General features: G+C 38.1%; 2 protein-coding genes across 3 annotated transcripts; both read left to right on the top strand.

Moving 5' to 3' along the window:
* The first annotated feature begins 11,653 nt into the window (after positions 1 to 11,653).
* On the top strand, positions 11,654 to 79,805 carry LOC124158661 (lipopolysaccharide-induced tumor necrosis factor-alpha factor homolog). Of its 2 annotated transcripts, none has more exons than XM_046533873.1 (4): positions 11,654 to 11,878; positions 68,497 to 68,628; positions 74,868 to 74,997; positions 79,226 to 79,805. In XM_046533873.1, the coding sequence occupies exons 1-4, from the start codon at positions 11,869 to 11,871 to the stop codon at positions 79,326 to 79,328; spliced, it is 375 nt and encodes a 124-aa protein (XP_046389829.1). In that variant the 5' UTR covers positions 11,654 to 11,868; the 3' UTR covers positions 79,329 to 79,805. The 2 variants fall into 2 exon arrangements, with proteins under 2 accessions (XP_046389829.1, XP_046389828.1); XM_046533872.1 differs by lacking the exon at positions 68,497 to 68,628 and adding an exon at positions 46,989 to 47,138 and having other exon boundaries at positions 11,659 to 11,878.
* A 30,486-nt stretch (positions 79,806 to 110,291) lies between these two features.
* Positions 110,292 to 117,010, top strand: LOC124159805. The gene is made up of 8 exons (XM_046535721.1): positions 110,292 to 111,183; positions 111,345 to 111,389; positions 111,829 to 112,031; positions 112,204 to 112,386; positions 112,504 to 112,599; positions 113,273 to 113,348; positions 116,430 to 116,512; positions 116,605 to 117,010. The coding sequence occupies exons 2-8, from the start codon at positions 111,356 to 111,358 to the stop codon at positions 116,704 to 116,706; spliced, it is 777 nt and encodes a 258-aa protein (XP_046391677.1). The 5' UTR covers positions 110,292 to 111,183; positions 111,345 to 111,355; the 3' UTR covers positions 116,707 to 117,010.
* The last annotated feature ends 4,886 nt before the right edge of the window (positions 117,011 to 121,896 follow it).

Here is a 121,896-nt window from a genome sequence, read left to right as displayed (position 1 = left end):
GTAAAACAGCGGGAAGGACCTTTATCGGTAGAATAATCAACAACGTGCCACGGAGAATCGACCATAAACGGATGATTGACAATGAACACCATCATAAGTACAAAACATCAATATATCATTGAAGTTATTGAGTGCTTGAGAAAGGAAACCGACTGGATGACTCAACGACATAGTTTATAGGGGGCACGACATTAGCTTTAAGCATAAACTTTTCTTTGTATACGATAGCTGGGAAAGTGGGCAAAAACTTAACTGATAAAAGTTAAGTTGGCTTCGGTAAAAAGTAACTGGTTTGATTTAAAAACTGACTTTTCTGAAAAAATAACTGATAAAAGTTTAAGTTTAAAAAAGTTGTTTTTGCCTTGAAGTTTATATTTCTGCTATATATAAAAATGACGATAAACTAAACGAAGAAATTGTGTAGCCAATCTTCCCAACTCCCTTTCTGTTAGCATGCATTTGTTTTGTCCTATTCATTGCATTATTTCACAACTACTCTTCTGTATTGCATTTTTATATAGCGTTATAGCGTGTCATTTCACCCATTCTCTGTTGGACAAGCTTCGTTCCCGAATTAGGAAATATCGATATTCACCACAATTTTACGGAAAAAATTAACTGATGTTAGTGCTGAATCAGTTCACGTAAAATTTAAACTAATAAAAGCTAACTCTTATAAAGATTAACGATTAAATTAAATTTTATGCCAAATTTTTGGGTTGATTAACCTGGATCCGCCCAATGTAACATAAATGTCACACCCTGTATCGCTCCACTGTAATGGCTCTTGCATCGTTCGGGCACGGTATATTGTTGTGTTTTATACCTTATAAGAAAGAGGAAGCTAAGTGCTTCAATTCAAGGTAAGAATTGTCAAGTGAGAGTGAAGACCTATCCTTTGAGTACCCCTGGTACTTATGCGCCTTCCATAGACACTAAAAATGGACGTTCGCTTTGTGTAAATATTTAATTTTTTCATTAACTATATGCGCTACAGAGACAATTTTTGGCATATATCAACATAATGATACAAAATTATTAATGATACATTAATGTGTTTGGTATTGCTTTCCATTTCTGTAATATAATCTGATAAATGTTACTGTGACATAAATGTCACATTGGGCGGATCCCTATGCAAATCTTCAGAGTTTCGAATTTTATGCTCTAGTTAGAATTTATTCCATTTTCAACGTTTTTTCCTTCGTATTCCCGCCAAAAGACTTATTATTTATCAATTAGTCGATAAATTTGCATTTATTAACTTTTATTTCGGTAATTACTTTTGAATTACATTTTTTAATATTAGGGATATCGATAGCTCAGAGATATTATACTGTGTGAAGCCAAATAGCTTCCGGAAAACGAAGACTTTGACGAAGTACAATATACCTTGAGCTACCAGAAGCAGCTATTGTCACTGATGAGGACATTGCAGATAACCAGGCTGGTGGACTTGTGGAAAATTTAACGGGAAGACAACTTCGGGAAAGAGTGGAGCTTGTTTTGCAGCTTGATAATGATAATACTAATGAATTTCAAGAGAAGTCCTGAAGTATTTCGGTACCAGTTAGATGTAAGAAAAAGGATTCGAAGTCAACGAAGCTTACATCACTTCTCCCATAGCAAAAAGAAAAAAAGAAGCTGCCAATTTGCGCCAAGAAGGTCATTTTGTAAGAAATAGGTTATTCCCCGAAACAGATCTTCCTGAATAGAGGGAAAAATTTGGTGTAGAAATTTTTTAAATAGTTTTTTCGGATGACATTCTTTTTTCTCATGGCAGAATTAGATAATTATACTACTTCTATAGTTTTTTCATCTTCTAGCATCAGTAAAGAGGAGATAAAAATTTTCATTGGGATTTTACTGTTATGAGGTTGTAACTGGTTTCCATCCAAGCGATGCTCCTGGGAAGATTCTGAGGGTGCTCACAACTCAATGGTTACAGTAGCCTAGCGAAGGAATAGGTTCTTTGTGATGAGTAGATACCTTCACTGTGCAGACAATACGATGCCCGACATAATAGACAAATTTTGGTAGCTTCGCTGTAGATCACTAAATTGAAAGAACGTTTCAGAGGGATTTTTCCACTGAAAAAACTCTCTTTTGGCAGGAGTATGATTGTGGAGTATTTTGGTATCCATCCTTGCATGTAATTCATTCGGCGGAGGACAATCAGTTTTGGTGGTAATGGTGGAATATTTTCCTTGACTTTTGGATTTAGCTGTTCACAATCTGAAGCTGTTCACAATCTGTTCACGAGCGAAATCTTGTCATTGCATGTCAGAATTAGAGATCAGGCGAATAATAATGCAAACATTACTGACCATACATCGATGCAAAGGCAAGTATAGTCGCCGTACTACTTCATTTTCAACAGAGGCAGACAGTGAAATATGTTACGATGCTAATGATCAATTAGTCTCAAAAGATTGCGTCGCCGTGCTGGAAAACATTGCGCTTCCGTCAAATGCACTGCATGCGATGCATGAAATATGGACAAATATTGCTTTACTACTTACCACTCAAAATGGTACGTATACACCGGCATTGAACTCTAAAGCAATCTTTAGTTTATATGAAACAAATTGATTCAAATTTAATTCAATTTTATAAGGTATTACACCCTTATATGTTGTGAGAATATTTTTTCAAACATGTATATTTATTCTATGTATTTTCCAAAATTGGGAAATGCATTTTCAACTATTTTACTTATTAGCCATGTAAAAATATTATTTAAATGTACCTTCAACAAATCCATTGATTGTGTCAATTCAAGGTTCTGTAATTTCATAACACTACTGCCGAAAACTTTAATTTATACATAAATTTAAAATAATTTTTCTTGATGTGTATTTGACAAGTTTATAATATAAACATTATAAATTTAAATATACCCTAAACTTGTGAAATAGCATTGAAAAAATCCAAAACACTTCTACATCTTAAAAAATCACAATTTACATCGAAAAATTTATGAATCGCGGGCAATGGAACTCTGAAAATTATTGCTAAATTTTTAAACAATTTACTTTAAATTTAAACAAAAGCTTGAAAATAGTGAACGTAATTAATAATATGTTTTTCTAGTGTTTTTTATCATTTAAATGAACAGTGCAGCTCAAATGCGAAAAATATTTGCTTTTTCTGGGGAAATATTACCTTGCACCAAAAGACAACAGATCCGCCCAATGTGACATTTATGTCACAGCCTGTATCTCGGAAACTACATTTCCGATCAACGAAATATTTTCAGAATGTAGTAAAAATGAGACCCTTACCATTCCTCTAGAATATGAATTATTAATCTCAAAAAAAATATTTTGGGCGGATCCAGGTTAATGGGTTGATTAATGAAAATGAATATTAGCTCCTCGTCATCGTATCGATAATTGCATTGGCATCCTCAGGAATGTAAAAAAAATCAACAATTTAGTATTTAACAAAAATATATTTACTCTCATAAATTAAATTAAAAGCACATATAAAAGTGATTCGTCTTATTTCTTTCAACCCTCAAGAGAATACAAACACACCAGGATTTGCCTCCATTCTACGTAATATACCTTAACGTGGTATTTCTCAGTGCAAAATAAGTACGAGTACAGGAGATTTAAAGGTACACGAGCGTGCTGCGCCCGCTCCCAGCGGGCTTCCCCCGCTCTTTTCAATGCAGGTCCACAGAGGGATAGGCGCGTTTCTAATTTTAAAATGTAGAAAAAAAGGCAGGGTCTTATGTACAAATTTAATTGGAATGTTCATGTACAAATTGAGGCCAGATGACCTCTTTAAACAGAACATTGGAAATAATTACACTATCCTCTGTTAAACGCACATGATGACTCATACTTACGTATCAACAGGGGACTTGAATGTGGAATCAGACGCATTTTGATAAAAGTTATTTAAAGAATGCGAGACATTGTTGCAAATGAACAAATATATCAGTTTGTGCGCCGTTAACGGCAGGAATATTTACCGGTTTTGTTTTTTTTTTGTTTTTTTAATTATTTAAAAACCAATTTTAGGAAACAATAGCAATATTTAGGAAGTAAAATATGCCGTCGCATGTTCTCTGATAAATTCTGTGCATTTTGGTACCTCATTTGTTGAGTTTGGTTGCGTATAAGTTGAGAAAAAGGTATCCATACAGTATAAATAATATAGAAGATTATCAAACTCTTCCCTGAAAAACGGAAGGGGTACAAGGCGTTTTATCCGGCTCCAAGCTGCTTATACCATCAGCAATTCCTACAGACGCGTCGTCTGTTATCGCTGGAACGATTTTTTTCGACCAATGAGCGAGGGGCGAGGGATGAAATTATGAGCTCGAGGGGCCCGCATTTTGCCAAATTAGATAAAACAAAAATTTTGTATGGATAATTCCGAGGATAAAGGAATTACATGAATGTTTCCTGGAAAGATAAGTGGATGATGGCGAATATACGGCAACTAGTAACGACCTTATTGACTTTAGAGGACATAAAGAGTACATTTTGATAATGCAATCAGGTTCTTTCGAAGAAAGAACATTATGCATGAACTGTTTCAAAAAGAATGAGCCGAAGAAAAAAAATCTTAGGTTTTTTTGTTCGTGTACAGTGAGAATAATAGGATCAATAATAGGATTTGACCATGATCAACGTTTCACAATTAACCTGCAGAAATCGAGGAATTAAGTTAATAATATACTTGAAATATATACATATACATTTAACTAACCTCCTAAAAGGTTCTCTTTCCTGGTGAAAACTTCCTAGACATCGTTTGGTTCACCGTTGCGACAGCAACCGATTCCTGAAGATGACAGTAATTTTCCTTTAGGTCCATTGTGTTTTTCATTATTTAAACACAATACTTTAAAACTCTGAAAAACCTTTTGATGGCGCTGAGGTTGAACTATAAATAAAGACGCTCATGAAAATTATCTCTCTACACTCCACTGCCAAATTTTTAGTCGATATCAAATATTTCCATTCCCATATTATAGAATAATTATCGACTTGCTCCAGAATACACGCTTCAAAGCAAAATTTCGGAGAAAAATTATCCATCATTAAATCATGGGCCAAAGATTCTTCCGAAAAATGTAATACTGTACGTTTACAATGAATTCGTAAGTGTACATGCAGTACATACATTGTGAAGTAAATAAATTTCAGAAATCGGTAACTTCTAGGATGCTACTCCAATCACTAATCGTCTCCAACCGACAGTGTATTTCTTGCCTAGGAAGTCCAGTTATTCCCATGCATACGTTATTGATAGAGTTAATATTTTGGCGACAGACGAAGTCAAATATCAGATAGCTACGGTAACTTCAATCCTATCGTAAGGAATCCATAATATATCCTTTTTCTAGAGCCCTTAAGGGGCAGCGACTTGTCAAGCGTGTTCTGGGAAGATCCATGGACGAAAAAGCGGAATAGAGGTACGACTCCGCACTTGTCAGGCGGCAAATACGTGTGATCCGGCACTAGTCAAGCCAAGCGGATATTTCTTCATATACCCAAGTCTAATCTCCCAGCCAATCTGCTGTCTTCTCAGCGAATCCGGAATGAGGTTGTTTTTATTGTATAGCATACTTATCTCTTGAAGCCAGTCATAGAAATTGCATAGTAAGGTGGTAGTGGGTATATGGGAAGGGATTAGGGCACATTTAGGATTCCCATGTTTGGATTTGACAGGTAATTCATAAGATGATAGATAAAGATTCATGATTGATTTGTTATTGGTTTTCGCAAAAGAATATTGAAATTTAGTCGGAGAGGCCTTGAGGTATACTAGAATCGGCTTTAGTTTAAGATCATTTTGTATCCGTCTGTCACTAATGAACCTACAATATTCCTAATTATTTTGTTTTCGCAAACTTGGATTCTTTTGAAATGCATTGCGGCAGCATGTAGCCATACGGGTGAAGCATGATCCGGCAAAGACAGATATATTATGAGACCTGAATAACATACAGAGGAAGAGATTCATGATTCTCGCGATACGAAAACTGCTACAAACGAACAGAAAGTGTGACATAGCTCTTACAGGCTTTGGATAAGAGTCGCTTGATACTCGAAAGCGAAGTGCTAGATACAGTTCAGAGGTTATCATCTTAGAGCTGCACTTATATTTCCGGGTCTGACGGAATTTATAAAATAAGAGAGATATTTTCCTGTTTTTGATGCATTAGAATTAGTTTTTCCCCCAAACGAAAAAGGAATTAAATAAATGTTACGTCGAACACAGACATTCAGTTCTCTAAAACGCTCAACTAAATTGTTATTATCCACGTGTAAGTAAACCGCCACATATCTATCGAGACGCCTTGATGGGTAGTATGTATATGAAACTCCGTTCGATGTCTAATCCGCTTAAATCCGGCTACGGAGGAGAGATATGACGTCACAATCATCAAATTGTGTCGTATCTGGCGTAGTTTTGTGGAATCTATAATTTACGGTGAACCAAAAACTTTTTAAACAATGCCAAGTCTAACCTAGTGTTTTCTATTACACAGCATGGGCGTACCCAGCGAGGGGCCGGAAGGGGCAGCTGCATCCCCCCCCCCTAGAAGCAAAAATCGCAAATGTCTTTTAAAAAATAATATTTTTTCTAGCAAATAATTTTAAAAACTAATAAAGAGCGGTTACAGTTTCCTTAAATTTTTGATTTCATTCACCTTTTCCGTACTTAAATCTTATCTACAACTCGAACAAACATGGCTTGGCCTCCAGTTTTATTTTTACATATCACTTTAAGTGTGATCCTGGGTACGCCCTTGTATCACAGGACTTGTTATAGTCATGGAAAGAATTTTAAGAAATTTTAACTTGTATGGAAATTCCTTTGACACGTTTAACCTTTCATTAACTGCTAATCAGGAATTTACAGATATCGTGCAACAGGCAATGTGATGTATGTCAATGAGGATTTATATTTTTTTAATAAATCAGATTGTGTTTTGTTTGATGGTATATCCTTTCTGTGCATAAATTTACAAAGTATACATTTTATAATGTTTTATTAAGTATCAAAATATTTTGTAAAATGGGTAAACATCCGCAATAAAGATTATAATTATTACTATTAAAATCCCACTGGGCAGCTTATTTAGCGATACCCAAATACAGTCTATGGAGGTTTACTGTTTTTTTTTTCATGTTAGTTCAAATTCACAGTTACCGTCTACCAGATTCAGCCGTTTTCGTAGGGTTCCCCTTTCATAAAACCTAATGCCTCATAATTTGCTCTATTTCCGGAAATTTTCGGTGCTAAGTTGGAAACTATGTTCCGGTATTCAGGATGTACCTATTACGATACTCTAAACAATGACATGATTAGCAAAAAAAAAATATCCCAAAAATCTTCAATATTGACTTTAAAATTAGTAGAAGAACATGTATAACCATAATATCCGCTTAAATGAAAGTTGTGGAGAAAATATGAGTCTTTCAGAGTGAGGTTTTATGATTCTCCCTACAAATACAGAATTTTGATGCACAAATATCATTTTTATAATCCTAATAGAAAAAGGAGATTTTTTACCGCGGCATCATAAAGAATTTCTAATACGCCTCATGCAGTTTAAGTGTAATAAAACTAATACATTTTATTTAAAAAATTCAAAGTTAAAATTTTCATGGGAAATTTCTAAGAAATGCAATGAAATGGTATATTCGATTGAGTCGAAGAAACTTGTGCAGATAAGTTAAATGGATGGGGAAGAGAACTATTACTGGCTGACGAATAATCACAGGTTTTCATTTAATTCACATACCAAGACCAGTTATCATGTAGTGAATCCCCCGACCGATTCCCCGACTCTTTCACTCACCTCGAACATTTTTATCATGGCTTGTCAAGCATAGACTGGAGAACACGACTTCCTCTGGTTATTTGCAGCAGAAATTGCGAGAGGGATAAAAGCGTGTGGCGGGTTGCTTACAGCACATAAAATAGGGGAACGTTGCTTAAATCGCACCAATTTTGGAAAAAAAACGAATTACCTCAAAAATAAGTGACGCAACGTTAGTTTTTAATGCTGCTTGATATGAAGAGGAATGTGTACTTTTCTCACAATTTTTGGGGACAGTCAATTCCAAGTTGAACACATGTATAAAAATTCTGTTTCAAACCTCTGCAAACAGTGCGATTCAGGCAACCGGTTTCCCAAATCGCACCACTGGAGGCAAAAATTAGGAAATGATATTTCAAAGACAATGAGAGGCAGATAGGCAAGCTATTCAAGGTTATTTTTCAGATCCCTTAACAGAGGAAACATGTCCATTAAAATACCCGTGACATAAGGAACGAAAAAAGTTAAATACGTCATATCTTTGACATTAATAAAAGACCTAGTTTTTTTGCTTGATAAAAAATCTGCAATAATTAAAACAAAACTTACGAGTGTTTTGTAGAAAGGTTTATGCTTTGGAATAGTCTCTTCACGGCAGCTTTTTTTTAAGACTTCTTACATCGCATAGGTATAGAGAGACGTGATGCAATTTGGGAGCGACCGTAATTTTATATGAAATCATTTCCACAGCCTAAACACGTAATCATTCCACGTTACGATTTGGGAGTGACCGTAATTTTATATGAAATCATTTCCACTGCCTAAACACGTAATCATAACACGTTGTTAATAGCATTAAATGAAAAACAACAGACTTCAAAAATATGATATGTAGCTAAAAATATGTAAATACTACTTATTTTTTTTTAACATTCTTGCAAAAAGACGAAATAAATAGCAGAAGAGACACTTCTTTTCTTAATACCTACGCTCCTGAATTGTCACAACACTGGTGGCCACAATTGAAGTGCGGCGTGCTTGATGATGCAGGAAGTGCCAAATCCAGCCATCATATTGCATGTATATCTAATACATTGGTATCTAGGATGGTGATGCGATTTGGGAAGCGGTGCGATATAGGCAACTCTCCCCTAATAGCTACGGCTCCTTAATGAGCCGTAACAATGATTACACTAATGAGCAGTCTAATCGATGAAAATAGTCTCATTGTCGCATTGAGATTAAAAAGTCATATACTCATCGTAACTGTACTCTCTTCACCTAAAAATAGAGCCAATCTGACTGAAAACATACTTAATGACAATTTTGTCGTACTTTTTTCAATATTTCGAAAGTTTCAGGTGAGATTTCGACTTATTTATTAAAATCAACCTTGCAACATAGATACGATTTAGCCCCTTTTTCGGTTATTAAAATGTCCCCCATCACCAATTTTTTTTTAAATTTCGATTGTGATAGGATGAAAATGAAAGAGATTCCTATTTAGCGATCTTCACTTCGTCACCCACTTTTCGATCTATGGACGACCAAAAATCGACGGCGTTGACACTATAAAGATAAGTTAGAACCGACTCCTGCCAAGCTGGTCACCTTGTCTCAGCTACTCAATGGCGTTTTGCATGGGGCTCGGATGGTTTCCACCAATGAGCGGTTCCCCCTGAACGAGTTGATTAGTCCAAACACGAATGACGCCACCCACTGAAACATGAGCGGCTACTTTGGCATGTTTTTTATTTTAAATTTATGTCGTTGATTTGTGACATGGAGTGCAGATCTTTAAGAATTAAATGCAAAATAGTTTAGCCATCGTTTTGTCATGTTTTTATACCTTCTTCAGGGTTTTTTTTGCAATGAATAAAATTTGTTGATTTGATGTGAATATAAATGATTTTTTTACTATGAATATGATGTGTTTTAATAAAAAAATCACACTCATTGCAAAAAAGGCCCTAAAGAAGGTATAAAAATAAACCAAAACGTTGACCAAAAAATTTGCCTTTAATTATTAAAGACCTACGCTCCTTAGAATTAATCAACGTTAAAAATTTAAGCCAAGAAAAAAATACAATTTAAAATTATGGGAGAATGGTTTAGTGAAGAAAATTTATATTCGTCGTATCTAATCTTTCCTTTCCATATACCACATATATGTTTCCATAAATCGGGACTTCGGGTATCAGCAAACGACCTCATTCACTCCAAGGAAAAACGAGCGAAATGGAAGTAAGTAAATAACAACTTCCCTCTTGTACACCACGGCGCCGACCAAGCACCATATTGATACATTTTTTATATCAATTTATGTCACAAAGATATCAGTATTGATACATTTTATGCGTCGAAAATTCTTAATGTTTTTACCACCAAAGCGATATTTCATAATTTGTAATGATCAAAATAATTAAAAAATAAATAATATAATAAAAATAATCAACATAATAAACCAGTTAAATCATTTTGATTTAAAATAAATACGGTGATATTTACTTTAGATCAAAATATAGGTAGTTTTTAAATTACAAAAAGAAAAAATCATTGCGTCACTAAGTTCTGAGAACTGCTTTGGTACGATGATAGGAAAAATAGTAAATGGCCATACTTTGGCCATTAACTACTACTTTACCACTTTTAGTATTTCACTGGCTTAACTTTTTAACCAATGGCAGTGATGTCAAATTTTGAAAATAAACAGTTATTTTTTTAAATATATTTTTTTTTCATTTTTAATGCTATCAAATTTTAATACCCTAAGTAATATTTAAATAATATTACTTTTAAATCGCCTTGAGTCCTGTTCACTTAGTGCATGATTCAGTGCGAGTTAATGTTTATAAGAATGAATGCATGAAAATATACTAATAAACATAAGTAAACAATAAAATTATTTTCTGAAATGTATAAAAATGCACTTTGACACCACACAAGTTGTGTGAATTCATGAACAGAAAATAGAACCTGCTGTAAAGGCCTGGTTACACGGTACATTAACACGTACAAGTTAATGTACGTTTGCGTGAATGATTTTGGTGGACCGGAACGGAGCACGTACGGATGCATGAACCAAATTAGAACAGGTTATATTTTCCGTTCATGCGCTCGCACAAGTTGGGTGGCTACACGGTGCATTTTCGTGTTCGTTCACGCGTTCATACATTTAGACACTAACCCGTACGTGTTAATGTATCGTGTAAACAGGCCTTAATTTGATTCGAACATGTTCTTTCCCAGTCCACCGAAATCAAGACATTAACTCGTAGGGATTAGTGCACCGTGTAAACACGCCTTAAAGGAAGGAGATGTAAAATGATATTGTAAAGATCATGTTACCATTAGGTTAAACCTAATTTTCGGAATGGTTGCTGGCGCGACCTATAGCGTTGTTAACAGTGAATGAGCATGCTGTCTTTTTTCCCCTTAAAATGTTATGTTTATTGACTTTTCCATTATTTGAACTGCGTATAAACAAAATACAATAACGCCAGTGATACAACAATGTCTCTTTACCCATTAGTTCTTTACTCATTTAGAAGAATTCAAGCATTAATGATTCGTTGTTGATATATAAATTTTATGTTTTAGAAATAAAAATTACACATGACGGGCATCCGCACTGTTCTTCGTAACACGATAGAGACGAAATGGAGGAAAGAAACAGGGAGAGTGACAGAGAGAGAAAAGGAGAGGAGGATATAGGAGGAGGTGGAGGGGGTAGAGGGGGGTGGGGGTGGAGTGGGGAGGTGGGATGGCAGAAAGTGTGTGAGAGAGGGGGGAGGGGAATGTTGGTTTTTTTTCAAGGGGGAAGGGGAGGAGGAATGAGAGAAGTTCAGGCGTACTCGACGCGTTGGAGAAGGCACGCCGAAAGCTTTTGAGTTTAGTCGGTCTTGGTGTTCCGGTGAGGTAGGAACAGGTCGTCCGCGCTCTTTAAATTGTAGTTCACAGTGTTCCCTTGTGGGAAAGGAACCCATTCAAAAGCCCTTTAAGGCATTTTGGAGAGGGGAGTGTTCTACCGAGAAGCAGCAATTCTTCACTCAATTGTCTCTCATTCATCAGTCAGGATGAGCACAGGTATGTTGATACTCTTGACGGTTGAAAGAATGACTTTACGTCTACGAGGAAAAGTGCCTTAAATCACAGGGTCCCAAAGTGTTTTTTTTTTCCTTGTCTGCATTTTCAATTGTATTTTTACTCAGGAATAGGTGTGTATTACAAATTCAAAGTGTATCTTTAACCGCTGATCCGTTTTACCGAACAAAAGACGGATATTACAACTTCCCAATTGTTTTTATTCTCTGAAATTTGATGGTTTCGTGTACTTTTGTTTGACAGAAATTATTTCAAAGATGACAAATATATATATTTCCCAAAAATTTCAACAGTCGGCCATGGGCGTTTTCGAGACACCGATAGTCGCCGAAACTTGGCGGTCTAAAAGCATTCTTCACGAAACCAAATGATTTCTAAATTTAAAATTTAGGTCGGCGCGGGGTATACTTCACTATAAAGCTTTCACACACTGCAGATGGAAAAATAAAAAACAAAGTTTTACACCAAGCCTGCGAAAGCATGTATAACAAATGGAGCAGGTCTCTTCTGCCATGATGTAACGAAACAATTTTCCCAATGTAGTTTCTTTACACTGCTCCCAATATGATAAGCGAAACAGAAATTTTAAGTCATTGACGATGGGCGGAGAAAAAAAATCAGTCGAAGCCGAAGTCAGTTCTTAGTAAAATGAGCATGATTACATGTATAAATAGAGTTGCATAGTGAGCGCTTAGTGTAGATATGTGTGGATAACATTACTTAATATCGGTACGAGAATGGGGGAAAGTAAGTAATGGAATTACACACGATAATATCATACATGGAAAGCCAGTGTTAGAGATTGTTGACCCTTCAAGAACGTAAGGCATTACAACCACCTTAATGCGTGGGTCTTTTGAGTATCGGAATTTTTCAAACTTAAACACAGCGTGTTTACATGATATTATACTAACATTGCAGAAATATTTGTTCAAGTCATTCAATTTTTGAAATTTTATAAAGTTTTTTTTTCAACTCCTCTGCGAATCTATCAATTCCTTGAACTCCGCTGAATGAACGAAAAATCCCACTGAGACATATTTCGGTAATTCGAATAACAGATATCAGCTAGCTTTCTCTAATTGACGTGATAAACATGAAGCTTTTTTTTAGAAGGCTCATCGAGATAGCATTTCTGGTGTATGTCATTACGTTATAGAAATTATCGCGACATAGGGGTCAACCGTTATCGTGGAGCAAAAACAATATTTTTGAATCTGCTGGCTTATTTCCTTTTCCTCATGCTGGTACGATTAGAACAGCCGTATTCTACATTTCAAACGATAATCTAAGCAAAAAAAAACGAGTCTTAGGCTAATAAATGTACGCAATCCACGATCAGGGTATTTCGCCGAGTTTTACACGAAACGAGATAGGCATTTTTGTAACTGTAGTAACGAAGAGAGTCGCATTATATGACATATGAAAGGCGGGGTACTGTACTTAAGTTAGCGCTTCAACCTAATCACCAATAACTTTATTTTAGTATTTCTTCGTATTTTGCAGCAGCTTTGCTTCTCCGCATATTTCCATTTTCTAGCGGCTACTCCCAAAAATTTGATTGTTACGTTGTGAAAGGAACGGGATTACGTTCGGTTGGTAAGCCGTGTGTAGATTTAGTATTGCACGATCTTAGCTGCGACTTACTTCAAACTCAGGGTCCTCGCCGTTATTCAGTGGAAAATAAAGAAAGGATTAAATCAAGAGAATTTTCCGAGGATTTTGTTGAATCACTCCATCCCTGTTGCGAACCTTGCAGCTGAGCTGACTCCGCTATAATTATAGGAAAAACGTTTCGTTGCTCGGGTGATAAACAAAGATATCTTACTGCCCACTAATTTCATTTAACAGCTCATTACACGTGTTTATTTGAAATATTTATTCTCAATTAGTACACTTGTGACCCAATGCCAATCTGTCCTTTCGTTACCAAACCAAATAAACGTTAAGTTTCAGGGAGGAGGCTTACATGAAATTTTTGAGAGCAGAACTCTTTGGCACACTTTATGCGACCTTAGACTGTTACTGTGGAATAGTGTATCTTCGGTTGATTAGTTTAAATTTCAAAGTTAAGTTTAAATGTGAAATACCCGGCCCGAAGTTGTGTGCAAGAAAAAAGGTATGGTACTGTCCGCTAATTTTATGTAACAGCTCACAGCACGTGTTTCGATTGCCATACACCTATCATTAGGTGACAAAATAGTTAGTTTAATTGTTGATCCGTTAAATAAAATTAGTAGGTCGTACAATATCTTTGTTTATCATTCGATGTGTTGTTCCTCTCTGGAAAAAGTTGGCTTTATTCTTTGTTCGGGTTGTTTATTTAACACATGGTATATTGATTACGTTGCCCATTGCCCTCTAATCAATGTGATACGAGGGTGGAGGCATGAGGTGTAGCGTCTATCCGTGAAGTGGAAAGATAAAGCGGCGACCTTCAGGTTAGCTGTGTTAGCCCCAGAGCGAACCGGATCAGCAAGTGGAAAACGACTTGAGAATACCCTCTCTCCTCCCTCCTATGGAAATCACAATGAAAAAAACTATCCCCCTTTTCGGCAGAGAGAGTTTTGATTGCTATCTGAGAGCAAAAATGTTGATTATGTTGGATAATACAAATTTAATGTGAGAGGAAATTGAATTTAAAATTCATTTTCCCACCTAAGGACAGAAATAGGAATAAAATTTTCAAGAGGGAACTTTTAATTTAAGAAAAAAGTTAATTCAATAAATGTAGAGATCAGTTTAGTATCCAATTGCACAATTATTGACTAATAATGGCCTTCGAATCTTTAAATTTTCATAGTTGTCTTTCGAATCAATTACCTACTACCAGGAAATTTGAAAATTATAATTCATTTGCAGCGGGATTTAATTTGTAAATATATGAATTAAAAACGGCAAAACTCCAGCGCGATTCATGAAAATATTTTATAAAAGACGCAGCAATTTCTATTATTACATCATGCGACAATTACCATGGATGGAAGTTGTGTGTAAGAACATAGGCATGTAAAATTTCATAAAAGGGAGTACAGACATTAACTGAATTTCAATCAGAATGGGGAGCAGCGATATGGGCACAATAAAATCAATGTGAACGAGATGAAAAGTGTCTATTCGCGACGCATTGTTCTTTCACACTACATTTTTATCGTGTTCGAGGAAGGACAGCAGAAATTAAACATAACATAAAATTATAAATAGCAAAATGATAAATATATACTATAAGTATAAGTAAAAAAAATAAAATCTATCATCTCAGAAGTATGAGGCCATTCGAGAATGATTTTGTTTTAAAAATATAACAAAATATGCAGGCGTAACACTGATGTTTAACCCAAACACAAATTTTAACCCTTTACTACCTTTTTTTTTAAACTCAATCATCTTCCTTCTTCCTTGAGGGGGCCAATTCTATCATGTCTGTCAATTAACAAACAGGAGACTTTTCTAAACTAATTTTACCACCCCAATGAGGCAGTTTCACATAGAATATTTATTGGCGAATTGGAAATTTCCGGAGTTAATAATCATCGGTTGGGGAGCTATCATTAGCCACTGGAAAAGCTCTCTATCCCTTAGTGACATCTGAAACACATCGGACGCTATTCCACCACCTGAGGAAACGGAAAGTGACGGAGAGCCTTGATGCTAATTGCCGCAAACGCGGGTTCCGATGAAACATGCGAAGGACATCCATTTCCCCGGGTTATATCACGCAAGTCGCCTCATGCCCGATGTAAGTAAAACGATTAGGGTACTGGTCTTTTTTTTATAAAGGGGCCGTTAATTGAGAGAGAACACGGAAACTCGGAAGACTCAAAAATATTTTTTTTTTCAGTAGCAGTCTTTCGACAACTGCCAACTAAACATACGTTTCTCTCACGTGATACAGGTATCTTAGGGGAGATTAGATGCATATAGGGCTGCCTCGAATTACCATCGAGATAAGGTTGTGCGACTCGCACTGTGCCTCATTCGATTGAATTTACGACCTATATTTCACCAACGACACACTTATTCTAATCTCGTTGAAATATAAAGAGAAAATATCTACATAACTTTACACACATCTACATATCCTCAAGCCACCACAACAGTCGTGGTGCGGGAAGTTTTTTTAGTACACCAGAGATTGCGAGAGATTTGAATGCCCGTTTTCGATATAGCATTTGATAAAATATAGTTTTTATATCAAGGGAAAAACGAATTACTAACCCTAACAATTCGGTTAAGAATCTCTGATTTGATCATTCTGTCAGAAATGGAAAAATAGTGCAACTCAAAGACGATGTCCTCGGTGTCACTTTGAAAGATACCTGTTCCTTATTGCGCAAACAATCTAAGCCTCACAATCCAAGCCTATACAAGGAATCTAAGCCTCACTTCTAGCCTATAGAGCCTCTATCAGCTCCCAACCAAACCCCAATAAAAGCTGTTTAACGCTCACTGTAATATCGGAGCAATTAGTTCAGAGTTGAAAATTTTCCGCGCCAGATGTCATGTCTTGTCGCGAATGCGATGTGCGGCCTATTGTTTGCGAAGTAACATCTTAATGTATCAGAGTGATTATATAAACGAAAAACTTCAATATCACGTGAAACTATTTTTTTAATTTATCCCTTACACACCAATATGGCTTCTTCCACAACAAACCCCTGATTTTCTCCCTGTAACCAAGGCGCCAACTCAAGACAAAGCACTAAAAAACCAAAAAGAAAATACAGCGAAAAATAAATGAACATCAGAAAATGAAATATATGAAAATAATGGAAACGTACATAAAAACAAGTATATAAGCGATGTCGGTCATTCAAAGTTCATGCTTCCCACGACGCGTTTGAAAAATCCTAGCTGCTACAAGAATCCCGCAAAATGGCTATTTATCTCATGGCATGAGCAGCGATGATCATTAATATTCCCTCAGTGAGGGGTGGAAAATCAGGAAACTATCCTCACCAATTTGTGACCCGATCGCCATGCTTATTACAGAATAAAATATTTAATTTTTAAGGACAATGAGATGACTTTATTCCACTCATACACATTTATAGTTTACCCTTTACAAATGAACCTTTTTGGGGCTACCATCATGCAATGTTCCAACAGAACTGGTGCTAGCGATACATGAAACAAATTTTCTTCAATTCGATCCATTGTTTTTTTAATTTTCTTATCGTTGTGAATTCAGTTTTTATAATTCCGCCATTATACCTACATATAAAATCGTGACAGCTAAGTTACTTCCAGAAATACACAGCAATTACATACACACAAAGTAAGTCGCATAAAATCATGAAAACACTTGACTTTAAGCCTGATCAAGGTACTAATGCATTGAGTTGAGTTTTCCTACGCAAATCCATGAAACTCTACCATGATTAACAGCTGATTCGGACAGCTCATTTGCATCTCCAACATTATCTTCAAAAGACCCATGAGGGAAACGGATAGTAGCTGAGAAAAGTACAATTCTAATGAGACAGAGGTTGGATGGTGAGCAAAGGCTTCGTTATGGAGTGAAATAAATTTATTTCATCAAGCTCATAGTCGTTTTTTCCTCGAAAAAAGGCTTTAAATAGAAATGATTCTTGGCACTACTTAGGTGGCACTTTAATTTTACTACTGGTATCTGCGCGAAGAGAGTTAATTCCAGGAAAATTCAAAAGGAAAACGGAGCGAATCGTGAAAAAAAACATCTACAAATCAGAGGAGATGATAGCGCACAGCTCTGAGATAGATTATGTTGGGAATGGCAAGCTATTCCGTAGGAAAATATTTCTTCAGGAGCTGAGAACATCCTTTTTTCACCGAGACAAGGGGCGTATCATTTTTTGATTTTTTAATATTCTTGGGGCCCACATAAAAGTGAAAATCGCAGAACGAGCGCAGAATTCAATAATTCGGAGATAGCACGTGTATTATAATCGAGCAAAAAAATGAGCGCGCGAATTATTACGGGGGAGATATGTGCGGTTTGTGTCATGGCTCAAAGAGCCCCTAGTTTTCTGATGCTAAAGGTGTTTTATCCCAGAAATTCAGAAATACCTCTCGGATTTCCACGAATTGATGGGACGAAACGAAATTACGACCGCCACTTCCCGCGCGTGAGTAAACATTGAGGCCAACGGCAGACCAGGAGGAGCAACTAATTGTTACGAGCGTCTCCTGTGCTTCCGGTTAAAATTAGATTTGTTTTCATGGTCAGAGACCGCAAACAACTAAATGGCGACGACTGGGGAAGCTCCTCTGGCTCGGACGATCGCCCAATTCTTCACTGAGCTCTTGACTTTCTTCAAAAACTCGAGCCACACCCGAAATAATGCCCTTTGCGAGATCTACAGGCTGAAAAATATACTGGTTCCCAAATTTTCTTTTATTCCCGATTTCTATAGAGTTTGAAAATATTAGAGAACCATGTTCTTTTGTTTTTCGATCGGTCGCCTACTACTCGGGCTGTTCGCGGCGAAAAATCGACGGTAAATCAATCTTTTGCTGATAAGTTGCAAACGTCACCAGCTCCTGATGAGAATGTTGGCGCCTCTCCGCTGTTCCCACGCCTTGCGCATGGGCCATGGTTGATTCTCGCTTGCTTATACTATTCCAATTGATTCCTTGCCTCAATAAATGTCTCTCCCTTTACGTAAGGAAGAAACGGAACTCTAATGACGTCACTAACTCCTCAAAAGTGGGCGACAAATTTGGCGTTTTCCTATTTAAAACATAAGACCGAGTGGAGTGAATGTAGATTTTTTTGTCATTGTTTATGTCATTGTACTCCTATCCACCGAATTATTTTAATGAAAAACGATTTGGGATAGGAGTGAATCCAGAATTAATTTTTCGGAGATATAAAATTGAAGTCTGGCAGCGCACCAGCGCCCACCCCGATGGTCTCTACAGCACAAATTGGGCACTAAGTTCCGAAAAAGTGGCCTCTAAGGGATAAGAAGAGCAAAACCAAGATTAATGACTAAGAGTACATCTCAGAATTGAGTAAATGTAGGGGGAAGGTTCGCGAGTTTATTTGAGCCAACTCGTGGTCGCAACACGTGGGGTGGACTGGTTTTCGTCGACGGCTCGGCGGCGCACAGGGCGTTATTCCCGAGCCTTACTGCCGAACGGTTCTGAACCAGCTAACATAAGCAATCTATGCAAGGGCGTACCAAGGATTATAACTAGGGGGGTAGGCATGGTCTAGGGGGGCAAGCCATTATAACAGCGCTTTATTAGTTTATGAGATTATTTCCTTGAAAAATAGTTCTATTTTAGATACATTTCTTACACTAATAAATATAATTTTTCGTCGGTTTAAAGAAAATTTGTTGAATACTTTCGTTTAAAGTCTGTACTGATTTTACTCAAAGACTTTTGCGATTTTTGCTTCTAGGGTGGGAGGGGGGCAGCTGCCCCTGGGTACGCCCATGAATCTATGTGAAGATTATAAAATAATCGCAGCAAGAGTTTATAATTTTTTTGCTAACTTGACTTGGCGACCTCAAATGCTAAACAGAATAACCAACCGCCTAGGTCTGACGATAAATGAACACCAATAAAATCTGAATATTCGAGTCAAATGGCGCGTAATTTTTCCATATTGAAATAAATACTTGCGACTTTCCACGATCATATACTTTATTACGACATAAACCTTGCCGCGACCTCCGTTTCAATGTTACATCATCATCAACTTGAAGATGCTGTAGTAGCATAGAAACCTAGGTGGCAATTAATTTTATAATCGTGGAAAATAGCAAGTATTCATGTCAATAAATAAACACAGTATTAAGTCTCTTTTATTCCCATCCAGTGGCGGATCTATGGGGGGGGGGGGGAGGGGACTATAGCCTCTCCCTTGTGTATTCACTTTACACTAGATAAAATGGTAATTTTTTCCGACCCCACTATTACTGGAATATTTAACCCCACTTAGCCCCCCCCCCTTTGTGCCTATCCTGGGTCCACCTCTGTTACCACTTATTGAATCCTACCACGTGGAGGAATATGTAAATAATTCATTAGGACGTCCTTAATCCATCCAAGCGAATTCAAGAATAATATTTCCTCTCCAGCAATTATCTTGTTGAACAAAATTACAGGTACAATATTTCAAACGCTCTGACACTCAGAAATCGAGACCACGACCTGCGGAATAGAAAGAGACAAATCATCCTAGCTTCTACTGACTCTACCAACTCCAAACTAAGCATCGTGTTGAATCACTATGAAATGAGTGACAGCTGGCAATAGTTTTCGCACAACGCGGGGCTTATAACCGACTTAGGAATTCTCATACCATATTGCTGAGTCTCTATTTCTACCGAAAAAGCAAGCCACGCAAATGCATCATCAAATAGTTATGAAGTGAAAATAATCCACTTCTCGTGTTGTTATCTTCTTACTGCTCCGCAGTATGTCTACATATATAAATTTTTATATTTTCCTGAGTTGAGGATTACAAAATCAACTTTAGCCCACTTTTGAGGGCATAATGAGTAGCACTATAAAATTATGCATTGTTAGCCGCTCACGTAAGTCAATACCGATGAAAATTTCTTATAAAGTAAGTATGAATGTATATTTAGGAAGCATAAATGAGGCAATGATGAGAGCAGAAACAGCTCAAAAATTAAATAAAATTAGTTTTGGAAATGAGAATCCCAATCATCATACTAAAGAGGGAAGACCAAAAATAATTGTCCGTGATGCGAGCCATGTAGAAGACCGGTTAGGTAAGTCTGATGCTGGCTTTATGATCAGCAATAAAGCTGATGAATAAACACTATACTTAAGTGAAGTAAGAGAGTTGACCTCCAAATTGAAGGCCACAGAATGGGCACGAGCATGTCGAAGCTTTTAATATTTGCAGAAGAAGAGTCGGAGAGTAATGACGCAACTATGTACTAGGTTTTCTTCTTTTGTCATAAATTTACATGGAGATAAACCACTATTTAAATCGACAATTCTGTCACGTATATGAGTGAGAGCAAGATTGTTTCTCAGAAACTTCCTCGACAAAACTATCCTCCTTTCCTGGAAACGAAACTTCACTTTCTTCATACTTCCATTGTTATTGTTTCCACATATTTTATCCATTCAAGGCGCCGACTAAATATGACATTATGAAGGCGTAAGAGATAAAATACTATTCTTTCATTTTTTGGTGCAGTACCTCGGCCAGCCTTTCTTACATTTATTCGGATAGCAAAGATATTTTAGCTCTCAGGTTGGACTAGAATAGTGCATATGAAATTGCAGGTGAACATTTAAGCAGAAGCGTTGTGCTGACAGAAAGCAGCAAGGATGAGCAAAATAGGACATGCCTATTTCATGAAGATGATTGCCGCTAATCCTATAATAGCTAGTTTTCATCTTTTTAATTTCGTTTTACGTTGTTAATCGCGCAGTAACTGATACTATATTTATAAGAGAAATGCTTGACTGATTTTATACATAAGTGAAACGTATCCGTGAAGTTTAGGTTCTTATCATTGACTTGAATAATGTATTTTTTTCATATAAAACCGTAGGAATTATCATGATAGCGTGAGTAAATTTTTGCAAATGCTTGTGACTCCGACGCGACAGGCGCAAGTCGATTTGTCACCGATCTTCGTGCATCCAATTTACAGCCCCTGTATTTTTACCCTCTCTTTCTTTTGCATTGCTAATTATGGTTAAAAATTCCTTAAATTCACTTCCAAGACAGAAAATAGCAACCAAATGACTGACTGACACTTCTTTGTGCATAGGTTTGCCCTGCTTTAAAGTTAGAATCAACAAAACATTCATCAACGAAATTGAAGGTTTTTCTAACAACAAGTATAACTTCTATCGGCAAGGACAGGAAATTATTTCCCGCCAAATATTTCATTCATAAATCGTCCAATCAAGAGATGATTTTCCGGGTTTTCGAGAATTTAAACGAAAAGCTGCCACTATACTTAGTAATTTTTTATGGAGAAGTCCGTCAAATTTCTTTACTCGCCACTCCTGGAGTCGTATGAAAAGCGACGATCATATCTACCGCCATTTCTGCTGAGAGCGCCAGCCCCAGGTTTACTCCGCCGTTCAGCCGGTCAGAAATCGTCTTCCTTCATTCGCAACCACTGCATTAGTGCACTACCACTAATGGCGTCAAGTGGGAATGCGTGATGAATCACATTCACGTGCGCGGAAACTGACCAACGTGCGTGGACTCGCACCCGAAGGCATTTACATTTTTTATTCGCGCTTACGAACAATTTCATTATTTCTTTCTTAGAGGTGAATCCATTAAGCGAGTAAACGGTATGTTTGCGACAATGTTCACTCTGTGATATTCTTTGCATTAAAAAAATGGTTAACATGTTGAGAGTGTATTATTATTTCAGTTTAGATATAAAAAAAACTGTTTGGGACAAAATACATATATATTTTTAAATATATTTAATCTTCCATATCGCTAGTGCAGCATCACAAGAGTTGTTCAAATTCAATGAAAAAGAATAGTTTTCGCACCTTTCCTACCACAATTTCCTTCTATGAATGAAGTAAGTAATTAAATTCAGTAAGTACATTAATTCAATGATCATTACGACTAATTGACAATAATTTAATCACTTAGTGTACTCCAATAAGGTTTACTAACAGTAAATCTTCTTATTATGCATAATTTCCGACGAGCAATGATGAAAACTATGTTGAACGAAAGGCATCACAGAAAAATTATAATATTTTTTTAGTTTTCTATCAAATATACGATAAAGATATATCCAAAAAACCGATAAATAAGCTTTCCAAGAAAAAAACTGCAAATATACCCGAAATTCTGATTAAGCACCTTCCATCATAACACTTCACACGCACGTTATGAGAATATTATGAATAAAATGAGTTATTAACTAGCGATGAGTTCAAGCGTATCGCACATTTGCACATGCCGCTAAATTAGCGAAGAACTCCACTTAGCCGGAGGGGATATTCTCACATCACGGTTTCCTCAGATGTTTTCACTGACGTAATCACGATTCCAGGGTTATGAATTTAAATCAAAACAGGTGTACACCAGTAGGAGTCAGGATCTGAACCTATAACGAAATAATTTTATCCACTTCAGGGGCTGAAAAGGTGTTTTCCCTATTATTTAGCCTACGATAATACATATGGTGATTAAAAATGAGTGAAAATACAATAGCAGAGAATGAGAAAGAGAGAAAACAGTCTTATGAACTTTAATTCAATTCATACTCGCAAACAATTTTGGATGTAAACGTTTTTTATAAAATACTTTTCTCCAAGTTACATCGTCTTTCAATTTGCGAATATAGCGAAACAAGCCGTATCAATTGAAAATATCTGGATTGGAGTAAGTTATCCATCATGACGGTGGCACTTGACTGCAATAAGAAAATTATTTCACTGGTTAACTAATTATACATTCAATTTTCCCGAAATAAACCCTGATTAATTTTTATTCCTTTACCCCAAACCTAATGCATCAAAATTCGCACTTAAACAGTTTTTGTTCGTTTCCGCATAACTGCCCTTTCTTGTTTCGTTCGAGTCATCGTTTAGTCTCCGAAAGAAATTATCAGCTCTACCAAAGTGTGTCACTATTAACCAGCTGTAAGTACCAATTATGTTTGATGCATGTTTTTACTCTCAAGCATGTTTTTCACACACACGTTTACTCTTTGCATGCACCAAACGGCTTTTAAAACATATAATACGTCGAAATTTCTATCATTCGAGAAATATGCCTACTGCTGCAGGCTTCGCTATATCTCTTTTATTTTCAATATTTAAGTAACTCGCGTTCACCATATACTGCATTAGTTTTGCCTATATTCTTTTTAACTACGATAAATGTCATTTATGCTGACATAAGTACTTTTTGTATACATAACCTCAGGTCTTTTTCCGGGAAAATATTTTTTGTCACTATTGAACCAATTCACTGAAATAGGGCACTGATGTTGTGCGAGGACCGTTTGTTTTCAACCTCCGATGGGTCATGAACAGAAGATGAAGTGATCGACTAAAAATTATTTCATTGCTAGATGTTGTACATACTTGTGGTATCCTATTGACATAATCGCCTCGGCGATTGAGGAATTGGTCGTGGCAGTGGACAAGCTTTACCATACCTTCTTCAAAGGATGCTGCCGCCAATGACTTCCTACGAATTTTTCCTTTGCCCTGGAACTCATCGCTCGTTTGAAAACGCTTCCTTCCTAGCCACTACTTCATTTCAGCGTAAAGATGGAAGTCACGCGGCACTGTGTCGACATATCACGGCGGGTGATCGAAAATGTCCCAGTGAAATTGCTCAAGAAGCAGTTGGGCTGCATCACCGCTGAGATTACGGGCGTTGCCATGGATCAGAACACTTGAAGAAGTTAGCATGTCTCTTCTTTTGTTTTCAATGGGAATTGACGTAATCATTCACACTATTTCACACTCTACATTAAAAAACTTCTCTTTTATCGGCATTAGGTCAAGATATGTCAATGGTGAAGCCATTCGGCGAGTTGTCTGACTCTCTCTCCTCAGTGCACACTTGGCGAGAGAATCAATTGAGGCAGTGTAGTGAATGATATTGCTGCTAACCTTAAACTAGCAACTGAAATGACTGGTCAGAAATGACTTGAGGGTGTGGTACGGAGAACGCGCAATTGCCTGCGCAGTGCCCGCCTGTCGCTCATATGGCCTGATTTTGATGAGCGATCGGAGGTTGAAAAAAGCCGCCCCCTTATATAACCAATAATAAATCCAAAACTCACTACAGTGACACTAACTAAAATGATTGCAACAGTTCTTGTATACCTGATCAGTTACTCCCTAAAACGATTATCTTCTTTGTAAAAATGAAACACGCTAGCCCTTCGAAATTTGGCATCCAGAGATTGATCTTATCCCATAAATTATTAGTAAGTAACATGAAATTCATACATACGCATAAATATGGTGGAAGTTACGAACAACAAACATTATTACCGCGGCACGATTACAGCGTGACATTTTTATCCGCACAACCTCGCGTGGTATCGTGCGGATGTTTCTCACTGCGTGATCACGCAATGAGCGTGTGCAAATGAGATGCAGGAAAAAATAAAGACCTCACGGACCGACAAAAGGAGCCTAGTGACGACTCTAGCCGACCAGAATCTTGAGTCGCTCAGCGCCATGTCGGGTGTCGTCGTCCGTTTCAATTCCGTATTGGGCGCGAGACCGTCGCGTCTTGCATGCGAAAGAAAGCGTGTTCCACTCCCGGGTGCCACTTCAAGAGTCGTCGAATGTCACTTCCCCTCGTCGAATGCCACTCCCCTCGACGACGAATGGTGCCAGAGTGAACCTCAGGAGTCGTGCTTGACAAGCGCCGCCGTACAAGTTGATTGCAATTTCGAAATCGCCGCTCGCGGCGCCACTAGTCATCGTATTATCCACTTTTCACCATGAAATATACGGCAGTTATACGTAACTGAGCCGACAAGTCATATAAACCACACATTTAACGCATGCGAGGTGATTGTTTACTAAAAAAAAGACCACTTTTCACTACGGTTGATGGCGAGAGTCACACTAAACGGGATACCGCTGTCTAGTGGCGCCGCGGAATAAAATGCGCGCGTGACGGCAACAGATATAACTCATAATCGCAATTTTCTAGGATCTCCTCTAAAGGTATCCCCTTACTGATTACATTCATCGGGAAAAACATGGCGCTCGCGTGGTGACCCAAATACTAAGTTCCTATCTTGGTAAAGCCGGCAATGTCAGAGATGCTTGGGCAAAATTGCTGTTAATACCATATACCATTCGTACCAATGCTGGTTTTACCATAAATTTTCTAAACAAGATGACGAGAAAATTCAAGGGATGAATTGAATTTGCTTTTATGATCAAAGTTCAACCGCAATACCGAAGTACTAAAAAAAAACGAAACAATCGGAGATGGGCAACATTTCACATTTTTACCAAGGCGACAAAATTTTAAAATATTATTCAGACGGAAATATTTCATTTCGTAGCCAAGCAAACAGAAAGAAACTAAAATGAAAGCAGCCACTGGTAGGAATTTCTGAGATATTTCTTATCAGTGAAAAAATTTATCATATTAAAATTTTTAAGAGGTTGAAGAGATGCTGGCAAGGTCCGGGTAATTTTTTTCTAATTTTCACATATTTTTATCTGAGAGGAGATAAATATTCAGCTCTAAATACTGACAAAAATACGGTTATGATCATACTCAGAAGTCTCTGACAATGTGAAAAGAATGAGAAAAAGGGATGCTATGGTAAAGCGTCACGTATTTTATTTCAGCAAATAATTTTACTGCTCACGTTTAAGTCCCTTAAAACCGTCGTGCTTTAGACCAAAAGTTACTCTCTTCTGCCTTTTTTAAATTCCTACAATCAAAATCAATGATTATTTTTATTCGTAGTCCATAATAAGTCACGCTAACACAGAGGATTACCAGTTTTTCTAAGATTTTACGTGCTGTTTTTCTCCATACGTGCTGTTTTTCTCCATGGAAATTTCACTACTACCACAGAGTACAAAATATGATGGCTTAATAAGGCTGATCTAACTATTTGATATTTCCTAAAATTATCGTTCGTTTTACCTCCAATTTTGATGCTTTTAATCAATTACCTTTCCTTACTATAGATATGGAGCCTTGAGGTTGTACTTATGAAAACGACAACATTGATGGGGGTAGGAACCAACCATTGTTCGTCTCACGCAGTCGAGAGCACATAACCATTAAAGAATGAAATGGGGTCCGCCACTGGGGCGTTCCTAAAATTAGCCGAGGCTTTTAGAAGAGAGAGGGTATTGAAGCGTATCCTTTCGTTTGGACTGGAATGAGTGTGGTGGATCCACGATGAAATACAAGAGACTTTATTCAAAGAGAAAAAAAAAACATTGAGGAAAGACGGTATACTCCCACAAACATTTGGAAAAAAGCATATTGAAGGTGTCATGAAGCTTAAAATTAGTGTATCAAATTTAATTGAGGAAAATTATTATTACACAAGTGTAACTCGAATACTAGGTGCCCAGACAGTTACTAAATTATCCATGTATTCGACTGGATACTAGAGGAGCAAGATATTTACATGGGTAAGTGGCTGAGTTCGCCACATGTATCTAAGATACGCATAGAACAATTTCTGGTAAATGCGAAAGCTAGCCAAGATAAGATCACGCCATCACTACCGATTTCCACGTTTTCAGAGATTAATTTACTCGTTTACATACACCAATCTCCCTGTTTTCCGCATTTGTACACAAAGATACGCTGAGTATTCGTGTGTTTTTGTTAGTTGATTTCGTTATAAAATTTGTCTCACATCGCATTATATCCAATATTCAATTTATGTAATTCGCACCTCTTATTAGTCCAGGAAATGAAGCTCAAAGAAGTGCATAACCTTGCAATTTTTTCAAACTGAATCGGTTTGCATAAAAATTTAGGATTAGACTAATCATACCCTCTACTTCAATATCTATACTATGCCGATGGGCGCTTTTTATTTTTTAGGGGTAAAAGTTACCCCTAATTTCCAAAAGTTAAAAAATTACATTTGGAAGTTTTATATGGGTAAAATTTAGTTTGGATTAGTTGAATAATGATTTTTATGCTTTTGAATATAATTTCAGAATATTTCAACCCTTAAAAATCAACCCTAATTGGGGGTTAACGTAATAAAATTATTTACCCTAAAAAAATTAATTATTCGTCACAGTGTTTTAAATTAGGATTGTCGTTGTTTAAGGTATGTACTAATTTTATTTTGCAACTTTTCAACCTTAAAAACCACCCCATCTAATATTGCAATGCTTATAAACTACCTACTTTAAAAGGCATAAATAGGAAAAACTAAAATTACACACAAAAGTTAATTTACAAAAAGTACACTAAATAATCATATGCATAACAAAAATAATACTTATACGGGCACAGATAAAATTTCATTTTTCATCATCTTCATTAATTTAATACTAAACAATCCTAACCAGAGCACCCAGAAGAAATAGAATTGCAACATTATCTCACTTTTCTTTCCCAACTTTCGGACACCTGAAACGGCGCAACGTTTTTGTGATTATAAAAAAATATTTTGAGAATTCCTTCTGGTGCAGGCAGTTTTTTCATTTTAATGGGGTCCAATGGTAAACAACTTAATCGATATTTAGGAATACATTACATATTACACAATATAACAGATACGGCATGGCGTCCAGTCTTTCCGCAACACACATGCACACACAATACACGTGTGCGAACTCACACAGAAAGTTTATTTAAAAAATATTTTATAGCTTGTTTTTAGGGCTAATAGGCTATGTAAAATGAATTCCTTTAGATACCTTAGTTTGGAAAAGGAGCGAGTTTAAAGAGCTTAAATAATGAAGTGCTTGCTTGTAAATATAGACTTTAATCGGCCATATATCACAATATAGTTATTGCACAGGAAATTTAAACAAACTAAAATGTATGAAATTACAGTGGCTACAATTTGTCAGTTTAAAAATTTTTCGTGTCACCAGTATCTTTGGAATTATTTTGAAAACAAATTTGACGAAATTGTGGAAAATGTTTTTTCACTATTAGACCCAATTTTATCAAAATTAATGATTTTTAATTAATGAAACATAAACCATTTATTGATAGCATCTTAATAGAAAGAAATGCACAAGGAATACGATTAATTTTAGCTATCGTTGCAATCCGGTTGCTGTTTTTACTGATGTTTTCGTCGACAGAAGTAGAGACTGACTTAATTTTTATCAAACTCACTCACATTTCATGCTAAAGAATTATTTTATGCTTCTAAAGAAAGGTTGTAAAACAAATTAGTACTAATGTTTTAAAATGTTCTCGAAAAATGCATAATTTAACCGCTATTTGACGTTGAATCTCTAAAATATAACGTACGACAAACAAAAGCTAGCCATTAACAAGCCGTATCTCGATTCGCACTGGTCGCCAAGGAAACATAAAAAAGAATTTTCTTTTATATGCAGCAATTTTATAACTCATCGTTTTTATGAAAAATGCCAATTTTTCAAGTTATTTGCGAAAAACCAATAAAAAACATTGATTTTTTGGACGGAAAACAGTAACTTTCAATTGCGGATAACTCGAAAAATATTAATGTTACAAAAATGCAAAATATTCTTATAATTACGTTTTTTGCATGGATTGCTATGGTCAAAATTTAACAAAAAAATTCCACCCCCGAGATGGGGTGGAAACCACCCCCAGGGTAAAAGCGCCCGTTGGCATGATACATTTAGATTTCGATCCTCGGTGTATTCCCTGACTACTGTAAAAATGTCAAGTATATCCATCCAGTTTGAAAAAAAATGCCAGCCAAAGAGCTTCATTTCCTAGATTACATCAGTTTGAGATCACCATGGAAAATAAATGAGGTGTTTCCCCCATGAATTTCCTTGAAATGTACGGAGACATCTAGATGATAATGTATTATCTCACATCCTGTAGACATATACGCGTGGGGATGTCGTTAAACACAGCACATTGGACTTCCTTAATAAAAGGAAGTGATTCCCCGGTGACTGTTGCGCATGCCTTAAACGCATAACTTCCTTATGAGTTACGAAGAGAGGTAACATAAGGATTGGTGGCATCCATGTTTGAAAATATTGATTAGTTGTCTTTCCTGTTGGCAAAAAAAAACCAAGCCATAACCAGACTGATTATACTCAGAGCAAGTATTTAAACGTAAGTTTTCGCCGACATTTATAGAGAATCGAATACTTGTAATGGCTATCGAGTAATTATGTGAATATTTCAGTTCAATAGCATAGCGTATCGCAAAAATTAAGAACCAAACCAAGCTTCAAATCGATCAGAAAATTTCTAAACGAATTTCTTATTAGAGCACTGACTTACAGCATTTAAGTTTGATGCTGTAACTAAATTGGAAGCGGTTAGTCTGACTACCGAAGCTATCGTCTTGACTTCAATGGAACCGATGAAGCTATACTATTATAACAACAATAAAACAAAACAAAACTTATCCATTTAAATTAGGGTGAGGGAAAAACGTAAATTAGATTTAGGTAGAGGTTTAAGTTCCCTGAAAATTTATTTCCACGGGTAATATGGGAAGATATTTTTTTACCGGTAGAAAAGGGAATTACCATCGTGAACTCAATGGCTTGTAGCTGCCCTAAGGCACCGAAAGTGACGTTTAGGTTTTCGAAATCTAGTATCCTCCGAATTTGGAATCCTAAAAAACCATAACAGAATGTAGACCTCACTCTAGTTTCATACCTAAAGTGGTCGGGTAATGTTCTCTCCATTCAATAACGATTTTTACATCGGAATTATTATTTCCAAGCCAATATCAGAGACCATATGGACGACTAAAAATGGTTTGCCAGCTTCATATTAACACACGAGCCATACGTTGATAGTCTCCATATTCTGATGTGAGTCAGAGGAAAGGAATGAGATTTTCAATCTACTCATTAAGAATAAAACCAAGTGTTTGTTGGCTAACGCAAATGGCAATCAGAATACCGACGAAGCGTCCAATACGACGGGAGGATATTCCCAATTTATTCTTCTGCTTGTGCGTCAGCACTCATAATATCCAGCCATAAATCTATAGCGGCAATTAAACGAATTTCGATCGCCAATTCTCGAATTCGCTTTCATTGGCAATTGGCGAGAAGTAGCTTTTTTCCGAATGGAGAGGAAGGAATTGAGTTTTAAAAGGCCAGCTGCCGGTCCGATAGATTTCTACTCGAGGTCCCAAAAAGCGATATCTTAAAGGGAGAGAATAGCAAGGGGAAAAAATGGCGGCACTGCAGTCGAAAGAGGGGTGGATTTAAAAATAAACCCAGGCCCAATAATATTTTCCTTGAGACGGAAAAAAGTGCACGATTGCGAAAATGTCCGGAGATTCCTGTTGCGAGAGGCTAACTGACACCGCTCGAAGTCTGCCACTGTAAATCAGGGACGCGGAAAGTAAGGCACGTCCATCTTGAACGTGCTAACGTCCTTTTTCTGGAATTTAAGGCGAGACGCGTGGCTTGGCGCCAAATATCGACGCTTTGGTGAAACGTCCGCATTGTACTCGGCCACGTGGAGTTCCCTCGAGTGAAGAACAATCGAATTCCTTGATAATTGAGCGTGGATGATACACTCGATCAATGACTCGATTGGAATCCACGCGTACTCGTAGTAAACACAACAAAGAACTGTTCCGCAAACCATTTATTGGTGTCGACTAATTAAGACGGCTATTGCGTAATTTCCAAGATAAACAGGATGAATACATTCCAAGTTGAGCCTTGCAGAGGATCGGGTTGGTGTGGTGGCTAGTGTTCGCTTGCCACCCCGTGGGCTCGGGTTCATATTCCGGCGGTGCCAGAGAATTTTCAAAGGCATCCCGATCCCTGCTTATGTGTTGTGTGGAGAAAATATCAGGCGCAACACCCGTCGAATGGGACATAAGGCCATAGTACCCTTGGCGCCTTTTGTTAAGAGCAGGCTAATGTCGACGCCGGGTTTCTCTCCACCTTTCCGTCCATACGCTTTCATCAGGGCTAAAATGACCTCGGCTGTCGGTCGCCTTCTTTAAATACCATACCGTACCATATATATAGATTCCTGTGAGCTTTTATGTCCAAATTCCTTGAGCCTTATATCTCCAACAACGAAAGGAGTGGTGAGGGAAGGGGATAAGGTGAGAGGGGTATAGGTGAGGTCAAGACAATTTCCGGGGTTAAGAGTAAACGGAAGGACAATGTGTAAGATCCATGTGGCAGGAGTGTCAAACGGAGGGGAAGATTGGAAGGAAAAGTAGATGTTAAAACAAAGGTCAAAAATGGGAACATGAGAGTTCAGCCAAAACATTTATTATATTACCGCGATTTCTTTAACACTCTTCCTTGCCGGTGGTGGATATATAAGGCTCGACATAGGATGTATCCGACCTGTTTGTCTTGAAAATGGTGCAGTATTAATTGAAAATAGTCGGCAGTATTAAATAGCGTTTACTTTTTTATGTTTACTATAAATATTCCCTTGTTCCAAAGTGTAACATCGAAATTAGTTTATTTCCCGCACACACTCGGCCAATGCAGTTCCAAGTTACCCCATACAGCACAGGGAGAAATTTACTCGTGTATATTGAGTCGAAATTTGGTGTAAGGAATAAGTCGAGAATTCGCCCATTTTTACACGTGTAATTGCTGTGTAAATTTGGTCCAACTCCCTTGACCCTTACATAGAAAAATATGAAGCAAAATGTGGTAATGCAGATGCTAATATGAGCAGTAATCTGAACATGATTAAAGTTTCAAGATAGAGGATTCAATAAAGTCGTCAACCTTAGTACCAGCAAAATTTTCCCAACGAAATTTATTTAAATCATTTTACGAATCATCTTGCGGCATATATTTTATAGGTGTATATTTTATTAGGATTACATATATCCTCCTATCAAGATACAAACGAGTTAACCATTAATATCAACTAGAATGATGCTGTTTATTGATTTAAAATTCTCAGTAATTTCGAATTACTCCCGTCAATGCCTCGCACCACGCGAATTGAACGCTGGGAAAACAATCACATAACGATATAACTTGTGTGCCTCGAATTGGAAGCATGAACGACATTAACAATTCGCTAATTCTCTTTATCCTGATGTGCTTGTGCTCAGTGAAACTACTTGCGGTTTTACCAAGGTTTTGTGGTTTTTTAAACTATTCGGCAGTACTTTTAAGATTCATCCATCATCTCGTATTCGCTATTATCCTATCCATTATGTCATTCACATTATTTTTTACATCATCACCACTTTTTTGTCACATCATCACTACTCGTGTTTTGTCCTGTACGTATTTCCTGATGAATAATTTTATACAGAGGAACCCTTTATTGACATAATAAATGAAAATTTTTGAACGAATACGTTGACTATGTCTTATTACATGTTTAGTATTAGTAAAGTGCTACTGTTTGCGTGGTCACTGGCATTTTCCGGTCATCAACTAGAAACCCTAACCCTGGTGGAGAAAGGAATAACTACAATGGCCCCGTTATTGGGTTCCTTGTGCATACACGTGTATTATCCGGTACCGTGTATTATCCGGACATAAGACCATATATACACCAGAATTATTCCGTTTTTACTCGGGTAATAACGGTTTTTACACGAGATAAAACACGTGAAATACACGACCTATATGCCAGCTTGCGACCGTTTGTGCTGTATGGGACGGCTCTAGCTAAAGCACATGCTCTCTAGATTCGCAGAGTAGGGGAAGAGAAATATGTGGGCGGGGTAACCTATGGGTGAAATGAGCACATGGCAGGCAGAATGACCAAAAATAGTGTCTTTGCGAAGAGAGCAAAGCAGGCATTATTCCTTACGAATTTGATTTTAAAAAAATATAGCAAGAAACGGCCATTTTTTAAATATTGTCAGTAGATGGAGCACAATAAAAAGAGCGAATTTTTACAACTTTTTTCTAACTTTGACTTTAAAACTTAAAAAATCGAATTTCCTTCGGTTCTTGGATGAACGTTACTAACAGGACGCAGCACTCATTTCTCACATTTCAAATATCCATATAAGAGACGCAGACAAATGGTTCCATACATATGTCTTCAGTGTTACGGGTGACGATAAGTTAGTTCTAAATTAGCTGGTATATTTTTAAGGATGCATACAGAATACCCTTGTCAACAATTGCTTGGATTTCAAGCTTGAAGTATTTACGTCAGTAACTTTTTCAACTATATTTTTTTATGTTTGAGATGCAAACCATTTTGACAAACGTGTACTCTATGCAATAAAATACGAACTTTAGTGATGCGTCCTCTTAATCATTTTTAACTCTGATTGGCAAAACCCGCATCTTATGCGTTGGGCAACGCCCATGCCTGACGGAGGGCTCAGCGCTGAGAAGACTCAGGGGCGCGGCTTCCGCCATAGCTCGCCGCTTTCATGCCAACCGAGCCATCTCCGTGGATCGTTATAGTGCAGAGGGACAAAGAGGGGCCTCAGTGTGCCAGTTGCCTCGCCACATGGCCATCCAGCCATTTCACACTCTCGCCTTCGCACGTAGCAACAGTTTGTATATATGTGCACAACGTGCCTTGCTCGATTTTTTTTTTATGTCGAGGTCGAGCACCAAATCTGTAGGGGCCCATTTTCTCAAACGCTGCCGGCAGACCAAAAAAACTAACTTAGTGCCTAATTAAATTTCTCAACCACAAGACAGTTAGAGGACATCCCAAGCGATTGCGTATCATTTTCGTACGTTTTATTATCGGAATATGAATTTGAGTTCAGATATGAACACTCCATATGTTACGGACAGAACCTCCCGGAGGTCTTTCTCCGCGTTTACACGCCTGAAAATATTGCGTTCCATTCATAAATATGAAAGGGAAATGCACGAAACTTTGAATTTTCTTCTCGAAGCACCATCCTCACAGCCTAAGTTTGCCGCATTTTCTCTAAATTAAAATAAATCAAATCGGCCAGTTTGGTACTGATCTTGATTCAGCAGATCATAATTATCGCGGTGCTGAGATCGACCTTCCATTGCATTGAATCCAAAAGAGTGAGTGAATTGATGAGCAATAATGATTATGGATATAATTTGTCCACATCTGATCGTACTTTCCTGAATATCGACCTCAATCAAGCAGAATTCAATCATAATCTTCATGCATCGATAAACATAAGACATCAAGAGCAGTTGTGAAACTATATTCCCTTAAGAGGCCGCATCACTCCTGTTCGATCGGTATCGTTTCGCGGCCTTTTACTTGCTTGACATTTGCGGTATCATCTGGAGAGTTTCAGGGTAAATAGAGTAGTAGCCTTGTCAACAGTTTCCTCAGTATTTTTCTCAGAAGGCAAAGTTTAATAAAGTGGCCATACGTCCCGGGTAAGACCGCTTTTCAGGGAATCACGACAGTTTCCAAAAATTCTCTAAAATATCCCGGTTTCGCGCAAAAATTATGGGAATTATGTTTTTATAGTAAAAGCTCATAACAGAAAACGCAGCGCTATATGGCATCAAAGGTTTTTGAATAAAAAAGGTATCATGACAACTTTAACGTACAAATATCCAATAGAGGCATCATCAACGAATACCGCGCTGGAGCTGACCGTCAGCTTAGCAAAATATTAATAATAAAAGTAATATTAGTTTTGATTTCAGAAACCCATTTCCTTGGCGTAAGGCTATAGGTTTTCGGACTTCACTGGGGACGCCCACCCCCATTACTGACAATAAGATGCCCCAGTCCAGGCCAAAACATTTATAGCCGCCTTAATCTTTGAGGTACAAGTGGATGGCAAACACGGAAAAGGAAGGCCTCAGATGGAATAGGTAATGAAGGATGTAAAGGAGAAGAAATTAGTAAGTGAGAAAAGATTAACTGATGGGAGGAAAAGAATGCTGAGATGCATCAAGGAAATTGATGATGATTTTCTTAGAATTAGCATTTTTGCATTTGAGGTACAGGCAAACGTTGTCAAAGACTCTGAACACCCTGAAAAGTTCACGATTGTAACCTAAATTATGAATGAGTAACCCGTCGCGAGAAAAGACGAAATACTTCCAGCCGAGGAGAGGGTTTATCTATACTCTTGAATAAACTCCGAATATCTATCAGGAAGCGAGTTGCACTAGCAAAGGAGGCGTTCATGAACAGGAAGTAGCTTCTGAGAGGATAGTTAGGTAAGAGTTTAAAGAAAAGGTTTGTGAAGAGTTTGATTTGGAGTGTAGCTCTCTACGGTGCGGAAACGTGGACATTGAGGAAATAAGACGAGAGAAGAGGCATTCGAGATGTGGGTATGGAGAAGAATGGAGAAGGTGAAATGGACGGAGAGGAAAAGGAACGACGAAGTGCAGGACATGGTGGGTGAGGAGAGGCAGCTTTTAGATGAGATACGGAGGAGACAGAAGGTATGGATGGAGTTAGTGCTTAGCGGGGAGGGAATGTTGAAAATGGTGTTAAAGGGTAGAATGTTAGGGAAACGAAGGAGGGGAAGGAAAAGAATATAATTTTTAGATAGATTGAAAGGGATTAGGCCCTATAGTGAATTAAAGAAGGCAGTGCTGGAAGGAAAGGGAGGCTTCCAGATCATTTCTTGAACACTCCATAGAAACCTACCTTAATCGGTAGAATACTATCATAACATAACATAACATCTGGTGGCCACCTAGAGGAAGGATAGTGCGCGCGACCTGAGAAAGCTACGGGTAAGCTTGGACCTCGGAAGCCGCCGCGGCGAGAGGTGTATCTGCCTCTGCGGCCTTGATCCGTGCACTAGACCTCACCCGCCCAAACACACAGGCCACCCGTTCCTTCCTCCTCGCTCCTCCCGCTTTGAGAGAGAGAGTGGAATTCTTCACCTTCGCAGACGTCCGATGGTGTGGCCATCTTCGCAAAGGAATGCGCGCTTGCTCCGCCAAGTCGGGTAAGTTCAACGCCGGGTTCGCGTGCACGCGCCACATGAACGCTCATTTTACGCCAGATCATGTGGGATCATGGGCGCACCCAGCGAGGGGCAGGGGCAAAAGCAAAAATCGCAAAAGATTTTGTCTTCATTGACTTTTAAACCAACTTTGTTCACCTCTTTTGATAAAGCTTCCCTCTATATTCCTCCCGTTCTGTCTTATGGCCATACTCTTGAGATTAATTTTTTTTAAATAAGAAGCATCATGGCATCTTTACTAAGAGCTTTGCCGCTTTTAAAACAGAAAATCTTTAATACAGATTTTATATCCTCTTTGTTGGTTCAGAGCGTGGGATACTATCATCCCATGGGTTGCCCCCCCCCCCCCACCCCTAGAAGCAAAAATCGCAAAAGTCTTTAAGCAAAATCAGTACTGAATTGAAACGAAAGCATTCCACAAATTTTCTTTAAACCCACGAAAAATGATATTTATTAGTATAAGATATGTAACTAAAATAAAACTATTTTTTCAAGGAAATAATCTCATAAACTAATGTCACAACTTGGTTTGCCCCCCCCCCCCCCCCCTAGACCATGGCTTGCCTCCCCCAGTTATGATCCTGGGTACGCCTTTGCGTGGGATAACAGAACAGCCTTTCATGTCCATTTAAAATTGGTCTCGGGTTCGCAACCGGGTCAGAATAATCATTGTTTCCGATGTCCCGATGGTCTAATCGTCCCCAGGGCTGGAGCTGGATCATCCAGCCTTGGGGAGGATGGATCCAGATTCAGATGATGGACGATGATCCAGCCTTGTGGACGACTCGACCGTCGAAACGTCGCCAACAATGGAGATCCTGACCAGGATGCAAACGCGACAGCAATATCCCGATATCATACACAGGGGAAACTTCGGATTTTTCTTCATCGTTTCAGGTGTTACATTAGGAACGGTTCTTTCGATAAATATGATTGGAGAGAGCAAGAACATCGAAATAAAATTCTTGGACCAATGGGATGAGGCACACATACTTTAACGAGTTCCCTACATGTTATCCGCAGTGACACACTACGATAAGCAATAAGAAAGTTCGAATTGCACGCACAGTACCGGAAATTGACAACCGATATAGCAAAGAGACTTCAGAAAAATACCGATGATGCACGGAAATTTAAAAAAGAGAGGAATTGTTAGTTAACTACACCAAGGGCATACCCAGGATCAAAACTAGGGGGGAGGGGCAAGCCATGGTCGTTCAAGTTGTAGGTAAGATTTAACCATGGAAAAGGTGAATGAAATCAACATTTTAAGGAGACTGTAACAGCTCTTTATTAGTTTTAAAATTATTTGCTAGAAAAAATATTATTTTCCTTAAGGCATTTGCGATTTTTGCTTCTAGGGGGGAGGGCTTCTAGCTGCCTCCTCCTGCCCCTCGCTGGGTACGACCATGAACTACACTAAATGAACCTCGGCTATATGATAGAGTAATATTCAAAGTCTTGACCCAACAGGAGGTGGTAGGAAAGATCTAATGAATAATCTTAGGTGAAAAGTGAAATTTAAAAAAATTTCAAGGAAGCTGATACTGAAACTGCGCTAATTAGGAAATATATGGATATTCATGTTTGTTAAAATATTTCTTGGAGTGTAGGTCAACGTAAGATATTGATATCGGATTAAGTAAGTGGTAAATATCTATTCCGTTTGAATGGATTAGCTGTGCAATATTATAAATTTTGGTAGGCTCTACCTTCGACTTCAATTTTCATTCTTTCCACGTCGGCCACGACTCACACAGTGAAGCATGTTGTCGAATTTTGAAACGAACTTTTTTTTGCGCCTTTGATTCTTAATAAGCTGGTTCTCCGCCAAATCTGCCCCGGTGTTGCCAAGACTATCATTTTCAAATTGTAGGTATGTACGACACGATCACGGATCTTCCGTGATCTTTTTTGGTGATTACTGACGTCAGTATTGTCGCTAACCGTTTCCCAATTTTCCCGTGACCGTTGGACGCCATGAGTGTCCTAGAGGCATTCTTCTACCATGTAAACATTATATGCATTTCTAGGGCAAAATGTTGATTCCGACATCAAAGCTTGGTTTCAAAGAGGGATTTGATCTGGACTGCTATCACCATGAAAAAAAAGAATTTCAAAATAATGCAATGAATGGGATCCTCAGGTGAAAATAAGGCCTGGTTACACGATACATTAACACGTACAAGTTAGTGTCTAAATGCATGAACGCGTGAACCAACACGAAAATGCACCGTGTGGCCACCCATCTTGTGCGAACGTATGAACGGAAAATAGAACCTGTTCTAATTTGGTTCATGCATTCGTACATGCTCCGTCCCGGTCCACCAAAATCATTCACGCAAACGTACATTAACTTGTACGTGTTAATGTACCGTGTAACCAGGCCTATACGAACGGTGTGACTTCAGTGTCCCGATTTGATGTTTGGACCAACTACCTCAAATACAGGGGATGATCTTTTAACGCGTGTGATCTAAGGTCGAATTTCACGTCAAAATAAAGGCTTAGTATTTGATCATATGTTATTATAAATTAAATTGATCATTAAATAAAATAAAGGCGCATAAATGTGCATGATTTTACACTTTCCGGGTGGACAGAATATTTCAACTTTTCTCGGATTTCCGCGCGTGTAAGATATTTTAAGATCCTTGAGAATTGGTGACGAGTCAGAACCCGAAACGTCGCCGTATTGATGTGGTATTAATTGATAATATACGTCAAAAAATATGCATATTTCTACAATTCATCACTTTTGTCGTGGGTCCGCATACCAATGACATCACACTGTCTGAATTTTCACCAGAGTAACGCTTTAACGACCAAGTTCTGAGTTGTTGCTTCGCGTTGCGGATCACGATCCATGAGAATTGTGAATCTAAAGGTTCGGGGCAGGCTCTTCATGAAAAAGTTTTGATGTTGAAACCAGAGATTTTCCCTATCCATGCATGCACTATTTACACGATGGAAACCTTATTTTCAAAACAAATGCGCAAGTACAAAGCAAAGCATGATTTATTTTGACCTGATTTCTTGCCACTATCTTGGGAATTTCAGCGATAATTTTCCAGTGCGAAAGGTCGGTCTGCACGCGATCTCGACCTCCTCGCGTTATCGCTAGTCACAATGAATGAAATATGCCATTCAATGCGCTAGTTTTTTTTAACCTGATTCTTAGACTTAACTGCAATTGCATTAAAGCCACCGAGCGGCATGAGTTAGATCCAGTGTCGGATCCAGGATAGGGGCAAGGGGGGCTAGGTGGTGGGTCTGGGGGTTGACCTCTCAGCAGTAGTGAGGGTCCAGGAAGTATGAAAATTTTGAGAATTTCGAGGCTTGTAACAACACTTTAAGATTGCCTCATTGCTAATTTTTTCCAAAGAATTACGTTTTTAAAAGAAACATTTATGTACATTTTTAGTAATTTTACCTCATGGTAAGTTTATATAATACATTACTTTGTTATTCCTTATTATAAAAAGTCCAAAGAGGCTCTCCTGTATATATTCGAAAACTTAACACAATTACCATTTAATCTACTGTAAACTGGATACCCCAGGGCGGGGGGAAGCAATGCAAAAATGCAATGCAAAAAAGCAAAGGAAAAAGATAGTATTAATCGTATCAAGAAAGTTCATTCGTTATTGTGTTTCATTCAAAGTATTTTTACTTCCATTTTCAAAACCTTCACAGAATGACGAGATTATTCGGAAAACGAATCCCCAATTATGGCAAACAAATATTTCCCATTTAAATGTTTGGCGATTAATCGTCCAATATACCTAAAAAATTATCAAAATTGCCATCGGAGACGCTACGCCTATGTTTTTAGGAGGGACTTTGTATCATCTTATAAAGGAAACCATTGTATTACCACGTGCTGCCTATGCACGCTAGTTCGACTGTATAGCTCCTACGCAGAAGCTTTGACGAAAATAATTGAAAAGCAAACAGAGAAGAATTAGCGAATTAATCATTTGAAATGACCCGTAATGCAAGTGAAAATCCATTTCCAACGGCCGTTGTCTGCAGTGCATATTAATAACAAAATAAAAGCAATCATAGAAGGTGGCAAATGCACGCGAAGTTGCTTCCCTCTACAATTAATACAAGTAGCAACTAAAAATTGACGAAAACTTACCACATTTTCAAGATATCAATGAAAAGTATTGAATGCTGATGTGATTGCTTGTTGTAAACAAAAAACCACCATGACTGTTTCGCTAAGTCTCTCCGCTATCTTACCCCACTTCATCCAACTGCTATCTGACTTAATAACCGATCGACTGACTTTTTAACGGCCAAATGATTTATATTTATGGTATGGACCTTTGTTTCATAACCATATGAGTCACTGAGTGCATGGGAAAGGACAAATACTTTTTTTTCACATCTCACTCCTTTCAAAGAAATTTGCCTTGACCTTTCCTCGAGACTTTATTTTCATTGAAACTGAAAATGAGTTTCTCGTACGCATATGACTCAAATAAAGTGGAACGAACTACTTTATCTTTCGATGTCCACATTTACGAGCTAAATTGTAAGGAAACGCATGAGTGAATGACAAGAAATGCTAGGACACTTAATACAAATAGAAAAAAGGAGGAGATATTTTTGGTTTTTTTATCGGATTTATGCCTGAGAGGTAGGCAATGTTTTGTTGGAATACTCCAAGGGGAATGGTAATCAGGAATGATGATCATCATCAGACCGTTAGATATTGAAAAAGTATTCCAAAGAAACGTCACCTATCACATAGGAATTAACCAGTTGATTAAACACGAAAATAAATGACAAAAATTGTTTTAAGCAAAACCCTATTAAGAACTGTATCCAATTAATCGAGATAGGCAAAAGGTTTCAATCAGGGGGAGTTATAACCCTTATCAGAAAGAATAGCTGAACAAAAATCTTATTGAAGACCATATTTATGATCTTCTATGCAAATCAAAAAATAATTTTAAAGTAAAGGAAGGCAATGTAAAAATTAAGGTTTTGGTGAAAACATGGTTCCACAGTTCTTTTTCATTGTGACTAGAAATAAAGGGTAGTCAACCCTAGACTTTTTTTTTATAAAAATCATCACTCGTGACCGTTAATGGAAATCTTTGAATCTTCTTGGAACATTTACCCCACATTTCTAGCTAAAGAATTATCCTTCACCCATGACCTTAAATGAGATAAAATAATCAAAGGTTTTTCACCATGTCAAGAGGAAATGATATTTTTTCCGCAGTTAAATTTATCCTGGGGTTTCCCCAATGATCGCGAGTGTAACAGCCGAAAGCTGTGAATTAAGGCGATGATGCTGACGTGGGTATTTTCCTAAGCATCCATTTTTAAAATAATTTTTTTTGTGTTCAGTCCAGATTTATCCAGTATAACGTGATCAATTTCTGGGAGAACGATTTTCAGACCCGCACGCGCTAGGCGCTGCCAACAGAGCCAAATTCCTCCGACCCCCCCCCCCCCTCCATTCAGTCATTTAACGTCAAATAGAAAGGGTCCCTAAGTCGCGGGCAAAATTATGACGAAAGACTATTTTCACCAAGGCTACGAAGACGGCGGAACACGTCCATGTTGTCACTTTAATAAAGAACAGTCCCCTAAATTATGAGCTACGGCCGACGGAAAAGAAGATTGCGGTTGACAAGTGTAGCCTCGTCCAGTGTTGAAAGGGAACTCGATCCAATAAGTACGAATTTTACATCGGCGTGAATACAGTGAGTACCAACTATATGCGTTGAAGATAAAATAGGGGCTACATTATGTCAAAGACGAAAAATTAATTCAGAGAACGACACAAATACAGCAAACCCAATCTATGGCAAAAAATAGCTACGTCTGCTGAGATGTTTTTGATGGAACTTAAGGTCCAAGTCTTGTGGACGTTTAGCTTAAAACAAGAAAATCTTTAATCGATCCGGTATAAGACAGGTATTATGGATAAATGGTCGGAATCGCGCAATTTTCACCACAGTAATCAGGGTTTATATGAATCTGGAGCGTTAAATTATCGAAGCAAGTGAATAAGTGACCAAAAATCAACAAGTACATATCAACCAATCGTAAGCGATAAAATCCCTTTCCATTACTTATTATTTCTCAGTCTAACCAACTACACCAATTACATCATGTTATGGATCACGGATTATAATTTCCATGCGAAGATATCAATGAGGAACTTAAAAGACGTAATTGAGAAAAGGCCGAACTAGAAATAAAATGCAAGCCCGGTAGCCAGCGATAAACAAAACACCATGGTGAGAATATATTTGATTCAGAATTTATTTTTTTAAATTGAATTGAACATGAGAACTGACTCTTCAAATTGATGCACAAAATCGCGTTTTTAAATGCTATGGATATGAAACGAAAGCTATGAGTGATTGTAATTTCTATCTTAGCCGAACTAAATTTTTTACTTCACTGGATATATTGACGCATGTAACTCCTTGAAAGCTATGAGGACTTCGTTAAATATTTAAAAGAAGTTTTTCGTTAAAATCCAGTGTTTTTAATTAGCAAGTTCAATGGCCAGCATGAACTCAAACGCAGAAAAACCGGTATAGTATACGTTCTTTGGGAAAACATAAGGCGGGAATCCTGAATTATCGAGATAGGTATGCACTGATAAATTGGGAGACTAAGCGAAGCCCAGCAATTTTCTGTGGGACGGTATCTTGCTCGATTTCGATTATTCCCTGAGTGCTGCCTGATAGCCCATTCGCTTTCCGTGGCTTTGAAGTGGTTGCGTACCGTTGCTGCTTTGCGTCAGCCTGTTAGCAGCCATTTCCCATCGGTCTGAGAGCTTCTGGCTGCAGTCCAAACCTTTGTTTGAGTGTGATGGATTTTCGTGGTTAACGTATTTATAAGTTTCAAGGACAAGAGTCACTGAGCTCAAGAAAAAATATACACCATCGAAGAAAATAAAATCGTCTGAAACATTTTTTACACCTGCATTTCTCAGATAATCAAACTTTAGCTTCAGCAAGCTTAATTACCTATCCAGGGCCCTCTAAAAAGGCGAGCTTAGTAGTCTTAAAACATTACCGGTGGACGTTACAAATTTCTTGTCCAGCGCCATATTTTCCAGCAAAAGTAAGTCTCTAAAATGACAACGAAAAAGCTTTTTGTATCGAGTCTTCGTAGATTTGGACGAGAGATTTTCTGCTGCTTGTGATGCTTATTTTTCCCTTTGCATTCCGGAAAGCCTCCTGCATTAACTCAATATCTGTCGTTTGATAGAACACAGAGATAGGTACAATGACAGGATATGCACTGAGGATTTCCTTCTAAGTCAACTGTATGAAGTTGCCAAGGTAGCATAGTGCTAGGCACCTTCAAAAACGGATAAAGATCAGCTCATACTCTATTTTTTTATTACAATTAATAAGCAAAAAGATGAAAAGGCTTTTATATTTTTATATCTATTTGGCAACAAAAGTACGAAATTGCTCCTCTATAAACAGAGCCAAAAGAGGAGAGAACCTGGGGAAAGAATTCAAGTTCCTTGAGGAGTGGCAAAAACAATAGCGATTTTAAAGGTGCTTTTGCTTTATATTAACGGCGGATAAAACGAGTAAGTTATTGATCATTAAGGGCCTTTAAAAGAAATTTGAATGAAACAGCCTCACGATTAAATTCAGAGTGAAACAGCGCAGAAGTAGTAAACGAAACAAACAGTAAATTTTATTGGTAATATCTTACGTTAAATCATTGCCAAAGTTGATGTAAATGTGCAAGTTGTTTTTGTACGTTATTATGTTGATAGCGGCTGATATTCTATATAAAATAATAGCTACACCATAAGCGTTCTCCAGTAATTTGAAAACACTTTCGGTAACTCTGAAGGGAGTGTATGGGAGCGAATACTTTGAACGACGAACGAAATATTTTTTTAACCTTCGAACCATAAATTTTAACAAAGATACTGTAGATTATTACATCACGACAAAAAAATTAATAATTGTTCAAAATAACGGAAAATTAAAAAATATAAGAAGAGAGACTATGAAAAGGCATTGCTATAGATAAACTTCACCGCTTCAGATTAATACCCACAGGACTTAGAGGATTAGAGAGCCTTTAATAATGAATCACCAATAAGTACTTTTCGATCAAAGTAAACAACTGCTGATGAGACTTGGCATTAAGTGGATATAACTAAAAAAATGTGAAACACCCCTGTGGGAATCCTTTACTTATCCCAACAATGGCGTATACACAATATAACCTTCTAGTAAGTATCCCAAAGTTTCTTCTTACATGAAACCGAAATGGTGATTGGCAAAAATCAAATGTGGAATGCTCAAAATGACCTTCCCGTTTCTTCCAACACAATGTTCCTCACTATTTGTCCTAGCCTTTCCTCAACGATCCTTCTCAAATACACCGCACTCACCAGCGCTCGATGGCGCAAATAACCTTATTCGACGTTTCCACCCGCGGTACTAAACCTGCATGTGAATGAGAAACGCAGTAACATCCATAACAAGAGGCATTTGGCATTTACCTATTTTAATTTGGAGTAAATGAAACATTTTTTAACGAGCTTAGGGTCAAAATTATACAACAATAGATTATGCAAAAACATATAAATTTCATCTTTCCTAGATGAAATATGCTATGCGATGATATCGTCCATTTGGTAATTTTTTTTTTTTCGATCGGTTGGATCAGAATTCTCCTCGAGCGCATAAGTTTTTATGCCATCGTACGCATGCCTTTTGGACGTCTATTCTTTTCCAGTTCCCATTTTCAAACGAACTCAATAATAATCCCAATTACACTTCAGGGTTCCAATGCTTTTTCTTCCAACCGTCTGTCTGCCTTAAATATTTTCTACCAATAACGATCATATTTTTCCCTCTGAACCAAACCTAATATCTGGGAGTTTCCATCTCAAATGTAGCAAGAGAGGTACACGTCACTGCTTTGGACTGTCCAACAGATGATAAGCGCTCGAACAAATACAACTGCCCATTAGAACCTCGCTCAGGTGAATTAAGGAGGGTGGAATCTTACGTATGCTCCGCATTTTGTCGGATAACGCAGACTGATTTTATAGCTCTTAGATTTTAATCCATGGACAATTTTGCAAGATTCATCATTAGAAATTATTTAAAGTAAAACTTCAAAGTTAATGGCAGTAGGTATGCCATAAATTATCTATCCTTTACAATAATTTAATATTAAGTCATACAATTGTAATAATATAAATTTTTTGGTAATCTTACGTTTCGCTGTATTTATTTTGTTTCATAATGTTATTGCAATGAATAAAAATGTATACTTTGCGCTTCAATAATTATGATTAATCATATGAAACATAATTTCTACCATTAATACAGTGGCGGAAAATATTAACGCACGCCTTATTGGCGCCTGAAAGTAGTCGGTTTAGGATCTACTTGTCTCCCAAAATTTTAGCCTTGTAATTCTCTGATACAATCAGGAATTTCAAAAGCAATATACCCCTTATACCGAAGAAATAATCATACCCATTGCATTACGACAACGAGCAAAAGATCTAGCTACGAATTCATCCCCATATTCTCCGCAGCATGCTTCGCCCACGACTCACCTAGAATTGAGTTTACTCTCGTAGGGACATCTGAAAACACAGCCAACATATTGGGCATCGAGACGGCCTTAAGACACATGCGGTGTTAAATTTAAGGACAAGCCTAAAAATCCACTATCTCAATCATTTGCTCAATGTTTCTGAAGAAATACATACGCAGACGCCAAGAATTTCTCGATTGAAAACTTCAGAGTTTGGGCGGCTCGATATTCTGCCTTCACTCAGCTCTGAGGAACTTCCGAGGAATTTTCCTTTGAGATGATGGAGGAAGAATAAACCCTGACACATTGCATATGCAGCTAATGTTAGGAGCCTTGAAGCGGGGCTGGACGACGCGGAAAAGGTTGTCAAAATTCACTTTACAGTCAACTGCCCTAATGGTTCTGCATTCTCTGAACCTTAAGACAGGTTTTGCGAAGATTTAAGGTCAGAAAAATATCCACAGTGTTTGTGAAGTATCAAATCATCCGTCTCTGAGATTTAACCTCTGATTCGTTTCATGATACTTTATCCACTATGCCACCGGAACGAATGTGTCCTATGGCTGTCTCAATGCCCAATATGCTGGCTGTATTTTTAGATGTCCCGACGAGAGTAGATTCCATTCTAGGTGAGTCGTGAGCGAAGCATGCTTCGGAGAATATGGGGAAGAATTCGTTGATAGATCTTTTGCGCATTCCAAAATTTTGGAAGATAAGTATATCCTGAAGTGGCCGCTTTCAGACGCCAATGAGTAGTGTGTTAATTTCCCGCAACTTTACATGGTATGGGTATGTTAAATTGATCTAATTCACAGTACAGACTTAAAATACGATATTGATTACATGTAAAATGGACAAAAATTTAAGATGGAAATATATGGACATGCATTTTCTTTGCGGTCATATGAATTGCAGCTAGTAACTTTACATAACTTCTGTGTCTGCTATTTTTGAGATGAAAAGGTCCCTTAACATCTCTACGATTTCCGTAATAACTTCTACCACTTGGGTCCTTCTATCACTAACAGGTGGCTATAATCCCACGCCCCCGCCAAATTACAATGACAGCCAAACGCAGCAGTATGGCTTTAAGCCACCGGCTTATAACCCAGACATGCCGCCACCTGTCCCGGCGCCTGAACAACCCCCTGCCGCGGTTACAGTGATACACACTATCGGTGAGTTTCAGCTATCTATGCATTACGGCGTACGGCAGGGGTGCTCAAACATCACTACAAAGAGGGGGCTGCAAACGATCGTCGAAAAGATCCATCGACCTCTTCACTCGCCTTTCGAGCAGGCTCTCGACGATGTTTACTTCGCTATGGCTAGAGTGACCAGATTCTAACGTACGAAAACCGATGACAAACAGCTTCATAAAGTTCAAAACAACGATGCGTACGTAAATATACCTTCAAAATCAATTTATAGTTATATTGTCGATTATTTAAATTGGAACTAGTAATTTTCTTGGGGGACTTATTTGTTCAAAATTTTTTCGCTTTCTTAACAGAGTCATACAAGGATGAAAAGAATAAGAAAGAGATCGAGAATTTTGCTTACTACTGCAATTTTAAGGCGGATAAATCAGCGATTACGCCTAAGAATAAAAAATTCAAACGGATCTTGGGCAAAGATATAAAAAAGTTTGTATATCCGGATAACCCAAGATGTCTGGTCACCCTAATCATGGCTAGAGAAAATAATATGGATTAAATTCCGGTTTTGAATGGATATTCCACAGGACGAAGTCTATTGGTTGACGTTTTTGAGCACCCCAGGCGTACAAGATTCTTATTATAACATCTTCACCAAAGCGTCGGGACACAAAAGAGTTCGAGCATAAATCATCAGTGTATGTGTGTTTGTTCCATTTAATATTCTCTTTCAGCAGCAATTACCTAGTGAGTAGAACGTTCAGCAGCTTTACGAAACGTCCCGGGTTCGCATCCGGATAAAGAATCCCCCAAAATAAATCCTCGCAATGCAGGTAGCCCGGGGGAAAGAACTGAATCCCCTACCCTAAATGTGTGCTATTTATGCCTGTCTGAATACTATACGAGCTCTGTTCGGACCAATACATACAAAACTAGAAAATATCAGGGCTTAGTCCATGCAGTCAGCTGCAAAACAGTTGCCATCTACAACAGATCGGTCCAATCTTAGGGAGTCAAATTTCAATGAATGTGTGGACTATTCGATTGATGTCGGATCACATTCGTTAAAGTTGCACGAGCAAAAAGACGAAAGATGATATGCGCAAAATATCAAGTGGAATAATGAGCGATTTACTAAATCACATCCATGAAGGCAGCGGCCTATTTACTTTTTTAACTGTATGAAGTATGTCAATGTTTTAAGCACGTGAGAATCAAAGGTTTGACTTCATTTATTTCGTCAACTTCGATCACAAATGAGAGCGATTGAACACAACGGTCCCGTCAATTTTTGCGTAAGATCAATATACCTTATTTAATTTTCAACAAGCATTGAAAACCTTTAACTATTTCGCCATAGTTGAGGTGTTTAAGTTCTATCAGGAGTGAAAAAATAAAATTTTCAGTAATTAGAAAATAATATTCGGTTGATGCACATTGCCGAAGTTAATTTTTTTACCTTTAGAGATTTAAGTATCCAATGATTTACGTTTTAAACGCCAATTTCCCTTTTTCGGAGGTAGTTACACCAATGAGCGATTCAAAGCAAGGACTTTTGGCAAATGCAATGGAAAAAAAAAATTCAGAATTAATCAATATTATTCAATGCCTTATACAAGTATCGTCATTAGAACCTGCATAGAAAAGGCACATTTTCAATTTCAATTCCAATAAAATATGGCACACAAAGCTTACTTATTGCAGTCATCAGGCGATAACACAATCTATAAGAAAATATTTGGAAATGTGCAAGAAAATGGAATTTATTCCGTTTCTCGAACTCCTTCTCCGGAATTACTTTCCCTTAATTTGAAGTTGAGTCAAATAAATATTTTTATAGGCTGCCTGTTTTTCTCTGCATGAAAATCTTATTCTAACAGCACTGATATTTAAACTTCTCTCTGATCCCTATTGCTTCTCTTTATCCTAATCCACGCATGTCCGTGCTACAATTTGTTAATATTATCCCTTCCTTCTCAGCCGAACCACCACCCTCGGGCGCAATCCGCTCGGCTTCGAAAACACACCTTTCTCATTACACAGTATACACTATGTTCTTCCTTCGCATCAGAGTTGGCGCACGTCCGGGAGTGAGTTGAGCCAAACGTAAGTAAACACGTACTAAATCGTTCTACAGTCTTATGTCCTCGGCTGACTACTCTCGGAGGTTTCACAAACTATTATTTTTAGTATGCATAGCAATAAAGACAAAAGCTCGAAAACATAGCATTGCAGCAAAAGTTTGGAAGCTCTGCAGGGATTTCTACTTCACATTACCGCAAGCACAGTACAATGGGGTGTTCTCTCCCAGTTAACTTCACGTAAAAGTTATTCAATGCTGACCATTCCTACCTCATGCACAGTGCCGTAAATAAAGTTCAGAATCATCAGAATATTATTTTACCATGTTAAGTCTTCAAAATGTTTGTGGACTGAAGCAAAAATTTCATCCAATGGAAGATGTAGATCTTTGAAATCCGTTACCTCCGATGAAGTTGAATATCCTAAGCATTTAAATTATTCAGTAGCCATCAGTGACTGACATCGACTTACATATATGAGTTACGGCTGAAAGCAAATTATATTCAATTGTTTATAAACCAATAAATTATGTTCATTTATTAAGTAGCATTCATGAATAAATTATTGCTTTAATTAGAAATTCGAAACCCAGGTACGATGAAAGACCAGACAAAAATGAAGCACGGCGAAAGTAAAAGTATCAATTATCCAAGTGTTGGCGAAATGATTGCCTTGATTGCATAATTGTAACGGTGAAGAAGAATGAGGAAACAATTGAAAAAGAAGAGAATGGGGCGGATTAAGAAAGAGACATTTCGCAAGAGCAATGCACTGATTAGCGAGGTGGAATTCGCTATGGGATGTGAATCACAATGGCGCTATCTTCAATCACTTCTACAATAAAGAACCCTATTAATGCACGATGGAGTCCAACAATGGCATGAAAGCTGTTTAAATAGCTTTAAATGGAATTGCATTTAAAACAGCCCGCACTTCACCATTACAAGGTTTAGATAAATGAAGCTGACACACGTAAATCTGAATAGATCCGTTGCGATGAATTTCTAAAGGAATGCTTACTAGTAAGGTTTTACTGCGAGTTGACAATTCACGTTTGCCTCACATTTGCGTATTTACTTATTGCGGTAATCAGGCGATAAACACAATCTATTAGAACATCCAATATCAATAATGTCTTAACGTGGGACCACGATGATTCTATACCAACAAAACGCAATTTGTTATATCAGAGACGAGTTTTTAAATCTACTCCAGCCATACCATTCGAGAAGATATGAGTTCAAGTCAAGTATAATTTATAAAATAAAAGGTGGCAATTGGCATCCAACTGCACAATTTATAATCCTTTCACACAGCATAATAAAAGCAAATAATACTAAACGGAACGTTAAAAAGGGAAAATGCTTAATTTTTAATCGTTGAAGAACACAGGAATGTAACAATAATTGCTATAGTGATATTATTATAATTTACGCTACACACTATTTCTTTTAATTTATCAATTACTTTCAGCTAGTGATAGCCAAATTTGTGCTCTACTGTAAAATGAACAGAAAGTGTTTAAACAAAAAAAATCTCAGAATGTCATACGAATGACGTCGATAAAATAGTGCAGGTATACATTTTGCATTGGAGACGTGAAAGATAATTGAAAAGGAAAGAAAAAATAAAATTTACTAAGATATCGAGGAAAAAATACATTTTGCGTTCATACTATGCATGAGAAGCGATTATTAAGGAAACTCTCTACGGTAAATTCAACAGGTTTATTTCCGTTGAGGAAAGCGTCGCCGCATACCGTAGCTTAAAGTGATCATTGGCGCACTAAAATTTTTCAGCATACGTTTTGTAATGAAAGGATGAATCTGAACGGTTACTGCGAGAGACAGTTCATTTTACTGCTGCTGTTGAGGCACAACGGACTCAAAATTTTCTCTGCTTTTCTACATGTCTTCACGCTATTCTATTCAGATAATGCACAAAAGCTGCAAATATTGGTCCTTTATCTATCTACACTGTAATTGGGATTAAAAAGGTAAACCATACAGAATAAGCGAACGTACGATTCGAATTTTTTTCCAAGGTTTTAAAGACGTTCGAGAATAAGAACTCGTCATTTCTATTCCCATGATTTATACTGTGTACACATATCATGCATATAAAGTATTCCGAATATATAGCTTTGATCCAAAAATATGTACAATCATAATTAAAATCTAGAACTAAAAAGATAGAAAAGAAGGATAGTGGAATATGTACAACTGGAACAATTACTACCATTCCTTTTCGAGAATCACGCTTTCCGCTAAAGTAGTGGCTCTCCACAAGCGTTGTGAGAAGTTAGAAGAAATTCAAAGGATGACAGCTATGGGGTGAATTCTGAGGGAACGAAGTCATTTAACGGCATTGAAAAATGAGAAAAAGGAACTCTTCGCTGGCGTATGTTTATCTGCATCAGCTGAGGAGTGACGATGCTATCAGAGCACGCTCCACCACCGCCATAGTGCACAGGAGAAATGAGCCGGATCCGAGAAGATAAATACAAAGGAGGGAATGCTCCGAAAAGGAACGTTCAGGAAGAGAGATAAAGTCTCCTGTGTGTTTGTGAAGCAATAACAAGCCAGCGGGTGATTTTAAAACGAAAGAAAGTCAAAAATGCTCACTTGAAGGGAGGCAAAGGAAAAAAATAGCATTTACACTCAAACGGCATCATCTCAGCAGAGATAGATTTGCCAACAGTTCCGACAGGCAAAATAAAGCATAAATAAAGTAAGTAACCATATGAATGACAAATATGATTCAAATGAAGCAAAAACAGGAATGTAATGATATCCCATATTTCCTTTCTTACACTGACAAAAAACTAAAGTGTCTTCCCTTATCAAGTTCCCGAACTCACTGTCTATATATGTAAATAAGACAAAATTTTGTTCACTTTGATCAAAAACTCACCTTGAAAATGTAAAAAAAATGAGTCTGTCAGTCACCAGACGTAACTGGGTACATATTTAAGTACATTACTTTATTATCGTTTTTAATGCTGAAATTTACATGTAATATGAACAAATATGTAAATAAAAAGTATTTTTGTTATCGAATAAAAATTTAGAAAATGGTATTAATTGGAGAATTCCAAATAAGTTAAGCTTCAAAATAAAAATATTTACGCATCCAATGCAATGTCAGCTACGAGTAATTATGCACCTTTCACTCCCTCTCCATAATCAATAAAAGTTAAATACCAAGGGCAAGAATTAATTTAAACACTTAATTCAGACATTCTTTCGATTTTCCGTAAAAGTAGCAGAATTCAATGATGATCCCATTATGTCGTCTACTTTCTCCAGAGATTGTTACCATCATAAAATAAAGTTTTTAAAAAGTGAAAATGACATTTAAAATAGACGAACAAAATGTTTTTTCTATCCATATTGAGGCACATAATTGCTAGAACGCTTGGGTACTGATGGAAAGGTTAGACCTGGGTTGAGTCTACGGACACGCTCAAATATCCTAGCGGTCTCAGTTGAACTAGGGCGAGATATTGCCCTCTAACTCTGAATGATTGAGTGTCGAACGCCCGCACCCAGAACGAGGTAAGATGTATCAAATTTAGGCTTTGATTCACTCAGATTCTATATTATATTTCTACTCATTATTACTTATGCTATTTCTGATCTAGCATCGCTTTCACTGGTTTTCCACCACCGGGCCCATATCGCAGCAAATACACCTACACCATTTTCGATACCAGTGACAAAGGAAAAGACTATCCGAAGCGATTGATTTAAAAATCATCTGCGGGAATTCAATCAAGTCAAGAGAGTCAATTCAATCAAGGAATCAATTTCTGAGCAAGGGCGTACCCAGGATCAAAACTAGGGGGGGGGCAAGCCGCGGTCAAGTTGTAACATTTTGGCACATAAAAGGCTAATGAAACCAAAGTTTTAAGAAAATCATGACAGCATTTTATTAGTTTTTATGATTATTTCCTTGAAAAAATAATGATTTTTATTTTAGTATTCTGTCGTTCACTAATGTCGATGTTATTCAAAAGAAAATTTGTTCAAAACTTTCGTTTTTAACTAAATTGATTTTCGCTTCTGGGGGTGGGCAGCTGCCCTCCCTGCCCACCCCTGGCTTTGTGTGCTACTCAATAAAAGTTAAATAACAAGGGCAAGAATCAATTTAAGAGTCTTAATCCAGGCATTATTTCAATTTTCCGTAAAAGTAACAGCATTCAATGATGATGCAATGATGCCGTCTATTTTCTCTTGAGATTGTTACCCTCTTCCATGTTTCTGAGATGATTATTTTCTTCCAACTTTGGCACTCGGATTTTCCTGCCTTCGGGCATCAACACTAAACACAATAAGCAGTTCAACTATCACAGAATTCCCATGATTTTGAAAATTTTAATCGTTTTTCCATTAATACGCATGTAAAATGGCTATGAAAACAAAACCTTTTTTGGACCGAGTTAAAGTCAAAATACCTCTTTAAAGTTTAATACCAGGCCTTCGACAGGAGTTCGTGATTGTTTAAAAAACAAAACAAAAAAAAAAACGGGTTCACCCCAGTGAGATCGCGTGCCCTATGGGGAGAAACAGTCCCATAGGGGTCTTCATTGACGGAAACAGCTGAAGACAACGGGGCGCCACGCCCCGCATCCACGCCACTCCCTCGTAAAAAGCACACAAAGCCATGGTTTCTCGCATCGCGCCGGGAACGAAGGCAGTGAGCAGTGGGAGGGGCAGGACGGCGCCACGGGGAAAAACCGCGTTGGACCTCATTCTAATTTTAAAAGCGGGGAGAAGAAAGGAGAGGGGTTGGGGTGGGGGAGGGGTGGAAAAGGGGGGAAAATAGGTGGTGGACAGCTTTTGGGGGAGGGCTTGTGTGGTCGCGAAGGAGGCGAGGGCGGTTTATTTTTATGGATAAATATACGGGGGTACTTATAGGATAGACGATGAGTCGTGCGGGGGAGAGTAAACTTCCGCTCTTGTGAACATGGAGTACTTACCTCTCCCATCAGATGCATTAATACATATTAATTTGCAATAAATTTATTTTCATAACTTGCAAGTCCATTTTACCTCATTGGTTAATTTTATATGTTGTTTATTGCAATATAAATTTTATGCGGTGTCGCATCCGAAGACGAAAATAGCGATCTAAAAAGAGAAAGGTTTTCCACATTCGGAAATTAAACTGTGAAATAAGCATTCTCAGTTTCCCGATAAGCTCTTTCCTTAATATATAAGAAAATCTCATAAAATTTCCTTAATTTATTGGTCCATTTTAAATGATATGTAGGTCTGAATGCGACGTCGAATCGTTACATAAGTCAGAGGATCCTACGAGGTAGAATTTTTTCACATTCGGCCGCTGAAATTGTTCAATAAACGTCTTTAATTAATCTGCAATCTTTTATTTTCCAACCTTAGAATATAATTTTTTCGCAATGAAATGAAAACAGTTTCGAATATAAGATTTTTTCCATTTTCCTGACTTCAGTAAGGCAATCAATTCGCGAATAATAGCTATATTACGAGTTTGACAAGAATTTTTTAATAACAGGCACTCTATCCCATTTTTGGAAAGCCAGTTTCGACAAATTTACCTCACACAGCTGTCTGCTTGGTCAGTTATTGGAAAAGCAACGGTGTTAGCGGAACAACTTGAGTTCGCGGAGACGTGAGACCGGATAGTAATGGTATTCTGATCCCCATGCATAGACACTCATGAGAAGTGCCTGCGTGGGAAGCGATGCTGCCATCAGCACCTTCGAGGAAGCTGGTGGCCACGTGGGGAAAAGGACGGCGGATGACGCCGTAGGCAGCGGGCAGTCGGCGGAAGGTACTCATGTGCAAAAGTCGGAGGGCGTGTGCGCGACGCAATGTGTGTTGTTGTCAATAAATACCTTCACTAAATGACTTGTTCCAATAATTCCTCTGGAGTGCCAGCCCAACAGTAACCCCGCGCTTACAACGGTTAAACTTAATGATTTTCGCATCCTCGTCTCAATTAAAACGAGACAAAGGAAGGATAGTAGAATACTTGCCGTCGCATTGAAAATATACGTATCAAATTAATCAATTACATGGAAAACCCTCCTACGCGAATCTCCAATGCAAATGTCACCGGTGACGTCCATCCTAAGCGTTGGCCATCGTAACAAAAACACCAATTGATTATCACAACAGATGCACATCCCGGAGCGACGGACGGAAAACTGTGATGAAGTGCTTTCCCTCATGATATCCTTATAACGAACGCTTTTTCTACTGAAAAATCTCCTCTAAATTACTGCAGGGATTTCAGCCGGTATCATCAGATAGAGCCTTCAACTTAATTAGCTACATAAAACTAATCGCGAAAAATAAAAATTTTCTTCCATGAGAGGGGCAATTAGTAAAGCGAAGAAAACCACAGCGTAAGATAAGGGTAACTCTTTTAAAATTAAATAATTTTATCCTACACAATTTGTTTGCACATATTGAGGTTTATAATTTTTCACTACTGCGGGTTACAATATATTATCCTGGGACATTCGACTACACTGCGATACAGACCCCACAAGGACCGCCACGTTCGAAAACTTACTATAGAATATGTAAACAGAGGAGTATGTATGGGTGGATCGAGGGTTCTCTCGGCCCCATCCCTCAAAATGTTGGAGATAAATAAAAAATTAAGGATTTTAGTCTAAGGTAGTTTAGCATAGTGGTACACCGTCATATCAGTCACGCGTAGGGGTGCAAAATAATGATAATAGTGTTACGGGTGGTAACGAAAAATTTTAAACCTCTGTCGGAGAAAATAAATTTGGTGTAGAGGATAGAACAGCTTTATTTTGAATTAATTCCCTTTTTACAGCTGTGTTTTTGTTCTCTATACTAATTGCTCCTCACATGGATGAAATTTTTTATTTTTCGCGATTAGTTTCATGTGACTAGTGAAGTTACGGCTCTATCGGATGATAGATGCTGCAATTCCAACTGCAGTTAGGAGAGAAATTTTCAGCAGACCTAACCTTATGTTGATATAGTCCCCACCCACTATGATCGATCCATCATATTAAGTTATTACTAAGCAGCATTAGCTCATGTTTGCGCGAGAGATAGAGGCATATCCGAAGGACCGGCTGTGGCCAACTGAACGTGACGAATATTTCTGAAGAAACGATCGCCTCTCTTTGCGTAAGTCTTGCAGTCCCGAAGGAATACACCTGTTGAATTTACCCTAGAGAGTATCCTTACGAATCGCTTCTTGAGCGTATCATGAACGCAAGATGTCCTTTCTTTGTTTTTCTAGTCAATTATCTTTCACATATCCAATACAAACTTTTTATCTGTACCATTAAATAAGACTTCATTAGCGAGGCCGCAGTAAGACTTGTAGTTCCAAAGGGCAAATACCAGGAAATTCTCCCCCAGGAAATGAAGAATCTATATAAATCCTTCGTATGTAGTTCTATGTAAATGCATCTTCACATTAATATCAGCCAAAATCTTTAAAACATTAAAATACGGCCACAGTAATAATATCAACTGAGGAGATTTATTAAATAATGGAATAGAACTTTTATTAAATATTATCCTTACCGGGAAAGCTCTTTTATCGAATTCCCTCATTCTAATCAATGAAACTCGTACCAATACAACATATTAAGGAACCAACTACAAAAATACAGACTTCACGTAGCTCAAACTCCCTTCATTTTCACATCAAACTCGATAAATCGACCCTGAATTTTCACGTTTGCTTCACTTTCTTTGAATAGATAAGACTTACTTCACGAATTTTTATCAAGTCGATCAGGATGTCAATTTTTTTTAATAAAAAGACCCTTCACGTCGGGCGTTTTTCCTTCGGTTGAAATGACGCCATTGGGATGTTATCTTAAAAAAATATAAAATCAACGCGAAACGTTCGAGGAAGCTTACATCATAGGAATTTCCTAGATAAAACTGTATCACTGGAAAAACAGGATCACCATCATCACCATATATACGTCACCACGGACGTCCCTGTCACACAATATATACTGAATACGCCGTACTTTGCAGAAAACTTTGATATGTTTTCACAACGATTCCAGATAGAGCAGACCACGTACTTACATATTAGTGGGCACATTTAAAATCGTACAGATGACCTTTTACTAATATGTATGAAACAACTATAAAATACTCATTCGATCTTCGCTGCTGATATGGGGCCTAGATTATAACCATAAAGCGGTTCATTTTTGCACTGTAAAGGCAGAAATTAGCAGCTTATTTTACAGTGAGATTCATAACAGGCAACAGTGGTAAAAAGAGAAACATATCATGCAAAGAAAATGAGGATCAAAAAAAAATATTAATGGAAATGCGTCCAATGAAGAAAATGTGTCCTATTGAATTAGATCTAAGGTGAATGTTTTCTTCTGGACAGTAGCTATTCATTACATTATAAAATAGAAGAGGAAGAAAAAAGTCGTCCAGGCAAAAACTCATAAGTCCAATAAAAATCAGAAAAGAATGGACGGAGATCAATATTTGGATGACTGAACAAGAGCCTGCTGAAATTGGTACAACAGAAATTCAGCTAGGGATTTTGGGAAACGAAAGGGAACGAAGGAACGAGTTGATTCGGTAGTTGTCTTGACTAAAGGTTTTCCACATAGTGGGGACGGGTTCACTCCCCGGCGGAAATTTTCTCGGCTGCCTGATCCCTTTCTCGAGGACTACTACTTCTTCTTGTAGGAGACACTTCAATTACAGCACTCCATCCGCCGGAAGAAACGCTAAGCCGTGGTCCTCATGGCGCCTTTCGTTAATAGGAGGCTGATGCTCACGTCGAGTTTCTCTCCACCCTTCTCTACCACGCGAATGACCAAAGCCATCGCTCGCATCCTACAAATCGTACCTACCAACCACGAGAGGGAAGGAATTTATTAGCATGCATCGGTCTTCCAAACTTGGGCGAAGCTAATCATTTCATCACTGCGGGGGAAAAAAAAGAACGGGCGCCAGAACTACTAGTCTGGGTCAAAAGGGCACTATTTCTCGGGAGGGTCACCGTCCACTCATGAAAACGACCGGATAGCAACGGCCTCCTCTAATCAAACGCCGCTCTGACCGTGACGGTGCCACGCCCACCAGGGTCGAAGATGGCGGAGTAGTGAATTAGGGGGGGATGAGGGAGAGGAAGAGGGGAATAGGCGTCAAAAAAGAAGGAAGATGGGACGAAGGGGGTGAGTCATAAGGCCACGGGGTGGGGGATAGGAGAGGGGAAAAGGGAGCATCCATAGTGAAAAGGCCATGGGAAAGGAAAAAATATAACCAACACACACTGGAGCAGACGGGATCAGAGAGTCAACAACGACGAACTAAGACGGATGCAAATTCAAGAGCAGAATGAATGATAGTTCTCTCCTCTATGAGAAGATATGTGACTAAATTAGAGGCACAGCGAATAGCTTGAGCAGCGAAATGTGACTTCTTATCATTCCTCCTCTAACTTAAATTCTCTGTTCTTTCATATTCTTGACTGGCTGGTGGTCTATATTGACTCCTCGCGCAAAGGCGTACCCAGGATCAAAACAAGGGGGGGGCAAGCCATGGTTTTTCAAGTTGTAGGTAAGATTTAAGCATGGAAAAAGTGAATGAAATCAGCATTTTATGGAAACTGTAACAGCTCTTTATTAGTTTTTAAATTTATTTGCTTGAAAAATGATTAATTTACTTAAAGACATTTGCGATTTTGGCTTCTGGCGGGGCAGCTGCCCCCTCCTGCCCCTCGCTGGGCACGCCCATGCCCTCGCGAGTGATTTCGTCTAGACATTACAACTTCGGCCAGGGATTGATGGAATCCAATAGGTCACTGAAACATTTTTTAATATTCTCATATATCTTTCATCTAGGGCCTCTAAGGCCCAACTGAAAAAAATATGATTAAAAAAAAAAGTTTCTTCGTCTAGGATCACTAGCAGGAAACTGATTTGTAAATTTATTAGAAAGTCTGACACACTAGACCAATGGCTGTGTTTTATTGATTGTCGCGAAAATGCTGCGAAATCTCAAAATGAAATACTCTTAGCAACTTATCTCTCTATATTTATTTTCCGCTTCCATCTGTCAGTGCGGTTACTGCACATCGCAATATCCGATTACGGCAGAGGCATGGTTCGGCTAGAATGTAAGCGAGTGAGATCAGGGTTCAATGAACGCAAAGAAATGAAGGAAATAACTCCGATATGATTACATCAAAATATCTCCAATCAATATCAACATCAAGACACTTGTCACTGAAATTAGAGAAAAGAATGAAGGCATGAACAGTAAATGGGCAGTTTTTGGGCTTCGATAGGCTTCTATTTACTTCCTAAAACTTATTTTTTGGGGCTATCCCCAAACATCATAGTAAGCCGTGAGCTATTTGTTTAAGGCGTTGAACATTCAGTGACTACGAACGCATAGCAAACTTTAGCATTAGCCAAACATATCAACTTTAATATGCGAGTATATATAAACAAAACGGCTGCTACACAAGTATATTATTACTTCATTGTGTCATGAGAAGGAAAGACCTTAAGAAAAAGTCTCCAATACAAAAAGATCTTCCCGCTGAAAAAATGTCGACTAATACGCTGCTGATAATGAGCAGGTAGTCTTCAAAAAGAAAAAAATAATATCCATTCCTGAACGGAGAAGAGGGATTGACTATTCGCTTGACATGGACCAAATTATAAAAAGTAATAAATGCGAAACATAGAGATAATGAACTGCTCTATTATAACACGGAGGGCATGTGATGAGCGATCCTAGGTACTAGACATTCTCACACACCTAACTAGTTAGGGATAAGGTAAAATAAAATTATAAACGAGCCGTGAATAGTACTTGGCGATATGAAAATTCTCAAATTATTCTGGTACGAGCCTATCAGCCGATCGTAGCGCCATTTGCATGTAAACAATGTGATTTGTCTTCAACTACATTCAGTAAGAATCCATTAAGTAATCCGATGATCAGCTTAAGTTTTACTTTTATTACGATTCTTATAAAGCATAACGAGAGGTATAAAAGCGCTTAGCCAAAAAGACATAAGTTTTCGAGCAGTAATCAAATTTTTCGTATGCTTTCACCAGAATTACCACTATAGAATTTGTAGAAATGCAAATTTTCAAATCAAATTTACATAATATATGACGCGGAAATCCTGTTACATGTGGAGATCAGTCGATGCGATACGATCAGTAGCTGATACAGAAAAAACTCAAGGGGGGGAGGGGGCAAAAGATACCTTGAGTTACAATAATCAAGTCACAAGCAAAGTTTAAAAAGTTTTCAATTAAAGTCATTACGTAAAAACACACGAAAATTCCATCTTATGATATGAAAAAGTTACACTTGTGTTTCTGCAATGTTTGGCAATACGGGCGGCCCTACAAGGGAGGCGCACGCCCCCTTCGCCCCCCATCTGTATCCGCCACTGGATACGATGCAATGAGGAAAGCATACTTTGAAGTTTCCATGGAAATTGCATGCACCTCCTTCCTCTGAATAACCTCTTAAGTACTGAGGAATTCTCTCCCGCATATTCGATGACGCACAGCGCCTCTGGATTATTGAGGAAACTGTTCAGCAGAGGCGTTCAAGCACGGCGGAGCATTGCGAACGTTGTTTGAGCATGGGTTTCGTTAGATAAGGCGTAGACCCATTTCCTCTCTCTCCCTTGGCCGACCTAATTTACGAGGGTCTTCAGTGAGTGGAGATGGTAGACGGATGAGATCACTCCTTTCCAAGGACCTGCTTCATTTCTCCTTCATTGGCCCCAAGTCTGGAAGAATCATCCCTATTTTTAACCATACGTACGAAAATGTGGCCAAAAGGGGTTCTTCCGAACCAAATAGTATATGCTATCATGCCATCCGTATTTCGGGTGCGAATTCTAAAATATTTTCTGAAAGTTCACGACATTAAATTGCAAGGTGGTCTACAGAGTATTTTTGAAGGTATTGGTAACCAACTCCAGAATGAAAGTCGCTTTCTCCGGGCACGTAATCATATTTGCTTCGGGGGTGATTTAAGAAGGTATACGGATTGCCTGTATTGCGATTTTTTATCAATCCACTCACATCGGTAAACCATTCATTTCAGTAACTCTGCTATTGAATCGTTTGCATAATGATGAAAATGCAATTCGTCGCTCTTATTGAAAGTCATTATGAAATTAAACTATTTCGAAAAATGGAATAACAGAGGATAGATCGTCCTGGGCTAGTGGTCTCCTCAGCAGATGTATCGTGAGTACTCTCCTCGAGGGAAAAAATTTCAGGGGGGCAGAAGCCCCCCCTCACTCTGGCTACGCGGCTGGCCTTCATCATTCGACCGGTCTACGGTTTGGGGTTGATATTCGTCATGCGTAATGATTCCTAAGCGTCTACTCGCACATCGTAGTCATTTGTTTTTTAAAGCAGAAGGTAAATAAATAGAGCTGTCATCTCAACGAACAAAATACGTGAAGTGCTGGAAGGCATTTTTTCCCACTTACAATTAGTCCAATCAACTTGTCATCAAAAACTCCCAGCCAGGAATATCTTATTTTAGTTTCTTTCTCACGTCATTTTTTTGGCGCTGAGGTTTGTAACAATGCGTTCGTGACGCAACATTGCGAATATGGCAAATATATCTTAATGTTTGTTTTTTTTTAACTCCAACTCAATTAAAATGTAAGAAAAAATCCCTCCATTCAAAATTAAAGTACGCAAAATAGTATTATGGTATTTTCATTTCCGAAGGACTGTTTGGACTACAATGAAATTGGAAAATTGGCGCTTTTTGTCTGCTTCCGCAAACACTCACTTCTTCGCATTAATTAAACGAGATTACGATGGATTTTTTTACCACTGTTTCCCCAAGATATATCAACCCTGAATACGAAAACTGCCATAATATTCATAATTACCAAATTACCAAAATTAATTTTAAATTTGAAATTTCTATTCAATGATAATTTTAAGTAAATTTATTTTTTCTAATAAATTTACTTTTACGATGAATATTATTCCGTCTTCGTAAACCACTTCCCCATTTCACACACATTTTGTGATAAAACATTTAAAATACTTACAATTCTATTCTAATTTGGAATTTTAATACGACTACTCCTGTTATGCTTCACGATCTTCCTAATGTGCTCAGCTTGAGGGCCATTTCGATGCAACACCCGGCAATAGCCAGCTTCACTTATGCAACCCAGCGGTGGTTCCTCGAACGCGCCATTCTTTGCCCACTGAAATATTACCATGTTGCCAAATAATTTCCATGACTGACTTTATTCCCTGACTTTCCTGGATTCCCACGCTTGTGAGAACTCTATAGTAAATGGAGTGGCGAGATAGGATACAAGTTATTGCCCGATCCGTGAGATGTTCGCAGAATGCAGTTCTGGCAAGGCGGATACGTAAAACATTCTCAACAAGGGCGAATCGAGGAGTTTCACATCCATTTCGATGCAACATCTGGCCACAGTCAGGTACATTAATGCAACTCAGCGGTGGTTCCTCAAACGCGCTAGTGAAGATTCGCTGCAATAGGGTGGTTTCCTTCATCAAAGAAAACGAAATGCATTGATTGCGATTTCTTACCCAACATTAGTGTACAGTGACGTCACAGGGACCTAGTTTCTACACGAGTAGATATGAGTTTTACATTGTCTGAGATTACCAATTCATGAGGCATAGAGCTCAGGGAAACATCTCATAATAATCACACATTAAAATTACCTAAGTTCGAAAAGTTTCCTTCGTTTGATAGGGTAATAATAATCCTTAGTTAAGCCAAGCGCTGCCTGCTAGCAGGGTACTCCGCTACCTGCTGGCAGCCTGCGTCGTATCAGCACTCAAAGCCTTGCCCCAAGGTCACCTCACAGGGCCACAGTTGGAACCAGAAATACGTCACACGGACTTTTCTCAGCATTCCTACTTCGCCGTCGCGTTTTCGAGCGCTTGAAATTTTTCACTTTTCGTTTAATCGCGAAAAATAGATATCGTCATTCGAAAATCTAAGAGCGCAAAATGCGTACTCCAGGAGTAATAATCTTTCGATTTAGGCAATAAAAAATAATAGGAAACCACCCTATATCACCAAATTATAAAAAAATACTTATCACCATTGACCGCCGCAATGTTGCCAAAAATTTCCATGACCAATTTTATTCTCCGACTTTCCTGGTTTCCCAGGCTTGTGAGAACTCTGCAGTAAATGACGCGGCGTGAAAGAATAAAAGTTATTGCTCGATCCGCGAGATGTTCGCAGAATGCAGTCCTGGCGGGGCGGATGCGTAAACAATCCTCAAACGAGAGTGAACGGAGAAGTTTGACTCACACAATGGAGCAAGAGAGCTTGCTCGCACCCAATCGCCCATCGGATGCGAGGCGAGGCCTTGGTGCGCCCTCACACCCGCGACTTTCACGGTCGAAAGGCCATGAACGCCGGAGAAGTATTGAATGCACGGCGCGACGCATGAATTCCTCAGAGCCATCGAACCTTGGCCTCTTCAGCTACCTTTTCCCAAGGCCAAAGATGCGCCGATGGAAAATAATGTGCTTCGCGAGAAATTTTCTGCCATCACCAGGAGGAATTTTACGGCACGAACAACTAGAAATGGACCCAAATTCATTATCATCGGAGAAAATAAACGAGGGAATGTTTGGGCCGCTAGAAACTGAGATTGAAAGCCCACAAATTCCACTTATGAATATTTACTTCAGAGAAAATCATGTTGACGTTGCAATTCTATGGGGTTTTATGGAACATAGAAGGGACATTCGGGTCGACATCTCTTCCCAATAAATTAGTATCATAATTATGATTAAATCCACTAATTTACGTTAAGCCTAACGAGTAACGTCCCTTAGTCAAATATCTTCGATGAATGTATTAGGGATTTATTTTTAAACGGCTTTTCTAATTTTATACGAACTTTTTACGCCCGGAGTCGCTGAGACACTTGTAATAATGCATTCGTCCGAAAATAAGTCCTCGTAAAAATCTCCTTGTGCCGAATATATACACAAATGCATTTAGTAGTGCTTAAATTATGCTAAGTCACGTTGAAGCAGCAATGTAAAGGTTAAGAGGAGAGTATATAAAATATTGGCAAGAGAAAATTAATCCTTTTACAGGATGACTACTGATGATGACGGTGAATTTTGAAAAACAGCATGACTAATGATGACGGTGAATTTTGAAAAACCCAGGTTTTAGATACGACACCAACTGCGTCCATAGCTTCGTGTAGAATGAGTATGCATATGTACTCACAAAAACGTTTTTGTCAGAGTAAAAATAAGCAAAAGGAATTAACTTATTCGGAATTTTCGCCGTCTGTCGAAACAATGAAATGGCAAAATCTGAGGTTACGTGATGTGTCTCATTGGTAATTTCCGATGATAGCCTTCGTTTTCATGTTATTCATCGCTATTTTGATCGTAAATTTTATTCCCATTACATTTAATGCTCATGAAAAGAAGCATCTGGATTATGATTAAGCCTATTTGAAATATTTCATTAGTAAACTTTCCTCATTTTCAAATGATAACACTGAAGTCGTGGGTTTCACTTTTGGCCTCAGCTTTTTGCCTCAGCCACCTGGAGCGCCATTTTCTTCATCTTAGAGTTGTGAATTTTAGTCATAAATACTTTTCCAAGTTATACTTGTTATTTTGAGGAATAGGGAATAAATCCCTAGCAATATTTTACGAAAGGGACCTGATAGAGAGAGATGAATTAATATAATGCTCAAGGTAGAACGTAATCCGATCACGCTGAGTATATAATTAGCAGGGAAATCAGAAAAAAACAGTAAAATAATCATCATTTCTGAGTGCTGAGACTCTCTAAAATTAATTTCATTTTCAAAAGATGTACTCACGCAACATCTCGTGAAAGAATGACATCATAGTATATTAAAATAAATACACCGTTTACCTTTCAAAACAGTTTGATAATGCTCTGAGATGTATCATTAGTTGAGAATAATGATAGAATGAAATGAGAACGCAAGAATGCCATACATAAGTGACGGTAAAACTGATTGCGAACCAGGGTTTCATAAGAATTGAGGTTCAAGGTTGAGGAAATGGCATGATATTATTTTTTGTTATCCTTTTTTTAGTTTTGGTTTAGCTGAGTTTATTGCAACGTCATTGAATCGCCTCTGCAAGATGACATTCATGTCGTTATTTTAGGTTAAAAAGATGACTAGACGAGTTAATAGGTAGTGAGATGTTTTAAATCTTGGCCATAGAATCACCTATAGAATTGGAGGTTATTCATAAAGATCTGACTGTAAATAAAATCCATTAGTAAACTCAAATATTTTGGTGCATGGTGGCGTGTGGAGTTATAAACAAGATAAAATGAAAGTGCAAAAAAGAATCACTAGAAAACTCTTCTAGCTAAAGAATATTCGTAAATAATGTCTATAAAAAATTAAGGGCCAAAAAGAACAATATGTAATTAATAACTTCAGGCTTGACTTTGTGAAACCTCTCCATATTGGAATTAAGGAAATAAAACTTTTTAAGGTTCACTGTTGTTTAATTAAGGGCACGACCCGGGTTTCGTAACTTAGTTACATCGTCAGGTGACTGAACCTGCATGCATCATACATTTATACACAAAGTGCACAAGTGACTGTGAGGACATCTGTCGGAAAGGAAAAGGACTAGTGGGAAGGCGGGGGTGAAATAGGGAGGTGAAACACGGACTGAAATAGGGAGAGGGGGGGGGGGGGAGAAGGGAAAAGGGACAGCCTTGATTTGGGACGAGGGTTTTTCCTGTGAGGATAGGTATCTGACCAGCCAGGGGAGGGCGGGGTTAAAGTGGGTGAGGAGACGAGAGCTAAAGAAGGTGGCGGTGTTGGGGAAGAAAGAGAGGCTTTGTGTATAAATGTATGATGCATGCAGGTTCAGTCACCTGACGATGTAACTAAGTTACGAAACCCGGGTCGTGCACTTAATTAAACAACAGTGAACCTTACAAAGTTTTATTTCCTTAATTCCAAGAACAATATGTCTTTCCTAATCCCGGTCGAGGAAAAAGTAGTTCAAATTATTTCGAATGCGGACATTGAAGGAAAGCAAAATAAAAAAACTTCTGCAGACGGTCTGCCAGACCGTAAAGGGTTTTATTGGCCATTACTCCACCAAACGGAGAAAAAAAATGAAACACATAAATTTCTATGAAGTGCCACTCATGCCAAAATACCTAGGGGCAGAGACCATTAAGAATATAACGGGAGAGAGACTTTCTTCATTTCTAGATTTTGTGGATCCTTTGCTCTTCTAGTGGAGCACGCAAAAGTCAACATGATCCTTGCCATCCGGTCAAGTCATTCTTAACTTTACTGTTATCGGGTGAATGATCTTCTCTTTACATACAAATAAAAATCGTTTGATTATTAAATCAATTCTACTCAGGTTTCATGCTTTAAAAACTCACATACCATTTTGTAGGTAGCCTTTACTCTTCTAGTGGAGCACGCAAGTCAACATGATCCTTGCCATCCGGTCAAGTCATTCTTAACTTAACTGCTATCGGGTGAATGGCCTTCTCATTATATTCAAATAGAAATTGTTTGATTATTAAATCAATTCTACTCAGGTATCATGCTTTAAAAACTCACATACCATTTTTTAGGTAGTTTTCCGAGAGACTTATCCTATGGAAAGGTTCTATATAAAATTTAAAATATGACAATTGATGAAAGAGTAAAATAAATTAGCCATCACAATGAATAACACTCCATTTATTACAACACCACCCCCTAGCGTCAAACGTATTGTAACACTGCTCCTTAGCGATCTACGAAGATTTTTCGAGTGCTAAAATGGGGTTAGAGGGTAGAATTTTAGGGAAACGAGGGAGGGGAAGGAAAAGAATAGGATTTTTAGATAGATTGAAAGAGAGTATGCCTTACAGTGAATTAAAGAAGGTAGTGCTGGAAGGAAAGGGAGGCTCCCAGCTCACTTCTTGAATACTCCATGAAAAACTACCTTAATCGGTAGAATACTAATAATAAATAAGAGGAATATTCAAAGAAACACATTGTAATTCTTCCATCAAAATATTGAGGAAAAAACATTAACAAGAAATCAAATAGATTTTCATGGATGGTTTCAATTAATTATTTACACTGAAATAAGTTAAAACAATCAATTAGCTCTTTTGAATCATCAAGTCAAGCTCAGTTCAATAGATCTTTACCCCGTCTCAATAAACCGGTTCACTATATACTAATACATTTAAATTTTTGATTCTCTTCTGAACGTGCCACACCGCCATCAGTTATCATATAATGAAAATCTCACAATGAGAGCATATTACGGAATAAGTGGGTAAGTACAGGAGAGTTTGACGCCTCTAGGCAACGAAGAGAACTTTTAGCTTGAGAGTGAGATTTGATACGAGCGTCGAAAACATTTTTTAATATGTAAATTAAAGAAAATCGAAAATTAAGAATTTACGAGCAATTATCCGTTAAAAGAGACATAAAATGAAAAGTACAATAATTGAAACCCATTACTACTGAATAATGCTACGTAATAATGTTTCCTAAAATGTTATTCATTGATACACTTAATCGTGGTGGGAATTGCTTTGTGGATTTTTTTCATTGGAATGAATTCAACTGAGTAATTGTTGCTAAAATAGTAGTTGATTATTATTAAGTATTAAATTCTAGTAATTGATGCTAGAATTTCGTTCTTATGAAATGAGTGCCATTAATTTCATATCGATGTTTTGTTCTAATCATTTTTATGTCGATGCAGAACGTAGGGATTTAAAAACCAAATAAAATGACAACCTATTTTTACAAATGATGATAAATCTCTACCGTCCTTTAGTCTTAAGGAGCCAATAAACCTTAAAAATATGAATTCTTTTTAATATATTTAGCCTGTGAGAGGACAAAAAGCACATCACCAGAGCGAGAAAAATATTAAAAATGCTATGATCATCTTAAATACATTCGGCAGTCAGAGATTTAAAAAATATGTAATATATTCTATTCATAGTCTTATTGCAATTGGGAATAGGTAATATCCAAATATCTTACAAATGGAAGGAGCGAGATCCCTTCAAATCAAACTCTGTTTCTGTTTAAACTGCTTTTATTCTCGCTCACTACACGGTGAAATAAAATAAAACTTTTGTTGCAAATCACCCAATAGTTACTATAATTCATAAATCGAGATTTTGGATCATTGCCGAAACAAAGCCAAGATTTATAATGTAGGCACCTCGGGTTGCTAACTTTGTAATATGTTATATTTTAGATTTTGAAATGAGAAACTTTAAAAGACGACGTCAAAAACGTAATTCCGGAGAGGGAAGTTCCCATTTATATATGGAAAAGACTGGAAAATCTGAAAACAAAAGAAAAGTCGAAGGCCTCGAGGATAATGTAGGTAAGTCATTGAAATGTGATTTTAAGAGAGAGATTTTGTTTTGAGTCCCGCTGCACCACCGAAATCATATGTTAAAGCTATGAGAGCAGCCACTTGGCCATAATTAATTAATTCCTTAATAATTCCAATTTTAAATAATACCTCATTAATAACATGTGTAACAATACGAGGCCTGCCCAGTTTTGCATCACAGACCCACCCCGATAATTTCATGTACCCTTTGGCAAGATTCCTCAATCTCCAGAAATATTCCTTAACTGTAATAGTGGGATATGTATTAATCTATGCATTAAGTTAGATCAAGGTGAATAGAAAAGTGTATTCAAACCTTATAACGTTTCGAGAACATATAAAAAAAACACAAAACTGCTCTCCATTGAAAAAAAAACAAAGCGGGATATCATGGCACTTCGGCTTGCAAGCTCGTACTTGACCACTCCGCAGCTAGTATTAGTGCAAAATTAAATAAGAAGTTCCCCATGACAATTTAGCCTTAAAGGAACTAATGAAATCATAAAGTCCTGGCCGGAACTTTTAAGCATACGACGCATATCTATAATTGCTGGGATCAAATATTGAAAAGTACCTGAAATCATTCAAGAGTAATTGAAATTATTATGTTTAAAATTGATCGAACATCTTAAAATTCGTTAAATGAAAAGTTAAACTTGAATAATGCATAATAATAAAAAATCGCTGATGAAAATAATTTTTCCGTGTGAAATAAGAATGTCAAAACTCCTGACTGTAGAAAATGATACATCCATCTTCCTCCTACACTTTTGGAAAAGGTGGGCAAGTGTATCATACAATGTCGACATCGGCGAGGTTATGGTAAACAAAGACAGCCGATTGAATTAACTATAGTCTTATTGAACCAAAGCAGCAATAAAAGATGTGATAACTCAAATCCATGATGAGATTCAAATTATCTAATAAAACGAATATTTTGCCCAAATATTCAAGTAGGACTTAACATTCAGAGTAGATGATTAAAATAAAATGTAAATTTTCATAACAATCTCATTGCGTAGTGATTCAAACTCATGTTAAAATTCAAATTATCAAAGACATCACTTATAGGACGCTTACCGAACAATGAAAAAAATCTATTTTGGAGCGTACTTATTTAAGCACAAAAACTATTGAAAACTCTTCTACCATTTTTTAAATTCAAAATATAACAACCAGTTTTTTTTCAATTCATGGAATTATGCTTTACTACACCACCTACCGCCACAACACTGAAGTCAACTACGCCGTTAATTTGATTGTTTCTTTTTAGAAAAGCCAATATTAGGTCTACTATTAAGTGCAATGGTGGAATTTTCTATTCAGTATCATAGGAAGATAAATGAGACAGTTTCCAACCGCTATTTGGTTTTTATAACCATGATATATCATTTTTTTACTTTTTGCACAAAGAGGAACATGAAAATCCCCTTATCCGTCTTACAGACTGAAATTGCAGTAAGACCTATTGATCACGATTTAAACAGGCTCAACAATATTTGATGGCAAAAAAAGGTTACAGTGATACCTAATGTTTTCTCGGGGCGACCATATTCCATACAATTAGACACTATTCAAAAGAACCGAAAACAAAGCAGGTGAGTCGAGCAGGTACCACATGTGAGGGTAATCCAATCGCTCATTTAAAAGGAGGTTATCAACTTAGTCAGAAATACTGATGGAGGGAGCATGTTTGCAATTATCGCAATCAACTGCACGTCTTTGAACATCCTCCCAATTTCGTTTGAGGGCCTTGGAGTAACAGGAAGGTCACGACCTTGGATCATCATTGTCTCCTCTCTCTTTTCAGCATATGCACTGGCTATGCTTCCGTTCACCTTGACTTTCGCCCACAGTTATTATTGCGTGATTGCCGGTGGTAATCTAAAAAAAATGGCTAAAGTTGAACTCGATCAGACATGAATTCCGTCGTATGTACCACTAGACTGACAACCACCAACCAAAAAATACCGATTACCAAAATATATTATATGTAAAATTTAGCAATGAACGAAGCCCTATTAGAACATGCCGCATACTAGCTGTGATGCTGGATTTATATCACAAAGAAAACCAAAAATAATTCATTGCAATGAGACTCGTGAGAATAAGGAATTTCTCATACTCTTTCAAGATGCTTAATGGCCAGTAAATCATGCAACCCTATATGAATGTAATAAATGCGATAAATGATTTAACTAAAATAAAAAAAAACATATAAAATTTAGGGAATCCATTCCTTCAATGGTATGGTCGCTATTCATGCCAAATATAGATTTTGGGTGCGACAAAGCTCGGCTCGAGTACTCGGCTTGTACGTGTTGATTTTTCGTTTTCACGTACATCATACCTCTTTAAATTGTGACCAAAGGTGGGAAAAATTTAGTTTTTCGTTTCATTTCAACCGTTGTCTCATATATGCTTAATATATTAAAAATTATTCCGAGGATCTAGATACTGCCAGTTTATAAATTTGAGGGAAGCAAAATTATTAGGATTAAAATTTCATCACCTTGATTAAATTTTACTGGATTTATTATTTGCTTCCTTGCACATTTCCCGGGAACTCCAATTGACTATATAAAAAAAAATCTGATTTTGTTATTTACATACGTGACTTTGAACTTTAATAAACAAAATAATTATTTTATGAAGAGAAGTAGAAAAGCATCGCGTGCAATAATAAAATAAATAACAAGTACATAAACTGAAACTAAATGTATTGGGGATATAGAACGCTTCAGACATTAAGTTTGAGTTGCAGTTTTGGAACAGCTTACAAAATGTCTCACGCCAAAAAGCAAAGGGAAATAATTCAGAGAAAGAATGAATATTTTCAAATCCAAATAAAGGTAGAAATACCCAGAATTATGAATGGACATAATTTGATAAGCGACAAGAGAAATAAAATTAACGCAAACACTGCCCTAACGTAAGTAACGACTTGAAGAAACAAAATTTACATCCATTTCTTCCGGTATTATCCTAAATATGACGGATTGAATGTCCACCAATTTTCTTTTATCGTAGGTACTACAAAGTTCTGATGCTCTATTTTATAGATCACTTTTACTGCCGCATTTTTGGATATTATAACCATAATAATAGGCATTTAACTCAAATAGTGGTATTCACTTTTCTCCAAAAGAGGGTAATATTGATACGAAATTAGTCTCCATCTCACTCCATTTCCTTCACGTTATATTCGACTTCGTTCAAACTTATAATTGATGGCGATGGCGATAAAATACAGTATACCAGCTGAATACCATCATCAACTCGTTTACTTACCTGCCTGATTCCCCAAGCTACTTCCTAAGCTCCTCATGTTTTGTGCACGCATTTTAATGACCGTGGACAATGGTGCATAGATTAAACCCTCTCCTATATTAAAGCCCATCCTCATTTCCCTAAAGTTTTTCATGTAATTTGATTTTTGTGAGTGTTTTATGATTAAACTAACCTCTAACTTTAATTTTATGAAGTATTTATAATACAAGACCCACCTTGAAGCAGTTCAAGGAACCTTAGTGAGGAGTTCTCGGGATCGCCACCGGGTCAGGAACTGCATAGCTGCCGACGTTTCGATGCCCGACTCGGCCATCGTCCTCAGGGGTGTGAGTCTTCACTCATGGCCGAGTCGGACATCGGAACGTCGGCAGTCATGCAGTTCCTGACCCGGTGGCGATCACGAGAACTCTTCACTAAGTCTATTCGCCGGAAAAGCGCGAAATCTTTCTTCAGTTCAAGGAACCGTTTACACGAAGCTATAAATAATTCGAATATACTAGTGTCGTACCACAGATGATGACCACACATTTTCAGTATTATGTAAAAAAATTGAATTCAATTCCACTCTCACAATGCCTAATAATCAAATAGTAGTAGTACCGAATATGTACCATGAGCTCTGGACGAAGAAAATATTTCTAACTAGTAATAGATTTGCTGAAATTAAAGGTTTTCGTGAATTATTTATCATCTGGTATGCTAATGATATTAAGGGAGGCGGCCGATAGACATGAGAGTCATTTGGAATTTGAGGGAAGCACAGGGAAATGCGTGGAGAGAAATCTATATTAGAGAGACAGCATTAGTCTCCTCGTGTGAAAACCACCCAGGGTTCAACCTCTCATTCGTCTGACTGATTCCGGTGCTAGAATGTCCTGTATACAGAATTCATGAAAGAAAAGAGCACCAAATATGCCAATTACCTCTGTATCCTCTTTCGTTTTACCTTTATGATGGGTAATTTAATATCATACGATGCATAGCAGATAAAAATAATGAAAAAAAAAATAAAATGCTTCAAAGCTACGCAAGAAATAAAATTTACAAACGCAGGAGTCCTGTCATAAAAATAAAACATTTTCTTCAACACGACCATTAGCGTCTATGGAAGGATTTTAAAGCTGCGCGAGAAATATTAATATTTACTAATTTTATGTGGCATGATTTCTCAAGAGTTAGTTTATATGGACAGAATGAGGGAGTTAGTTAAAGGAAATTTTAAGTTGATTCATGCTCTTAGGAACTGAGGAACGCTTTAGAGCTTCATTTTGAGCGGACTACAAAGTATTGAGAGGGTTTCCCTGTTTACTAAAAAAAACACTGTTATGTGTCTGTCGACGAGCGGACAAGGTCATGTTTAAGCAGCCAGTATTTTACCCCGGAGACCGACCCGAAAAGCAAACAACGGAAACTGTTATCTCACGCCCATCCTAGCGCTCACGTCACTCGCATTTCCAAAGGCAACGTGGTTCGGCAAAAAACTAACAGATTCCAAGCCTCTTGAGCGACGCAAGTATGGCATCCGAGCCCGCTCGAAAACAACAGGGTTACTTTCCTGCCAAGATGAAGGCGCGTCTCAGTAGAAACCCTTCAACACGTCTCCTACCAGTTGCTCTAGACTTCTGCTCTCTCCATACAAGAGAATTGAAGGTTTAAAAATTGTTAGTTTTCGATGCCAAATTAGAATGCAGATTATTTTGGCAACTTTGATCATGACATTAAGAAACCCGTTCAAACTAGCAAAACCGACTTTTTAAAGGGCCGTTTTACACGGGACACGTCAATGCGCACTGAAAGCATATTTTGAAATTGCGAGAATGCAAACTCGGAATTAGGGCAGGGGCTATTTTGCCATCTCGCAGACATGCATTCTAGCAATTCACCATTGCACATGACGCGATTTTGACTGTGACGTCGTGCATACGCCGTCATCGTCAGATCATGCAATGACGTGCCCCGTATAAAACAGCCTAATACACAAAAAAACTAGAGGAAAACACCAAAATGTTCTGCCAGGCCCCAGGCTTGTGGGAAAGGATGGTGAAAGAAGCGATATAAATTCTACTAACAAGAAGAAAATGTTTTAACAGAGACAAAGGGTTCCACCTCAGCCAATCATGCAACCCAATCATTAAGCGCATCCATCAATCACATCCGGCTTGACCCTTGGGAAATCGTGAACAGGGTGGAGAAATATTGTATCACTAAATGTTTACACTGGATAGCTGATACCAAAAAAAAGAAATAGAATGGAATGTTATCAGATGTCCAGTCTGAGTTCCAGTCTATCTCCATTCTCTTTCACTACTTCATTTATTCCATAAACTTAAGTCAAGTACCTACTTTGATTGGCCGCAGGTTTTCCCTGTTGCCGGATGCTCTGGAAAAATCATGACTTTGAATGCTTTGCCTGCCGTATATCGCGTTGTATCCGTTGAATCCGGCAACAGGACAAAATCGCGGCCAATCGGAGAGCTTGGATGCAAGTTTTTGTGGTTTAAAAATGGAGCTTTTTCGACCTAAACGTCATCGGTAATTTTTGTCCCTACTGGTGTCAGCTATCCAGGGTAAACATTTCGTGATACAATTTTTCTTCACCCCGTCTGTCTGGTTTTTCGATTCCTTCATCAGACTACCATGAAGACGATGAGCAACGAGCTCTTCGAAACGTTGGCGACGATGCAATTTTTAACCCGAACGGAAGCCGGAGAAAAATTCATCAGTGCAAAGTTAGATTTAGTATTGATAAAATGTTTTCTAGTCAGCCTGACATGGCATTGCGAGATCCAATATTTTTAAAAACATTTTACGGTGTAATAAGTGTGATCAATTCTAGAGGCATTGTCGCCCATTTTCAAATAAACGATGGAAAATTATTTTGCTGCCGCCGAAAAATACACGACGAATTCTGATGATCTCATTTTCTCTCTTTTCAGCTCCGCAGAATTATGGACCAGAAGCTCAGCACTTGACCTGTCCATCTTGCCGGGCAACCGTTACGACGAAAGTCCTTCACGAAAATTCCACGAAAACGCATATCATTTGTTTAATCATGTGTGTCGTGGGGTAAGTGATAGTTGGTATTGCGAACTCAAAACAAGAGTAATATTGTAAAACGAAGGTAATTAATCATAGCCATCTTTAATAATTCCACAGCACTATGAAAATCTATGACATAAAAAATTTTTCAATATAGTTTCTCTGTATAAGCTGTCTTACTACCGAAATTTTCTCCGAAATCAGTGCGAAAGAAGATGTCGGTTCACTGTAACCTTTTCTGAAGTAGTCCAGATATGCTTCGAAAATCCATTTCCATGAAACGGAAAATTCTTTGCATTCGTGGTCAGTGAAGCAAACGACGTTGTTTAAAGAAATTCTATGCATTCTAGTTTAATTTTTACGATAAAATCTCTGGAATGGCTTTTCTCTCCAAGCAAAATTATTAATAAATTCATTACCAGACGAATTATCTGGTGAGGAGTGAATTTGTATTCCTTTATTGTCACTGATGCAGTCCAAGCGATATGCAGTTCACATATTCACAAGTCCAGTTATTATTATTTCCAGTCCAGTTCTTACGGTTGTAAATGAAATTGAGTAGCTTTATGTTACATAAACTATTTAATGAGCTTCGTGTGTGCGACATTAACCCTTTCTAACCCAGAGCTGTTTCTGGGAGAAATCAAATTTCAAGATTTTTCATTTTGAAAACTTGAAAATTTTACACTCAATGATAATTATCTTTGCAGCTAATTTCATCATAAAAATTTACACTACAAAAATATTTAGTTCAGATATCTCCTAATTAGAGCTGAAAGTTTAAACATTTTTGATGTTGCTTAGAAGCAACATTGGGTTATAAAGGGTTAACCGTATATACAAATGACTTAGGTTAAAATAATATCCTTAACAGACCTTCATGAATAGTATAACTAATAAATATTGTAAATTTATAAATTCATGAAAACATTGACTGTCTAAAATATAGCCTTGAAAACACATTTCGTCGGGAATAATCACTTCTTTATACTTTCAGTACATTGTGTTCGTTTTTTTAGAACAACTCCTTCATCACTACATCCTTTTAAATTAAAGTGTTCAATTTTATTCCTAAAATGCTTTAAAAAAAGTGTAAAGACTTCATTAAAGAGAGCAAGATAATTGTGTAGCAACGAATACAAGGATACTTTTTCAACAAAAAGCACACTGCAAAACCCGAAAAAAGTACTGCAAATTAGAGCTCAAATAAATATTCAGAAAATGCATTTTTTGTTTCGACATCAAATGAGACCAACATCTGCCGTAAGAGCCTTGAATTTTTGTGAAATTCCAGACAGAATTCGGAAGCAAACGCAAGTATGGATTGAGGAATTACCAATATTGAATTGCTGAGAGCGGATTAAGAGTTGTCATCTTTCTCTTCTTATCCCCTAACTTTTGTCGGCCTCGGTGGCGCCGGGGTAAAGTCCCCTGCTAACATAGAGGTCGCGGGTTCGAATCTCGCCTGGGTGGTTTGACCACCATCTAGGGTATGGATGTATGTGATTGTCAAACAAGTTAATTGTAAGATAGGACTATCTAGTCCTAAATTCGCTTGTGAAATAAAGACGACATTATTATTATTATTATTAACTATATCGTAATTATGAAAAAACAGCTGCCACCTCGATAGCTAACGACTACGTAAGTCACTCTATTTAAGAAAGCTGTTCATTGAACTTTTTTTCATTCGTCTAGTTTTAGATTGAATGAATCCCGCAGTGGCGGATACAGATGGGGGCGCAGCCCCCCCCCCTTTGAGGGGCCACCCGTATTGCCAAACATAGCATAACCGCAACTTTAACTTTTTGATACCATAAGATGACATTGTCTTGAATACGTGTATTATCGCTTTAATTAAAAATTTCTGAAGCTCTGCATATGACTTAATTGTTTTTTATTACGATAAACGTAAAGGTAATTCAAGATATCTTTTGCGCCCCCCCCTTGAGTTTTCTTTGTATCGGCTACTGAATCCCGGCCACAAAGTAATCATCGTATTCATGGCTGAATTGATATAAAAGTCCTCCACTTATATTTTCTCTATTTTAGAGATTTTCCAATATCCAAAAAGTAGCAAAAAATTAAAATATAAGAAAATATTTAATGTCGAAATAAGGCGAAGCTGGTCGTCAATAATAAAAATATTTGTAGGAGACTGCTGCTGAATTTATTCACTTATGAATTCGACCAAAAACTGGATAAATGATTAAGAGGTTTAATACATGACATTCTGAAAGATGAAGAGTCACATATTCGCCAGATCTCTATAGCCTGATCTACCGCTCTTTTTATCCTCTCTGTAGTTCAATATTGAGGAGGTATTTAAGAAGGAATATTAAGATAAGTAAGCCAAAGAATGTATACATTTTTATAAGGGGAATTATTATAGGTGAAGATCTTTATGGTTTAAGACCGGTCATCTGTATTTGGCGTCACAGATTCATTCAAATACAGGAATCGTTTGGAAGTTAAATTAGTGATCGCCTACGACGCGGAAGCAAAGGGTGACCGAAAGGGATCACTTCGACGGGAACGGTTCATTTCTAGTAATGCATCGTTGTTTCCTCGAGTAGTGAATGACTCATTGAGCGGTACATTTGATGATACAACGGCTCTCCGAAATGGGGTTATTCTTATTCGGAAATACATAATTAGGTTACATAATACCCTCTGGTTAGTTTCTCGCAAGTTTCGAAGGGCGACTCTCCCTTGCCGTCATCAGGGAACTAGGAATCAGATGACCATTTGATCTACTCACTTGAATACATGCACCAAGGATCAAATTCGTTACGATATAACCATTCGGCTAAACCGGGATTCGAACCCGGATCTTACGCTTGCCGGTCAGGTATGCTACCTGTTACCATACCATACATGACCGGCAACCGGAAGATCCGGGTTCGAATCCCGGCTAAGTCAAATGGATTTTTTTCTCATGGCTAATTTAAACCTTAGTGTACATGGCTTTGCATCCGTGCTCGTGACGGCGGACAAAGTTACTCGTTCCAGTACTTTATATTCACTTGGATTCCTCAATCCCTTCTGGGGCTCGCCGAGAGAACCTAAAGCGATGAGAAAACCGAAAAGATCTTCACCCATACTTGCTACACTTATAATAACTAGCTGTGCCAACCTGCCTGTTCCACAGCTCCTGTGGGCCCTGGCCACAGCTGTTCCCCTAAGTCATTTGGCTTATGGGAACAGCTGAGGGGAGGCAGGAATTGATTGTGGCTTGCCACTGTTTGTCTCGGGCTGTTTTTGGTCCGTTTTTGCACATCTCTTGTCCGCAACGTAACGCAATATTGAGATACAGCGCTGGGACCAAGTCTAAAATGTGCGCGCAGAGATTAAGCGTCGAACGCACCACGTACGACACAGGCAGACCCTGAAACGTGACTGTGCAAAATGACTGACTGACACGCTACAAACTTAATGCACAGCGTGGTCAGAAATTCACTGATATGCCGCCATGGGCGTTAAAGGTTATAGAGCGCTATTCGAACCAAAAATATTCGGACTCGGAGTCTCGCTTCTTGCCGCTTGCGCTACTGAAACACCCATGGGCGTACCCAGCGAGGGGGGGGGGGGGCAGCTGCCCCTCCTAGAAGCAAAAATCGCAAAAGTCTTTAAGCCAAATCAGTACTGAATTGAAACGAAAGTATTCAAAAAAATTTCTTTTAACCCACGAAAAATGATATATAATAGTATCAGATATGTTGATATCAGGTAACTAAAATAAAACTATTTTTTCAAGGAAATAATCCCATGGCTTGCCCCCTCCACCTAGACCATGGCTTGCCCTCCCACCCCCCTAGGCCATGGCTTGCCCCCTCCCCTAGTCATGATCCTGGGTACGCCCTTAGAAACACCTACGTTTTTGCATTACTAATACACCGATGTTCGAACTGGGACGAGAGCAAAATTCAATCTTTTTGCTTTGTCTGGCTGGTGCTTCGAAACCACTTTCGGTTCGACGACACCACCTCTCATAAGGACGTTCGTATTCACTTGCGCTGCGTTCTGATTGGCTAACCTCAAATGGTGACTAGTTCGAAAATAGTACAACTGAGCAAAACATTTGCAAGTAATTTGTTGTTAAGAATAACTTACTCTATAACGTCCATGGTAGGGTATCAGTGAATTTCCGACCACTCTGCATGTAGAATTTTTCATGTATTGGCATTTGATTTCAATACGTGCAAAACTGCAAACATTTCTTATCCTGCACACTGAAGTCTTCTTCCCTTTCCAGCCTCTGGCCCTGCTGTCTCATCCCGTACTGCGTTGACAGCTGCAAGAACGCGAACCACTACTGCCCGTCCTGCAACGCCTACCTGGGGACATACAAGGGATAATTTCATCACAAACTTCGAGCTATCAGTGGTACATGGCATGCAGAAACCTCAGGATAGCAACTTCTAGATAAAAATATCGGTTACATCATCATCACCAGAACATTGCGGAATCAAGAAAGAGGCTCCAGCCCTGGGGAGGAACGCATGATTCAGAGCTTATCAATATTTTTTCACGCTTGGACAACAGTCTTCATAATCTCTTCATCGTGAGCTAATAATTTTAAATCTTGCGCCAAGGGCCCCCACTTAAAAGTGAAAGTGGCATTAGGGCGCAAATGATGTTTGTTAGAGTACCTTATATAAGGAAAGTAACTGTCGTCTAGCCATGTAGCTTGGCGGCATGGAAATATATTTACCAATTTTTACTGAAATAACCATAGTATATAATAATATGAGCCATATTCATTATTCCAGTTCATTAAAGGGTTCATTGTATGTATTCTATGAATTTTGAAATAAATATTTGAGCATTTTTCATCGCAGATGTATTTTATACAAAATACTTGTGTTTCTTAAGTTTAATTAATAAATGATTTTCTTTGTCCAACGACAAGGTGTATTCAAACACTATCTATTACATCCTTTCCTTTCGGTAGATACAAACTTGATGCTCAGGTATTAGCCACCATAAACATAAACGAACAATAAATAGGTATTTTCACTTGGCACCTATTTAGTGTTGCCGCGAGAGGAGACTTTAGCCAGTCTCGACTCAGTCTTGTTTTCTGAACTCGGGCGTTGTCTCACCTCGTGAACCCCAGTCTCGTCTCGATCTCGAGTCTCGGGAATGACTCTCGTCTCTTTTCCCCCAAAAATCGCCATAAAAGGCCGTTTCCTTAGCGTACTTATAATCGATGAATCAGAAATACACTCTAAATAGGAAAACCATTAATATAAATTTTAATTATATATTGATCTGGACACCAATTACTTCAAACTGCCAGTAAAATCATTCATTTTATTGATACTCAATGAATAATAGTAACATAAAATAAAAAAAATCTAAAAAGAGAATGTAGGCACACATTTACTGAAGAGAAATTCACAGAAGGTTTAAGAGAATAATCGAAAAAATAATTTGTGTCAGGACCATGCATTTAGAAATCGATTTTTCGGCAAAAATCCCTTTTTATAGTTAGATAATCTATCGATAATTTATTATTGAACTATAGTTCAAATTTATTACTTAAGAAAAAACGAAAACGAGACGAGAAAGTCTTGCATCTATATAGCGTAATAATATAGCTTGCAAGGCTTTTGTCTCCATCATAGTTGAATTCCTGGGAAAAAGCACTTTGTGCGAATAGCTTAACACGAATATCAAAGTTATGCTTAAACGGAAAGATAAAAGGTTTGGGGGTTTTATCAATTGTCACATTTATGCTCTGTTTCCCGAAAATATTTCATGCCAATTTTCATTATTTTATTTGCACCATTGGAATGGGTCTGATTCATGAATGATTTGACTCATTTCATCCGTTCAAAGTTTTGACCAATAAAAATGTAAAAAATAATAATATCAGGCAGTGATCGGCTGGAAGTCGATGAAACTCAGATAAAAGAAAAAGAAGTGATTCAAAGATAACATTTTATATTTCGTGATACAAGGGTAAGTAACTTCGAAAAGTACATGTTTATATATAGGGTAAAGATACAAAAGTATTATATATAAATTGAGCCGATTTCCATTGTTCGTCATTAATTTCTAAAGAAAGAAACGTAAAATATTATATTCCTTCCTAAGCATCCAGAATTCATCGCACAACCGAACGTCTACTTTGGCAGCGAGAAAAATAAATTGTAATAGTCATACTGAAGCTGATATTTTTACTCCATCATAACCCCTCGGTCAACAAATAAAATAAAATGTGGAGTGCAAACAATTCTCATAAACTCTTCCAACAGACCTAGAGCTCAAAGACAAAAACAGAGCGTTGAAATCCAAAACAATAAAAACTTTTCGAATTCAAATAACAGATAATCACTAATTCAATTTTACTCTTCCCACTTTTCTGCCACACCATCACTTTAACTTACACGATTGAATACGCAATTTTTCATGTTACTCCGGTCAATATTTCGGTTTTAGAGACATTTACGTATCACGAAAGCCATTAATTGGGGCGCTTGGTGAAACAATACCTCTAGGAAGCGGAATTTCCTCATCTACAGAGTGAGTATTTAGTTTTTAGAGATGAAAGCAAAGCAAAAGCCCCACAACAATACATAGCCAAGCACAAAATAGGAAACTGCAATCAGAAACTGGGAATTGAAAACAACAACAAACTGGAGAATAAAACCATAATTTCCATTACTGTCAATGGAAAATACTTTCCGCAGGCATGGCAGTCAAAGCGTACGTCGAGACGAAAAATGGAGGCTTGAAGCCGCTACATATGGGCTCATTCCTCGCGTCTTGAAGGAGAAGGCAGAGGACCAGGTCGTTAAACTCGTATTTTCTGGTCATTGCAATGTATTGCGGTCCTTTTGATACCTTGAATCCGGTTTCAAAAACCACATTGACAATTACCCGAGTGCTTCACTCTTGCACGATTCTTTGTCTCCCTAAATCCTGAATCCACCTCCTGTAAGACCTGAATCGAATTAAGCTCACAAAAATCGAAAGCCATGGTGACATCTGGATCACCTTCAAATTGTCTGGGGTAACGCTGATGAAATTTTAGGTACACAATGACTTCACATTAGATACATGGTCCATTTTGCTCGATGGTTCATTCTGGTATCTACTGGTAAGGGAGTGGAACTAGTTTTAATTTTAGCATACTGATATTTTCACGCATTAATTTCATGTTTAACATACAGATGTTTAAATAATGATATTTTCCGGTGAGAGATAATTTAAAACAGCATGCGTAAAAAATACAAAAAACCAATGCTACATTCGCTGCGCTGAATATATGAAAATAGAGGGTTACAAAACTATCATATTTTAAAGAAAAAAATTCATAAAATGCTAAGACGTGGCTCCATTTTGTAATCAATAGAAGTAAGACTATTTTCCCGTAGGTACCCCAATCCGACTGCCAGCGGTAGATCACAGTATCTATTGCATTATTTGGGTCTAAAATCTCTTTCGAACGAGCTAATACATATACTATGAAGCCCTAATATTTAAAGGATCGAAATTATCGGTGGCAAGATTGTTAACTCACCAACTTGAGGTTGAAACTCATACTCATGTAGAGATATGGATATTTTTCTGTTAAGATAAGCCCTTTCTGGCACGCCAATCGGAAATCGCATAAAAATTTATCAATCAACAATCACCAATATATCATCAACAAAGAGGAGGGGCCACCTTTATGAGAATTTTAAATAGCAAAAACAGAAAAGTCATATGAATTTTGTTGACTTCACAGACGGGTGATAAGTCAAATGTTGTATCAAAGAAGAGTGAAATATAATGGATAATATACAAGAAAACTTACAATAGATAATATTTTTTCGTTTCCATAGCTGCGGGACAGGTGAGTGCCAGCCGACTTACAGTTTGCTGTCGTTTTTTTGAAAAAATAACAACATAATATATGTACGTAACTACAGTTATTTAGTAAGACAAATAAATAATTTATTGTAGGTATTATGAATTTATTAATTTGACTGATTAAGTAATTATTAATGAATAATGCTCTTCATCGAGATGGTCAGGAAAGCGTTCATCGCGACGACAAATGGAGGAATCCACTATATATGGGCTCATTCCTCGCGTCTTGAGGGGGAGGGCTGAAGGCCAGGGTCATTAACCTCGTGTTTTCCTGCCAGAGCGATGAATTGCGGTTCCTTTGATACCTTGAATCCGGTTTCAATCGCCAAATTGGCAATTACCCACTCTTGCACGATTCTGTTTCCCCCAAAAGTCTGAATTCACCCACTGCAAAACCTGAATGTAAAGATGCTTTCAAAATTATCGACAGGCAAGGTGACAACTGCAAGGCTCAAATTATATGTGCAAAATAAAGGCGATGAAATTTTAGGTACATAATGCTTGCTTCCATTTAAATATGATCCATTATACTCGATGGTTCAAAAAAATATCTGGCTTTTAATAATACTTTCAACATAATAATGATGTTATCATTCAATAACCAACGATCACAATTTCAACCATCATAAGGTAGAACTCGAATTCACGAAATAGTCCGGTGTTCGCTCCAGAATTGCAACCGGAAAACCTTTATCATAAAAATAATTTTGGAATTCCCATTCATTTTTGTTTACCGACCTACATTACAGCAATATAGCACCACCATAGCTCGTTGATGGTGAAGTTGCTGACATATTGGCAATTGTAATAAACATTTTGGGGAAAGTTTTACTTTTTTTCTTTGGAAATTGCCCACATATAGCTTACTTGCCATTTTACAGTGACACAATAGAACAAACATAAAAAATACAAATACATTCAAGCATAATAAGTTTAAATACATAAAAATGCATGAAAGGCAATGACAATGACCTTAAGAATTTCTCTTCAACTGGGAAAGAGCCCGGTAGGTAAAAATGTGGCTAGGATGTGAGAACGGGTCATTGTGGTCTGGAAGAGAATTTATGAAGGAAGAGAGGCGGAAGGGAAGGGAACGTTCGGTAGAGACAATCTGTGAATGGGCACATGGAGGAGCGAATGCGTGCAAGTATGTCTTTATGGAACTTAAAAGTTTAAATTGGAGATAAGTATTCATAAATTTATTTCTTTTTTCTTACATTTCCACAAGGTGGGAGAAAAAACTCTTCGGAGAATCTGTATTTATAAGTAATCGCGATGAAAACAAGGCAATTGCCATAGCGAGCGGGTATATTAATCAAGACAGCAGAGATCAAATACTTCGAGCGATGTTCAAGTTGTTCTACGTCACAGGCGCCATCAGCCAATCATATACCTTCATTCTTTTTTTTTTAGATATTTTATGGTTAATATTTTTCGAATTTTAAATAATCATTTTCGTATCCTGCGGGAAAAATAAAGGATTTGATGAAAATCAGATACTTAAGATATTTTATGCTACTGGCCCATTGCCTGCTCTACATATCTTTGCCGCCTTACGTTAGGAACGGAGAGCTGTTTACCATCTCGTCGCGGTAGTGGGGTGAGGCTGGCTTGGCTATATTTTGACGCAAGTGTGCGAGAGGACGGGCGCCTAGGGCTCCCAGAACGGAGGTTCCTTGGAATCGGCCCGGCTTCGCCGAAGACCTCTGCACACAAAACCGGTCTCACCGAAATGTATTCCGAAAATCAAGCGGACGGGTCTCCGCTCGCGAAGAGAGATAACCCACAATTACCTCAGAAGCGGATTGGAAACGAGGAGATAATCGCCAAAGAGTGAAATAGGTCGCAAAATTAGTTATCTGACTTGACCGGGATTCGAACCTGTATCTCCCGGTTTCCAAGAATGGTACAACAACAAGACAAATAATTTCACCGAATCTGATATCCACCTCTGTTGTTTGTATCGTTGCACAGCGTGCGAGGTCACTTACGCAATGGGGTCGTTCACGTAGACCTGAGATCGATACTCATGAAGAAAATTCGGTACATGGAAGAGAAAGATAAAATACGACGAAAAATAAAACATCTTACCTATCCAGCCATTCTCTGAGAAGTGTAAAATTAAAGGAGGTAAACGTTTCCACCCATTTTTCATGAGTTGGTGACGCCATTACAGATAAGGTTTATAATGATACTCGGGCAGAACCGTTTGCTTAAATGTAAGGAATTATAAGAGTTTACAGAGCAAGAAATCACGTGAGGCCGATACACGAGGTAGAGGAATAGCCGAGAAGCGGTAGACCGCTCGGCTTGAGCTTGTGACGTCATAAACTCATCTGCTAAGGCGGTCGATTTTTCGCAACGAATTGCTCAATAAGAAGGCAATGGATGGAAATAACGGGAAGATACGGTTTTCTTGATTTTCTGACCAAATTCCAATGGAATATAAGTAAAAATTGTGAACAAGCCCATACTTCTTAAGAGAGGGAGTTCTTCAAAGCATACGTTGATGGCTTTTCGGGTCTCTCACCAGGGTAAATCTACGATCGTTTCAAACGTTCATTCATTTCATCGTGCCGAAATTCCGCAGTCGGATTCGTATTCCGAAACGACGCGTTGGGGACAAAGGCAGTTTTAACCCTGTGGAAGTCCCGTCTTACTTTTATCCCTGCCATACAATGGGAAAGCATGGAATTGCATTGAAGCATAAAATACTGAAATGCAAAGTCAACTATTCTAGTGATATTATTTGGAGATCAGTTTTGGAGGGATAATCCACGGTTAAAATGGATAAAGAAAGGAAATGAGGATAAGCGCTGCTAAGTCTATTCATGATTATATTAGGGGCTTCCACCAAATTGAAATTTCTATCGTCGCCGACGCTTTGGATATGTCGCGTTAAATGTTAGATTTTAAATTCATCATTTATTTATTTGATTTCCAAGTATTTAAAAGTGAATTTGTATCCCACCCTAAATTATGGTTACTAAAAATAGACTGTGGCTATATTCACAAACGATATGAGAACGAGACAAAATCTTCGATTTAAAATGCCATGTGATTAACCCAATTGCACTTTTAGATCAAATGGGGCAAATAATATAAATGATTGTTTAAAAAGAATGTAATTTGAAAAAGTAATTGAGATTATAAGGAAGTTATTAATCCGAAAAATAGCCTTTTCAAAAATATAACTTTATAGGATGTAATCAGTACATTCAAAGAACAGTCATGACATAAATCGAACTAAGCGTGTATGTTCTTCAAATATAGCTGAGATACTTGCCGGTGTGAGCTAAGACTGGAATATAAATAATTACGGTCAATAAATGGTCACATTACCGACGCATTTTGAGTACCTTTAACCATGAATGGTTACTTGCATTTCGTAAATTGGACCTTCATGGTTGATATTTAACCCCTGAAGGTTTTATGGGACCGTGAACACCACAGGGTCATAAACTCAGAGCCTTATAATGATTGCAGTTTCAATCTAAGGCCATGTAATTTCTCGGCGATCATGACTAGGTAAGTAAATATCATGTCCAAGAAAAATGTTCAAGGATAACTCAGCTATATATGAAATGTGACAACTAGCTTGAGACACGAATGTAAAGAGTACAGACGTATGTTGGAAGAGATTCCTTCCGATGACATTCGCTTGCCTGTGTGAGAGCCCAGAAGGCAAATTTAGGTAAGAGCCAGCAAGAAATATGGTTATTAAAAGGAAGAGATAAAATAGCTATAGCTCAGCTACTTATAACCTCGGTGATTTTTATTTAAAAATACTGAGCCAATCGTCAAGTCTGGTTTCTCTTTCCATAACACTATTCTTTATTTCTAAATTGAGTGACTCAGTTATCTTCCCAAATATTCAAGCAATCTCGGCAGCAATTATTCATAATGCCTAGGAAATTCATTGCATATGTATATTAAAAAGAAAGAGATGAAATATTCTTTTTCTATATGCACAGAAAAAGATAAAAATAAATAGCTCTATTAATTCTCTAAGAATTTATCGACGAGTTTTTAAGACGGAAGTCATCAATCCCAAGATAGTGACGAGAGTGAAAAGCGTAAAATAGGTTGATTGGCCATAATTTTCAGCGGTGTTTCCAGAATATATATCGATCGGAGCATTTCGAACATTGGAGTTCTCTAAATGGTGGCGAAACGTTACGGAATGGACGTTGAATATCAAACGGGGTTAAACCGTGCGAGATTATGAGCCTAAGGATATCCTCCCAAACAGCTCAAATGGCGACCTACTTTATGGTGATAGTGGGATTCAAAAATACTAACCATAATGCCTAGGCATGCCTATTCTGGCAGGTTCCGCGGAAGTTATTTTTGATCTCCCAAATAAGCGGTCTATTATGGCCCTCTCTGATCATGAATGTCAGCATATAGCCTTTATTATCCCCACCTTAAACTCTAAATAAGGCTTGACCTACTTTGCGGCGTCAGAACTCAGCCACCTCCTCCAGTAAACTCCAGTTTCTGGCTTTACCTTGTGAAAATCCATTCTGAACAATAAAAAAGTTATGGTACCTTTTCATACGATTTATTCAATAAACGACCGGTTTCGTCGCAGAGACATCATCAGGTACAGAAATCGTTATATTAACAGTTATTTTGTTGTTTTTGTTGTTACAACAACAAATTAACTGTTAATACAGAAATCGTTATATTAACAGTTATTTTGTTGTTTTTGTTGTTATATTAACAGTGATTTTGTTGTTACAACAACAAAATCACTGTTAATATAACGATTTCTGTACCTGATGATGTCGCCTCTGCGACAAAACCGGTCGTATTCAATAAATCGTGTGAAAAGGTACCATAACTTTTTATTCTCACCTCCTCCAGACTTATTATCCTTCGTTTTTCCCTCCGTCTCACAATTTGAAAGACCACTACCATTATTCATACCCATTGACGAAGGAAATAAAAATGTGTAACGACGGAGTCCTGAATGGGAAAACTAGCTATTTATATTCGAGACGAAAGATCACCATTCAATTTAACGAGGTCTAACTTTCCTCAGTGGACGGAAAGGAGGAGGAACGAAGTAGTGCTGGACATGGTTGGGGAGGAAAGACAGCTACTATACGAGATACGGAGGATATAGAAGGTAAGGATGGAGTGAGTACTGAGCGCGGAAGGGATGCTGAAAGCAGTGTTGGAGGGTAAACGAATGAGAGGAAGGAGGAAGGTAGAATAGGGTGGTTTCCTATTATTTTTTTATTGCCTAAATCGAAAGATTATTACTCCTGGAGTGCGTATTTCACGCTTTTAGGTTTTTAAATGACGATATCTATTTTTCGCGATTAAATGAAAACTGAAAATTTTCAAGCGCGCGAAAACGCGACGGGTAAGTATGAATGCTGGGAAAACTCCGTGTGACGTCGTTCTGGTTCCCGCTGCCGCAAGTGAGGTGACCTTGGGACGAGGCTCTGAGCGCTGATACGACGCAAGATGCTAGCAGGTAGCAGAGTACCACGCTAGCTGGTAGCGCTTGGCTTAAATGAGGATTATTAATACCTTATTAAACGAAGAAAACTTTCCGACCTTAGCCAGTTTTTATAGGTGATTATTAAGATATATATTTCCCTGAGCTCTGTGCCTCATGCATGCATTGGTAATCTCAGACGATGTAAAACTCCTATCTACTCGTATAGAAACTAGGTCCCTGTGACGTCACGTGGAGTGGCATCGCATGGGCGCCAATCTGGCCTTTTTCAAATGAGGATAAAATTGACTCTTGCCATTCGTCTAAACCGGTATTTCTAAAACCAAATAATTTGTATATTATGAATGCACTAATGGTGGGTAACGAATCGCAATCAACGCCTTTCATTTTCTTTGATGAAGGAAAGTACCCTATTTGTAGATAGAATGAAAGGAGTAGGCCTTACTATGAGTGGAAGAGGGAAGTCCATGGAGGGAGGGGAGGCTGCCATAATACCTCTTAAATCTTCGTGGAAACCTACCTTACTTGGTGGAATACTTTAATAATAATAACTTTCCCGCCATTACGTTCAAGTAAAACTATTGTAGAATATATCGATGGTAGGATAAATTTCGACCGAAAATTTTCAAACCGAGGAGGATTTTGCTATTTGGTGGCAAAATGGAAAGATTTCTCTTTTGAGATTATGCTAGCGGTCCCGTCTGCTCGGTCGAGTCGTTGAAGGTGACAAAAAATCTCGTCCTGAACCCACATATATATGTATATACGCCACCGCTAGCTACAGTCCAACTTCACATGAGCTTCCAGCAGTTAGAAAGAAGTCATCCGCTACCATGAGCATTGGCGCCTAAATCGTTTTTATCCGAGAGTTGAAATTCATAAATCTAGCGAGTCAGAAGAGGTGCGCAAGTAATAAAAAAAGCTTTTCATTTCCACCAATTTAGTTCAACATCTCTCACCACCTAAGTAGGCAGTGAAAACGCACTGTAAGAACGGGCCACAAAAGTCAGCTTTGCGGGCGGAAAGTTGAGTGAGCCTGCCATGGAGCTTACATTTCGTGGTGCGGCTGTATGGAGTACGCCTCCAGTCAAGCAAAATAAAAGTAAAATGGAGTAACCCCGTGATTCTTGGGGCAAATTCCTCTCCGTAGGTCTGGTTTAAATAAGCGGTGAGTCACAGCGAGAAGACGGAAAGCAACTTGGCGAATCAGCTCAGCATTCAGTACAAAGGGCCAAGCATTGCATGCGTTCAGGCGACCCGGTGTAAAAATCCTAGACCACGCGATCTACCACGTACCTCCGACGTTTCTGCGTCTGGCAGGGTTAGGATTGACTAATTCCGACGATATTCAAAATATTTTTATTTCTATAAATAAGTTTATTTTCCCTAAATGCAACAATCACGAAGAGCGTGAAGAATAAGAGTAGCAGGTCTTTATTTATTCCTGGACCACCGAAAACATTACCATTGGCCTTTTACATCGGGGTTTTTAACTTAACTATCAAATGTACACGAACATGCATGTTCTGGTTAGGGGCAACCAACACAGGCGGGACTCGAACTCGCTAACTTTGTGTGGCAGGCAAGGCCTTTACCACCCTGCCACCGAGGCCGGCGGGGTAATATAATAAAGGGATAAAAATGCATAAGTATTTAATTCACTAACTTTTCCCATTTTCCATTGTAATGAAGAAGTTGCGGATAGCAACGTTTTCCTCAACATTTCACTATCTTAAGTGATCTGTTGATGTTTACTCTGAGGTAATAAAATGCCGATCGCTTCGATGAAATACATACCCGTACTGCTGGCGCTCCCCAACGCAACCATTTCTGAGAAAGGTCCGTCCTCCAGAGCTTCCTTCCCTCGTAACAAGAACGCAACAGTCGACCAAGAATGGCGCGGACGACCTAAGCTTGGGAATTTGAAGCAAAAAAGGAATGCAAGACAGGGGGAAGGGAGACAGAGAGAGAGAACTAGGCAACGAGAGACAGACGAGGAAAAAGGGCCCGCAACTCCCAGAGGACGCACTGTGACGCGCGCAAAAATCACTGAACAACGAACTCATCTGTCAATCTCCAGCGAAGAGAAAGGTGGTGCCGCAGACAAGATATGGTGCTGGAAAATAACGAACTTATATTGTAAATTACTTTTAAAAGAAATATGAAGAGTAATGAGTACAATTATGACTTCTTTGTACTTTACTGTCGATCCTCGATTTACGGTACATATCGGTCGTGAAGCGAATTCCTTCGTACGTTGAATTGGTCTGCTATAATTACAATCGTGCTGTTTTGTTTTTCATTTTAATTTTACGCTCATCACATGTGTCGAATTTTACATTTTCCAACAAAATTTTAGAACAAATAAATTGTAATCAAAAGTTTTACTAAATCCATTAAAAATTCACCCTGAATAGTTATTTACACAGACACTAACTTTGCAAGCCAAAGCTAGGAGTTTCCGCTTCCGGACGAGGAGGCAGTCTGAAAACCATTAGCGAATTTTACAAAGCGTTTCGTTAACAAGTAAGGCATTGAATTATATAATTGATGACATATTGTACGAGTGTAAACAACATAGGAGAATTTTTTAAATTTAAAAAGCGCGCGAAAAATCAGCTCTGACTGCATACTGAATCTAATGAAAGTCTAAACCGACAGAAACCAACGATTACACTTATTTAGCAATTATCCTGACGTACCTAGATGGGGATAGATTACCGGTAAAAATTCCTTTTTACAAAATGCATCGACTACTTATGCAAAAACTGCCAAAACCGTAATAGTCAACAGTACTTACATTATTTAAACATAATTTGCTACATCACATCGCTCTCCGCCTTCTCCTCTCCCAAAACATCAGAAAACTCAATCGCGTAGCCAGCCATCACCAATTCAATCTCCCTCTCCTCCTTTCCCCCTTCTCTTCCGGGCCAATCCCCTTGGAAAGCCCGAACCGCCCGAACTAACGACTGCATTGTCTGCACGCTTCGAGGCCGCCAAGCAGGGCGGGCTGAGCCAAGGTCGCGCCTTCGCCCGAAAACCAACTCCCATCCACTCGCACTCTTTCGCTCACCATCCTCCAACCGCCCTCTTTTTTAGATTTACTATCGCGCGCCGAATATCTCCGCGGGCTCATCTTCTCGTGCGGAACACTGCTGAGGCTTACGCCACGCCGCCACATGCGGAGGAGAGCGTAGGGAGGATGGGCGCGAACTCATAGTAAATATAAACAAGTAGGAATATGCGAGTAGCACTTTTTGATCTCGAGTCGAGTATCGAGTCGAGTTGAAAATTACTCGCGAATATTCAGTCGAGTATGGTAATTTCTGGACCAGGAAATACATTAATGCATTTGCCAACATATTCTCCTTTTTCCAATCTCCTTGAGAAATTTCAATTCTGAACCATTAGCCTGACGTAAAGAAGAAACTCGAAAATGAGGAAAGTTTATGGTAATTGTGTCAAAATTGGGAATAACCGGCATTGTCCGCCAAAACCTGAAAATTGCATATTTTTCTTTTTTCGGAAATCTTAGCAGATTTCATATATTCTCACAGCGTTTGAATAAAAAAAGTAAGGCAGGGTACAAAAGTATCACGTAAGGAAGTATGAGCGATGTAGCGGTCCACTCGGATTACGCCCCCGCGGCTGACAATAAGGTATTCGGCCCCCACGTCGACGACTATAGCGGTTGACTGCTACGTACTATACAACAATCTGAAATTCCCGGTCCAAGGCATTAGAACAAATATTATATCATTAGAACGATGCATTGACTTTTAAAATGATATCATTACATGAATTTCATGCTAGCACTTTCTGTCGGCAAATTTTGGAACTTAGTAGTCTCGATAACCGAAACTACTCGACTCGACATTCGTAATGCAACTCGAAACACTCGAGTCGAGTACTAACTACTCGACTCGACTCGAATTTTCGAGTACTCGCACCAGGGGCGCAGCCAGGAATTGAGGCTGGGGGGGGGGGGTTGATGCAACTAATACCGGGGTGTGTGGGGGTATGGAATACCCACCAGGATAAGTGATAGGTGCGAGATTAATAAATTGAGGAATTTTAAGATAAATTGTTCAAAATGGTGAGTTTTACGGCTTTCTGAGGGACAATTTATTAATCCTTACACTATTTTATTAGTAATATCAATCCAATGGATTAACATGGATTAAACTTTAAAAATTTTCTGGGCTCTGGGGGGGTTTTATCCCCCAAAACCCCCCCTCGCTGCGCCACTGACTCGCACATCCCTAGAAACAAGTGTGATTTTTGGCTTCTGCGCACGATACCAAGATTGAAGTAGCTTAATCCGAGTATGGTGTGGTATTTGGAGGAGGACAGCTACGGCTATTTTCGTCATAAGGGAAGATAGGATTGAGGAGAAACCCGGCGTCGGCGTTATTCTACTCCCAATGAAAGGCGCCAAAGGGACAACGGCTTAACATCCTAAGCGACGAACGGAGCGTTGCGTTTGTAGTGTCCTGCACACAACTCTCAAACAGGGATCGGTGTTTCTTCGAAAATTCTCTGCCACTGCCGGGATTTGAACCAGAGCCCACGGGGTATGAAGCCACCACACAAACTCGATCCCTGCCAAATCTGAAAATAACGTGATGGGTTTCATTGGCTTGTTACCAGGGTATAAAATTATATTGCTTTCTCAACCGGAGACCTGGTTTACAGGAAAACAATGAAAGTTAAAAAGTCATATATAGGCATTAATTTAATTAATTTGCCACATCGTTAGACATGATGGTCTGATAAATACAGTAGGAAGAGGGAGAGAGGATGGCCATAACAGCAAAGGAATGCCAGGGGTATAATATATGTAATAGGTAATGACGGATATGAAAGAGAAAAACAAAGTGAATGCGAAAAAATAAGCTAATAATAGAACGGACGGAAGCGGAAAATAATCCCCTCTCCACATTAGAAAATTATGCAAAGATTTGGAAAGCGTCACAGAGTAACATCGCCCATTGCGGAGAACATAAATGTATCGTACTTTAGGTCTTACCTGTAGTTAATTCAGAGATGAAAGCCTACCACATCATTCTCAATGGAAAAATGGAGGATCTAGGGGTGACAAATTAAAACTTCCAGTAAATTGGAAGCTATCCTATTTTATGAAGCATAAATCCCATGATTTATGCTTCATAAAATGATCAAAAAATAAAAATATCATATAAAAAATATGCTTAAAAAATATCATATAAAAAATATGCTTCATAAAAAATCAAAAAATAGCTAGATGAAGTGGTAATTGTCCATATTGCAATAATTAGGGGAAATTTTACGCTAAATGGATTTTAATGCCATCTAGGTTTCAATTTAACAACAGCAACTTCAAGGCCCACGTCCAGAATGCCGTTACATTGAAAGCCGTTTCGGGTGAAATTTATTTTTTGGAAAAATGCACCTTATTATTTCAATATTTTCTGAGGTGATCAGAAAAATATTTTCAGAAATCTGTAGCCTATAGTGCATCATAGGAATCTATTCTGAAATCAGAATTTCGATTCCCTTAGAGTGATACGAACTGGCGTTCCAACCCAAAAGGGCCGGATTCGAATTGCTGTTGTTTCCGACTTATCTCACAGGATAACAATACTTAATAAAAATTTATATTCAAAGGACTGATGGCTTGAACTTCGATTACACCGAAGAGACGTCAAACGGAGTATTTAGAGGGCTTTTCGTTAAGAGCAGGATAATTCATTAATAATTTATTTATTATGTTTAATAACATTAAACATAATAAATAAATAAATAAATTCCATCGCTGGATTGCTCATCAACCTGTTACCAATTCCTCGAATTGTCTTTTCCTTAATCTCCTACATGGCTAATGATCCGATTGACCTCGACGACAGGGCGCCTCCGAAAGGTAAATTATATGCCGACAGATGGTGGGAAATTGACTATACATCTTCATCTACATAATACCCCACAAGCTGACTGAAATGGGTGTGGCAGGGGAGGTGTTAGGACACCAGCTTGAAAGAGAATAAGAACAATACCACGCGCGTTTAGTGAGTGATTAGACTATTCGACGTAGAATTCATTTAAGTTCTTTATCATTAGAGAGAAAAACTAATTCCTACATCTATCCGGTCGGAAAAATTATCTTATTACTTATTGTTATCATATTATTGTTATTTTCGATTCTATCGGACCCGGAAATATATTGATGTACTAAGACGTTTTATTGATGTACTATAACGTTCTTCTTGTCTCTCTGAAATATCTGTTCGTGATTGCTCAATTAATTTACGCCTGACCTCTTAGCCTTGAGTGGCTCCCAGCCTCATTCGTGTATAAGTTGTGTAGCGCTTTCTTTTCGCTGGTAACTGTTTTTGACAAATAGCTTTACTTATATATTTTGTTAAGTTCACGGTTATGATTCCGGATCCGATTAATGCGTACACCCAAAATCTACAGAATTAATCAACAATGAATGAGTATTTATTCTCTGTATTATAAATTACGCTAGTAAAATAATATCAATCTTGGTCCATCATGATCTCTGCATGGTTTTTATGAGATTTTTATAACTGTTACTGTAATCGGATGATAATTTTTGCTATAACTACCAAATGCATATGAGTTATCAACACAAATAAAGTAGCCCTTAAATGTGTGTAATCTTTTAGGTTGCTCCCTAATGAAATTCTTATTTCACTAACCTATTGAAGAAAATGATTGGTAAATATCCAAAAGCTCCTTGTCTACATATGCCACACCTCAAACACATTAACGCTGAAAGGCATTGCATACCACCAAGGCGCAGTGCGCAGTAATTAATCCCCTTCCTCCCCAATTAATCCCTTATCTAAAGGTCGATTGACCTCTCCTTGCCAGGCCAATGGCCTCAGGGTCCACGTACGATCCAAATTAGACTTTTTGGCTCGTCAAATGAATTTGCACTCGCAATATTATTAGAGAGAGGAACTTGCATGCTTTATTGAGATACATAACTATCTTGACCGGGGGAAAAATTTCCCAATTCAAGCACATGCTTTGAAATTGCTACCTGGCTATTGAAGTATGATGATGCTATTTTTTGTAAGGATCTATGATAATTCTACAAAAGACGGTGATATAATAGAATGAACGGTCCATGAGCGTCAAGGTCGACACAGGTGACCTTCAACTGCCTAATATGAGACCTGACGCCTCTAGCTAGAATGCAAATGGCTGTTCACCATGAGAAGAGACAAAGGAGAAAGAAACCATATGCAAGAAACACATCTAATCACCTTGGACACCTCTGTACTCATATTGAGTAGGCTTTGCCCTGCGGAAAGAGAAAATATAAGGTAGAGATATTCTGGTTAACCGCTAACTTTGATTACGTTGACAGCTAACGCGGAAGGGATGCATTAATATTCGGTATTCATTTGTTCAGGGAACGCATCGTCACCTCAAAAACTGAAAATTATCAAATACCTTGTTTAGGAAAAAGGCACTTATAAATGTTCCCGTCAGAGAAAGCACAAGGACACAATACACGCCGCCCACCACGATTTTCGTTTTTGAAACTAATTTAAAGTTGAACCAAGGACGTAAAACCAATTATCAGTTAACAGTTTCGAAGCTGTCCCAATCGTAAAATTATCTCATTACTAAGGACAACCGATGACCGCCTCGCAAAAGGAAAAGGACGGTCCAATAAAAGCGACAGGGAAGGATATTAGCAAGGAAGGGAGGCGATGGGTGATATTCGCTATTACAAACCATGAGTTTGAAATGGCCAACAAAATGTTAAAGCCGCCTCCTCCTTCGTATTTATCCCCGACTGAGCACATGAAGGTCTCTCGTTCCGGACCATTACCCATTCCAAATTGTCAGTCCAACGTCGGAGGGCCTCGTTTGGTTTCAGGCAGACAGCTATAGAGCGTTCCATATTTAGTTGACAGTACGGGCCTTATGGATAACAGTGTTGCCAAGCTTCCGCTCCGCCGGCAGGCATTCTAACAGTGTACGTAACCACACATAATATGGCGCCAAAATGGTTTAGTTCAAAAAGGAGTTAGGGATCGCACGAAAGACGGCGTAAATTAAGGAATTTTTTAGCGTAAATTACAATACCTTTGCTGCAATATAAAAGGAAAGGTCTTTTGTTATTTTATGTATGTACTTATTCAATACACAAGCTGAATAATGAATAATCTGTAATGTAAAAAATAACAATAAATTGAAGGATAATAAAAATTATCGCCACTCCTGAATGAGACAAAATTTCTATTCCTCCCATATTATGCAATTTTTGGCTCTGGCTAGTATTACATGAAAGGCGATGTTGTATAAGACATCATCAATCTTTAATTTTACAAAATTTTCCCGTTCTTGGTTTAATGTAAATTAAAGATCTCTTTTAAATATGACATCTTCAAAGCTAATTTCCTTAATGTTCCTTTTCCTCCACCTTGTAGTAGGCAAGGATTCCAATTTCCTTAAGTAATAAGAGGCATTATCTACCACTATAATTGATCCTTCGGGTAAGTTTGCAAGAAGTGAGCGCTCAAACCATCTCTCGTAACACTCGTCACCCACTTCTTCATGCTCATCCATTGAGTTCTTTTTGTACAGAAACACATGCAATGCTCCTTTTATGAACCCATTTTCCGTTCCTGCGTGTATTATTGCAAATCGTCCTCCTCGGGAAGTGGGGGCCAAGCCCAGTATTTAGTTCTGCAAGGAAAGCTTGACGCGGATTTTCTAATTGTTTGTTTCGCAAACTAATGTTCACTATTTGTCCAACATTTATCCAACTTTCGCCTGTGAATACACTCGTCCTGTGTTCCCGACGATATTTTTTTAGCTGCCTTAAATAATTAATCGTGCCACCAACGAATAATATCATCCCTTTTGATAGGGATGATTCTTTTCCCCCTGCGTTCGTACACGAAGCCTATGTCCAAAAGAAGACGATATAGTGTTGTCCTTTTGGAATCTGGGAGAATACTATTCATATTTACCGAGTTTAAGATGGATTTTAAAGTCGGAGGAATATTTTTCACGAAGGATTCATGTACCTTTCTTCTAATTCCCGATCTCACAAAATCGTCGAAAATCACTGCTCTCGAATTTTTGTAAGGCTGTCTAATTTCTTTAGTTTTTGAAGGAGTTACCAATGGACCACGGGAGCTTTCCTTTCTCACTCTGTAAAAAGTACACTCCGAGCACCCAGTAGCCTTCGAAGTTCCTCGGCAGGCCTCATGCTGAGAGATTCCCTGAAGTACGAGACGACTTTGAGCACCAACTGTCTTTCGCGGCTTATGAGCTTCTCACCTTTTCTCCTCTTCTTTGTATCGGACATATTGATTGGGCGTGTTACAGCAGAGATAGGTGTAAAACACACTTCACAATTCTCAAATTCAGCAGACCACACAACACTTGTTCACTCCAAAAAAATGCGACGACAAACTGAACGCCTTCGTAAATTCTTCCCATGGCCCCTTCGGCTAGGGTCGATTCTAGTGCAGGTTTTATGGTACCCTATGAAAGGAACTCAGAAAAAACCCAAGCCCCCTTTTGTAAAAGGCGTGCACTGGATGGGGTAGTGTTTCGCACAGATTATGAGATATCCTCTTTCTTGGTTTTCGCGATGGGACCTAAACACCCAAGGCGAAAGCGTCTTATTTCCAAGCCGCTTGCTTACTTTCGTGTATCAATGTATTCAGATAAAAACACTGCTGTTACGACGTCTGAGTATTCTCTGTTTAGGATATTAAACGAATAGATAAATACATTTCATTGTATGCATTGACAAAAACTCCTTTTCCGCCCGAGAATTTTCCCTCTGCGCGCAAGAAAAAGCAAGAAGCCCGGCCCAGCGGCGCCGTAATATTTTTTCTTAAGATCAAAACCTTGTAACTCGCTTCAGAATTGATGTAAGTTAATTATTATTTCACCAAAAATAACTTTGTAGTTTTTTTCACATTTGATACGCAGCATATAGGGACCTACGACTACGACGTAAGAAACGTAAGTTAGTAAGCGACTACTTTTTACCTTGCAAAAATCAAAATTTTCTTGTCCTAAAGGGTGTTACGTCGGCATTACAACATTTTTACTCAATATTTGTACGATTGGTGAACACCATCAGAGAGAAAATAGTGTGAACAATTTTGTGCAGAAGATTCATTTAAATACAGACAACGGTTAGGCAGAAATTGCGAGAAGAAGGTAAAGTAAAAAAATACACGTTTCTGACGGAAATTTAAGGAAATGTTTTTTATAGCTTTTGTTATAATTTTTAGCGAAAAACTATTAGAGCCAATGAATGCAGCATCTCTTTCTACATTAGAATGCAATTTTTAATCAGTGCATAACGCAACATTAATTTTCGTGCTGTTATTGACAACACCGCGCTCCTGGCCTTATGGAGATTAACATGGGAAACGATTCTCCATAAGAGCCCATACTGTCAACTAAATGTGGAACGCTCTATAACACCCTCTCCTGTACCTACCTTCCACTGCTGAGGACTCAAAATCTCTTTACGTCACTGAAAACAATACCGAATCTGTAAAAGCTGACAAGAATAGGCTTGAAGCCTTCAAGTCCTAGTGATGGCAACGGGTGCTAAAAAGCAACTGGAGGGATATGGAGAGAAATGAGTAGGTGTGCCGAAAAATAGAATTAGAAAGGGAATTCTGGGGTAGCATACGCCAGATAGGGATCAGGTGGATAGACCTTATCATAAGACACAGTAATTATGTAGAAAAGTAATTATGGGAAAAATTTATTGAAAAGTCACCAGGGGAAGTCGGAGAGAAAGGTACCTGAGGCAGATAAATAAGAACACAAAGAAGACAAATATCAGGAAACTGAATTTTGGAAAATTATGGAGGGCTGTGCTATACAAATATTAGGATTGCATAACTATAAAGCAATGGATAACAAATTTCCCTCAAGCAACTATGGCAGAAGATGTTAAGGCATCAGTCTGCGTGAATGAAAAAGAGTTGGACTGATGATATGAGTACCGCGAGAGGAACAAAATTTTCATCACGACTATATTGAGCATTGATAATATGAGGTCAAAGGTATGGAAAGAGAAAATTGAAGAGGGAAAATAATTCTAGCACTAGGAGTTAGATTTGCTGCGAGAAAAATACGGCGTCGCGTTAAAAATTAGGATATGCAGGGACAGAACGAAGAAAATGAGACACGATCTATGAGATGTTATGAAAAGAACCGATTTAAAAAAATTTCACTGTCAAAACATCCAGCTTAGGCTACGCGACATCCCGGAGAAAGAAAATAAGATGATGCGGGAGATTTACGACTATTTACGACATTTACTACGATTGTGATTACAGATGTGGATCCAAGATTTATATATTCAGTGCGATCACTTTGATACTTCTACAATACGAAACGTATCTAATCACTTTTCCACAGCAATATTTCAAAGTAGTAATCAATTATTTGTAGCGTAAAACTGCGGAATCCATTTTAATAGGTAAATGTACGAATATGTACACACTGTACGTTTCCTTTCAATCAAACTCAAAACATTTACCAGAACTGGTATCTAAGCGTTATTTTTGCTTAATGGGGTCGTTTTTTCAGACGCTAAGTCGCAGTTTACAAAAATAATTCTGTAAATAGAATAGAAGGATCAGTTAGAGCGAAAATAAAACCTTTCCCTTAAAATAAGAAAACACAAAGCTTGCAGCCAACTTTTTATGGTTTGATTTTTATATTATTCATCTATTTCCACGTACCCCGAAAACAGCTCTAAAGTACATCGGTGCGAGTTGGTGATATTATTAGAGTTCTGGTGCATTACCTTGTCCAGGGAGAACCTCACATTGCGGAAAGGAATTTCTCAGAAGAATGTAAACAATAGAGAACTACATGAAGCGCATGCACAAGGCAGAGGCGTAGCGGAGAAGCAATGACCCTCTCTGTATACGTTCGTGGCGTCATCAACTTACCTTCAAAAGGGCTAAGGCCGTCGACTTATCGTCGCAAGTAGCAGGAAAGTAGGCGACGCGATGGATTGAAAAATGAAAAAAATAATGTGACTCTATATTATTCAAACTTTACCACAATCGATAATAAAATAAAATTTATGAACGAGCCCATTGATATTCCCTATTTTGTCAAATGCCTAAATTATTGATTCTCCACATCTCTACGTCTTACGCCCAGACAACCACCGCTCGCACGCTCAGAGGTTTGCAAGATGATACACAGATAGAAGGGTAAACAAAGTGGCATAAATCATTCAACTAATCATCACGACATTGAGCACTAGTTGACATATCACATGTAGGACAAGCCAAGAAAGAGCCTGGTCCGATACTGGCCAAAGATGCGATAATGCTTCCCATTATCTCACGTATTAATTATGAGTACGTTACGCCAGATGCTGCAGATAAATTTGAAAAATAGCGTGCATATGATTTTAATTTTGCAAATTCAATCCATTAGCCACTGTCCTTGAAACACAGACGCACGACCAAGGGCCACAAAAATCGACGCCACAGGGCCTTAAGCCACAGATAATACGTAGATAATCATCATAGGCAATCATCCCCTTCGTCAAAAGTGTTTCCTTCCTGAACGCACTGTCCAAACATTGTTTTGTTTCAACAACTCAAAAACTTTAGTGGTAACAAAAAATTATAACTCTCAAACGATAAAATAAGTGTCTCATCACACTTAGTTCACAGCTACTAGAAAAGAAGTGGATCACTGGCAGTAGAATATAATAAAAGCAATATAATAAATAATGTTATTACTGTGTTCTAATTATTTTTTTCCATCACGCTTCTATGATGGGAATACTCTCCTATCGCCTTTCGGTGAAGAGTGAATCACAGAAAAAACAATGGAGCTTCGAATGTATGAGCCGTAATAAGTGTAGAATTTATGTAACCATTTTTAATTCGATTGGCCATCATTGCATAGAACGACAAGACGAGTAAGTATAGCATCACACAGGCAGTATTCCAAACACCTCAATAACAATTATACTCATTGCTTTCTTTCTCAGAATGTACGAAAAAATAACTAATTACATGTACCCAGTGATCATGAGTAACTTAAAAAGTTATGAGGAACATTAATTTAAGAAAACAGTTGTTCAAACACCTAGGCCCAGCCATTTGGCTGGGCCTATCATATATTATCTAAATAGCTAAACTTCAAACCTCGTTGTCACGTTGAACGTCCCTTTTTGGAATAACGGGAATCATGCATTCAATTTAATTTATAAATCGGAGTGCTATGTTGTTCATGAGGTGAATGAGTAGTGAAATAACCTAGATAAATACAATTTGTGCGGGTTGGTTTACTATGGCATAAAGATTAACACTTTTAGATTTCCTTCACCATATCATATCGGTGAAATTGTAATGAAATTATCCTTTTTGCATGTTTGATTTAAACGTGGCTGCACAGCAAAATTATATTCTCGAAAACGTTTGATTTAATCCGCAACAAGGGGAGAGAATTAACAAATAAAATTATTTATTTTATGGACTTAAATGGAGTTTGATGTAAGTTCTTGATCTCGTAAATTAGTGGAATTCATTTGTTTTTACGTATACTTCAATGGATGTAAATGATACGATATGGTTTTCTCAACGAAGTAGAATTTTTTAAATGATATGAGGGTGTTTGAGGCGAGATGAGATATCAAAGATGACTATGCTTATTTGCTTTTTCTTTCAAGTAATGTGTGAAAGGTTTGTGGTGTTGAGAATGCTTTTGATTTAGAATATTAAGTTCCTTATTTATTTCATGAGTTGATTGATATTTGTTTACCTAACGACAATAATTAAATCATGCTGCACTAATTCAAATTTATGAGTTTTTTCCTGGAAAAATATTCAATTTGTGGCGGCTTTTTGCTCATACATATGATTTAAATGAAATACCTTAATAAAAATAGGTACAAGTTATCATTTATCAAAATTCCAAAATAACGAAATGGACACTAACGGCATTTTAAAATAATATCAGCGATTGTCAGCGATATCTGACAACCCAGGTAAAAATATTTGGTCTGTAACTAATCTGGATCTGGTCTGCAACTGGTCTGAAAGGCTAAATTTTGTTCTGTAACTGGTCTGTAACAGAACTGGACTGGTCTGGATTTCAGAGAGGCAAAGGAAAATGGTCTGTAACTAGTCTGGAATTCTGGTCTGTAACTGTACTGTAATATTCGATGGTCTGCATCTAGTCTGGATCTATTCTGTAACTATGCTGAAATATTCAATGAGTTTCAACTGGTCTGGAACTATTCTGGAAAAATTCCAAGTGAGTCAACTGGTCTGGATTCTGATGTGACATGAGATCTGATATTTTATTCGGTCATCTGCAATTGTTCTTAAATTTATTTGTAACAGTGAAATTATTATAATGTATATCAGGGCCCTGTCGATTTCTGAAACAACAATGCCTGTTCGCTGTCCGTTTGAAGTCTGTTGATAGCCTGTTAGAGATTAGTGAACAGAGTATAAACAGCCAACGAACAATCTCGGGTCACTCACAAGTAGGAACAACTTACGAACAGCCTACCAACAGTTTTTACTCTGTTTGCAGCTTGTTCCTTAACAGGCAGGCAACAAGCATTTCGGAAACAATAGTGAACAAGCTTTTAACAGGCAGGGGCCGGTTGGTAGTATGTTTCACCGAACAGGGAATGAACAGACAACAGTTAACAAACACTAAACACCCTATCGATTTACGTAAAAATAATGCCTGTTCGCTGTCAGTTTGGAACCTTTTGGAGATTTTGAGAACAGATTATGAACAACGTACGAACAATTGTTTTAAGTTTCGGAATTTGGACAACAATTTGGATTAATCCAAATTTAATTGAGTACAAGGAAGTTTGATTGAATCCAAAGAAAATATCATCTACTTAAACAGTAATTATATACGGTTGAATTCATTACCACGATTACCATCAACCACGGATGACGGTTATTGAAGTGAGCACGCAAATTATATTAGCTATCTGCTCGGCTTACGCACGTTAAATACTTTACTTCGCCAATTACAGGCAGGGGCCGTATGTTTCAGCCAAAGAGTATGTACTCTGTTGTTTCAGCGGACTGGGAACGAACAGACAACAGTGAACGGACAGTCAACAGGCAAGGGCCGGTTCATAGTCCGTTTCACGGTACAGGGTACGAACAGAAAACAGTGAACAGCTAGTGAACAGGTTCTCAACAAGGACGGAAAGATAGCGTGGTGCTGCTACCTACCTATAGAAGATATAACCAATAACCGATACCGTTATCCGGACAGTTTACGAGCACATGGTCAACTGTGTTGTGGTGAAGTTGTTGGTTGCGGAGAAAACAGTTATTTATTTGATTATTATTTAACCTGTGCTAAATGCCCGCAGTGACGAATTAAGTAATTCGTGCATCCATTCAGTGATAGTGAAAGTCGTGAAGTGATATTTGTTCTTGAGTGTGTTTATTTAATAATTTATTGTTTCTCTTAAGTTTTTGAGCAAGTACTGAGATTTGTATTGTATTTGTATTATGCGTATGTGCGTTACGTCGCCAATAAGAACCGACAAACATTGTCAGAGGACTGTCTTTCTTGTAGGTTTGTTTGTGAGAAGTGAAATCATCGTGTTCATAAATATTCTTTAAAGGCGTGTTTCTCTTTTAAAATCACACGTATTATATTGACATAGTGCAGAATCCGAGTTGTATTAATTTAAGGAAGTACATATTTCTTTGATGAAGGCATGTGAAATATTTGTTGGTGTAGTGGTTGTTCTGTTAATGATGACAAAGCTTGCTTTTCTGCAACTATTCAAGATTTTTATAACTAATGGAATATGTGGAAAAGCACAATAAAAGTTTTTCTTACAATCATTCAAATGAATTTCAACTTTTAATTCTATTTTAACATAAATTATCTCTTGTCTATTATGTCCAACTTAGCAACAGCGAACAGTTAAGGAACAAAGTATGCGCATAGGGAGAGAACAGACAAATAACAGTCTTCCCACATTGTCACAGACAAGGAACAGACAAGGCGTTCCAATTTACATTCTACGAACAGTCGCCTGCCTGTTCTCTCTTGGTCAAGGAACAGGGAACAAACAACCTAAGAAAACAGGCAATGAACTGACAGCGCACAGTCCCCTGCCTGTTCATTGTCTGTGGTCCAACAGGTAAAGCCCGTATGACACTTGCCAATTTATTGGCCAATCCATTGGATATTGGATTGTGTACCCACTGACACACGCCAATTTCTAGCCCAATCTCAGTTTCACAATATTGGGCACAATTTCTTGGCCAATCTACAATTTAGAACAGGTTCTATTTTCTCGAGGCCAATCTCCAATCAGAACTCAGTCTTGTCGACTCCTAGTGGCCAAAACTAGAAGCTCTTTGCAAAACATTTCACCTCGGAATTTTAATATCATATATAAAAACTTTACAAGCATATCAACCCATGAAATAGCTCAAATAATTAATGTGTACTTTGAGAGAATATAAATTCACAAACATCAACTGTCTAAAGTGGGTAATTCGGAAATAACATTTCGGATATTTAATGAATAAAAACGTCGTGTTTCTCCTCGATAGCGTCTATATTTTGTTTATTTTACAATTATTAAACTATTTTTCATGATTTGAGCGCTAAAGTTTCGGGTGAAAGTCCCAATTGATGACACAATCTCTGTTTATTCGATGAACATATTCCAGCCAAAACGAGCCGCTACGTTATCTTGGCTCACCTATGAGATCACCATATTGCCTATCTCTCATCATTCAAGGAACTCACCCGAATGAAATTTCGAGCAATTCGAGAATATCTTTGTAGCCCCTCGAAATAGTTATTAAATTTACAATTATTATGCCACCTCCCATTCTGTAGCTCATTGGCAATTAACCTGCGTCTTGAGATGCTCTTTTGTCATTTTGTGTTATGTGGCGTTCTCTAGTGGGGTATTAGAACACTATAACGGCCAATATTGGTGTAAATATTGGTACGTGTCATACGATGCCTAAAGCCCAATATTTTAACCAATATTGCGCGCCGATATATTGGCCAATAAATTGGCAAGTGTCATACGGGCTTAAGGAACAGAGAATGCCGCCTTCTTAACAGGGAGGGAACAGACAAGTAACCCTTTTCTCACAGACAAGGAACAGACAAGGCGTTCCAATTTACATTCTGCGAACAGTCGCCTGCCTGTTCTCTCTTGGTCAGGGAACAAGGAACGAACAGCCAACTGACAGACAATGAACAGACTTTATTGTTACAGAAATCGACAGGGGGATTGATACTTAATGGAATTAGGAATCCTGGGCTATGGAGTGGTCAATTTTTAATGTCCATTAATTTTTTTTCAAGAAGGGTTACAATTTTATATTTGTTATTTCAGAGATGAATTTCACATGGGTTCAAAGGTACCCACTGCCCACAATCATGGCTTGCGGAGAGTTGCATTATTTGGATGGCATTAGAAAGGGCTGCATCATAAATTGAGACTAATATCAGAAGTACTTCTGATATTAGTCTCAATTTATGATGCAAACTTTAAGCGTTTAAGCAAGCTTGGTAAGATAGTAAAAAATGAATATGCGAGGTAAAAATAAATATTACTTCTAAATGATTGCACAAGCAATGAAGGTTGAAATATCAAATAGGGTTTTAGAAAGTAGTAAGCAGTCAATAAAATAATTTGCAATGGTTTATTCTAATTCCAATGTATTTCCCAATTTCAGGCAAAACTTTTTGCCCGCAACTTCCACTGTAATAAAAATGAACTCCTTCATGGTGGGTAGACATAGGGTAAATGAAGGGTAGTACCCTCCATGGTGTGTAGTTAACCCTCCATCAACCCATGCTCCACATTCCAGGGAGGGTAAGGCAAGGGTAGCACTACAATGGAAGAAGGATTCTTCCATGGCACTACCTATCTACTATCGACACAGAACCACCACCTATGAAAAATCATTTTCTGTTGTTGGAGCACGTCTGTGGAACAGCATTCCAAAAAATGTAAAAGACTCTATGTCTCGGTCTTCTTTCAAGCAAAGATTTCTCCAATTCATCAAAACCCTCGAAAATGTATGATCTCGTTTTGTGCTTTTGTATTGTTTTTCATTGTTATGTGTCTGCCTATTCCTGTTGTTACCATTTATAAATCGTTTTAGTTTGTATAGATGTGAATTTGATAGCAATAAGCGATGGCGCTAACAAAAAAACACCTGCAAACTCTTGCATAATGTGTAATACATAATATATCGCAGTTTCAACGCTATTAGTATTTTTTAAACTCATGTTCATGCTATTGGAATGTATTTACTGGTTTTCTAACTTGTTAAGTATGCATTTATTTGTTCGTCATTGAGATTTAAACTATTCATAATTAATGTTTTATAATATCTCAGGTCTGCTTGAAATCGAATGCCATATTTACTGGAGTAAATGATTTATCATTATTCATGTTCTATCTATAGATCTATATATTTAGTTATTTATTTATTTTTTCATGTTCTACCCTGAATGTTGCGATGGGTATATGTGCATTCTTAGGTATTTTTTGATATGATTGTTTAAGTTAACTTCAAGATTTCATTTCTATGCCCTGATGTGTTAGTTGTGCTAAATTCCATTCGGAAATATCTCATATATTTTGTACAAGTTTATTTTGCAATATCTTTTATGTTCTTAAAGCCGATGTCCCACGGTCAAATTTGCGTCAAAATATTTTGATCAAAATTTGATGCAACTGACGCGCACCCTGTCCCACGGTCAAAATTTTGTCCAACTGGCTTTTGGTCCTATCGTTTGTACAAATCACCGATTTGTACAAATGGATAGGACAGGTTCTAAATTTTCATCCAATTGGATGAAACCAACCAATCACAGGGCCTTTGACAAAAAAGCATCGCCAAGCGCTGACACACAGGCCAAATAGGTTAAACTTAATTATCGTCTGCATGAGTATTTTAATTAATAATTATGTATATTATGGACACAAAAATAAACTTTGTTGTATTCCACACAGTATGCATTTAAAACCCAACCGGTTTCCACCTTTTCAGGTCTTTATCTTAATCGTAAACCTCTAGATAAGGACCTGAAAAGATCGAAACCGGTTGAGTTTTTTCATTAGTATTGTATGGAATACTAAAAGGTTTAGTTTTAAATTTATAATATCACCATACCACGAAGTGAATTCACAAAACATTATTTCAAATATATATATACGTTCGTGATCGTCTATTTCATCGCCTGGTGTGGCCCTAAAGGTAAATATGAGCAAAAATTTGTCTTAGTGATAGGCGATGGAAGCTCTCAACTAGGAAATCCGTAATAATCAGTTGATCTTAAATAGAAAGGAAGCGATATTTAGAATCGCAATACCAGGAGGGATGTTCTGGAAATAATAAAAGATTTACTTAAGGTATCGAGGCCGAATTTTACGCTTTGTGGAAGGCATACAATGCGAGCGAGCAGCTGGAGAAATGACTAATATGAACTGACGATTGTACCTGTGAAACACTACGGCTGCCCGTTTCTATTACTATGATTATAGGATAAGGACCTTATTTTAGAAACTGCTAGATTAGGAGAGAAAAATGTGATTTAAATGCACGCTTACAGCACTATTCATAACATCTCCTCGACCACAATGTCCATCATTTATTAATAACATTTTCCTCGCGGGAATAAACTGCCTCACGTTTGTATCCTGGCGTTTTATTCTGCCCTCAACCTTGCTGATAAGGGACATGAAAATATCCTGACTTGTCGTCAATTATTATCGATAATAAACGGGAACATCGGCGACCAACTCCTTCTCCAACATGTTTAGCATGCTTATTCCAACGCTTTCATACCCCTTTTCCAGCCAAGGCCAAGTTCAGCATTCCTTCTGTTTTCTTTTTTTCGCATCTTTAATGTTCAAGAGGCCTGTTCAAACAATTTCGCCTGCTTAAAAAGAAAGAATCCTCCACCTCCACAAGTTTCCTAGTTGTTTACATAAATATCGTCTTTCGTTTGTTTTTGATCAAAATGAGATGCATCGTGGGACACCCCCAGTCCAGTTGTATCAAAATATTTGCATCAAAATATTTGGACAAAAATTTTGATCAAAATATTTTGACGCAAATTTGACCGTGGGACATCGGCTTTAATGGACAATTTTGTCCAAGAACATTAAATATTATTATTATTATTATTATTATTATTATTACCTTTCCTTAGATCTCCTTCACTCACCAAACATCTACACTTACATGTTTCATACTAACATACCTACTTCTTTCAAAAAATTGCATTGCATTTCTGTAGGGAAGGGGTGCAGTTAATGAGCTGATTGTAAGAAAAATTTAATATCTTCCAGCTAGTAGCGCTTACACACTTTATTTGGGCTATGGAAGCATAAAATAATATACTTAAGTATCTATTTGCCTCCTCAAATGCAAATAGATCTCAATTCAGAACACCGTGTATAAAATGGTAATAAGGTGAACGTAATGCATCATTTCAGTAACCCATTAAAATTAAAGCATTTGTTAAAGAGGAAAATATCTGAAAAGTCCCTCAGGTACCTTCGTGAAGGTACACCTTGCACCTATAAGAAGCAGGTGCACCTACTCCAGAGGAATTTAGTTATGTAAAAGAATGTAGTAACTGCGGTAAATACATATTTTGCGGATTAAAAATTTGAGTTACAATTTTTTCCCATTATATAACGTATTAAAAATCGTATTTTGAAACTTGCGCCAAAACAACCGGCGGCCATCTTCTATACCACGTGACCTAACAGCCATTGGCACTGGAATGTTTACATTCGTAGATACAGTAGTTTCCGACTTTGTGAATTAATCTGTGCCTTAAAACCGTATTTTACAAGAAAATGTATGTTTAAGAACGTATGGATGAGGAAAATATAACGTTTTTCAAAGTGAAAACTTCCAAAAAGGAATCGAAAAAAATACTGTTTCGTGCCAATTGCATACTATCACAATGAAATCAACGCCGGATAAAGTTTTTATTTACCGGGTTTGCGGAAAAAGTGGCTCCTTGTAGCACGTAGAGATTTAAAGAAGATGCCTTGGTCAGCATCAACCCATCTCTGCTGCGCTGACTATTTTAATGTAAGTACATGGAACATATTTTTACAATCGATAGTAAATCAACGAACTTGAGCATCAACAATTTTTAGGACTAATGCAATTAATGAATTACTTCTTTCAACCCAATAGTATATAAGATTATTTATTACTACGCTCTCACTGTGGTTACAATATAGGTTGATCTTTGGCTTAACTTGTATATTAAAAATACTATTTATTCAGATCGATTAAGTTGAAATATTTCAAATTACTGTTCTTTTTCAAAATTTACAATGTATTAAATTATGTAAGATTGCCAATGTAACAATTGAAGATTACTGCTATCCAGTATGCCTTTATCTCCGTCATATTTGGCTGGCTGGGAAATGCCTTCCTTATGCTTCTCAGATTTATTTGTTTAGGTTGTTCCCTTTTCCTTACTAGCTGAACTGAACCAGTCAGTTCAATGAGATTGACTGATCTTTTAGTTATCCTGAGTCTCAGGTTAAGTAGTATAAACCAACTAGTCACTAGAACAGATAAGTTCCAGACCACATAGTCTCCCTGAGAACAGCCCAGTTACAGAGCAGTACAGACCAGTTACAGACAAAGCTATACCTGGGTCCAGACCAGTTTACCCACCCTTTGTCCAGACCAGTTGCAGACCAAACTGGTCTGGAGCAATGTTTCAATTTCTTCCCAGTTCCAGACCAGCTGCAGACCTTTAGCTCCACCCCGGTTCCAGACCTGTTCCAGCTCAGTTACAGACCAAATATTTTTACCTGGGAATGAGTTAGTGAGAACCAGTGAGAACTATTTATTCCAAATATCAGCCACTGACCAATAGAAATGAAAGGATTTAATATGGAATCGTAGAAGAATGCTTTATACGCAAAGTGAAATTATTTTTATAATATAAACCTAATTGGCAAATTGTCTCTGAAACCAATATTGTTAAGTTAGCATCGCTTTTCAAAACAACCACAGCCACTCATAGCCTTACTGCGCATGCGCACAAGGAAAGAATAGCGATCCAGGTAAATCTGACAACATCGCAACTTGATTGCTGTGACCTGTGACGAGTCTGTTAGAGAATCGATCGACCATACACAATTGCACTTTACAGCGAACGTTTTGAATGCCGCGAGCTCTATCGAGTGCGAGCGGATTTCTAACGATCGAAAGTCAACCAAATTACACAATCGGCCCCGGCATATATGCGTACCTAAGCTTCCCACAAACAAACACCAATTCGAAATCGCCAGCGTCTTGCCGCCTTCACGCGATCCAATCCAACACGAACTAGCGCAGCGTGCTAGCGTCCTGACGTCATCAATTCTCAAAGACGGGATCTGATTGGCTCGCGAGCCCTGGCGTATACGCAACGCCGAACCGCCGAACTGTGAAGTCACCCTACACGGTTCCCCAATCTGTTCGATAGATCGCGCTGGCGATATCCAGAAATTAACAGGAATCGGGCACGAAGGGCGTCGATTCTCGTTCTCCTTTCGCCTGAGTCTTCGCTTCGCCACAGAAATTCGAAGCGGAGCGAAAATTTTCTCCACGAATATTCTCGTTCTTTTCGCTCCTCCTGTCGCTTCAGTTTGGAAACTTCAACTCTTGGCGAAAGGTTGTGATGTAACCAATGACAAATTACCCATAAGTCAATGGTTATGATGAATGCTTTCGGGAATTTATGAAAACCTGTGATAAAAATCCAGCGGGAATGTAAGTTGATTTCGGCGAGTCTCCGCAGTCTGAATCAATTGAACACCACGAGACACGTTGGTAAGTGCAAGACAAATTTCTAGAATTAATTATGTCATTTTGTTTATTTCGTGGAACTATCAAATTGTTACACTTCGGGTTGTTGTGCAATATTGCTAATTCATTGGTCGTTTTCCATAGTAGAACTTAAAACCATTCTCTTTGTTTTTCAACTTTTACAGAATTATAGAATATGAGTCCAAAAGTCACTCAGGTGAAATTTATCGGTAAGTATTTTCAACTTAAACTTAACAGTAAGTTGTCAGTGAATTTACCATTTTTATCTTCAGTTAGTTACTTTTAATAATTGGTATCTATCATGTATGTAAAATTTATTATGAGCTCAAGGGCCGGTTGAAACATGTAAGGAACGTCAGTAAATGATTTTTTTTCTTTTGTGCGTGTGTGTCACCGGTGTTTGATGTAGTATATTTACGTAAAGGACAACTAAATGGGTCGATCTAGCCCTATTAATAAAGTTGTCCTTTCGTCCAGTCGTTCGGAAAGCAAGAGGTCGGCTGTTCGATTCTCGGTCCAGGGGAGTTTTTTGCTAATGGCAATTTATGTATGGTGCATTGAAGTTTTGACGAATTGTAACAAACTTAAAAGGCAAGTTTGGATTATTTTTAAGCCTAATCAGTTAAATCCTGGTTTCTTTTTTTTAAGCAAAGACAGAGCGTAGAACCGCCCGAGCATCTGGTGCTCAACTGAATTATTTAGTTGACTATATGTTAGCACACAAGGAGTTTGCTGCCGGGCGCCTGAGTGGTGGGCAAGGAAAAGTACGTCAGAAGCGTGAATGGGAGAGGCTGGCAGACAACCTGAATGATTTTCCGGGAGCTGAGAAAACAGTGCCCGAATGGAAAAAGGTTTTTGCAAAATATGGTTTCTTGGAGTTCACTTAAATAACCTTATGTTCACTGTAAAGCATAGTGGCAGGTGGGAAGGAAGTGATCATATATTATCTCCCTTCCCTTATTAGTTCTAAATTATTAAAATTCTAAAACAGTTTGTTATATCTGAAATATTTGTACCTTACAGTGCTGGGCAGACCTCCGCTGCCATGTAAGAGCAAGGGTGGCAAAAATAACCAAGGCCACCAATGAGACTGGCAACACCTTAGTACCCCCTGATCTATGTGACCTAGACAGGAAGGTACTAAGTGTGATAGGAGAATGCTCCTCTATAGGAATAGGTGGTGTACCTGAATTGGGGCTCACCATGGTAAGCTTAGATTTTTCTCATGAGAATATTTCATGGTAAGCTTAGACTTTTGCCTGCAGGCAAACATTCAGAATAGGTGTTTTTCCTTGAGACCTAACAATTAACCTTTTCTATCAGTGCTCCAATGAAAATGAATATGAAGAGGCCATTGATCCTGAATTAAAAGAAGAAGCTTCCAGTCACTTAGAGGAGGGATTTGAAGGGGAAATAAGTGTAAGTGATCCGACAAAGTGACTTAATACAGTATCATCATACCTGAGTGGAGATGAATTTTCTTGTTGCATTACAGTTTTAACCTTAAAAGAACAGCTTTAAATACCAGATGTGTCACTGCATGGCCAGGCATTTAAATGGCCTAAGTTTAAAATATAAGCAGCTCTCAAGTTGACTCTCGAGCAACGAAACTCATTATAATGCGATTTTAAACAATCGCGTCTCAGTGGTCCTTAAAGGCATTATATCTAGCGATTTGATCGATGGATTTTTCTTCCTCATAGGAAAATCCACTAGGATCGCTAGAACATTAATTGCTTATGCTTGGTTTCGCTAGTAGTAGGACCCTCTTCGCCTCTATAGCATTGAGGTGTTTTTCCCCATCCTATCCCTTCCGAACCTATCCTAACCTAGAGGCATCGACAGGCTCCTATCGCAGCCGCGCCTCTTTCCTTTTTCCTTCCTCTCCAGCCCCTCCCCGGGTGATCGGGCGTATAAGCCACGGGGCTTGGTTCCCGGCCCCGGTGCATTGTATCCTTCGAAGGGTTCGCCCAGAACCCTCATATTCTCTGGTCCCTAAAGGGACTGGAAGACCATAAACAAAAACATAAGGTGGTCCCTTTTGGGACCGCAAGGACGATAAATGTTAATGTACATCTTTCCCTCCACATAGGCCAGTAGCCCACCTCAATCACCCCCATCTCCACCTAATCCTGGTCCATCAACGTCTGCAAGGATTCCTTTGACAGGTTGGTTTTACATTAATTCAAACAAAAAATGCCTGTTCCAAAGTTAGTGACATATAATACACTTGTTACCATTTTCCTGAATCTCTGCCCCTTTTGAAACTTGACAAATATTTTGAATTTCTCTTATCATGTAAGATGCATATCACAGCATCTGAAATTTAAAGATATTTATGACCACATCAAATTAGTATAGCACGTTTAACCCAGTAATAGTGAAACCTATTCTACATGAAAATAAATTTTATTTGGATATATGTACTCTCTTCTGGGATACCTTCTCTTATCATTGCCATATGCCGTATACTCATGACAACTTTCCTACAGGGATGTACGTAACTGAGATTTAATTTGAAAGGCACAACTTACTTTATTGCAAAAGAATAGCCACACGTTTGTCTATTAATCATTGAACATGAAATACATTTTTAAGATGATCATGAATATTTTTTATATGATTTTTACAGAAGACATGCTACCTTTATTGATATCAAATAAATCAACAAATCTCATCATCATCACCATTAGTCAACAATCCTAAGATTGGTTTGATGTAGCTCTCCATTCCTCTCTCTTATCCGCTAACCCTTTCATAGCGATGTGTTTCTTCTCTTTTACATCCTTTACAACCTGTCCTATATAACTCATTTGGGGGCGTCCCTTGCCCTTCTTCCACTTGTCCTTCAACAATTGTCTTCCTCAGACCATTATGCCGCAAAATGTGGCCAACTAAGTTGTCCCATCTTCTGCTAAAGGTTTTTAGGAGGCTTCTCTTTTCTCCCTCTCTTCTTAGCACTTACTTGTTACTTACATGGTCAATCCATTTTATCTTCATCATTCTTTGGGAGCACCATATTTCGAATGCTTCCACTCTTGACTTCTCTGCTGCTGTCTACGTCCAAGCCTCACTTCCATAAAAAATGTACTCCATATGTAGCATCTGATGATTTGTTTCCTTACTTCTATAGCTCTATTTTCAGCTGTAAGTAGATTTTTATTTCTGTAGAAAGCTCTCTTCGCCTCCGCTATTCTACTGACTATTTTCTTCTTGCTTTGTCCATCGTTGGTAATTCGGCTTTCCAGATAAGAAAGCTCTTTCACCTCTTCAAGCTTATGCTTTCCTAAGTTAATGTTCGTCTTAGCCTCCTCTCTTTTGCTGCATACTAATATCTTAGTCTTCTTTTTGTTGATTTTCAGCTGATATCTGGCCATTGTTCTTTCCATATTTGTTTAAGGTTTCTTCAAGCCCTTCTCTGTCTCGGCTATGAGTGATATGTCATCAGCAAATCACAGCATACTAATTTTTTCTCCGTGGATAATGACACCCAAAACTTTCTCTTTGATTTCATTAATGGCTTTCTCTATGTAAACATAAAAAATTACGGGGGAAAGTGCCCATTATCTCACCCCTTTCCTTATTCTTGCTTCTGCCCCCTTGGATCCACGTTTGATCACAGTTACTTGGTTTTTATACTAACCATGAAGATTTCTACTATCATTGTAGAGCACTCCGATTTCTTTCAGAATTCTAAGCATTGAATTCCAATCCACGTTATGAAATGCCTTCTCTAAATCAACAAATGCTATGAAAGTTGGTTTTTCTCCATTCTCTTCTCTCTGAGCAGCCTAAGAGCCAAAATTGCTTCTCTTGTGCCCTTGCTTTTCCTAAATCTGAATTGGTCCTCATCCAGGAATTCAACTGCTCCTCATTCTATTCTCTTGTAAATGATTCCTGTCAGAATCTTCAACGTGTGTCGTCAGGCTTATGATCCTAAAGTCTTAGCACTTCTCTGATCTCTTCTTTTTGGGTATGGGAATGATTTTTTTCTATTGAAGTCACTAGGCAAATCTCCTGTTGAGTATGTATCGCAGATAGTTTTATACAGTTGAGTTAAGACCTTTTCTCCTGCATTTTTGATTAGCTCTTCTGGAATGTCATCTATTCCTGGGGCCTTACTCTTTCACAGGTCTCTTAATGCAGCATCAAATTCTGCTCTTAAGATGCTCGCTCCCATGTCATCCTTCTCTACTTCTATTTCCTCTTCAATAATTTTTTGAGCTAAGTTTGCTTCTGTTATATAATTCCTCCAGATATTCTTTCCATCTCTCGGCTTTGCAATCATTTTCCATTATAATATTTCCATAGTTGTCCCTTATGGTATTACATCTTGTGCTTCATTCCTTGAAATGGTTCCTCACTATTCTATAAGCCACTTCGACTTTCCCTTGTACGAAGTTATTGTGTACGTCCTTGTATATGTTCTTCATCCACGCTTCTCTTGCTTTCCTTGCTTTGTGGCAAATCTCATTCTTTATTCTCTTGTAGCAAGCCTGTCCTTCCGCAATACTCGTATTCTTATACTATCTTCATTCTTCAATGAGGTCTAGGACTCCATCCAAGATCCGTGGCTTTTTCTTAACACATTTTCACCTCCCTAAAACTTCTCTAGCCTCCTGAAGCCCACTTTTGATATTTATCCAGCTATTCTCCACTGATTTTTCAGTCTGATTTAATCCTATCTTGCTCTCCACTACTTCTTGATTGGCCTGTTGATTTTTTGGCTCCATAACTTTCTCTATTTGCCATGCATCCTTCACTGATTGCTTTAATTTCTTCAATTTCAGATGGCATTTCATCGTCACTAGATTATGATTACTGTCAATATATGCCCCCTGGGTAGCTTTTACAGTCCTTTATCTGGTTCCCAAACCTCTGCTTCACTAGAGTACAATCTAGTTGAAATTTTCTTTTGTCTCCTGGCATTTTCCATGTATATCTTCTTTGCATGTCATTCTTAAATAGTGTATTGGCAACCACTAATTTGTGTTCTGTGTAGAATTCCAGGAGGCTTTCTCCTCTCTCATTTCGATTCCCTAATCCATATTTTCCGGTTATTCTTCCATCCTGACCTTTGCCGACAACACCGTTCCAATCACCTAAAACAATAAGGTTTTCTTCACCCGTTACCTGTTTGACAACAAATCTCATCATCATATTTTTGTGTACCCTCAATATTTTTCAATAATTTTAATGCTTAAGTTGCCTTCTAGTTTTAAATGAAATTTCTATTCTTACATTTTTAGGAAAGAAAAATGTGACAGAAATAATGTTGGCTGCAACTGCAGAGTTACAAGAGCAGCAAAGAATAACGAATCAATTGCTACAGGTATAAAAATCAATTTAATAATTCAACTTCTCACTGTCAGCTGATGTCTTTGCTACATAATTAACCTTCAAAATTTCTTAATTATCTTTCAGGAACTAAATGTCAATGTCAACAGCATTTCAGAAAGCCTAAAATCAATGGTACAGTCCCTGGCAATAATTGCTGCCAATGCAATTAGACCTCCATCTTTTTAATACAAATATATATTTTAGGCTCAGTCATGAGGTATATGAAAACAGAATAACATCCAAAACACAACTAAGTAAAACATGTATTGATAAAATGAAAAATAAATAACATTTCATACTTTTAACCCGACCCAAAACAATTCCTAATTTCTAAAGACCCTGACCAGCAAATTCTTAATCCTATCACTCTCTGCAAGCCTGTCTCCTTACTCAACAGCATGCTACTCTGCAGCTCCTCCATTTCCTTTATCACTTGCGATGCCACCATTAATTGGAGAATCCTGTACATTTAATCTTACTCATATGTTAAGGAGGATGAAACAAGCAAGTATCATAGTTGCTGGTTGTTAATGTAATACCTTGTGCTGTTAAAAACAGGGGAAGGTGTTTTTTTGCCAAAATGCCCTTTCAATGCAATTTCTTGTTTGGCGGCGAGCTTCAGTGTATCGTGCCTCTGCTGTTCCTTCTTCCACATGTGTTAATGGGGGGTCATGACCCAGGGCTCCAGAGGAAATCCTGAGTCTCCGTTAGAATACATTGTTCATAAGACATTAATTCTTTGCTCACACTTCAAATTTTAAAGGAATATGCAATGGCTTGTAAAAAAAACTAATATCTAATGGCCAAGATGTGGCATGTAGAGTTTCCGATGGGAATGTTTTCATCATAAAATTTGCAAGAACATGGGTAAGTAAAATTCTTCTCTTGTTGAAAACTTTTTCTTGCTGCTTATTTATTTTTGTTACTCTTTGTCAGGCCAAATATGTTCAAGATAGACCAAACTTCCCACTTCTGGGTAATTTATCTGCCAAGGAGCAAGTATTTGCTTGCAACAAAGCAGTAACTGAAAGGAGTGATGCAATTACGACTGATGACTTGGTGTTTTTCTTAAGTACGAAGGGACGATTTGGAGAATGGAAGTCCTTTGAAGAAAATTTTCCTCAAATAATCAATATTTTGCTATGTGGGGATGCATTTCATATTTAAGAGTATAGTATTATATAGTCTTTGTTGGCTGCAAAATTTGTCAGTTGGCTTGAATATGAGTGTAAATGTCCCTCATAATTACTGCTTATAATTTTAAGTATCTTTATTTCAGTTGCAATGCATAGCAAGGTGGATGCAGTTGATCACCCTTCAGTTGACATACCAGCAATTAAGCATTCACTGAGTGAGTGGTTCAAGCTGGCTAAGACCCGCACTGATGTGGGAAAGGAGAAATGGAGGGAGAAGACTAAGCAGAAGAAAGGACTGCCTACTCAATGAGTGAAGAAACATCCCCCTCAGCTACAAATTTTTACTTTGGAGTATTCTCAATTTAGTCGAAGTATGCTCACATTAGTTGGTAGATAAAAAAAAGAATTATGAATGTAGTTTTCCTATCGGTTTGCCTTATATTTGTTATTTATGAAAGGTATATTGTTATATGTCATAGATAATTTCAATAAATCAATATCCAAGAATTTTTTTTCTGTAGTACAATTCAAAGTCGTCTAGGTTCCTCTCCTGTCATTGTTAAAATGTCCCTGCATTTCATTGCTCTACATCTCCTTAGGTGAATTAAATATTTTTCCTTATTTCTCTTGGTTGATTTCCAGCCTTATTTTCATTCTTAAGTCTTTTAATGGCCAGTACCTGTACTAATATCTTTGATGAGCTTTTTCAGTCACTTATAGCTTTGCTATAAGTATCATAGATTTTATATAGACCCATAGCTGATGCTTGCATCGGCCGGATCCTGCTTTACAAGGGCAAGTTCCTTCAATTTTCTCCTTCCCTTCCTCATCTTTGATCTTGATGTGTACCAACTGTGTACTTTATGAGTCCATTATCCCACTGAAGGAACGTCCTTCTTGAGGATTCCTTATTCCACTAAGTGGTTTGCCATAGCAATGGCCTCCTTTGATGAAATGCCGTTTATATAAAGCCACATATTTGAAAATATCTGAAAAGTCCAACACAAAACTACTCATTTCGCAACTCTCACAGATGTAATCCTCTCGTCAACAGCAACACATACAATCTCGGACCTTGTTGCAATAGTTCCACCGTTGACTGCAAGACATCAGCCACTTTGCTTTCAAATAATATACAAATACCCAGTGACAGATCCAGAATAGGAACAAGGGGGGGGGGGGCTATGTGGAGGTTAACCTACCAGCAGTAGTGGGGGTCCAAAACAAAATTACAATTTTATCTAATGTAAATTGGATACCCAAAGGGGGGGCTATAGCCCCCTTAACCCCCACCCCCCCCCCATAGATCCACCACTGCCAATACCTATATATTAACCTCTATCTCTTGCCTTACCTGTTGCGTTCCTATCTTTCTACCCCCATTAGTGTCTTTCTAATTTTTCTGGTACCGTTTACAAGCAGAAGATCCAAAATGACAAGTTTTCTCAAGCAATCCAACAAGAATATACTCGGAAAACAGCAATATCACGGTATTACAATATGCTTATCAAACAAACGTATCGCGATTCATTCAAATGCAAACACCCTCTTTATCCCATTTATTTAACTTAATAAACTTCTACTTCTTGCCTTACCTTTTGCGTTCGTGTCTTTCTAATTGTTTCTGGTGTACCGATAAGACGAGTGAAGTAAAATACCGGTCGAATGCCAGACATATTAATAACAATCACACTCCTAGGGATTGAAACATGCAATATAATAATGTTGTGGAGCGGTAATAAAATCACGAGTCGGCCTCTCGTCAATTCTTTCGTTAAACCACAAGAGCGACTTCATAGTCGTCGCTACGAGAATAACTTTTTCGTCGCCAACGAAACGAAGCGAAACATTCCCGGCGAAATAGCTAGCGAATGAAAATGAGAGTAGGAATGCATACACCGTTCGCCACTCTTCCTCCACAGAGAGGGTTCGGACTTCTTCAAAGGATTTTGATCCGGTGTTATATCTATTTCTGCCCTGACTATTGCCCCTCCCCTTTTCACTCTGAATGGTTTCGAAGGCATATGATAAAGGTTTCAAATATATCTCTGCATCCGAGGGCAACAGCTCTGCCACGTCAAAAATTGCTAATACCATGCCCCTGACGCGTCTGCAAGTTGACCTGACTGCTTCCGCAGTGAAATTTAAATTGTGAAACTTATTAAATTGCTGATATCGACATTTTCTTAATCGACATATGTAATCTTTGCTTCTTAGACATGTATCGAAAACGAGGACTTTGGAGAGTCGCCGCAAAAAAATGCGTCTGCACACAACTCGGTCGCTGAGAAATAGCATATATTTTGCTCACAGATCCAGAGAACATCACCCTCGCATATCAAAACCGACTTTCGTCGCAAAATCTAATCCAACTTATTTTACACAGTGCCTTCAGTATGAAATCGTTTCAGGCTCGAAGTGGTGGAAATACCTTACATCCATGATAAAATATAATCACCAATAGTAATTTCCACACTTCAATATATAAATCCCCTACCGACCATGGCTTCGGCACTCAGGGGTCTTATTTATTAAACATTTTTTGATGCCAGGGCCAAAAATAGATTTCACATCGTATGGTGGGCCACAATGCTCCAGGCAACAATCTTTATTGGTTAAAAATTTCTATCAATCAATGCGAATTTTGACATTGTTTATTTTGACGAGTGTGTCGATATATATTTTATACTGTGTAGCGCGATACAATATTTTCTTTAGCCTCTAGGGGCCGCAAGAAATTAGCCGACGGGCCACATGCGGCCCGGGGGCAGCGGGTTGAAGACCATTGCTCTGTCATTTTCAAGAAAGCAGGGGCGGATCCAGGAATTCTTTCTGGGGGCACAATAAATGCCGTATCCAGGATTTTGTTCCGGGGGAAGGGGCACAAGGTACCTCATAATACAAAACCAACGCAATGATAATGGGACTGTCTTAAAAATCTTGCATATTTTTTAAGGGTCTGGGGGGGGTGGCAGGACCCTACATCCGCCTATGGTCAGTAGTGAAGTTGTACTATATTAAAGTGAGAAAATTACTAAGCTGTTTATATTATATTTATATTATATTTATAGTGCCTTCAGGTTGAAACAATGAGTGAGTGCATCCGTAAGTGGGAAGCCAGTGGGGAATTTTTCAACGGCAGGAAACTGCCAGTCAATGGCGCAGCGAGGGGGGTTTTTGGGGGATAAATCCCCTCAGAGAATTTTTTAAATAAAAATATTATAATGCGACAATTTTGTAACCATTAGTAGGGGGACGAATGACTAACGAACAAAGCATCAAACTATCGCACAGCCGTAAAACTCACCACTTTGGACCATTTCTCTTAAAGTTTTCTGGAAGAGGGCCCCTGCACCTCCCGCTTATCCTGGCACGTATTCCATACCCCTCAGTATTAGTTGCGCCTAAAACCACCCTTAGCCTTATTTCCTAGCTGCGCCCCTGCTGCCAGTCACATAGTTGAAAACGTGCTATGGTTTTCTTTGCTATCCTATCGTTCGTCACACTTCCGAGAACAGCATCTCAAAATTAATGAACGCAAGGAACCGAGGAGCCCTCTGGGTTCTCCCGCCAAGTACATATGTGCCCCCATTCTTCACATGCAGCGCTCCGCACACATGAAAGACTGTTTGGATGAGTAAATGGAATGAGGAAGGAAGACAAAGTTGCGTCACCCCTTCCTCTACAAAAAATCGGGGCAGCTGTTAACATCCGAGGGGCCTGGAAAGCTGTAAGGGAAGTACAAAAAAACATAGGATGGCGAGAGATGCTTCATTCCAGAAAGAATTGAGAGAATATAAACAGTTGCCCGCGGTGGACCATTAAAATTAAACACGTCATTGCTGTCATGGTGTTACGTCGCGGTGGTGACCGAAAATAGAGGATTGCATTTCGCAAAATTAACCTTTTTCAGGGGTTACGCTCGAGCCGGGAGCGTATGTATACAAAGGGAGGAACAGAGTGGGCACGGGCCCCCCGAAATGGGGAAAATTTTTATAGTTCAATTGCAGTGGCGCAGCGAGGGGGAGGTTTTGGGGGATAAATCCCCCCCCAAAGCTCAGAGAAATTTTAAGTTTAATCCGTTTTACTTAATTGGATTGATATTACTAAAAGAATAGTGTAAGGTTTAATAAAACATCCCTCAGAAAGCCGTAAAACTCACCATTTTGAACCATTTATCTTAAAATTCCGCAATTTATTCATTTCGCACCTACCGCTTATCCTGGTGGTTATTCCATAC

Source organism: Ischnura elegans, chromosome 5 (assembly GCF_921293095.1).
Source record: "Ischnura elegans chromosome 5, ioIscEleg1.1, whole genome shotgun sequence".
In the NCBI taxonomy this organism is placed as follows: Eukaryota; Metazoa; Arthropoda; class Insecta; order Odonata; family Coenagrionidae; genus Ischnura; species Ischnura elegans.
Note: the sequence above shows the minus strand (reverse complement) of the source record. Positions and strands in the feature narration are given on the sequence as shown.

Coding starts and splice junctions, on each gene's coding strand:
- LOC124158661 (XM_046533872.1), top strand. Junction 47,139..74,867: donor TACAGTGATACACACTATCG/GTGAGTTTCAGC, acceptor CTCTCTTTTCAG/CTCCGCAGAATTATGGACCA. Junction 74,998..79,225: donor TTAATCATGTGTGTCGTGGG/GTAAGTGATAGT, acceptor TTCCCTTTCCAG/CCTCTGGCCCTGCTGTCTCA.
- LOC124159805 (XM_046535721.1), top strand. CDS start 111,356: ATGAGTCCAAAAGTCACTCAGGTGAAATTTATCG. Junction 112,032..112,203: donor CAGTGCCCGAATGGAAAAAG/GTTTTTGCAAAA, acceptor TGTACCTTACAG/TGCTGGGCAGACCTCCGCTG. Junction 116,513..116,604: donor TAACGAATCAATTGCTACAG/GTATAAAAATCA, acceptor ATTATCTTTCAG/GAACTAAATGTCAATGTCAA.